The following is a 105017-nucleotide window of genomic DNA, read 5'->3' as shown; positions in this document are numbered from 1 at the left end:
AGGCTTTAATGCAAACACAAAGACAGTTTGGTTCGTGGCTCATGTGTCGTTCTGCCAAATCCCTTTATGTGAAGTAATCCGTCCGTACTCTGCGCACCGGGCTCACACAGCTGCAGCTACGGGCCTGCTCGGTCCTATTGGCCCCCGTGTCAGACTGAGTCGTCCTCCTGGACCGACATCCGCGCTCTTCTTTTTCCGCTGGTTAAAATGTGGGGATGAGAAACTGGCCCCGAACCTTTAATCTGTTGTTCTAACTGGACTCACTGGGAAAGGACTAACCCTGGTCCTGGTGCGACTGAAAGATGTTTGAACACCAGTGATGGGAATAACGGCGTCATCAATAGACGGCGTTACTTTTGATCAGTAACGAGTAATCAAAGGAATTACTGATCCCCCGTTACTGACAATGAAATGTGGCAGACTGTGTGTGTGTGTGTGTGTGTTGTTGGGCGGGGACAACCACATAACTGATGATGATTTGCTCAGACTTTGCAGGTAAACTTCCATCAGAGTAGAGTCATACACACCAAACAAACAGAGGAGACGGAGTCACCACACTTTTATCACTAAACAAAATAATCTCTAAACTAAATGATATCCAGGTGTACAGTTACAGTTCTATAGATAACATGTAGATATTTAGCTGAGGACATGTCAACAGTTACACCAGGCGGTTTATCCTCATGCAAAAAGGCTTTTTTAACGTACCCAGACACCGACTATGCCAGAATAGATGCCGGACTCCAAACGACCTTTGAACACGTAGAATATATCTCTAACATGATAATAAAAGCTATCCTGGCCTAACTGCACATTGGACAAATCCAAACAGCATGGAGCAGGAAGGACAAGGCCAAGGCAAGTCTGCCGACACCGGACACTTGTCCTAGACCAAGACCAGCAAGCAGGTACCAGCATATCAACAAGCCGCCTTAACAGAGACTCAGCCATAGAGGATGAGGATGAGGATGAGGATGACCCCGGCCCCTCTTCTACCGCTGAGTGTCAATTCACAGATTAGTTCAAATCAGGAGCACAAGAGACAGACTCTCTAAATCGATTTGCACTAAAGACATTTACAGTCAGATATAATGCAGCTGCTCCGCCCACTGGGAACGTTCTCCCTTCTCAGACTGACGTCATGTTCACAGTAAATCTAAATCAGAGCTCAGTTAGAAAACACAAGCACACAATGTGACAAAGGCTCAAACTGCTGCAGAATATTTCTAGTTCAGAAACATGTCAAGTGTCTCCAGTTTGTTCAGCCCATGTTTACTGATATCAAAACACAACCTGAGAAGAATGTGTGTGTGTGTGTGTGTGTGTGTGTGGCTCTCATGGTTTGTGTGGTGAAGCCAAAAAGTGCAGGTGGTGGGGAAGATCTTGACATTATTGCCGAGTCATATCTGTGTGTGTCAGGAGGCAGAGTTAGTGAAAATACGCAGCACAGCCTGTGTGTCCACGTTAGGAGCAGGAGGAGCTGAGCTCTGACAGTGAGCAGCTACCACGGTTTGTTCACCAGCACCACAGGAACAGTCTGATCAGCTGGGAGGAGGCAGCAGCTTAGAGTCCTCCTGCTGCCCAGACACTGATGTGTACGTCCTGATCTGTGCGTTTTCAGTCTGAAGCCTCCACGTTTGTGGCTCCTCCTCCTTTTCTGCATCTGGAGTTGATGAACCAGGCGATCGGGGCCCCGACGATGGCGGCAGCGGCAGCACCGACCACGAGACCAATAAGCAACTTGGGTGGACACCAGTGTCCGAAGCAGATCACTGAAAGCCAAAGAAGAGAGGCAGGTGTGACCACAGAGACATGTTGACGGTAAGTAGATCTTGTATTATAGTAAAGGACACGGCCGAAGACTTTCTGAATCCAGAACCTGGTTCAGCTTATGGGTCTGTGCCGTAGACCTCTATTGTAGTCCAAAAACTATTAAAAACCCAGCAGGGAGCCACACCGCTGACCTGGCTCACCGTCTTTGGTCGGTAGAACTTTCTGATGTGTTTAATACATCATTTTTAAAATATTGTACTTTAAGTAAATTTAGCTGTAAATACTGGGTTTGTGGGACCCCTGTATCGGCTCCCACTAATACCCTCTTGTTCTGACTAGTTACGTAAACAAACAGAAGAGGCAGTTGGTGGCAGTTGACCCAACTTTTCAGTTTCACCAATGATAGTTTGGGGTAAAAGCAGAAGCAAAGCTGGTTTCAGACCTGGTGTCTTTTTCCACATTCACCCAAACTCAGTACTATTCTCTTGTGTGGTTTTGCTGCCTCAGACACGTTTCATACGCCGTGACCTGTGACCTTTGACTCCTTGTTCCAAGGAGTTCAGTGACAGCTTTCATCACACAGTATTTTCAACCAGATAAGCCTCGTGTCCGTGGGACGGCCAAGGTCAGTCAAGGTCAGAGCAGATGATCGGTCACTCACCAGAGGCTGGATGATGATCCTGGTTCAGCAACCAGCTGCAGTTTACTGTGGAACAGGCAAACAGAACAGCTCAGGACACATGGCGGTTTCTGATTCTCGTTGAGGTTTATCTTTATAGAGACGATATTGTTTTCTCAGTTTTTGCTAGTTAGAAATTTTAGTCCTCAGTTTCACTCTCTGTTGCATTTGAGCACATTCATATTCATATTTTTCACCGGTGACATGTTTCATGTGCGTCATAACTTCTCCACCAAGTCTGCGTCCACAAACCAATTCCACTTTCTGTGGTTATATGCTGCACTAAAAAGAAAAGGTTTAGCCTGGACATAAACATTGCCAGAGATGAGGCTTATTTAACACCGTCAGGAAGACATAAAACTGAAACGCTGCTTCTCCATGTCAGTCAGTCCTGACTCTGGGCACGAGCAGAAGGTCTGTCCCTGATGGTCTCAGAGTCCGAGATGGTTCATATGGCACCAACATGGTCTATAAATAGACCTATAGACAAGCAGTGCTGTTTTAATGTCTATTCCCTGAGAGACAGGAAGCCAGTGCAGAGATCTGAGAACAGGAGTAATGTGGTTGGACTTCCTGGTTCTAGTCAGGACCAGAGCAGCAGCGTTCTGAATGTACTGTAGCTGCCTTACAGCTCGTTTTGAGAGCCCCGTGAACAGGCCGTTACAGTAATCTGACCTGCTGGAGATAAATGCATGGATGAGTCTTTCCAAGTCTGGTTTAGACATGATCCATTTGATTCTGGCAATGTTTTTGAGACGGTAAAATGCTGACGATGTTATTGATTTAATGTGGCTGTTAAAATTCAAGTCTGAGTCCTAACCTGATTATTAGATTTTAGAGAAAGAGATTCGAGGTGACTGCTGACACTTTTTCTTTGTTTCTGTGGTGGTCTTTCAATGAAGTACTTCCTGTCTTCAAGATAGGACTTAAACCATTTAAGGACAGTACCAGAGAGGCCTATCCAGTCCTCTAACCTTTGTAACAGGATCACATGGTCCACTGTGCCCACTCAGCTCCAGCAGTACTAAGACCGACGTTGACAAAGTCTGGTTTAATCAGAAATTGTGTGCAGTAATTTGTAAACTGGTAAGTGAGTCTTTAATCTGTGAATGAACCAGTTATTTTAAAAACCTGTACAAAAAGCACAAAGCAGCATTTTTAAATGTGAGTTTTTCACGTTAGCTCAACACTGATTTGAATGATTTAAGACAGAGCTTTACCTCAGCTACATTTACATATGGTCAACATGTAGATACACGTTGTCAGTGTGCAACACTAAAATGCTCCTGAGGCCTCAATAGTAATCTGATCATTTACTGTCTGATCAGAAAACACAGTCCAAAGACCAGTATTATCCTGATTTAGGTTTTGTAGTGGAAATACAGTCTCGTCGCATGTTGACCTGATGAACCTGGACTTAGTTGTTCAGACCAACCTGCTGCGTGACAGGATCATTTGGAAAATGCTGCTCTGCTCCGGAACTAACGTTAGACCTTTAAAATGCTCTGTGTTTCTGCTGCTGAGCTACTAACACACATAACAACGGACAAACTTTAGCGCTGAGTCCTTTTCATGCAGCACACTCACCTCTGCAGTGAGCTTCTTTCCAGACCTGAGGAGAGAGACGGAGAAGGTTGGTGCTAAAATCCACTTTTGTCCTTAAAATGTGCAGAAACGTGATGCTATATTATATATATATATATATATATATATATATTAAACCATATTATACTATATAACAATATTTCTGTGATAGAAGGTGAGAAGCATTTTTGTACGATCGCTCTTTGTATGGGGATTTGCGTAGGAAATATTGAGTTGATCTTGGTCTTGATTCGTGGTATCCATGGAGACTGGCATCTCATGCAACAAACAAAAGATTATCTGTCATGTCATCGTGACTATGTGGAGCTATGGGCCGAGAGGCCACGTATAAATGGAACCGATCAGCTGACTACTTGTCCTAATTCCTTCTCAGGCCGCAGAGTTCTGGATCAGTTCCAGCTGGTTTTGGATTTCTGGGTGTGGACCCCAGCCTGCTGGAGGTAAATGTTCTTTGTGCATATTTACCATGTTGTGTATATTATTTTCAAACGGTATGTTGTGTTTTGCCTTATGATGGACTGGGGACCTGTCCAGGGTGGACCCCTGCCTTTCACCCAAAGAGAGCTGGGATAGGCTCCAGCAGATCCCTGTGACCCTGGTTAGGGCTAAGGGGGTACAGATAATAGATGATGGATGTTTTACCCCAAAACAGTTCCTCGTGTAGTGCAGGTAGTCAAGGCAGACTCTCAGGACGATGAAGTCCTCAGTCAGATTCTGCACCAGTTTTGGATCAGAAGCAGAATCAAGGGCGATGACAGTTTTCTAGGAAGTAAACGCACACACAGAGGCAGATTGGCTTATGAAGCAGACAGTTCCTCGTTGTGCTCAGTCACAATTCATCAACATCGATGAAAGAGGAAATATAGAAGTTGGGCCTGGTTTCCATCTGGTTTCCACCTGCAGCATGACTCAGGGTAAAACTGTGATTTGACATTTATTCTGCCTCTGCTTTCTGACACTAGCCAGTGTTGAGCTGCTGGTAGAGTTATATACAGTATATAATACATGTGTTATAGGGACCATAGTCTCTCTTGAACACATAACTCCTGTCTTAGCGTCCTCACACTGGCTCCCTGAGCAGTTCAGGGTCAAATTTAAAGGATTGTTAATGGCCCACAAAGCCCTGAATAATTTAGCTCAATTGATTTCTGACCTCTTAAAGCCATATAGTCCAGCACGGTCTCTCAGGTCCGGTGAGCAGCTTTTACTTACAGTACCTAAATCCATGGTGAAGAGCCCCTAGACTTTGGAATGAGTTGCCCCTGTACATCAGGCAGGCCCCGACTCTTCCTCTTTCTAAATCTCACCTTACGACCTTTTTATACACGTTGGCGTTTCATGCTGAGTGATGAGGTATTCTTCTTTTTATTACTTTATTACTATTGCCTGTTTTTATGTTTGCAGCTGGTATAGGTTTGTGCAGCACTCTGGTCAACTAAGTTGTGTTAAATGTGCTTTAGAAATAAATGGGACTTGACTCTCTGCATTAGTGCTTTTCCACAAACCCCTGAAAATGTTAAGAATGAGCTTATGGACTAATCCATCTAGAGGTTGAGTCATTCAAACTGGACTTCTAGTCTCACAGACATGAACTACTTCAGTTTATTTGTGCAGTGTCAAATCAAAACAGATACACATCAAGGCACTTTGCATAGAAACTCACTAAATCCCTTCTGGCAGCACTTGGAAACGGAAAACTCCCTTCAACAGAAGAAACTCCAGCAGAACCAGAAAACCTCGACTGGTTGGACTAAAAATAATTAATATTATTTATGAGTGATGGTGAGCAATGACTGGGCTGTGTGCCCAGACAGCAGAGTTGCAGGTGGGGGAGAAGAGCAGAGATGGTTTTTGGTTTATGGTTTTCTGTTTTATTCTTGAAGTTGGTCTGTGTCATCTAAAACAAACAGACCCACCCATGGACGTGACCGACCAGGGTATGCTGCCAACTGTTCCCCTGCAGCAGTCATCATTCCAGTAGTGGCCTTTTGTTTGCTGCAGCCTGGTCTAATATGTTTGTAGTTATATGTCACGCACACTGTGTGAGTTTTCATCTCTCCTATAGAACAGTCTCCTGTCCCACTGGGGGGCTTAGTAAACCAGGTCAGTCTGACTGTGCACGACTTACGGTCAAATTCTCCCAGCAGGTTTTACAGTCCGGAGAACTGGGTGGCCAAGACAGCTGGTACTTGAATAGTCCAACAGGTACTCTGGTCACACTGCAGTTTAGAGCTGAGGCAGAATCTGCTGCAGCTGGATGAGGCTGAAACATCAGCTCAGCCACAAACCCTGAAAAAAACAAAGAAACAAGACGTTTCAGCAGTAATTGGTTCTTGTCGCTCACTGAAACACAGAACTGGGGACATGTTTCGGAAAAAGTGAGTGAAGTGTTGAAGTAGTTTTCATAACAGATGGTTATAGGTCTCCAGGACAAGACAAGACAAAAGGAGGAGGACACTGGATTTGACCGGATTAATTCAAGTCCTGAACGAGCTGGACGAAGCAGGAATCAGCCGCAGAGGAGGAAAGGATCTAAGAAGAGACGTGTTGCTGGGAATGAAGGCTCCGTCGGTCTGAGGCAGGAAATGGCAGCGATTAGTGTGTTTAGTTCTAGTTTCTCCCACTTCCGCAGCCTTTCCAACCAAACTGAGCTGTGGTTTCTTGAACTGGTTTTCCTTTTGAGATGTTTCCACTTAAAGTCAGACTTTACACCAGAGGTTTTCAGTCAACCATGAAATTATCGGTGAGCGAGCCGCTCCACTCACTTTGACTCAGTTTGTTTGTGCAGCAGCAAATCACAGCACAATCCTCTCAAGGCTCTTCACATCACTCTCTTCTGTTCACTCTTTATCATTTTTCACTGGCTCATTTCAGCCACCAGGACCTTTGTGTCTTTCTGGGGACATGGCTTAATGGTTTTCTTTGGAGAAAACCTGATTTGATTTTGGGATTTGATTTAAAGTCTATAGTTTTTATAGTTGTTGACATTTTCAGCTTTCAGCTTCCTACAGTTTGCTGCTGCTGTGTGTGTTGTGGAGTCCAGCTTCTCTGGTTTTCAGATATTTGTGTGTTTCATTTTTCATAAGAAACGTTTTGATGAAAATGAGCAGAGGTGTGTTTTCTCTCGGGGGGGAGGGGCAGAAGGTGAACACAATAAAACAGCGGTGAGTCTGCAGTGTAACGAAGGACTGTGCCGATCAGGGAACTTTCACCACTATGGGGTGTCGGATTAGGACACGGAGACTGGTATTGGTAGCACTGAACTTTACTGCAGGTTTCAGGGTACGCAGACAGAAGCTTCTGATTTACATGCAGCTGGTTTGGGGGGCGGCGGTGTGTGTCTAAAACAGAAAGTAAATAATACAGCTCAGTACACGGTGCATTAGGAATAAATGAAGATGCAAACCAACAAATACACCAAAGCCCATAACTCTGTTAACAGCCGACTGATAAACAGACTAAATCACTCTGCCTAGAATTAACATAGAACATTCTAATTACCAGGTAACACACTAAACAGACATTACTAATTAATCCAACAAAGATCACCTAAAGTCTTAACAAGTTAACAATTACTTCTAGTCATCTACTCACATGCAGGAGAGGTTTGCTGTTAACTTGGGAAACTGTCCTGCTCTCATGCCGTTTCTACATGTGGACACGTCGCCCCCGACCCCCCCGTTTGATTAGGGACAGTCTCTTCGTTGGCTGAGTTTGTTCCTGTAGTTCAGTCATTTTGGGAGGTAAAGATTTCTTCTTCTTCTCTTCCTGTCTCCTTCTCTTGTTCCTCTGTCCTTGCCTTCCTTCTTACCTTTCCGTCATCCTTCCTTTCTTCGATTCCTCATTTCTTTTCATCTTTTTCCTTCCTTTGTCTTTCATTTGACTCTGTTTTATTTAACTTAGAGAAGCTTTTACATCAGACTCTTCTCTTTTATAAAATATAAACCTTTACGTTTTCTCCCTCCTTTCTGATTTTGTTCTTTTTCCTTTGTGCCTTCTTTCTTTCAGTCTCCTCTTTGGAGCGTTTCAATAATTAGCTGTTTCCATAAATGTCTTCTCGGTCACAGTTTCTGTTTAAGTTCAGCTTCTTGTAAAAGGTCTTAGATTCAGCATGATGTGTTCTTCCACCTCATCTCATTATCTGTCAGGAACCTCACAGTAACTTAGTGATAGCTGACACAAACAGCAGATCGTGCTCTTTTTGTCAGGAGCAGCATGAACAGTACATATCTCAGCGGTGACTTATGACCATGTGAGAGTGAAAACAATAGGACTTCTCTTGGAAACAGTATTTATTTTTTTAACTTCTCTAGCTCAGGTCCAGATCTTTGGAGAATGATTCATAATAACACTGAGCAGGGAGCTCACGAAGAGGCTGCTGGAGCTTTATCACACAAAACAACTGAAATCAGCTGCAGACAGGTACAGAACAGACGAGACATGAGAGACGTCAAATGACAAGCCACAAAACCAGAACCACCACAAGAGACAAAAACGTCCAGAGAAAGACCAGAAAATAAGTGAAAAGTCATGAAGAGTCAGCAAGTCGAAATAAAACCAACAACAGAGACTCAAAACCCCCAGAATGAGACACATGAGGCGACTCGTGGGGCGTTTTAGTCTAAGAAGGTCTGATAAGGTCAGGCTGATTTAACATCTAGACTGTGACTGTGAGACTATTGAGGACTGTCTGACGACCTAATTAAGTTCAGAAATGAAGATGTGGTTTAAGTAAAAAAACAGTGGAGCTTTACTTGCTGCTTGTTTCTCTGAATAGTTTCCAGGGGATTTTGTGTAGGCGAGATAAACAAACTGCTGCAGGCACTGATTTACACACACACACACACACACACACACACACACACACGGTTACTCTCCAACATGGCTTTACACTTTGGGTATTACCCAATGGCAGACAACGCCCTCAGCTCAAATACTAGTGTACAAATCCCCTGTTCAGAGTAAAAGTCCTGCATTCACACTGTTACTACAATAAAGTACGAACGTGTCCCGGCTCCTAAAAGACTTTTCACAGGAGCCAAACCCACTTCCTAAACATCACATGTACTTTCACCGGGTCTCTGAAGCAGGGAGGTCCCAGGAGCAGGTTGTTGCAATTGCATGACTAAGGTCTTTTTAAAGACTGGACTCGGGACAGTTGTGGGTATTTGTCCACCCAGTCCCGCACAGGGCATGCTGGACTCTGCTATACAAGGACCAGTTTCTGTGATTTATGCGAACAAAGTCTCAGAAACAACAACACGTGTTGTTGTAGCTTTTTGGCCCCAACAAACGGACCCGCTGTCTTTTGGTCATGAGCTGGTCTCACATCTGGGGGAGAAAACCAGAGGGTGTGACAGACGGGAATTCAGAGAAAACTCATGAAGCCGCGACAGCGAACCTGCCCATAAGAGAAGGGACCAAAAGTGTCCTCCCCGAGCGTGAACCTGACGGGGGGGACCGCGCACGGAAAAGTCCCGGGCAGCATCGCCGCTCCCTCAGCCTCAGTGCGTGTGCACCCGGTGTGTGCATGTCGCATTGAACATATATACACCCAGGAGTGTGTGTGTATGATTTCAGCCCCTACACACACCTGACTGCGCTGATCAAACCGAACTGCGCACATTCATCCTGCTAAAAACTGAAAGCGTAAAAGTCTTTGTAGAAAACTTACAGAGGACGTGCGTCCAACACAGCGTCCGAATCCTCTGCAGGTTCATGCCGGTGGCAGGACGACGGACTCTCTGCGTCAGTCTCCCTCTCAAACACGATGCTGATCGATGGTAATCGGTCACTTCAGCTCCGCTCCGGCTGATAACGATTAAACATTTAGAGACCGAGCTACTTTTCCGTGTTGTCCTGTTCAGGTCGGACCGGAGGCTGAAAATAAACTCTGTGAGGCTCTTGATGCGTCTTTATCAACGCGCACACCCACTCACTGCGCAGGGGAAATACGCCTCCCCTGTGGGTTTGACTTTTACCGGCTGTAAGACTGTCTGTAAGACCTGCGCACCAGCCTGAGATATGACTGTCCTGCGTATTTCCACCACCATCATCATCCATATTTCCCTAATTCAGAGGGAAACACTCCACTGAGCATTATGAAATATCCTGATCCTCCTGTAAAAGTCATTATTCTGATTATTCCAGTAGCTAATTACCAGCCAACACACAATATAGTGGTCCAGGTTTCCATCCCCAGTCTAACTGGCTCAGAGACATTGCTCCTTATGTCTCTGTGTCCAAACTCCACTGATGAAAACAAACTAAGGCTCATCAGCTCATTGGACAGTGATGAGTTAAGGCTGTATATACACAGTGAAACATAAACACTTGGAACAGCAGCAAATCCTCATTCATCTTTTGGACATTGTTCATTAAAGAGGAGCCACTGACAGTTTCAACCATTTTATTTAACACAAAACACCCAAAGTGCGAAGAGAAGTGCAGAAAGAAGCTGCAGAAGAGTGTCGTTGGCTTTGCATCTAATCGACACTTTCACATTAAGATGAAACTAAACCACACTGCAAACAAAACCACGTTCCACTGATAAAGCAGATGAAATCATGGTTTGATCATTTGAGATAACAATCAGTTATCACTTCACATGATTGACTGACAGAGCTAAAATGAAAGAGCAAAGGTTTTTCTAAAAGCCTGTAAAAGAATAAGTTTGACCTGAGAATGAGAGGAGTCAACAGGAAGCTGAAATCTGAATGACAGAACATGTCACACAAACCTGGGCAGCCTCACCTGAGTTTAAAGCTGCATTAATCAGCGGGTCAGTTTATTGTCTGTGGGTGGAAACTAACAGAAAATTAAACCCTGCAGCTTTTTAGCCTCTTTCAGCTGATTGTTTTGGATTTGCTGCACATTTCTAACCAGTTCACAGCTTCAGAGGCTGATACAGTCACATGTTCAGCAAATAGCCCAAAACACAGCAGATTACTAAAATTCAAGAATGTCAACTTTCTCTTCATTCTATCATAAAAGACAACAAAACAACAACAATAGTAATGATGATGAAATAATAAAAATGATAACAATAATGATGATAACAATAATAATAAATACATAAATAAATCAAGTGGGGTTTCCTTGGATCCAGGAGCCTTGAGAGCAGACGTATGAACTCAACTGCACAAACCTCGTGCGTGTCCATTCATTAACTCTGTGCACAACAAAGGGTCAAGTAATATAGGACTCTTATGGTTTATATTGAATTAATCTCCCAGCTTCCACAGTGGAAGATCAGTAACCATCAACATGATGTGTGGCTGTAAAAACCACATCTTGTGGTTTAACGGTCAGATTAACTGAACACTCTCCTATTGGTCAACCAGCGGCCATTTCTCAGTCACTGACTTAATATTTCAGATTAGTGACCTCTGCCGTTTGGCTGATTTAGGATTTGAATACGCATTACTCGTTGCAGTCACTGGAGCTGAAACCACGATACACCAAGCCAACCACTAGTTGCTGGACTGTTGATCCGGGGTTCAGGATCTGTCCAGTTTCAGGGTCCAGTAGAATTTTATCTACAGCTGAATCTCTTTAGAACTTTTAAAGAGTTTAGTTTGAAACATCTGGAGGAACATCGGACTATGACTGTCTGTGGTCAGTCCATGGTCAGTGCTGGGCCTTTGCAGCCAGTTTGGTGTATCAGGGCCTTGAACCTGGATGAGAACATCAGGTCAATATTGTCTGAGGTCTCTGATCCAGCTGCTACGGCAGTGACCACCTGTTGAAGCTCCAACTGGACAGGCACAAACCTGCTGCCTTTTGTGTTTTATGAGCCTCTTTTCAAACCTGCTTTCAAAGCAGACTACATCTGGCAACATCTGTTTCTGCTGCCAGACTTATGTCTGGAACACATCCACTGAGAACTGCCTGAGTCCGGTCACTTATGTGCCGACCAACGGACAAATTGTTGGGAGAAGATGGCGACACTTCCCGCCTTCTGATTCCTCCAAATCTCCCGACCAGCTTTTTTGTTTCTGATGTATATTTAACCATGACGGCATCTTTTAGTTCCAGCTGCAGATTCTTTCAGAAAACTGGTTTCGCTGGGCAGTTTTGGAGGAGTCTGACGGCTTTTGAGGTGCTGCCATGTTTGACCAGTTTGAATACTGGAGGAAAAGACTGACAGCTGAAGGTGAGTTTAGTAGCTGTTTGATGTGCACATGGTCCATATACCACACAACCTCTGAGCAGCCAGGTATTTATGAATAAAACTACTCAGTGTGTGTGTGGCTGTCACAAACAAGTCATTCAACCTTAAAAACAAATGTTTTTTACACATCACAATGTGTTTACTTCAAATAAATCCCTTTCTTCATTCAGGTTCTCAGCAGGCTGAAATTTTAAATTCAGGGACGTTCAGAGGGAAAATCACCAGATTTCACAAATTTCTCAATGAACTTCACTTGTGAGTCAAACTGCTATAACAAAAATAATTGAAAAGAGGAAGTGAAAAAACAAACAAGCTGATAGACTCATTGTTGACTGCTGATATTTTTAGGTATTTCCTTTTGTGTCTTTCATTTTCAGATAATGTTTCGATAACTAACTCAATCTGGTGAAATTACCTGAACCTGTTTTACTTTTGCATATTTGCTGCTCTTGTGCTTTATAACTCTCAGACCTGGCAGCAGTTACACTGTTATGCAGATGACACACTGTTCTATGTCTGTAATGGCACAGAAGACTTGATACAAGTCAACGGGCCACGTTTTATAGCCTGAGAGATGACAATTACATCTTATATTTTGTTGTGCTATCTTTCTTTCACCTGTACAACAATTTGAGTTTAAAATACTCAAATTGGGTTTTTATTGAGGAAACGTGAATGGGCCTAGTCTTTCCGCAGACCAGGTTGACCACAAAAGCTAATAGAAAAATGGATTTAAAATTCCATTTACACAAATACTCTCAGTGAAAACTGGGCCTCTGAAGCACAGCTGTGAACGGAAAACTTTCTTTTTAAATCTTATTGATATTTGTAAAAACAGAAATCTATGTAAAATAGATTGGCTGTTTCTGTTCAGGCTCCTGGACTTTGGAACAACCTCCTTGAAAACTATATCATTCTAGATTTGTCTTTTTTTAATACTGTATATACTATATAAAATATATATATATATATATATATATACACTATATTTTATGGATATTTATTTAATTTATTTATGCATTTATGGCTCTTATGTTAGTTTTTATTTAGTTTAAATTAAGTTTCTAAGGCACTTTAGCTGTGCTATAGTGATAAAATATTATTTGAATCATTACGTAATGGTCACATTCATACTGAGGTTTGACTTATCTATACTCTGGTTGTATCATAATCCTTCCCTACTTCCTCACACTCTCCTTCCTTAATCTGCTGAGTTGCAGGAGTGTAGTAGTGTCTCTCGGCTGCACGCCGTCGTCTGCATCGTCTGACCAACATGGGAACAGTGAAGATGCAGCACAGAAGGAAAATGAAACCGGTGATAAGACATCCAAAGGCCAGCTTGTTTAGACACCAAAACTGAGAGAAACAGATCAGCGTGGTGTTCACTGCAAGGAGACAAGAGGGAACAGGTTATTAACAGGTATTATTTTGTTTAAAAATCACAGTCGGTGAGTTATCCTGAAATATCTTCACATTATTGATGAACTGGTTTGAAATTTGGTTCTGACTGGTCATGTTCTCCTCACGCTGAATTTTAATTCTTCATTCCCATCAGCCCCAGCTGTACTTTACTGCTAGTTAGCAAAGGTTAGCATGCTAACTATACCTGCAAAGCAAGGTGAGCATGGCCACTATGAGCATGTTAGCATTTAGCTAAAAGGAGCTAAAAGCCTCAGCCTCTCGCAGCATGAGTGGAGACCTGGCTCACCTGGTCTGACCCCTTATGGCTGGGTGCCATTTCTGTCATGTGTCCTGTGTTTGTTTGAGCTTAATAAAACTGGGAAAGGTGCTTGTGCTCAAACACTGTGAATATTTGCATTGAATAAACTACTGATTGCAGATCAGCACAGTCTTATGTAAATAGGACTCACACTGAGCCTTAATCCCTCCTTTGAACTCATTTATACATATTTTCCTTCTGTGTATTTCATAGACTTGGACAATGGTTTATACAATCTTCATCTTCTAATCTTGTCTTTGTGTTTTCATGCTGCATTGCCCTTGTCACCTGCACTGACATCAGTTCCTCACGAATGAAGTCCGACATTAGGCATGTGGCTCCACTGCATTCCTGCAAACAATATTTCTCCTCTATCTGCATCAATTCATAATATAACAAAAGGTTCATAAAGATGGAGCAGAAACAGAAGGAGAGATGACTAACCATTACTAAACACCATGTTACAGATGGGGAACTAGACTGTGACATTGTGCTTTCACAAACCATAATTCTCTGAAAGCCAAGGCTGCATCAGGTTTGTCAGAGCATGTGGTGCACATGAAGCCCACGGGGGAATTTTGTCAGATCTGTGACTGTTGTTTCTGTCAGTTCCACCCTGAAAATAAGTGACTTCACCTGACCGACGCCCATTTCTCTGCTGATCAGCCCTCACTGCACTGCATCTACTTCAACCTGCTTTACCCTGCCTGCTTTGTTTCAGCTCTTCCTTCAGTCAATGTCAGCGGTGTGAAGTACTTTTACCCAGTACTGCAGTTAGTGGAAGTAAACCCACCAGAAAAACATGTCCAGGAAACATATGACTCACCTGTAACTTGGGGTTGGTCCTGGCTCAAAAGGCTGCAGTTAACTGGAAAACAAACATGTAAACCAGTCGGCAAAGACAAGTAGAGAATCAGCGTTATTATTTTATTTTAACTTTGTTTTTTTACTTTAGTAAATTATTCAAAGTCAAGTATTCAGTATTACAAATACGCCTGTAATGACAAAAATGAAGTATTCAAAGTAAAAGTACTCCTGACTGTGATTGTTATACTTACTTACTTTAGATTATTATATTATACTTAACATAATACACTCATGCATTAATATAAAGTCATGATTTTTTAATGCAGGTTGTTGAGGGGGAGATAATCTTTACTTATTTAAATACTGATCATTTTCTTCCTTATTCAGCTGATTGGTTTATAAAAATTAGGAAACTATTACGAATACAGTTAGAAACAAAAAGAAAACTTAAATCAGAGAGAGACTGGAGCCATATTTGATATTTTTACATGAAAAAGAAATGATAAATATAGCCGCAAGCGGCGATGATCGGCCCTCGCCTCGAGCGGACCGCCACCCCCGGCGCGCCGCCCCCACGAGCGAACCGCGTCCCCCAGCGAGCCGCGTCCACGAACGAACCGCCTCCCCCAGCGAACGGCCTCCCCGAACGAAACGCCTCCCCAAACGCCCCCGCACTCCGAATCGACCGTCCCCCAAAAATCGGCGGCCCCCCCAAAACCCCTCCCCCGAGGAGACCGCACCTCCCCAAGTGGACCATGTCATTCAGTGGACCCCCACGGAGGTCTGTGTCAAATTTGGTACAGTTCTGACAAAGTAAGTGCAAGTACATAGGGGGCGCCATCCGGCCCCCCCACAGCCCCCCCAAATAGACCAAGTGCTTCAGTGGACCCCCACGGAGGTCTGTGCCAAATTTGATACAGTTCTGACAAAGTAAGTGCAACTGCATAGGGGGCGCTATCCCCCCCCCCACACTCCCCCCAAGTAGACCACGTCCTTTACTGGACCCCCACGGAGGTCTGTGCCAAATTTGGTACCGTTTTGACAAAAGCTGGACATTTTGCAAAATTCCCATTGGAAACGAATGGCGAGATCCGGTCATCGCCAAGGCAACCACATGCAAAATAGGGCACGGGTCCGATCGGCTTTTAAGATCAGGACGCCCTAAAGGACGTGTGTGCCAAATCTGGTACAAATCTGACAAAGTAAATGGTTTGGTTTGAATGGCAATTTTCAAATCGTTATACAGGGGGCGCTATAGGGCCTATTTGGATTTAGTTTAATCAGATGGGTCCAGGGCGGCAGGGACTGCAATTCATCAATTGGTCCGATTCCAATCCGACAATGCGTGTGAGAGATATTACAAGTTGAAGAAACAGCGGCGAGCCAAAAACCTAGGCCAAATTGCCGCGCTCGCCAAAGGAAAACCGTAATACTTATTCAAAGAATTTGGATAACTTTTGCAGCCCCATGGGTCTAGGTGACGCCGGCCAAAGATGAGCTCAATCGGTCAAAAGCCCAAGGAGGAGTTCGAAAGAATACGAGGTGAGCAAAATCAACGAACTCAATGACCTCGAGATAAACCCCCAGCTGGTGGACTTCCTGTCGGTCACACGACCAGGACACCATAAGCTTTTTTGCCTGGCCTGACATGAAGAAGATGTGTGCCAGGTTTTGCGACTGTACGATGAAAAAAGTGTCACATGACCTCCCATAGGCCCAATGTATTTCGACCTCTGTCGGGGGCGCCGCAGAGCCATTCTTTTGAGGTCGTTTATGAAACGCATAAAATATCAAATTGTGACGCGATTCTGAGGGTGGTGCAAATTTTGGTGAGTTTTCACACACGTTCAGGGGGTCAAATAAGGCTGTAAACGCTTCTTCATCCCTTGCCCATTCAGCGATTATAATAGTCCCTGCGCTGGGACCTCGGTCCCTGCTCGGGCCTAATTAAATAGGTGTTATCAACTGTCTGTAGGTTTTGCGTGAAAAAGCCTTGATTTGTGGAGAAAAAGTTCGATTCTCTCTGAAATGTTGTGAAAACAGCAAAATTATTTTCTGTGAAGACTCTGTTGTCCAGGGAAGGAAGTTTGACTTCTACTTTTAGTTCCTGAGTGTTTCTGCCTCTCAACGCTGATAACAACAACAACGTCACAAATAACAATGGACAAACTTTAACACACGATCTTTTGCAGCTTGGGGTTTTTCGTGCAGCACACTCACCTCTGCAGTCAGTTTCCCGAAAGACCTGAGAGAAAGGAAGAGGAATGTGCTAAATTTAAGACTTCAACAGTTTAAAAGGTAATTTCTGGTGCACAGTCATGACGGTAATGCAAAGATCTGCATGTAAAACTAACTCTGATCTGATTTTCACATTTTCTCAGCAACAGATGAGAGAAAACCAGTTTACACAGAGGAAATGAAGCTGCATATTCAGGAAGTGGTTCAGGCTGAACATGTCTGGGCATGTTCCCAGTAACCAACCTCTGATCTCTGCAGGTGATTTTTGCTGCGTCAAAGGAAGATGGTCGCCGTGAGAGTGGGGACTGAAACTGGGCTTGGCAGATCAGCTATTGTTGAGGTGCAATGTGTGAAATATGTTTTGCAGTGGTTGGTATTTTCTGGTGATTGCACACTAATAACATATTTATCAAAACTATATTATAGATTATATTTAACAGAGAGCTCTAAATATTGTATATTCAGTCACTGTGTAATGAGTAGCTTCAGCTCAGGGTGCATGGGCTCAGGGTGCATGGGCTCAGGGTGCATGGGCCCAGGGTGCATGGGCTCAGGGTGCATGGGCTCATCGTCATAAGTGTGAAATACCCTAAAAGGACATGTCCATGTGAATTGGTCACATGTCGAATAAGGGGATAAACATTATTCACATGTTTTTCATTTATTATTATTCCACGTTTTTCCCTGAGCTCAACAAAAATCTGAGGAATCCCCCTGATGTAATACATGCAGGCGGACACAACGGTAAGTAAAGTCACTCAGACGTTAAATTGTACAGGGAGCACACTGACCACGGAGATAGACGGTCTGGTAGGAGAGGAGAATACGAGGAACAGGAACAGGATGTGAGTAACAAAGGGTAGTATCCCTGAAGTAGAGACTTCGCTCTCAGAGTGCAGGCCTACTTGTGGTTCCCAGAGTTCTCAAAAGCAGAATGGCAGGCAGAGCCTTTAGCTATCAAGCTCCTCTCCTGTGGAACCAGCTCTCAGCCTGGGTTCAGGAGGCAGACACTCTCTGTACTTTTAAGGCTAGACTTAAAACCTTCCTCTTTGACAAAGCATATAGTTAGGGCTGGCTTCAGGCAACCCTGAACCATCCCTTAGTTAGTTATGCTGCTATAGGCCTAGACTGCCTGAGGACCATCGGTGCACTGAGCTCCCCTACCCTAACCTCCCACCTCATGTATATTCCACCATTGAATGTTACTAACCTTGTGCTCTCTCTCTCTCCCCTAGTTTGTGCTCTCTCTCTCTCTCTGTTCTCTCTGTACCTTCTGCAGGTGTCCCTGGTCCTGGAGCTGTTTATCGCTGATGTGCAGTTACTGGTCCCACCAACCTGCAGTGTCTATTTGTTGTTTATTGTTGCTGTTCTTTTCTCTCTGCTCTATCCACTCACCCCAACCGGTCGAGGCAGATGGCCGCCCAAACTGAGCCCGGTTCTGCTGGAGGTTTTTTCTTCTGTTAAAGGGAGTTTTTCCTCTCCACTGTCGCCAAGTGCTTGCTCATAAGGGAATTGTTGGGTTTTTAGTTTTAGTTTTTGTAAAGTGCCTTGAGATGATTTGTATTGTGATTTGGTGCTATACAAATAAAACTGAATTGACTTGAATTGAAGTTAGCGTTTAGTTCGCAGGAGTAGAGTCCAGGTCGTGTATACGAGATGGGACCAGGAGGGGAGTGTGGAGTGTGCTTTTATCTGTGGCTTGATGAGTGTGGTGATGAGGTGCAGGTGATCGTGAACTCAGGTGAAGCGGATCGTTGTGACTGTCTGAGGGCGGAGCCTGGCCGATCTGTGACACCTGATTATATTGCATCATCCAGTCTGTCAAACCTGGTGGCCATTTGTTTTTTTGAGGGTGTTGGTGTCAGTGAACCTTTTCCTTACCCCGTCACAGTCCCTTGTGTAGTGCAGGTAGTCGAGGCAGACCTTCAGGATGATCGAGTCCTTGGTCAGATTCTGCACCAGTTCTTGGTTAAACTCAGACATACGGGCGATGACGGTTTTCTGGGAAATAAACAGAAAAAACAGACTCAGATTTATTTGTCAAACTGACCCACAGGGTGAAGATCAAAGATTGTGCTTCATTGTTGTCTTTGGAAATTGTAATCCCTTAACAACGTCAAGCAGCATAACGTCTTTCAGTCAGCATTCTGCACGGGGATTCCCGAGGCCTCATCTTCATGCTCTCTCACAATTATAGCACCAAATGAAAATAATGAAACCTGGAGGGAATTTCCTTCTGCAGAGAACTCTAGTATTTCCTGTCCTACATACTCTTACATACTCTTACATACTCTGCTGACACAGAGCCAAGGCTGGGGAATGTGGAAGCAACAAATTTGTGTTTAAATGAAGAAAGGAAGAAAGAAATGAGAAAGTGTATTTTAAGTTCAGAGTCAGGCCACAGCCTGTAAATCACTTGGACTGATCAATGTTTCTGTGTGTCTAATGTGTCTAATGTGTCTAATGTGTTATTGTTGCTGCAGGCCAGTCAGGCCACATGTGGGAAGACGTCACCACATGACTAAGACACGTTTCTGTGTTAAACCATGTGCCTACTCATGCAGCTACACCCACACAAACTACACACTGATGGTTTTTAAACTGACTGACCTGAATCCCGTGTGGACTCACATTACTCTTCCTAACCTGCTGTGCTGTCTTTGGTCAGGCCCCTCACCTGAGACCACTCCGGCCTGGTTAAACCTGCAGGGAGATCAAACTCCCTCCGGCACAGCTCTCAGGGTCAGTGGGACACACAAGCCTCTCCACCACGACAAGGTAACAGCACAAGGAGAAGAACGGGTGTCTCTGTGTTCGATGTGTTCAGTGACAAGGACCATTAAACCTCCACAGTAATTAAATCACAGGGGGGTCGGTGTGCAGGACTTACGTTCTCCTTCTCCCAGCAGGTCTGACATGTAGGCGAACTTGAACTGGGCTGGTCAGACAGCCGATACAAAAAACCAGTAGGTGTTTCGGTGACGCTGCAGGTTAGAGGGGATGTCGTCTCAGCCTGAACCACGAGACCAGGTAGTAGAGCTGAAAATGACCAGGGCCGGTTTTTAACATCAGCCAGAAACAGCATGTCACAACACAACAATACAACAGTGTAACAGTAAAAATCACATCATGCTCATGTCATAAATCTTTAAGCTGGATCATAGTTAAACACTGAAGCAGCGTGTACACGTTTGCACAGTCCACACCCCAGGGATATAACCTGAAGTGAGAGTGTGTTTATTTAGAGCCAGATGTGGAGGCTGCTGTGTGAGCAGATAAGGAATGAGGGTAAAATATGGCTGCAGTCTAGATGAATAACCATGTGGTTTGAAGTCAGCTCAGTCTGCGGTGAGTTCAGCAGGTTCAGGGAAGTGAAACCAGTGGAAAATTAATTTCTCTGCCCACTTTGCTTTGGGGGAAGAAACGATTGGCAAATGTTGTTGATTATGTCTCACACGGTCTCCTGGGTAATCAAACATTTGTTTGTCCCGGCAGGAACCAAGATCAGAGGTGGAGTCCACAGGTTCCAGACAGGAAAAGTGCAGGACTGGAAGGGGACAGGAATTAACAACAAAGGAGGAGGAGACCTGAATCTGGAGCAGTGAAAGGGCCAGACTGCACCAAACAGCAGCCTCAGCGTATCTGAAAAGGTGCCCACAGAATATTTCAACTGGGGTTAAAGGTCGGTAGAACAGAAGAGTCTGGGGGAAAGAGACTAACAGCTGCACATGTTTGATTTATAGTGTAAGGGGGCACCATGGAGGCCGCGGGCCACACCCAGAGATTAGACTCTGTCATGGATTAGACTCTGTCAGTGACGGCTGACCCTGGTAACAGATGTGTGTGGTAAAGTTAATGACTCGTATTAAAAGATACAAACTTTTACTAACCACTTATCAGCTTGTTGAGCTTTCAGATCAAATAGAAACAAACCCACAGTGCACATTATGTACTAATGATGGCATATAGTTTCCATTTAAGGTCCTGTTTGTTAAGATGCAGACACTCCTTAGAAAGTTTCCAGGGGTGGAAAATATTTATGGAATATTTTCCATTACCTTTGATCGTCTATTTCATGAAGTGTTTGTTTGCTGCTGCCGACGGGTGTCAGCTGACCTGCTTTAATCTAAACATTAGGGCAAAGTAATGCACAGGTGTGTTCATAGGGCTGCAGGTGCTTCTTGTCAAATGCCTGAGGGACGGAAAGGAAAAACTACTTCCTGCCCCTCCCTGGAAAAGGAACTACACCCGCTGGTCAGACAATAAATGCAGTGATATATCACCTCCCTCTGCACCGTAGGATGTGTTTATTAAAAACCATCCGCATGAACACAATGTTTATTGTGACTGAGCCACAACACACACCAACCTGCACCACTGACCGAATGTGGATTCATATGCCCCTGAAAAAAGCCCCCAACTAATCTAGTCCCCTGTGTGGCTGATGAACATTACACCACAGAGAGGAAGACAGACTAAGACTTAGCACTGCACATGCCTCGATGTCTGAACAGAGCCCAGAGGACTCAGGCCACAAAGACCGTAGCAACTCTATAGACATTTAAACAACCACAGACCAGCTCTCAACAACCCCCAGCTTGTTTCTTATGCTCTAACCCCGAACCGCTCGACCGCTGCGTTGCATCAGTGTTACATCAACCACAGTAAACCCTTAGTCTGCGCCTCAGCGAGACAAACATGTGTAAGATCAACTTTATTAATCCCCCGAGGAAGCTCATCTATTTATTTTATCCTGAATCTGCAGGTCCATGATGATGATGTGTTGAAGCACTCAAGCAGCTGTGTGGCAGTGATTACAGTATTTATCCAATATACAGTGACATGTAAAACCTCCTTAGGGAGACACTTCCACATGTCTGTGCTCACAGCACCGTGAGCTCTGGATAAGAGCAGGCACTGATCCGTTAAGTAGCTTAAGCACCGTGTTTATGGAGCTCGCCCTCACAGCCTGATAGTATCCGCTGACAGCTCTATGGATTATCTGTCACTTGAATCCACTTTATCATGGATGATGTCTAAGGTGGCTGAGTCATGTGGGTCGATCCGGCCGTGCAGATAAAAACAAACAGAAAAACTAAACCCAGAATAGGAAGCTGCTGAAACAGCCCAAGGGGAAATCCAGTTCTTACAGCAGTTATTCTAATTTAAAGTTGTTACATTTAATATGATTTAAATTATATTAATTTACAGTAATTAATAAAGTCATTAATTTGGATGGAGAAAAGTAATAAAGTAATTCTTTATTTTTGTGTGTGTGTTGTGTCTGATCTTATCTACTAAACTGCGTCTGAACTGTGATAAACATATGAAGTGGAGATAAGATAAACTTTAACCGCTCACCACAGCTGTGATCATGGTGGGGCTGGTTTCCCGCCACTTTTTCACTTCGTCACCACTGGTTTGTTTACCCTTCATTCATTCATTACGTAACGCAGGACTGTGTGTGTGTGTGTGTGTGTGTGTGTGTGTCCATCCACAGTTAGAGCACAGTAACAGATGAATTGTCACCTGACCTCACACTACACCTGTTTCATCCTGCACGTTAAAACGTTTTGGTCTGAAACCTCAATCCAGCACTTTGACACGGAGCTCCAGGTTTCATTAGTCAGTCTGATAAATGAAAGCCTTAATGTCCGGTGTCTAACTGTGACCTCTGACCCACAGGTCTCGACGCCCGTCGTTCCCGGCGTGCTACGCGTGCATGGCCGCAGGTTCCCCGTTTGTCTGAGGAGTTTAGTTCTCTCAGGTATGTGTCAACACAACGTCCACGCACCACAGCAAGAGCTACAGGGCAGGAAGTCCATCTGTGTCTGTGAGATTGTCTGACGTTAGAAAAGCAAAGCGTCTGTTGTTGTCGGTGTTTGTATTTATTGTGTCTGACGGTGCCGTGAGTGTGACTTTAAACAAAGTGCAGGGGGGAGATGTGATAACTCCAGTGTAAACATCAGGCTCCTGAACTGCAATTGAGGGAGAGGGGGATTTTAAAGAACCAGCCTGTCGCATTGTGTCTATGTTTTCACTGCTCTCTGACCAGATTTACCACAGCAGCTGAACATCACAACGTTTCCTCATGAAGCTTTTTTTCATTTCATATGAAGTCACGATAAACAAAATGAAACTGTCTCCTGGCAATCTGCCCTGTGCTGGCTCGCAGTCCTCAGCCTCTGCCAGGACCATGTAGCCATTTCCAGGAATAGCTCAGTTATTTAGTTCAGCTCCTGCACAGGTTTTTAATTTATTACATTTGTCTGGCAGTGACTGTGTCATGCAAAGAGATAAGGATGCTTTAAGTCTTCGTGGCCCCACAACAAGCCCAGAGTGCACCAGCTACTGGATGAATGTAAGACCTACTGGTTGGTTAATTACACACTGGGTTGTGAGCGGATGTGAGAGAAACTGTATAATAATCAGGTCGACCCACGACCTGTCTCACCGACATACCGACATCAAACTAAGCACATGCAATAAGAACATACTTTCCACTTAAACAGTAACACCTGTAATTACAGCCACTAATGAGTGTGTAGTCTCCTCCCAGGGGAATGTAAATTCACTGAGCCAGGCATCTGTTAACCACGACCACAAAAAAAAAACTCCCAGATGAAACCGATGACATGGTTGTTGAGCCGAGATCAAATATTGAAGAATGTCAGGCTCCTGTGAAGCAGATCTGTCAGTGACGGATTATTAATTTGGAAGAATGACTTTAATTATTACCTATGAGGTGTCTCACGGCTGCACTGAGCACGTAACTGGTGAGAAAACTACCGACCCACCTGCCCCTTTCACCTCACGCTGTGGAACAAACAGCTGCTCCAAACCACTTTCTCATTACCTGAGTCACCAACCACAGATTTATTTCACTCATTCCCACTTCACATGTCATCACTAATGGAAACATGAGTTTCAATGGTTGATTATTGTTACTGATTATGATTTTTGCTGTTTCTCACTGTACTCTTGGTTTTTCAGGTTTCACAGGTTTTCATTTACATTCTGACAAAGACCATCTGTCTGCTCTCTCTTCATTGCTCATCCAACGGCTTTTTGCCACAACAGCTGTCAAAACACCAACGTGATTAGGGCAGTAACTACTGCTGGATTAGAGTTAAAGACAAAGATCATTAATTCCAGTGATTTTTAAAATGTATTTGTTCTTGATGTTGTTGTTGACCTACTTACACTGCTCCATGTTAGCCTGCCCCTCAGGGAAAGCCCCTGTCATTTCTTGGAATTGGCATTTACAGGAATTTGATGTTGAACATGAATGTGCGTGCCATCTGTGGTGTGACAGTGCAGCTCCTTAGTTTTAACAGCGATGTGCAATCGTCCTGGTGTTGTTGAGACAGCCAGTTTACACATTGGTTATTGTCATTATAGCATCATTACACTACAATGAGAGAATATAAATAAAGGCTTGAGTCTATTATTCACGTCCTTAATCACAGATGAGACAGAACACGAGCTGAAGAGTAAAAGCATGTATCATGTATTAAATGCTGACAGGACTGTTTAGTGGCCTTAGTGAGAAAATCCAACAAAGTATTAACAGTATTAACCTGTTCACACGTTGATGAGGGACTTTCCTCTCGAGCAACACAAACTTATCTAAAAAGCTCAAGCTGCAGTTTTACGAGGCAGTTAAATCACGTGCACAGGTTTTGTTTGGCAGCTGTTACAACATGATGAAGCATTAGCTCCATTATGATCAGTCTAACTGCAGGTACGTGGATGTTTTTACTAATTTTAGACAGATACAGTACGTCAGTAAACACATAACTGAGGCATGTGGAGAAACGAGCTGCAGCGGCAGTGAAACATGACACTACTCTCTCTCTCTCTCAATGGTGCATTGTTTGTATTAGAATCTGTAGAAATATGGGAAGTAGAAGTGAAATGATGGAGTGTTTTGAATAAGGAAAGTACACACAGTGTGTATAACTGCTTAAAATACTACGACCCAGTAACCATGTCCTGCCCTGTTGTAAACAGTAAAATCTCAAACCGCTTCAGTCAGACTGAACAAATATTATTATTATTATCCATTTATCTGCAGCTACTGTGGAAAATCTGTTATTTATTTGCACTTTGCTTTACTTTTAACGACGTTATATAAAATTTGTTCAGTCCACTGGTTCCCAACCAAAGGTTTGGGCCCCTCTACAGGGTCGTCATCTAAACCTGTGAGGTTGTTGTTTAATGGGAGAGGACAGAGGAAAAAACAAAACAATGTTTTGTAAAAAAATGGTGGATAATTTGTGGTTAATTTAATGGATAATTTAATAATTGACTCTGTCTTAAACAATTAGTGTAGAGGAAAGTCAGCATTTCCTGTTATAGACTTGGGATCCATCCAGATTTGTATTAAAGTGGAAAGTACTGGACTTATCTCTGTCTATATGTCCGGGAAGGTCGAACTACGAGGGACTTTATTATTGTGAGGCTGTAAGTCAGGTGACTGTCAGATGACTCAACACGCTCCTGTCTTTACTTCCTCGTTGACTGACGTCTACATGTTGAAGCTACAGCCAAACTTTGTCTTTAGGTTCACACAGAAAGTGTGTGGAAAGTGTGGGTGGGCCTGCAATAATAATGTGGGCTTATGCAAAGCAGCACAGATTGCAGTTTGCTGCCTCAGCAAATTGGTGAAATCATGGAGACGACACTGAGACACTGAGTAAAACAGCCAATCAGATCATCTCTCTCCCAACAACAAAATCCACTCCCCAGTCCAACATGTGCAGGAGGCTGAAAAACAGTATATACTATGAAGGACTATGGAAGCCCAGAAGGACTACACTGGTGTGCACACAGCCTTTAGAGCACACAGTCCTGTAAAAGGTGGTGCTTGTTTTAATTCATTCTTATATGAATGTTATAATGTTTTACAGCTGGTTATAGGACAGATAAGGAATGCATACTGTAACGTGGGCTTCCATCTGGTGACGGGAGCTAAAATAACACTATTACAACATATAACTAGAAGTTAGGAGGAGAAAAAGAGCCTGCAGCTCCTCAGCTTCATTATGGTTCTCCCAGCGTCCTGTTCTGGGTTGCCATTGTTAAAACAAGCTTAGTGCTGATGTTTGGAGACAGGTTGACAGGTGGGCCTACGGTCAGACTGCAGCTTTAATCTCAACCAACCCAAAATATGATGATTCCTTGCAGGGGACCCCCTTGACTAAAATATAAAGGCTATGTATTTTAAGCAGGAAATAAATCACAATAACCAGACATCTGAAATTCTAACACAGTGAGACCAGTCTATTGAATTGTCCCTAATGAACTGATCCATCATATCGAAGACGTCCTGCCCTGTGGTTCTGCTTTTAAGCGGTTTACAAAAGAGAAGTTCCTCAATAAATGTGTCCTTCCTGAGGATATGGACCATCAGCTGTGCTCGATTCACTGCATCGGTACTTTCATCCAGCTGCAGCACAAATTATTCACTGGCCTGCGGTCGTTGTGCAATATACACCCATGTCAGCTCGCTATTGTTTGTCGCTACTTTTCCTGCTTCCTCTCCACATACCTCCCTGATGATGTATTTAGAAGCTGCTAATAATGTTTCATCAGCGGTGGATGCCAACTATGCTGCTGGAAACTCTAGAGAGCCCAAACACTTCCCTGCGTCATTGGGCTGATTCTGCTGTAGATGTTTATTAAGCCTGAATAGTTTCACTAACTCTGCGGTCTCTCGACCCCCCTGCTTCAACACACAGGTGGAAACTAACGCGATGTAAGATTTTTCTCATGTTTTCTAGTTTTTCCCTCATTGTCCGCCTTAGTTTCATCAGGTCTACACGAACTGCAGAGCGCGTACACGGCCGCTAATCGCTCGGTTCAGATTCACCTACAGCGAAGCGCAAAGCGATAAAGTACTTCGGAGTACACATTACAAGGATCCACTGATATAAGTCACAAAACTGTATATAGATCTGGTTATGGTTATCAAAAGCCTTAGGATTCAATTATTATTGAATTATTTAAAACAAAATCTTAAAGTGAGTTTTTTTTTTTTTTTGTCAGGTTTTTCGCGACACCTGCCCTCAGCCTGCGTGCGTCTCTGGGGCGGCGAGCCGAGCCCAACACAAGAGGCGGACTCGGACTGGGACGAGCTCGACGCGGCTTGTGTTTCTGTTGTTTCCGGACAATCCTACACTGAGACCACAGCTGGGTGTCACGACGCTACGGGGCCGAATTAGAAAAATTAGGTTTATCTGACGCGTAAAGATACAGGAAACGCAGAAACTTACCGAAGAAGAGAAGCGTCCAGCGCATGACTGTGGCCAGATACGGAGAACAGTTGGACACAACGGTAGATACGGGATCAGGATAAACAGAATATATAGGATCAGGAGCTACAGGATCAGGAGAAGACTCTCGGGTGTTTCTGATTTCTCTTCCGCTGCAGTTATATATTTAGGATATGACCCCGCCCTCCTGACGTGTGAAAGTGAAAATACATTACATCATCGCTCAATAAAAAAACGTTAGCGCTGAAATGTTCAAGCTGAGGTCAGAGGTCACTTCTTATGATGCCTCAAAAGCAAAACAGTTTGGACTGAAGAGAAAGGTGTCATCCGGGTCCCAAAGGTGCCAAACCAGGTGCCAAACCGGGTTCCGCGGTCATGTGGGCCATCTGAACAATTCAATCTCAGTCAGTAACTTGAGGTCTGTGCCGTGCCGTGTTATCTGGTGCTGGTGGTTTGTGGCTGGACAGAGAAGTGAAGACGTGTTGAGGTCCGCTTCTCCCCATACCAATCCATTCAGTTAGAATGGAGTTGCTCGGCTGCTTCTCATCGACGCTGTGGCTGCGGGAAATCAGACAAAACTTCGTCTTCTTCCCAAGCGCTGTCATTCAAAAGGGGCCCCTGTCTTCAGGGCGGCTCTACGAGGGAGGGGTCTAAAGTGTAGACGGGCCCCAGAGGTGATTGCTGGCCAATGAAAGACTAATTATTCACTAACCACTTGATATTTACATGTTGTGGCGATTACTGGGGATGAGGACGGTGGAAAAGTGGTTAGAAATTATAATTGTCCTGATTAGACTTGAAGAAGCACCGGGTCTGGTGCTTATAGATTAATAGTTACACAGTCCTCTATCTATTATTTTTACACAAGTCTGTACTGAGGTTGAAATTTAGAGCAATTCACTGACTCAGAAGTAAAGTAGTCAAACCTTCCTCATGCACAACTGGACCAGAATAGAAGAAGTTTAAACTCTTTGCACTACAAAGCAGGACATCTGTCCTGTTTATCCCCCCCAGGGCGTTAAAGCAGCCCTGCCTGTGTATAAGTCTCTTCATGGCTCAGCACCACAGAACATCTCTGACATGTTGGTGCCATATGAACCATCTCAGACTCTGAGACCATCAGGGACAGGCCTTCAGCTCGTGCCCAGAGTCAGGACTAAACAGGGAGAGGCAGCGTTTCAGTTCTATGCAGCTAAAACCTGGAATAGTCTCCTGATGATGTTAGACAGGCCTCATCTCTGGCAATGTTTAAGTCCAAGCTAGAAACTTTTCTTTTTAGCTCTGTATGTGACAAGTGACAGTGATTTATCTAAACTGATTTATCTGCACTCAGGCTGCTTTCATTTTAATTTCACTATTTGCTGTTTCCTGTTTTGATTCTTGCATATGTCTTTTCTGTCTGTGGAGCACTTTGAGTTACACTGTGTGTGGATTGTGCTGCACCAATGAACCTGCCTTGAAAGATGTAGAAACCTCTCACAGGCTTTGTTTAGATTTTCACTGGTTAAAATGGGGAAAGGGCTGATTAGAAATGTTACAAATACAACAAACCAGATCAACCAGTTTCTACCAGGTCAAACACATTCAGAGTCAGGTGACACTCACATTCATAGAATAACTGTGGCTGTATAGTTGTGTGTAGTCTGGTCCCTGCGCCTCATTTTTATGTGCATTTCGAAGAGTCGCCTCAAAAACGAGTCAAGGAAACGTCAAATTAACCAAAAACCAAATTAATGAGTAAATTAACGAGTTTTACTCACTTGAGGTTTTTGATGTAATAAATAAATAGAAATAGTGAATGCGAATAAGGAAGATGGAAACGCATTTAGTCAAACTATTGACGTAGCCGTCGTTTTCCAAACGTGCGGGGATCGACGTCATTACGCACCTGGTGCCAGTGCCAACATAAAAGAGCATTCCTCTTACTTTGGCGTCCACGAGCTGTGGCTAACAAATGTATAATTAACTAACTGATGTCCAGGCTGCAGTATCTACACTTTTTGGTTGCACCGCCCATTTACTTTATTCTCTTCTTTTTTAACTTATTTTCTTAATTAATATTTAACGTCACCCAAATCATGTGTAATACAGCGAACACTGTTTAATTCAAAACACATTATCTGTTGTACTAAACCATATTTAGAGACAACAGAGAACAGATGTTCTCCATGACCTCAGACCATCGTGTGCCAACGCAAGATGTACGGTGGCCGACAAGGGCAAACGCGCCGCAACAACCAAACGCGCAAGAGAGAAACGCCACAACGGAAGTGCGCCAGGCCTGTAGGGGGACCCCTGAACTGAGGGACGCTATGGACAAAGTTTGGCTGAGTTTTACAGACAAGAGAGACACGTGGTGTGAAACAAGCCGCGCCTCATTTCGGAGGCTGCGCAATGAGACGCGTCTATAATAAGTTTTCTCATACGCGCTAATATGCGCTAACGTGCTAATATATGCTAATATGCGCTAATATGCCCATGATACTATATTTGTTTACTTGGTCAAAAGGGTCACACCGCGTTGGGAGACGTGGTGCTACCTCCCTGACATGAGGGTGGGCTGTCTGAAGGTCCGTTTTGTTTGTGTCTTTGGAAACACGTGGCCTCATGTTTACATTACGGTACTTTTATGATGCTGTAAAACACGAGGCCACGTGTTTCCAATGACACACCCAAAACGGACCTTTATTATGTCGCTTCTCTAAACTTAGTCAACCTTGGTCCATAGCGTCCCTCAGCACAGGGGTCCCCCTACATGCCTGGCGCACTTTCCGTTGCGGCGCGTTTGCCCTTGTCGGCCACCGTAATGATGCCACACAGGTGATACAATCACAGTGACTATACAGGTAACACACACATGTAAATACTGTGCACCCACTTATAATGGTGGAATAATATGCAGATGAATTTCACCAGTAACGTCTGACGCGCTTTATTTCATTTGGGACTGTGAATTACTGCTGACAGGCACTTAGATCCACAAACCTCCAGGACCACAGGCAGCAGGGCGCGGACCTCAAATCATGTAGACACTTTAATTCCTTGGTCAGGGACCACAGTGATCCTATGGCGACTCCCTGCGGCAGATGCAGGGGGGACCCTGAGGTGCTTGTTGCTGTGGGTCGGTCTAAACATGTTTTTGCTGTTTCTCTTTCATTTTCCGTTCGACACTGTTGGACTCTTGGACTCTTGGACTGTTGGAGCCGCTGTCTGGGACGCAAACCTTAGAATTGGTGAGTTAATTGTTTGTTAGCCTAGCCGCCTCCATCCATTTGTATGGGGCCTGTTAGCCTGGAGCTTCAGCCCATCGTTACACAATGTTGTTGACTGAATTAGTCGGAAATGTGTGCACATGTTTTCTATATGAGGCAAACTGACCATGAGTGTATTAGCTGACCCCTTTGCATATAATAATAATAATAATAATAATAATAATAATAATAATAATAATTTGAATATTAGTTTGCTTTGGTTATTGATTCTGACTGAAAATATGAATATATTAATATTACTACATTATTATGTTGATGTTATTTGTAATTATTTAATATAAGGGCTTATTGAAGGTTTTTATGTGTGCACACTCATTTAATGGAACAAAGGGTGCATTGTATAGCAGTTACATAGACCCTAGTGTCCATACGATACTTTACAGTCTGTGTTTTTTAGAGTTTTTCATCTCTAAATGTAAATGAAGCTCTGTGACAGTTAGAAGGGCTGAAGAATTTCCCATTAACCATCAAACACTGGGCCAGATATTGGAATAAAATGGGTTTGCACACCTGGACTGTGGGTGCGTGTGTGTCCGAGCTGAGAGCTCAGATATGGTTGTTGTTCTTTCTATTTATTGGTTAGAAACACTCACAGGAGAGATCTGCTTCCTGTGTAAGTCCTGATGTGATGTTGCAGTAGGATCCTGCATTAATGAAATTCAGCTTTTAAGACTGTGTCTGATTTGGATCTGTCCCCATTAAAATGAGAAAGTGCGAGGACACCATGGGGATGTTGTCCCAGGTGACCAGACTCTGAAGATTCAGGGAAGTAAAGTCCCTGCAGTCTGGACTGGAAGGGAAATTATTAGGGTCAGACTTTCTGAGGGACGACACAATAATAAAGTCATTAATAAATCAAAGCAATAAATCTCCTTCCTCTTCCTGCTCTCATGGTGCAACACTGACACCTGGCGGCAGCAGCTACCCGAGCACCTCCTCCCTGCTCCTCCTCCTCTTCATCTTCCTCCTCCTCCTCAGTCACCTTCATCTCCAGCTCTTCTCGGAGTCATGAGGTAAGAACCGACGCTCCTTCTCTTTCTGCCTTTAACCCTCATCTGTCTCTTTTTTTCCCGGTTAGGACACGTTTTAACCGGGTCCGTATCAACCCTTCGGGTCTCTCTTGGCCCGGTTCGGTCAGGCTCGACCCGGCGCTACAGGCAAACGCTGCGAATAGACGAACCCGGGTACCAGATGGCGATGATGCGGTTCCGAATTCGGGTCTAAACCCGCATTTTACCGCTGGAGGCTGCGGGTTTTCTCCTCACTCATCATTGATGCGGGTTTTGGGGGATGGGAGCTGGTCCAGTGTTCCTGCAGGCGGAGGATGGAGGAGGATGGAGGCTGATGGATGAGCGATGAATCACAGGCGTCGTCAGAAAAACATCTCGGAGGTCAAATAAAAACGGAAGCAGGAGAAAAACGGATTTTCAGTGGAAATGAGGTTTAGGAGCCAGAGACCCTGCGTGTCTGCGTAGAAAGGTGCGGTTTGAGGCCAGGGTGGCGCCTCCAGCCTTTTCTGCGCATTGTCGAGTCGGAACGGTGAGAATTTGTTTCATCTGTGTCTCTGGTTGACGGTTTTGGGCCTGTACTGGTTTCAGTGGGCGCACTGGTTTCTTCTGCATGAAAAAAACTGGCCGCTGTGAAATGTGCGTTTATTCAGCGTCTCCATCAGGCCGTTTGATTGTGTCTCTGGCTCCTGGAGAGATGGAAAGATGCGTTTTTAGCTCCTTCCTTACTGGTTTGAGTTTGTCTGGTAATTAGTGAAATGTGCTGCAGGAGCCAGATTTGATGTGACGAGTTGGACACTGGACTAAATCAGCTCTTTGCTGCAGTGGATTGTTGGTTTGTTGGTTTGTTGTCTGGAACAACAGCAGTTGGATTTGGTGCCTGGTGGTCTTGGACTGTGGTGATGGTCTCATGCTGGGTTCGGGTCACCCAGCTGGGATCTGCTAAACTGGGCAAACTGGGAACTACCATGTAAACAGGAGCTGAATTAGACTGAAAAGGTTTAAAGCTCCATTTAATGTTTCTCTTCCACCTGCAGGCTCCAGAGTTTCTTCCTTTTTGTCGTTTAGCTGTTAAATGTAAATTATTTTAATATTATATCAAATGTTCTTTTACTGACTAAACTTCAAAGGACGTGGAGAAAACAGAGCAGCTGAGGCCTGAGCCCCCTGCACCATCCCAGGTCTGAAAGGCAGAAACAATGACAGCAGCTCATACGGTGACCAGGGCCTGGATTTGACGTGTTGTAGTGAACGTCCTTCCTGTTTACTGTGATAAATCCTTTGTGTTTTTGACGTAGGTGGGTGCAGAAATAAATTTTAAAAAAAGCCTGAGAGAATATCAAATTTAAAGATGAATCCAGCCAATTAAAGATAAAATAAATGCTGAAATGTTTTGTAGCTCGTCGATCAAACGTCAGAGCTGCTCTCACCTGCAGCTCCACAAGGTGACGACTTTGCCCTGACAAACAGCCGAGGACTGATGGTTGTCGCTCTGCAGCAGCCTGCAAGGACTTTCAGAGGGATGAAGTGGAATAAACAGGAAGAGGCTGGGCGTCAGTCTGTTGTCTAAAAAGAGACGAGCAGCGTTAGGGGGAGAAATGATTTTCTCATTTTCACTCTAAAACATAAGAAAACAGCTTTTTACTTGAACAGGCTTTTTAAATTAAAGTCAAGCGTCTGAGTGGATGTGACAATGGCCCCGTGTGTTTTAGCTTTGGATATTCAGCTGTTGCAGACGTTCTCAAAGGAGAAGCCTGATCCTGCAGAGAGGGGGCCAGGCTCCCCCGGCTTCACGGACCAGTTTCTGGTTCTGTTTAGACTCTCACAGTTGCTGGTTCAGCTCAGACAGATCATCCATCTTTCCTGAACCTGAACCAAAGTGTGTTTGTTGTCTAAATCATGGGGCTGTGGATTTGGACTCTGGTGTCCTGAGGTTTGTCCATCCTTGTGCCTGTGAACACGACCGAGGCACAGATTCTGTTTCCTATGAAGTGTGTTTGCTGATGCACTTTAGTTGTGTACAAACCTACATTTTCAGGAGTCCGGATTGTTTCATGGGGTCATAATAACCTGCTGCACAAACACGAACAGTCTCTGAAGTGCACGCTCCTCCAGAGACAGGTACTGACTGCGAGCAGGTCACATGGTAGAGACGGGACGTGAGCGCTGTGAGAAGAGGCAGCAGTTTTCTCAGCAGCCGAGGGCTGAGCCTGATAGAAGCAGCAACAACATGACGCTGTGTTTGTTGGCGCTGACAGGAAGTGGGCACTGACTCCCTTCCTGATGATGCTGGTTGTTGGTCTGGCAGCTGTCAGTGTCTCTGCTCGACCGTGAAAGCTGCCTCTCCTGTGGTTGTAGGTCTTATCGCCGGATGCTGAGCAGCTTCATGTGACCGATTGTGTCTGAATGTGAATCCACCTGAGGCAGAGTTCATCAGTGAAAGCATCACACAGATGAAGAGGAGGAGGAGGAGGAGGATGGACTGATGGTGAACACTGTTTAAAAAAACAGGAGACATTATTTCCTCCTCCTCCTTCTCTTCTTGGCCTGGAGGATGTGGTTACCACGGTAACCAGACAGTCTCAGGGGGCGGTGCAGGATGGGGAGCAGGTGGGGGAGGAGCAGGTGGTGTGAGTGATCGACACTCTTTGTTCACAGACATGAACATATGAAGAAAGTTACACACCCCAGAGCCCTGAAGAAGAACGAGAGCAGGAAGGAAAATACTGATACAAACCTGATTTAGGTCGTAATTAAGATACTGAGCCGTCGGGTTTACGAGGGACACAGATGTAGGACGTGGAAGTGTGTCAGTGGGAGAGACGACCAGCAGGAATGTAAATGTCAAATGTAAATTATTATAAATATAGAAAACTGTAGGAGCAAGAGCCTTCATTTGACTGAGCTCTGATTTTACTGGTTATCTGTGAGACAGTATCCTGGGGGGTGAGCAGGTTTGTCATGGCAGCTGGACTGGACCTCTAGATAACTTCACCTGGATGACTGAGAATCTCTACAGACTCGGGGGGAGAGCAGATATCTCAGGTATCTTAGGGGCGGGCAGGTGTCTTAGGGGTGTGAGCAGGTGTCTTTGGGGTGGGGGGTGGGCAGGTATCGTAGGGGGGCAGGTATCTTAAGGGCGAGCAGGTGTCTTAGGGGGTTGGGCAGATGTCTTGGGGGGTTGGGCTTGGGAGGTCGGGCAGGTGTCTCATGATATTTCTCTATTTCTTTGCTGTACCTGGTGTTTGTTCAGAAATGAGGAGGAAACTGAAACTGTCCATTATTCGTGTTGTTTCTTAAACAGCTGATTCACTTCTTCTTTTTCTGTTTATCCTTTTTCTTTCTCACTCTGTTTTATTCTTCTTCATCTCTTCAAGCCGTCGTCTCATATTGGGGTCACGCGTGTTGAATTGGCTGTTTCCATGGCAACTGCATCATTAACATGCTCTGTTAACGCTCGTTAAGTCTCGGCCTGATTCGTTATCCTCTTGGGAGCTTCTTACCCAGCATGCTTTGCATCAACTGCAGCAGCTCTGTGTGTGTGTGTGTGTGTGTGTGTGTGTGTGTGTGTGTGTGTGTGTGTGTGTGTGTGTGTGTGTGTGTGTGTGTGTGTGTGTGTGTGTGTGTGTGTGTGTGTGTGTGTGTGAGTGAGTGAGTGAGTGAGTGAGTGAGTGAGTGAGAGTTGAAAGAGCATCACTTAATGTAAACCTGTCACCATGGTGATAGTTGGGGGATGTTACCATGGTAACACAGGACATCAATACATCAGAGGTCTTAAGCGGTATAAAGTGACTATAGGTCCTCAGACCCAAAGTCTGGCTTACAGCTGACCCCGGCTCAGGTTTGGGAGAAATGGAGGATCAGGTTCATGCTTGTGTATGGAACCAGAGCAGCAAGTGTCTCTGAGCTGAACAGCAGCTGTGAGAAAAACTGAACAGAACCAGAAACTGGTCCATCAGACCACGATGATGTTGTTGTTGTTGTTGTTATTTCTATCTATCAGCTGTGCTTGGCTAAAAATGAAGGAAATGACAAGTGACAGAATCCCTGGCAGCCTGCCCTTTAACCATGAACATGTCCACTAAAATCTACTCACCACTACCCACAATCCCCTGGGGGCCATAATGAATGCAGCAGTGACATTTGGTGCACTGATTCCGGATGTGCTGAGCCAAGCACAAAGCCGTCAACTGGGACATGAAATCATCAGAGTATCAGAAGTGGTGTGGGTGCAGGGTTCGGCCTGAGTGTTTCTCTGCAGACTCTCCTCCCTCGTCACGTCGACTCTGCGGTGAAGGTCACTGGCAGAATTAAAGAGCAGACTGAGCATGTGCAGCTCTGATCCCAGTACAGTGACCTCACTGCCTCAGCCCGACATGATTTATTTATTAGTTTTGCATGGTCAGAGAAGATTCATAGACACTGTGTTGAGTCCAGGACTCTGTGCTACCAACAGCCCTTCTGTTGTTGTTCTAGCTTCTCTACCCTGTGTTGGCAAAGTCCGCTCTGTAAACAAGCCCCCCCCCCTTCCACCTGGCCAAGGTCAGAAGAAGCGTTTACTTACTTGACTTTAGCTCTAAAATATAGATCATTAGATTTCTGTGTTTGGCTGAGGTCTGAGGGGTTTTCTGGTTGACAGCAGCAAAAACAATCATTCAGCCTCTTATTTCCTCTGTCATCTAATCTGCCATTCACCTAAAGTTTGGGGTTCAGTAAATAATTTCCAATACAATGAAAAGTTCACACTTTGTAATGTTTGTGTTGTGTTCTGCAGACACAGCTCCAACATTACAAACCAGAACAAGTGGAAAAACCCATGTTCTCTCAGACTGACTCAGGATCAGATGAGTGGAGGCTGGAAACCGCCCGAGGAGAGACTTAGATAACGTGTTATCTAACAGACAGACTGTCACTGAGCTTCCTGTTGGCCCAATCAGAGGGGAAAACATCGATCCGGACTGAAAACTGATCCGACGGATGATTTCACTCACTGTGATCCATCTGCCGCCCCTGAGGAGGAGGCAGACATCTTGTTTCTTCCTGAGCGGAACGCAGAACAAACCAAGCAGAAGGAAAGAAAATGTTTTAGGTGAAATGGATCAGATACAGATACGCGATTAAGAAATGGACTAAGAAAGATCACTTCCCTCCTGGTTCCTGTCTGTGCATGTTTGAAACTCAAACAGCAGATTTGATGTATCTGTCATTGTTTTCAGTCTTCATCTGGCATGTTTTCAGATGCTCTAAGAAAAACTTAGAACAGTGTGTTTCTTCATTTTTTAACCTGCTTGCTACAGAGTAAAAACAGGAGCCGTGAGGTTTCCAGTGTGAGCTGCTGTGTGAATGAAATGATGAAGACATGAGGTGGATGTTGTTGTTCAGAGCGACAGAGAACGTCTGTGAAACAGCTGTGGTTTCTACATCATCGTGACTCTTCCTGCTCCTCTGTGATTCCCTGCAGGGGGCGCTGCAGAGCATGAAGATGGCCAACGCCGTGGCTTCATACGACCAGCTGGCCCACCAGGTGGAGGCGCTCCGCAAGGAGAACTCCCACCTGAGGAGGGAGCTGGAGGACAACTCCAACCATCTGTCCAAACTGGAGACGGAGACGTTCGGCATGAAGGTCAGTGATGAAGCACCCGCAGCACCGGGTTAAAGGAGCAAACCGTCAAATGTTTTATGTTTCATACCACGTTTACGTCACGTTCCTGCTGAGAGTTTCTGAAATGATCCATCTGGTTTGACCCTGATGTTCTTCTGCTCTAATTACTGATGTTTGTGAGGGAGCCTTGGTTACTATATAAATGACCGCAGTCGTGTCAGCAGTCATTTCTGTTCTGTTATATTCACTAAAATGTGAAGGAAAAATAATTAAAATCAAATTAGAAATTAAAATAGAAAACATATAGTCATATAGTTTGTTTTACGTTCTGAGACCTTAATCTTATTTCACTTTTATTTTTGCAATTGTTCCATATTAAAAATCTCAACCTCAAGCTGCCAACGACATTTAAACCCAAATGCATTTGGAGCAAAATACAGACAGAGACCTGCAAAATGAGGCCAAGACCCAAAGCTGCTGAACGTAAATCCTTCAGCAAAACACATGAACACACACACACACACACACACACACACACACACACACACACACAGACTCACGTGTCCAGATGCTGAGAGCAGCTGGATTATCAGACTGAGCTCAGCTGGTTTTAGAATCAGGACATCGGACTCTGGATCCGTGTTCACATGGTTCAGCAGGTGAGTCTGCAGGACGGAGCTGAACATTTTCATCTTTTATTCTCATCATCCACCTGCCGAGTTAAAGGCACGACGAGCAGGTGAAGACCCTGAATGTGAAGGAGTCATTTTATCTGGAGGAAGTGATTTTTATTCCTTCTGTGGATTTGACCTGTTTTATGGGATTAACCTGTTTTTGTGGAATGTATGTTTTTTTGTCTCGAAGCAACCGGTGATTTTCTGTTTTCATTTTCCACAAATCCCAAGGCAGGTTTCTCTCTATGGTACGTTTCATTAGCAGCCTACTCTGCGTCTTTTATGAGAAAATCAACATAAAACATTAAAATGCAAATAAAAACAATGGACTAGGATAAAATAAAAGATCAACTGTGGAAGGGACAATCAGCGGCTGCTTCCTGTAATGTCTAGTCTTGCATGTTGGACTCTGTGTGTGGTACAGGAGGATTTCTGTGCACTCACTCTGTTGTTCCTCCTCTTGGGTGCAGGAGGTGTTGAAGCAGCTGCAGAGTAAACTGGTGCAGGAGGCAGGAACTCTGGCCTCGTCAGGGAGGAGCGACGTGCTGCACCAACTCAGAGGTCAGAGTCTTTGTAATTCAGACGAGACAGAGAAGAAACTGGTGCTGACAGAAAACAAAAGGGTTTCCCCAATGTTTGTAATGTACCTTTAGGACTCTGCTGTTCTCTGGTGACTCAGCTCAGGGGACCAATCCTCATTTACAGACAAATGAATTGGCTAACCTGATTGGCTGCAGCTGGCTCTGTGTCGTTATGACAGAATTCATTTAAACAGCCAGTTAATGTTAATTGGTTTGTCTGGACTGGAATTCAATTAGTTTCCCTCCAGCTCAGCCTCAGTTTTCCAGTGACAGTCACAGTTTGAAACAGTTGCTGAGTGTCTGTATTGTTGTTTGATTGTGATGTGGCGCTGTACAAATAACAACTAACCAAACTGATATTGAATTAATTAATTAATTAACATGTAGTTTGTTCTGTGCAACAGCATTTGTCACTCTCTTCCTACAGACAGAACAGACAGAACATAGACCATCGGTCCCGTTTGTTTCAGTCCACACCTGCACAGTCACATGACAAAGAATTCACAGGCTTTCACTAGTGTGAAGGAGCATTTTTTCATTTGAAATCTAAGGTGAGTCTGTGATGGATGATTGATGGATGATTCTCCCTCCTCTTCATCGCTCAGAGCTCCACATGGACCTCACGAATTACTACGAACTCAAACACCAGCCTCACAACCTGAGGCTGCTGACCAGCACTTTGGGAGGGGCGGGGCTAACAGGTGTAGGAGGGGTGGAGTTAGATGATCGTCTGGCTCTTCCTCCTTCCTCCTGCTCGTCGTCCTCCTCGGTGGCAGCGGTGAGCAGATCCAGGAGTCCGCTCAGAGCTTCGTCCCGTCAGAGCGCAGCGTCCGGCGGGGAGGTCTCTGCCGTCATGCTGCCACACCACTTCCTGGATGGAGCCCCGCCCAAAACCGCTGTGATTAGTGGAGCGGACGGACGACTGAGCGACCATCACCTGGAGGAGCTGTACAAGGAGAGGTGAGCTCATGGATTCGGTTTTAGAACAGACACAGCTCCCAGGTGTGGACGAACGCTCTGCGTCTCTACCTGTGTTGGCACACCTGGCGTGAACAGCAACAGCTAATGTGTCTGCGTCTGTAGGAACCTCCTGCTGGGGGAGATCGACCGGGAGGAGAGGGAGCGCTGCTGGTACTTCAGCCAACTGGAGACGCTGTCACAGAGACTGGCCCAGCTGCCTCGGATAGACGCGGTAAGACCCCGCACGCACGCACGCACACACACGCACGCACACACACACACACACACACACACACACACACACACACACACACACACACACACCTCACAATGATTTCACTCAGTGTATTTTTCTGATTTGCCCTAATCCTGCTGTATGTGTCTCATAATGTGTTCACACATACAGATGCAAAATGTCACTCAGAATAAAATGGTTGATTTAACAGGAACAGTTAAGCCTGACTGAGCCTGAGGTTAGTTTGACCACTGAAAACACCCACTGCTTCATGTTTCCTGGTTAAAATAACAGATGTTATTGCCTGTGGCCAGTGGTTTCAGCTGGTACTGATTAACATTCATTTCATGACTAACTGATCTGTGCAGAAGTTAGAAGAAGTAGGTAGAGCTGTTGTTTCAGCGTGTCGCACGCAGGATCAGCATTTACTGTAGGTATATTAAAGTATCTCCAATCAGGATCCGGTAGGTGTGAATGTGAGCGTTAATGTGTGTTGGTCCTGGCATGTGCAGATTAGCTGCTAAGCTAACTCTAGCACACTGATTACTGAGCACATGATCACCCAGTTATTCAAATGTTGAAGCAATTGGTCAGCTAATAGTTTCAGCTGGAAACAGGATGTTGTTTTGTTTTTTTTGCTGAGAGAGATTCAGTCTCCTGTTGTTCCTGTAGCTTAATGTGTCGCCTTTTGTCTGATTGTGTGTGAGCGTCAGATAAAGAGATGACAACTTCAGATTGGTCCTGATCTGAGTGTTTCTCTGGCTGCAGTTTTCTCTGCAGATGGACCTGATCCGGCAGCAGCTGGAGCTCGAGGTTCAGCGGGTTCGCTCCGTGATGGAGGAGCGATTCGGCACCAGTGACGAGATGGTTCAGAGGACGCAGGTGAGGCGGCCAGGGGTCGTTTACACCCTCAGGTCAAAATTAGGTTAATCATGCAAAACTCCTGCACCCTGTCTCTCACAGGGCTGTAATATCTGTTCATTTAAAACTCCATCATGTGTTAAGCTCACCCATGTGATGTCTGTGGTTCTCTCATGGATCAAACCTAATCTGTGTAACATGCAGCAAGTGAGCAGACGAAACTATTTCAAAATAATTCTGAAAAAATAGTGTGAAATAATAAAAACCCAATAAAATATTAAAATAACATTAAAAAACTAAATAAAACCACAAATAAAAAGGAGAATAAAAGTGTTTAAGGCATGAAAAAGCAAAATAAGCAGAATGGACAATGGATGTAAAATATGAATATACAGGAGAGTCAGGCAGAACCACAACACCATAAAGACTATTAGAGAACAGGTTAGTTAAACTCTGTTTATAGGTGAAACTAAATATTTTATTTGTCTGAACATTTGAATTAATAAATACGGCAGCTGAAGGTGAGGCAGCGTCACATGTTCAGGTGTTCAGAGACTTTGGCTTTAGTATTAAGTCAAACAAACAAACAGCATCAACAGGATTACAGATTAATTTGTCGTGTGATGTTTGAGATGCGAAACAACCACTGCACATCTGGATGTGTCTAATCTGTGTGTGTGTGTGCTGCAGATACGTGTTGCTCGTCTGGAGCAGCTGGAGAAAGAGCTGCAGGAGGTCCGAGGGAGTCAGGAGAGCCAGCTGCAGGTCAGACACCCCAGACACAACACACACAAGCGTAGAGATGAATATTAATGTTATTAATCCATTCAGTCTAGATCAGCTGAATGAATGAAGGAGCAAATACACAGGTGTTTGACACCATGTGACAGCTGCAGGTAAATGGTGTAAAACTTAACAACAACCAGGGTTAACATGGCTTTGGCTTTTTCACATGGAGAGAGTTCAAAGCAGCCAAAGGACTCACATTGGATCCACATGGGGCCTTCCTCTGGTGGGAGTTAGTTTGAGTCATTAGACCCTCTAGAGGTTGAGGAGACTTTAGAGCAGCTCTAAATAATTTAATCCCATTGAAATGTCGTCACTCCTAAATTTGCAGCAGTAAAGAACCAGGTTTTAAGCTGGGCTCATGGATGAGACCACCATGCTGTAGGAGTCTCACAGTAGCAGTAGCTCCCAGTCTAACACTACCTGACACAACGACACAGAGCCATCATAGGCCCAGACCCAGAACCCTGGGTACAGAGGCTCGGTGAAGGTGGAGGTGAAGGTGTGGAGGTGGACCACAGTGTCTTGGGAGACGCAGTAGAAGGACAGAGACCCTGCAGTCCAGTCCAGGTAAACCCCGACTCTGTGGGTGAAGGGTTCTGGAGAAGAGGACATGAACCTCTTGTTGTTGCAGCAGGGTGTGTAGATTCCCTCTGAACACTCCAGACTCCAGGACCACTCGTAGTGTCCCAGCAGGCAGCTCTCCATGTCTCCATCTCTGGAGATGCTGTTGTAGGTGACGCCAATGTCTGCACCACCGCTCCACTCCACCTCCCAGTACACCGCGTCCAGCAGCCCCTCCCTGCACAGCACCTGAGGGCAGCGCTCAAACCGGTCCGGGTGCTCTGAGGATCGATGGTCTGACCAGACTCGAGTCGCCTTCCTGTTGCTGTCGGTCAGATGGAGCTCTGAGTTGGCAGTGTTGGGGTCAAAGGTCAAATATGTAGCAACTGGGGGTGGGAAGGTGGTGCAGATGAATAAAGGTTATAAATATATACATATATATTTAGATGACACAATATCAAAGCTTCTGGGACAGACTGGGTCTCTTTAGTCCCAAACCCTCTGAAACATTCTTATGACATTTCTATGCAGATGATATTGTGAAGTTCATTAGAGACAAGAGTGAAATGTTGCAGAAAGATGTTAAATGTGAGGTAGGAAGAGAATAAACAACATGTTCTTACAGTTTTTGGGTGACCACAGGTCTCCTCCTGGCTGGCACCTGCTAAACAAAAAAAAAAACATCCAGGCCTTAGAACATAAAAGATTTTACTAAGTCCAGCTGTAGCTAAGCAGAACAGTTCTGTCTCTGGCTCAGCTCACCTCATGTGGTCTTTGTTGGCATTTGTCAGTCCGAGCAGATCGATCCCTGAGAACAGAGTCTCCCAGGGAAGATTCTCAGGTTTATCTTCTGTCTCCTCCTTTATCATCTCATCTCCTGCTGACGCCACAGACGAGTGTCCATCGCTCCACAGTCCACCCTCAGCTCCCTGCTCAGCTGTGGACAGTCTGACTTTAATGGACATTAGTGGAACAACATTTCCTCAAATCTCCAGCCAAATCTGCCTGAGGCAGATGTTTGGCTGGAGGACAGAGCCTGGGTGTGGCTTTTATTGCTAAAGGGCATGACAACACTATTGTTGGTCTATATTTAAAATGAGGAGCCTGTTTGGTGGCTGATGGTCTGAGGTTTGTATTGTGGGAAATTAGAGGCTTTTCAGCCGCATGAAAAATCAAATTATTCCCCGAACAGAATATCTTGTGATGTGTGTGTGTGGTCTAAAGTCGAAGCTTAACCAAGTTTCCTTTGTAGAAACCTGATCTTTACCACAAATAATGTCATATTTGCCTATTTGCTGCAAAGGGCTCTGTCCCACCTTTATCTCTTCTGGTTCTTTTTGGGAAAAGATAAATGCTACTCTAAATGCAAACACAGACACATGTGAATGACATTTAATGTGGGAAAACATGCCTGCAGTAAGAGCCAGGGCGTGCCATTAGTTCAGTAAGCCCAAACTTAACAGGAGTTGACTGACTGACTGAGAATTCACTCACTATGACCCGTTGTTTTAAAAGCTGTGATTGGTTGAGCCGGAAAAAACTCTATTGTTGACAGTTGGCACATTATGGACAGTAAAACTGATGGATCCATTAAGATGTGGAGTTATTATATATGATATAAGCCCGACTTTAAGAGAAGGCCAGTGTTTGACTCACAGGGCGAATCCTGCACAGTCTGTTCAGTGGTTGTTAAATGGCTCCGCTCTCATCAGTTCATGTGATTGGTCTGTTGAAGTAGTGGCTCAATTAGCTGACGAGCATTTGAAGAGGAACATTAGTGTAACAGCAGCAGCCAGGAGGCAGGAGAGGGAGGACATCACTTTCATGTTGGCACCTTAGCAGCTCTGAAGCGCCAGGATGTGATTAACCTTTGTCTATTCAGTCTCAGTGTGAAGGAAAATTCTTTAAAAATGTCATGAATTTCTCTTTGGTCTTTGTGACCCGATTCTAACTCACAGACAAGAGAGAGAGCTGAGTTCTGATCCAGAAACTGGTGTTTGACATGAGACACCTACCTGTCTGTGCTGCAGGTGTCTCCTCCTCACTTTGTTGTGTTTCAGAGAAACTTGTTGTCGTCCCAGACACATTGACGTCCCGTTCACCGTCCTCTGTTTGACTCACCCTGTCTTTCACGTTGCTGTTCTTTTTCCCAGAGTTGAGTTTCTCCTCGTTCTGCTCTGAGAGTGTTCCTCTCAAACCACTGTCCAGTTGTTCCTCTTTCTTTCCTGGAAGCGTTTCTTTAACTTCCTGACTGTCCTCTACGCTTTGAGACTGTGAAAGTGGATTGTCTCTCCTGAACAGATTCTTAAACAGTTCGTCTGGTCTTGCAGTTTTCAGGTTTTTTATTTTGGAGGAGTCTTCCTTGTTGTCTTTCTCTTTTGAAAGAATGATGCTGAAGACCTTGGAAAGGTCATCTTTAAAGACACTGAAGTCCTCTTTGAGGAGGCTCTGACGGTTTGTTGATTTGTCAGTTGTCTGACTTGGTTTAGGATCCACAGACATCACATCTTTATCCTGACAGAAGTCGTCTTCAGACTGACTCAGATCCTCTTTCAGAAGACTGAGTGTGCCACTTGCAGTACCTTCATTCTCTGTCTGATCCAATTGGCCATCTTCATGCTCTTTCTTCACATCTCTGTCCTTAAAAACTTTGAACAAGTCCTCTTTGAGGAGGCTCAGAAGGTTTGTTGATTTGTCAGTTATCTGACTCACTTCAGGCTCCACAGACATCACATCTTTGTCCTGGGGCAAGTCTTCTTTAAACGGACTCAGATCCTCTTTCAGAAGACTGAGTGTGCTGCAGGTACCGCTATTCTCTACCTGATTCAATGGGCCGTCCTTGTGCTCTTTCCTCACATCTCTGTCCTGGGAGGAGTTGATGTTCAAATTGTCTTTAAACGGACTCTGATCCTCTTCCAGAAGACTGAATGTGCTGCTGTCAATAGTTTTGTTGTCCGTCTGATTCGAGGGGTCGTCTTCATGTTCTTCTTTCACATCTTTGTCCTTAAAACCTTTGAACAAGTCCTCTTTGATAAGGCTCAGAGGGTTCATTGCTTTGTCAGTTGTCTGACTTGGTTTAGGATCCACAGACTTCACATCTTTGTCCTGGGGCAAGTCTTCTTCAGAGTGACTCAGATCCCCTTTCAGAAGACTGAATGTGCTGCTGTCAATAGTTTTATTCTCTGTCTGATTTGATGGGCCGTCCTCATGCTCCTTCTTCAAAGCTTTGCCCCTGAACATCTTGAACAAGTCCTCTTTGAGGAGGCTCAGACGGTTCATTGATTTCTCTGCTGTCTGACTTGGTTTAGGATCCACAGACTTCACCTCTTTGTCCTGGGACGTCAAGTCCTCCCTCAGAAGACTGAGTGTGCCACTGACAGCACCTTTATTGTCCGTCTGATTCGATGGGTCGACCTCATGCTCCTTCTTCACATCTTTGTCATGGGGCAAGTCTTCTTTAAACGGACTCTCATCCTCTTCCAGAAGACTGAATATGCTGCTGTCAGTAGTTTTGTTGTCCGTCTGATTCGAGGGGTCGTCTTCATGTTCTTCTTTCACATCTTTGTCCTTAAAACCTTTGGACAAGTCCTCTTTGATGAGGCTCAGAGGGTTCATTGCTTTGTCAGTTGTCTGACTTGGTTTAGGATCCACAGACTTGACATCTTTGTCCTGGGGCAAGTCTTCTTCAGAGTGACTCAGATCCCCTTTCAAAAGACTGAATGTGCTGCTGTCAATAGTTTTATTCTCTGTCTGATTTGACGGGCCGTCCTCATGCTCCTTCTTCAAAGCTTTGCCCCTGAACATCTTGAACAAGTCCTCTTTGAGGAGGCTCAGACGGTTCATTGATTTCTCTGCTGTCTGACTTGGTTTAGGATCCACAGACTTCACCTCTTTGTCCTGGGACGTCAAGTCCTCCCTCAGAAGACTGTGTGTGCCACTGACAGCACCTTTATTGTCCGTCTGATTCGATGGGTCGACCTCATGCTCCTTCTTCACATCTTTGTCCTGGGGCAAGTCTTCTTCAGAGTGACTCAGATCCTCTTTCAGAAGACTGAATGTGCTGCTGTCAATAGTTTTATTCTCTGTCTGATTTGACGGGCCGTCCTCATGCTCCTTCTTCAAAGCTTTGCCCCTGAACACCTTGAACAAGTCCTCTTTGAGGAGGCTCAGAAGGTTTGTTGATTTGTCAGTTGTCTGACTCACTTCAGGATCCACAGACATCACATCTTTGTCCTGGGGCAAGTCTTCTTTAAACGGACTCTGGTCCTTTTTCAGAAGACTGAATGTGCTGCTGTCAGTAGTTTTATTCTCCGTCTGATTCGAGGGGTCGTCCTCATGTTCTTCTTTCACATCTTTGTTCTCAAAGACTTTCAATAAGTCTTTTTTGAGAAGGCTCAGTAGGTTTGTTTTCTCCTTTTGGTTTGTAATCACAATCACATCTTTGTCCGTCTGGTCTTCTTGGTCTAATATGTCGGGTAGATTGTCCTCATGGAGACACATTTCAGGCTCTTTCTGTGGAGGTTCTTCTCGGAGACTCATTCTCAGCTTCTGTTTCAGTTGTTGCTGTGCCTGGTGTCCAGTGTGATGCGGCAGGTTCCTCACACCGTTTCAGTATTTACTGGAGACTTCAGGGAACACCTGTCTAATCAGACATATGTGCAGTTGACTGTACATCAGAAACTATCATGTCATTCAGATATAATGCATGTTCTAATATTTACATATCTACCATTCACAGTCACACAGTGAAAGTTATTCATGTTTTACCATCATTCACAAAGACCAGACACCTCATTCAAACCTGTGAAACAGATGTTTATATTCTCAGTCAGACTCGTAATAAATGGCTTTAACATAGTTAGTCTGCAGATGTAAATACTAATGAGTTTCTAACTAGTGTAGTTTTTTGAGGAGGATTCTCCACAACATGGCAACCCAGAAATAGGTTGGTGCCAAGTGAAGCAGTAAATAATTTAAACTGGAGATGCTGCAGCTGAAAGGTTTGAGTGCTAAAGTACTGCTGTACAATATTGATGGTCACAGACCATTTTGTTTGAACCTCAGGTCTCATGACTGAACATAAATGTTTGTTGTTGTTGTTCCTGTTCTGGCTTGTTTAAAGAAAACCTGATCATTTGGTTTTAGTTGGTTCAGTGTCAGAGTCAGATACTTACACACTTTTCAGGTAAAAAACCAGAAAGATCCAGCATCTGTCAGACAGATCAGAGTTTCTGCTGCAATCTCCGTCTTGCTCTGTGTCCAAAAGGACTTGAGATTCTTCCATTCAACTCGACATGTTTCTGGTCCGACCAGTTTGTCTCCACACGTTAGTCAGACTGCAGACTTTGGCTTGTGTGTTCTTTCTGTTCCAGAGACCAAGAGGGAAAATCCTCTGCAGTGAGTTTCCAGCTGCTCTTCACATTTTAAGGTGAAGGTTAAAGTTAAAACTAGGACCAGGTTTAGGTTTCTGTCATGTCCACCTAGAACTGGTTTTATAAGAGTATTGTGAAAACATGCCCACACCCTGGCATTCAGAAACCTGATTGGGAAACAACCAGAGGAGTCAGACCAGAACCTGGAGCGCTCACCTGTTTTGTTCAGTGCATGATTCACTTAAAACAAAAGTGCTGCTGTGTTTTTGTGTTTTGAGGCATAGGAACGTAAACCACAGCATATTAATTCATTCCTGTTGGTTCATTCTCAGTGAAATGAGTCTGTGTACAAACGCAGGTTGTGTTTATGTGCAGTCACACACGAGGTTTCAGTGTGTCCATGAAAATGAATGTTATGTTCATAAAGTACTAAACAATAACTTTATTATAATATGGGTACAGATCATACACTTAAATATTAATATATATATTAACTAATACACAAATGATGATTTAATAGTTGATGTATTAGATGTGTAAAATGAATTGGGTGTGTGTGTGTGTGTGTGTGTGTGTGTGTGTGTGTGTGTTCCTGTGTGTAGTTTAGCAGAGAAACCCAACATCAGCAGAAACTCGTTTGTGGAACAGGAAGCAGCTAATTTGGACATACAAACATATGGATGGATCTGTGAGGTTAATGTGAACATTTCATAGTGATCTATAAAGTGTGAGCTGATCACAGAAAGATGGGACCATTTGTTTAAAGCGACTAAAGGATTTTATGAAACATTCCTACAGTTAATCCTCGTGGTTAAACGTTGGTGATTTGTGGCTTATTCTGAAGTTTTACCTGCTAGTCTTCCTGAAGTACTGTGTTATATTACTGTGTTAGAAAGGAAAGTAGTACTGTTCTGTAACACATTATCGAACCAATGCGTTACCCTCCTGTGGTCTTCAGGGCCCTTCACATTAGACCCTCCTGAATAAAGTGAAACCCCGTCCTCCTCCTCCCCCTCCTCCTCCTCCTAGTCCTCGTCCTCTTTCTGTCCCGGCTCGTTGCTGAGCAGAGAAACTGGGTCTTTTCATCCGTCTCAGAGCTGCACCGTGATTGGCTGTTGCCAGGCTGCAGGGTTGGCAGCGAGTCCGACCGTCCCTCCTGTGCTTCCCACGGGGAATAGCAAGCAGACGGCAGAGACGTGAACGCATCACTGTCAGAGAAGGGAGAGTCTGAATCACCTCGGTAAAGGGTCAGGTTACACAAACCCTGTCTTCCCTCTGCCCGTCCTCTTCCTTTTGATTTATCCTGTGGAGGCTCATCTTAATCAATAACTACATTATAGGCTGTTATAGACCAGCTCTGCCATCAGTGCTACGCTGGGGATTTAACCCCTGAAGCTCAAAGCAGATCCGGCCTGGATCCAGCACCAGGAGCTCTGGGGTGGAAAGGGTTAAAGTGAGTGACAGCAGATTGTCTTTGTGCCATGTTGACTAGTGTGATGCTGTGCATGTAAAACACGGGGCACTAATCACAGGGATAGTGTGTCGAGCTGGTCCCCACGGTCCTGTCTCCGTGGAGCTGGACCGTGTCTGACAGTGAGCGACAGAAACGCTGAGTTTATAACCGAGTCTCGACTCGCTGTCGTCCATTTTGTCGTCACGTTGCAGCTGCTTGTGTTTAATGGAGGATGTTTGGATCTGAGCCACAGTCAGTCTGTCCAACACGAAGAGGAAAGTGTTCAGGTTTCCTTTGTTAAGAGCAGGAAAACACACACACACACACACACACACACACTCGCCTCTTTGTCCGCAGAGACACACACTCGCATCACACCCTGAGGCGTTGCCATAGCGACAGGATGGAGATGGGGAGGGGATGGAGGCTTTGATCGAGGATTTCAGTCTGTGAATCCAAATGAGGCCGTGTGTGTGCACTTGTATAGCCATCTTTGTGAGTACCGTTATTAGCATATTTCTATCAAAGTGAAGACATTTTCCTGGTCCTCACTTTTCTTTCCAGACTCCTGTTTGAGGGTTAAGCCTTGGTTACCGTTAGGGTGAGGGTGAGGCATTTAGTTGTGATGGTTAGGGTCTAGGGAAAGCATTATGTCTGTGTGTCCTCACAAAGATAGCTATTGTGTGTGTGTGTGTGTGTGTGTGTGTGTGTGTGTGTGTGTGTGTGTGTTAGGATCAGCTGGTGGTAAAATGAACATGTCAGTTTTATTGGAGCAAAACTGGTTTGAATATTGTGCATGAATCAAAGACGTGGGTGGCACTGTGGTGCAGTGGTGTCACACTGTCTCCTCAATTGCCCGTAGGTGTGAATGTGAGTGTGTGTCTGTCTCTGTGTGTCAGCCCTCTGATTGGCTGCTGATCTGTCCAGGGGGGACCCGCCTCTCACCCACTGCATGCTGGGATTGGCTGCAGCCCTCCCTAAATAGGATAAGTGGTGTAGATGATGGATGAATCATAGAAGTTGTATGTGTAACACACTGCAGAATAAAAACACAAATGTACAGGTTTGATTCCCCAGGCAGAGTGTTTGACCCTTGACATTTAAATCATGTTTAAACATGAATATACAGAATATAGAAAATGTCTAGGATGGATTATCCTGTTAGAGAAGTACATTTTTAAACAGTTTGATCAGGACTCTGACTATTAAATATATCAATAAGACACAAGAAATGTATTAATCAACATGGATATCACACTGATTATAACACGACTGGGAAATAATTAATGTTTAACCTTCAGCTTGTCCATCCATCCATCATCTAGACCCCCTTAGTCCTAACCAGGGTCCCAGGGATCAGCTGGAGCCTATCCCAGCTCTCTTTGGGTGAAAGGCAGGGGTCCACCCTGGACAGGTCCCCAGTCCATCACAGGGCCACATAGAGACAAACAACCTCACACACTCACACTCACTCCTATGGGCAATTTAGAGTCACCAATCAACCTGACATACATGTTTTTGGACTGTGGGAGGAAACCAGAGGACCTGGAGAAAACCCACACAAGCACAGGGAGAACATGCAGACTCCACACAGAAAGGCCCCTGATGGGTTTCAAACCAGGTACCTTCTTGATGTGAGGCAACAGTGCTAACCACTAACCCACTGTTTTTCCTCTTGAAAATATTTTTCCAATTTTAATTTTCATTTCAAAAACAATTTTTTATCACAGTTTGTTGAAGACAGTGTTGTTCATCAGCCTTTTTATAACAACCATAGTTTTTCTTTGTGTGTGTGTGTGTGTGTGTGTGTGTGTGTGTACACAGCTTTCTGGAGCTGAGAAGCCTCCTGCTGGAGAACCAGAGAACAACACATCTTCATCATCATCAGCTGCTGCAGCAGGAACAGATGCTCCTGCAGACGGAGGCAGCAAGGTAACAGCACCCTGAGGGAGAACTGATTACACGCTCCACTTTCTAGCTCAGCAGCTCTTAGATAATAATTTAGTGTTGGTGGTGTCATCATCTTCATCATCATCGTCTTCATCATCATCAGAGTTCTATAATTATTACAAAGAGAAGAAGAAAAGTCTGTTAGAAACACCCAGAGGTGTTTAAGAAGCAAAGCCTTTGTCTCCAGTGTAATCAGCCCATTAAAGGTTCAGTCTGTAAAGTTACTTCCTTCTTATGAAAATGACAGAACAATAAATAGAAAACTGTATATAAACTATATATGAAGAGCCTGCAGGGATTTCTAACATGGTTTGTATTAAAGGAGAGGTGGTTTAAAAAAAGGTTTTAGGAAGCTTCATTATTTAAAGCTAGACTAACCTATATACATAATCCATCATTTTGATTATTTTATTTAAAAAGGCACAAAGAAGAGACTCAGCAGGCGTGAAGTCTCTGCAGGTTTTAAACTGAACTGAGATCAGATCAAATATCAGCCTTAGAATAGAAGGGTTTTGGTTTGGTTCCGGTCCTGATTCTACGTCGTGCTGGACTGTAGAAGAGAAAACAGACGGTTGGTGACCCTTGATGCCTCCTCAGGTGGAGATGGTGTTCTGGCTGCTCTCCATGCTCGCCAACAGAGACAAGGAGGAGATGTCCCGGACACTCTTGGCTCTGTCCAGCTCCCAGGACAGCTGCATCGCCATGAGGAAGTCCGGCTGCGTCCCTCTGCTGGTCCAGATCCTGCATGAAGCTCCAGGAGGTGCAGGTGGTCCCGGGGAGACGGCGGTGGGCTGCACCCGAGAGGCCAGGTCCAGAGCCAGTGCCGCGCTCCACAACGTCATCTACTCCCAGCAGGACGAGGGCCAGGCCCGCAGGGAGATGAGGGTCCTGCACATGCTGGAGCAGGTCCGGACCTACTGTGACAGTGGCTGGGACTGGATTGAGAGCCACGCTGGGACACCTTCACCCGGAGGAACCAAAACCACCGGTGAGTCCACTTCCTTCTAAAACACCATGATCACTTAAATATGGTTTCTACGTTAAAAAATCCGAACGGATCAAATTGGCTCCCGGTTATTAAAATATTACATCAGCACTTGACCTCATTTATTTTCAGGATCATCTTAAAGTTCAGTGAGGACACTTAGTTCAAACTCTGCCAAAGTAAAGATCATGATTAACCCACAGAACCCAAAGCATGGTCACACAACTTCACACACTGTCACAGGACTGCACCGAGACGTTCAGTAGGTGTGACTTCATGAGGTGAGGTCAAAGGTGAAGCTGCACATTTAAAGGCTTTATGAAACTTGAAAAGAAGCCAGACGTAAGGTCCCTCTGAGCTTAGGTTCTGATCTGCACGTGTTATCTCTGATCGCTTTGAAGGAAACCAGACCAACAAACCCCAGAGCCACATGAACACATTAGTAACCACTCACTCATTTTCAGTGGATTTCATACACACATGCTTTACCTGTTTCAAAATGACATCCCCAAATGAAAACCTGCTCCTGTTCTTCACCCTGGTCTGAAAGGGGACTCTACGGTTTACAGCCAGAAGTCCAAATACGCAGCAGTATTTGAATTATTTAGTATTTGAACCAGTTCTGGCTCAGTCGTTCGTGACGGCACCAACACTGAGCTTTGGTTACAAACAGAAACAGGATCAGGAGCCTGACAGTCCAGGACAGACTGAAACACAGTGAGGGGAGACAGTGTCCCACAGGGTTAATGGACTTCCAGAGAAAAATGTTCCTGACTAAATCTGTTCTGTGTTTGCAGACATCCCTGAACCTGTGGACCCTCAGATCTGTCAGGCCATGTGCGCCATCATGAAGCTTTCCTTTGAAGAGGAGTACCGACGGGCCATGAATGAACTTGGTTTGTGGATCTCTGACATTTTTGCTTTCCATCAGGGAAATACTGTTTATCAGTCACTGACTGTTTGGTGTGGTCTTGCAGGTGGTCTGCAGGTTGTGGCTGATCTGATCCACCTGGAGCACGACATGTACGGCACGCAGAACGACCCCATCAACATGGCACTGCGCCGCTACTCTGGGATGGCTCTGACCAACCTCACCTTCGGAGACGTCGTCAACAAGGTACAGACAGACCAATGGGGACTTCCAGTCCTGCTGGGATCACCAAGGGCAAAGTGTTGGGATAAAATGATTCTGTGAAATGAAACGGGGCTGTAGTCCTGACTGTCACAGTCACTAATGCTGAAACTGGCAGAAAATTCATTTGTGCATGAAATAATCCCCTCGTTCTAAAGTGTGAGGATTTGCTGCTTTAGTCTTTCTACCATTGCAAACAGAACAAACATCTGAAGTGACAGTTGACACTAAAAAATACTTCATGTCAGGTACATTTTCTTCGCCGTTATTGACCCATTTATTTCCCTAAAACAAACAGAAACTGTCTCTCATGCTAGAGAGCTGCACTGATTAAAGTCAATCAGTGCAGCTCTCTAGCATGAGAGACAGTTTCTGTTTGTGGTGTTTCCAGAATAAGCTAAAGATCCAAACTAATTCTCCCATGTCAGAACATTTCACCTGGACAGGTTTGAAAGCCAGGTTTGTTAGAAATATAGACCCAGGGTCAGCTTCAGCTTCAGCTTCACAATGTGACGTTGTTTCAGCTCTTGTTGATGTTTTAACACTAGCTGATCCATTTATTGTTATTGGTGAACTCACGTATCAGGTTCTAAAGCTGGTGGTTATGATGGAGGAAATGTGAGAACCCACTCATGAGGCAGATTCCAGGGTTCCATGAGAACAAAAGCATTAGAATGTAAACAAAGAGCACAGACATTAACACAACAAATACAAGGAGACTTAGAACACATGGCAAAAGTACAGATCAGTGCTGAGTTCTGCAGTACAGAACAGCAATGTTTACAGAACCGGGCGTTTGATTTATGTCCCTCTCCTGCTTTGTTAGTTAGTACATGTACATGTTCCAGTTAGTTAGTTAGTCCTAGTTAACACCAGTGTGGCCCTTTGTGAAATCTTTATTGATTCATCTCTGCTCAGACAGGACTTAGTTTTGGCTGGTGTTCAGTTTATGGACCATAAAAATCCTCTTTTCCCCAGAGAGAAGACATGAGGTTTGATTTTCACTGCACTAGTTTGTCTCAGTTTAGATACAGTTTGTATGAGACCCCAGAACAGAGATAAACAAGACTTTGATATCTGACCACACTAACACTGCTGCTCCTTTGTAGGCCACCCTGTGCTCGAAGAAGAGCTGCCTTCAGGCCCTCGTGGCCCAGCTGGCCTCAGACAGTGAGGAACTCCATCAGGTGGTTTCCAGCATCCTGAGGAATCTGTCCTGGAGGGCCGACATCAGCAGCAAGAGAGTCCTCAGAGACATCGGCTGCGTGTCTGCGCTGATGACTTGCGCCCTGCAGGCCACTAAGGTGATGAAAACAAACCAACCCACACAGCAACACAACAAAGGCAGATTTATTTTGGGTACTACGTGAAGAAGAAGATGTCTATCCTCCAGCTAGAGGACTGTAGTAGCCTGCTTTCTACACCACAGGTCAACGTATTTCTGGACCCTCTAGTTCTTACAGGGTTAAATTCCTATTTACCACACTGATCTCAACGTGCACAGTACAAAAATACATGAGAGCACTAACTGGGTGAAAAGTAGAGTTTCTCTTTTTTTGTGTGGAAAGTGGATTTATAGTAACTGAACTAAAACAAACCACTGAAGGTGTTTTATGCTTCATCATAGTCTTTTTGATTCCTCACTGGTTTCAGTCCAGGTAGCACATCAGTGTGTTTTCTGTGTGTTTGTAAAGGAACCCAAACAGAACCCGTGTGTGTGTGCTGGTTTTCTAGGAGTCGACCTTGAAGAGTCTTCTTAGCGCTCTGTGGAACCTGTCGGCTCACAGCATCGACAACAAGGTGGCGATCTGCTCGGTGGACGGTGCTCTGGGCTTCCTGGTCAGCACGCTGACGTACCGATGTCAGACCAACTCGCTCGCCATCATCGAGAGCGGCGGAGGGATCCTCCGAAACGTGTCGAGTCTCATCGCCACACGAGACGACTACAGGTGGGTTTCTGAGAAGAAACCTCTTCCCTGAGCTTTTAAAATGAATATTTAAAAGCATGTTGAAGGTTGACAAAAACAATTTCAACTGCAGGTCCATTAACTAGACTTTCCTGGAGCTTTCAACCACATCCCATGGTCTTCATCAGCAGATTGCTAAATGTAGCATAAAAATCTGAGAACGGTCATTTATTTGTGATAAATAATGTGTAATTGATTGTTTACCAATTGATAATTGGTTATTAGATAATGCAGCAACCTAAATATTACAATGCAACTGTCCAGCAATATAAGCAGATGTTAGACACGTGCAAGACAAACTGAGCCTGGTTCTGCTGGAGGTTTTTTCTTCCATTAAAGGGGGTTTTTCCTCTCCACTGTCACCAAGTGCCGCTCATAAGGGATTTGTTAGGGGTTTTTGTTTTTGTAAAGTGCCTTGAGATGATTTGTATTGTGATTTGGCGCTATACAACTAGAATTGAATTGAATTGAACAAATTAAAAATCTGCAAGTTGATGTCGTCCAACTACAGTGGATGATAAATCTGTTTCCCCACACAGGATGAAGTCAAAATGCCTTCTGCTTTATTTATTCACAGGCAAATCCTCAGGGACCACAACTGCCTCCAGACCCTGCTGCAGCACCTGCGCTCCCACAGCCTGACTATAGTGAGCAACGCCTGCGGGACTCTGTGGAACCTCTCAGCCCGAAGTCCAAAAGACCAAGAGCTGCTGTGGGACCTCGGAGCAGTTAGCATGCTTCGCAACCTTATCCACTCCAAGCACAAGATGATAGCCATGGGCAGTGCTGCAGCTTTAAGAAACCTCCTCACCAACCGGCCCCTGAAGTACAAGGATGCAGCAGTTGTATCCCCTGGCTCGTGCATGCCCTCGCTCTACATGAGGAAACAAAAGGCTCTGGAGGCTGAGCTGGATGCCAAACACCTCGCAGAGACCTTTGATACCCTTGAAAAACAGAGCCCCAAGCATCTAACCCTCAACAAGCCGCTACGGCACATTGAGAGTCTGGCGAAGGATTATGCATCAGATTCTGGTTGTTTTGATGATGACGAGGCCCCGAATGTCTCCAGTAGCCTGGACACTGGGAGCTTCTCCATGCTGTCCATGTTTCTCACCAACTCTAACTTCCTGCAAAACCAGCCACGTAAAAGGGACAATGAACCTGAGAGAGACAATGAAACGCCTCAGATTGTTGCAAAGAGACACACACCGCCTGACGATGTGGTATCTGCTGCTGCAGAGAAACTAGCACAAAAGATCAGTAACACAGTGGCCAAGATTGACAGGCTAGTGGAAGACATCACCATGCATACATCCTCTGAGGACAGTCTAAGTCTTAGCTCTGAGGACCACCTGGCAGACTGGCCTTACGGACTGGATGAATTCAATGAAGCCCGGGCAAAATCATGTTCCCCCTGCCGTCTCTCTGATACAAGTAGCTTGGCCCACAGAGAACGCCTCAGTAGAGCCCATGCCCTCCTACGACTCAAAACTGCCCACACAAGTGTATCAACGGACAGTCTGAACAGTGGCAGCACCAGCGATGGCTACTGTGGCAGCAGAGATCAGATGCAACCTGCTCCGAGAGCTCTTATGATGCAGCAGCCACGACCCAACCAGCTTGATCTGAAGGTGGCTCATCCAGAATATCTCAATGTAGTCCCTGCTGTCCTGAATGAAAGGACCCAACAAGATATTCCAGAGAGAGATTCTGTGGACAACAAAGATGTGAAAGCTTTAGAGCTCAGCAACACGGATGCAGAAAAAAGCCAGGATCAACCTATACAAACACCTGTCAGTGCTTCCACTAAAGTCTCCTCTGATGTCAGCATGACCTCAATTAAACTGTCTCCTTCCTATCAACAGGTCCCTCTCATACAGAGCGTTGCCAAATTTGGTGTAGCAAAGACAGCCATCAATGTCCAGGCTGCCCAAGCCATGAGGAGACAAGCATGGGTACCTCCTGTGATGACTGAGGGGAGCGTTACAAAATTTTCTCCAATGACAACCACCAGAAGCCCAACCATCGGCACAATGGAGACGGTCCAGAAGTACTCTGTGGAGAACACCCCGATCTGCTTCTCCCGCTGCAGTTCACTGTCCTCCCTCTCTTCTGGTGATGGAGCGTTGGAAGGACAAAGTGAAAATGAACTGGAAAGTGACTCCTCATTAGAAATAATAGAAGTGGAAGATGGAGAAGTGGTGAAGAGAGCTGAAGAGGATGAAACCTTGGAGGATCTGAGTGACAGCCAGCTGCTGATGACTGATTCAAAAACCTTTCCCAGTAAAGAGACAGATCCTATTCAGATCCCCTGTCCTGCCAAAAGGGAAAAAGTGTTCCTTAGAGGAGCGTCACCGGCCGTACTCGAAGACAGATCTCCATCCAGTTCATCTGAGAACTACATCCACGAGACACCACTGGTTATGAGTCGCTGTAGCTCAGTCAGTTCACTGGGCAGCTTTGAGTCTCCATCTATTGCCAGCTCAATCCAAAGTGATCCATGCAGTGAGATGATTGATGGAACAATAAGTCCAAGTGATCTTCCCGACAGCCCAGGTCAAACCATGCCTCCTAGTCGAAGTAAAACACCATGTTGTGTCGAGTCAAGTGGACCAGAAGCGCAGGCTCCAGGAATAGCCGGCCAGTGGGAAAGCAGCCTTCGAAAGTTCATGGAGATTGCAGACTCCAAGGAGAGGTTTAACCTTCCTCCTGACCTGGACACCATGATCTACTTCACTGTAGAAAAACCCACTGAGAACTTCTCCTGTGCTTCGAGCTTAAGTGCTCTGCCTCTTCACGAACATTACATACAGAAAGATGTTGAGCTCAAGTTGACCCCCCTGCTCCAGCACAATGACAAAAATCTCTCTTTACTTGATGACGATGAACAAGGACCCGACAATGGGGAGAGATATAGTGAGGGTAACTCAGATGATGACATAGAAATCCTAAAGGAATGCATCAACTCAGCAATGCCCTCCAAGTTCAGGAAAGTAAGATCTTCCCTCATGACCACCATCCCTCCTCATATTCTCAATTCCCAGATTCGGAAACCAGTCCATCTTCCAGTTTACATGATGCTTCCAAATGGTAAAACCCAAATGTGTCCTGGAAGGAGGATTGTCATCCCCCAAAAGGACTTGAAATTTGATGATTCTTCCTTTACTGATTCTGCAGAAGGCACACCTGTTAACTTCTCCAGCACAACATCACTGAGTGATGAAACACTCCAATATCCTGTGAAGGAGAGGGGGACTAAGGACCGCATGGACAAACAGGAACCACTTGATGACGAGGCCAAGAGGATTGAAGACTTGAGGATATTCTCACACTTCCACAAACCCAACAGAACGAACTATCCACCAGAGATACAAATGAGCCGAACAACCAAACATGTCGTTCCCACTCAGAGGGTGCTGATGCAGAGCAAAGAGGTAGCTGATAGAGTGGCAAGCCAAAGAAATCGCGATCAGTCTCCTAGCCAACAAAAGAAGAGGCAAGTTCACGGTACAATCAGGAAACTGGAACTGCCTGTCATAAAGCAAAACACAGAAGGTAACATCAATGTGGGATCACAAAAAGGAAACGCAGTCTTTCAACAAACTACACATTCTTCAGACGATATCAAAGGCATTTATGGTGAACGTGAAATCGATGCAATGAAACAAACGAGCAGAAAACTGACAAGAGAAGCAAGTAGAAATACTCTCTCCCGAAGCATGACCAACATTGGCAGGATTGATAACTCCCAAGTAAAGCCCAGAGGGTTCCAAAGGATAAAACAAAATCTGATAAAGGATGAATCTCTGGCATGTTACTCACTCAGCTCATCTCTTAGTTCACTGAGCGATGTGGAGTTCCAAGATCATAAATCTAAAGCCCAACAACTATGGTACAAAAACAGACACAACAAAACCCTGAACATGGTGCAACAAGCAAAGCTTATGACCGTTCACAGCCAATACGAAGAGCAGAGTTCACCAAGCTCCGTCAGCATGGATTCAGAGGATGACCTCCTTCAGAAATGTATAACATCTGCCATGCCCAAGCAGAGAAGGAAGCTTGCTGCCAGGAAAAAGAAAGAAAGTATTGAAAAACAAAAGACTTTGGATGGCTGGAACATGGATGAGGAAATGGATAGTGATGACACGGCCTGGGATAAAGATTCTGACCTCAACAGTGTTGAATGGAGAGCCATACAGGAAGGTGCTAACTGTGTCGTCACTGGGCTGCAGGCATCAAAGTCTCAAGAGCCATCATCTGAAGAGACTGAATCAGTCCTATCATTCATGTCAACATCCAGCTTTACTCCCAAAGAAAGGAAGTTTGCTAAAGACAAAAAGGCAAATAAACCTCTGGACTTTGCACAGCGCAAGCCGGTTCCAAACTTACCAGTGGTTTTCAGAGGCAGGACAGTGATCTATACACCGAAAAAAGAAACCGCTCCATCACAGAGACCTCCTCCCAGAAAAGTACCAACCAAGACAGATGCTCCAAAGAACCCAAACCTTGCCCAGCACAGATCAAAGAGCCTTCACCGATTAGGCTACCCCCAGGACACAGAACTGTCTTTGCCAAAGAGGAGCTCTACTCCACCTCCAAGGATACCAAAAAGTACATCCTCTGGATCTTCACAAAGCTCCACACCATCCAAACAGTCGCAGAAGATAACATCCCCGACTCAGACAAATCAATCCATGCCGAAAAAGAACACCACACCAGCTACTAGCCCACCAGCTACTAGCCCCCCAGCTACTAGCCCACCAGCTACTAGCCCCCCTGAAAGACGGGGTCGCTCTCCCGTTGTAAATCAAAATGAAAAATCCCCACCACCTAAAACTCAGAAGTCACCTGTCCGAATCCCTTTTATGCAAAACTCAGTAAGGCAACCCCGACCTCTGTCACCGCTGGTAACTAACCAAACAACCAGCAGACAGGCCAACCAGATCAATGCGAAAAAAGCGCTACCCACCAATCGTTTCGACCTGGTCAGGATGACGTCTGTCCATTCAAGTGGTGGAGAGTCTGACCGCAGTGGATTCTTGAGACAGCTGACTTTCATTAAGGAATCGAAGACTCCACTAAGACGTGATGCCTCTGCACGCAACATGCCTGGATCTCAGAATGGGTCCCCCCGCAGAGCAGTTCCTGGAGCTTCAGCTGTTTTTCTTTGCTCATCACGATGTCAGGAACTTAAGGCAGCTGTGCACCCCACAAGAAGGGTGCAAGTGAAAGGTGGAGGACAAGCACAGCAAGTCCAGAGGCCAGGTACTGGCCATCAGACACAGACTACAACCCTCTCTAGAGCGACCTCCAGCGAAAGGGACCTTTCCTCAAGACGCCCAGCGAGGAGAACTAGCTCTGAAAGTCCGTGCAGGGTAGCTCAACGAAATGGGCCTGGCAGAGTGTCCGGAATGAGGCAGCAACAAGACAGAGATACATTTAAACGTCACGCCTCATCCCCGAGTATAAACATACTGAGCCGGGTCACCAGCCGTTCTTCCCTCCGCTCTTCTTCTTCAGATTCGAGTGGAAGAGCAAAGAGCGAGGATGATACAAAGAAAAAAGGACAGAGAACCACATCTCGGCGAAATGACAGAGTCACCTGGAGGAGGATCAGAGATGAAGATGTACCTCAGATATTGAAAAGCACTCTGCCAGCCAATGCATTACCTCTGGTGCCTTCTCCTGATGGGGAAAAGCCAAAGCTACCCGCTCTTCCAGGAAAACTGCCAACCATTCTACTTGCATCCCGCAAGACAAGTGATGCAACAGTCCAGACCGAAGACTTTACGAATAACAAGACCAACTCGAGCACCTCTCCAACTGTCGAAACAGCTCCAGTGATCTCAGAGGAAGTGGCAAGACTTGCCCTTGTCAGAAAGATCAGTGCTACATCTGTGCTAAACCTCCAAGATGGAGATGGAGAAAGTTCCCTGAGGAGCCACAGCACCATCTCCTCCGGAACAACAGATAGTCATGTGGGCGGGGTTGTCCATTTCCGCCAAGGATCTCCCAGCAAGGCTGCACGAATCACTCCGTTTAATTACATCCCCAGCCCCATGGCCTGCTGCCTGCAAGACACACCGAGCCAAGCAGCCACAATCAACGAGAAGTCGGGGGGGAAAAGTGAGTCATAGGACGTTTACTGGATTACTGAAAGACTTTACTGGGTTCCTGAATGAAACTCAGCACTCAGGTGGATGGATGAGGAGCGTGCTGGTCCCTATGCCTCTGTTATTGACCCTTTACTTTCCCCATTCACTGCAATCAAGTATTTCTGTCTGAACAATTAATCACAGCTTCCATGTACCAATCACAGAGTTGGATGTATGCATTGAGACCGGTCTGGAATGAACAGACCACCAATAACTTTCAGAGATGCCCTTCAGAGAAAAAACATGAAAAAGGAAGTGCATCTTTTTGTACTTTTTTTGTATTTGTAGATGAATCATTGCCTGGTAGAAACGTAGTGAAATCATGAAGCTAAAGACACTTACCTTCACACATCAGTCGCCATCGGTCTCCTGGACAGATAAACGTTATGCAAACCTCTGGATGATAACACACCTGGACTTTTACCTGAAAAGGTACAGACTGTGGTGGACTCTTGACAGTCTCTCACGAAGGACACAAATACACTGAAGTATTTTTTACATTCAGTACATCAACACTTTAGGCCTCACCACTGAACTGAACATGGTACACTGTTACATACAGAGCTCAGTGGGGTTGGGGGTACAGATTTGATAAACCATGTCTTCAGATGAATATCTTTATGACTTTGTGGATATGATTCAGTATGTTACAGCATAACCGGAACAGGACAGTGACATTATTTTAGAAAATGATTTAGTATAAGAAAGACAAATTATTCATTTGAGAAAGTGGTTAAGTGCAAACTGTTTACCTGAGGGTGGAAGTGGGTGCTGTGGATAAAATGTTTTTTAAATTTAGAATCCTGCAAATTTCTGCAAAAAACACAGACGTGTTAGTGGATAAAATAAGCAGGCAGGAATTGGCTAAGGCAGGAAATGAAATACAAACTAATCACAAATCCAATGTTACCATTAAGAAGGTTTGCACAGTAAATAGCAACACAGCCTGAACTAGGCCAATACAAGCCAAAACATCACGTGGATCCTTTAAGGTATGAAACACAATGATTTGTCACAGTTTGTCACCCCAGCACCTACTGGACTCTGCTTCAGTCACTGCTGCAGAAACTGTTATAGCAAATACTTTCATTCTCCAAACCATCAGCAGATACTGGGTCACTGTACTCTCGCCTGAACGCTATGTCTTAATCAGTATTGTAAATAACGAGCAGATATACAAAATGTTCAAAGTTTCAATGGTGAGCAAAAGAATCTCCGACAGCATGCTACTATATTCACCGACTGTACAAACTCCCGTTAACATTGTGGACACTGGATGCCGACGTTTAAAGCCTGACGAGAGCGTTGTGTTCCTGCGCCATCTGTGTTCCTGTGCCGCAAAGACAAATAATGCTATAAAGTGTCGACGTAGATGACATGCCTCTGGTAATCAAATGCAATGACAGATTTGTGTTGCTACTAGATTCAGGTACTCTTTGCTGTTGAATATGTCCCGTCACAAACAAGAAGATGACTTGACTGGATGGTGGTCGGGCAGGTGTGTCTCCTACCGGAGTTATCCTCTGGAAGTCTTTCTAAATGTGTTAATAACTGCTTAACTGTGTTGCTGTAAAAGTAGTGATAGGTCGAGAAGTCGCGAACGTAAAGACAAATATTCTCTGTAGTTGTACCATCACTCCTCCATGTGTACTCAGAGATCAATGACAAAGGTTAATCTACTGGTTGTTAATGAAAGGGGGTTTCCTATCGAACACTCCTGCTCCTGCCAGGCTGAATTTCCAAAGCATGTTTTGAGTAGGCATAAAACTGGCATTTTAAAATATTAAAGTGATACTCCGACAGTCATCTTTTGAGTATCAAGCACTCATCCATTAGATATTTACTTTGGAGATTTGGTCATTGAATAATTGTTTACTCATCATGTCATTTTTTACTTCTCAGATATCAGGATCTGATGCTTCGATTTGTCACCTAACACTAAACTCATTCATTTTAGTTTTGCCGTAAACATCAGCATCATAAATCACCTGCCGGGTTTTTAGTCATGTGGCCCAATTGTTTTGTTCTCAATCACAAAATTCAGTTTGTGTGAAAAGGATGATACAACCACAGGTTTTAAATGATTTTCCATCATTTCACAGACTCATAATATGGATTAGGTGGATTCACGTGTACCCGAGCGCCTGACAGACAGACTTTGAGTGCTGCTTTAACAGCCCCTACAAGACTAAAGCTAAGAGACAAACGGTGAGAAGGTCCTGATGTTTGTCCACCATCGCTGTCAGTGACCTTGTTCACACATGGCTGCAGATCAGCTTCTACACTCAGTCATGCCCAAACTGATGCAGAGGGATTTAAACATTTAATTACTCTGATTGGCTTGAACGTGTGTGAGCCCACAGCAGGAATCGCTTTGGTTAAGTCCCAGCCTTTTGAACAAGGTCACACAGGCGTTATGGTGCCATGTGAAATAGGCAACGATCATAAATGTTTTCATCCAATAAAAAGTGACGTGTTTCATTAAACTGCTGTGTTGACTTCCTGTTCAAACTGCGGTGAAGAGATGAAGACGTGGCATCATCACAGTGCTTTTTATTTGTTTCTTAGGAAATATTCTCTGATTTTTTTGTCAAATGTTTGTTCAGACTGAACGAGAAGTGAAGTTTAGAGGTGGAACATCCGCCGAAATAAAAACGTGAGTGAAGACTAGTGTACGAAGAGTACAAGGATAAAAACAACTGACAAAGCCAAACTTTTCCACACTAGGGGTCGACCGATGTGGCTTTTTCTTCGGCTGATGCCAATAATGATCTTTAGAAATCAGAGCAGCCGAGGGCCAATATTGAAGAGGCTCGCTGTCAGTGACACTAAAGTAGAACCATCTACTGGAGCCCACGTCTAATAAGCAGTGACAATTAAACTAACTCACGACCGAATGTTACTGAGTAGGCATGAAGTGCAAACACGGGGTTACTTTTCTGTCCCTGCAAACTAAATTTAGCCCCTGGTTTAGATCTGCAGCTCCTCAGGACTTCCTGGTCTCCTGGGAAAGCTGCAACTAAAACATGCTGCACTGGCAAAAATGGACTTCACGTTGAGTCTGAACAAATTTCAACACTTCACACAACAACAACAACAGTTATAACCACATGCACTGTCACAAAAAACCAGCAAGATTGGCCTTTCAACTTGTGAAACGAGTATTTACTGCTTTCTTTCATTTTTAATACAACACAGCTCTGATCCCTGCACATTCTGATCATTTACATTTTCTTATACTAAACTATTAGCACTTTTATCAATAAGTTATCATTGTTGCAATTGGGAATATACTTTAGATTTGTATATACATCATTTTCTACAAAACTCAACTGTGACTGCCGACTGAAGCGAAATGTTTCCACGAGCCACCTGGAGCTGTGTGCTGAGATTGTCACTATAAAACAGTCCGGGCAGAGAAGAAGAAGGGAGTGTGTGAGACCAGGTAGTGTGAAGTCAGAGTGGTTGACCTTTGACCTCTGCTACATCTCTGTCCAACTGCTCCCCCACTGCTGTTAGCTCCTCCCTCTGTTGCAGCAGCCGGACTCCAGCCTCTTGCAGCCGCTCGTTCAGCTCCAGATACCGACGACACTGCTGGAACCTCAGGTCCACGTCACTGTCCAAAGTCTTGGGTGAGTCTGAACAGAAAGACAGGTGATAATTATTTACCTGGTATTTATCTGTAATAAAATCTTAAAGCTGCTGCTGCCCCCTCCCTGTCCACTGACTATGCGGGTCTATATGGACTCACCTTGTCCAGTCTGCTCCAGGACGCTGAAGACCGGATCATTGGGAGCAGCTCGGCTGATGTCCTCCAACATCTGGTCCACAGTGGGGGGCTCGGGACGACTGGGCAGCACCACCCGCTTCTTATTTTTTGAGCTGCTACTCATCGTGCTGCAGATCCAGCTCCACCTCATGCAAATGAAACACAAGCCAAGTCCTGTTTTAATGAGGCAGAACGACACATTTCATAGTTTAGATATAAAAATGAATAATGTTTATGTAAAATTAATAAAAGCTGCTGCAAACCAATTACAACCTGTCCCTCCACATGGTCCATGTTACCGTTGGTTAACTGACCTCTAATATCTCCCTCTGTTTAATATCTGTTCAACTTATTGACAATATTTACTGTAGGACTAGAATATAACATTTTAAGGTTTTAAATTAATTACACTTAACAGAAATATGAGAAACAATCTGGAAAAAATCTACATGAAAAAGAGGCTAAAAGCCACAAAGGCTCATCTTGGCCCTTCCTATAAAATAAGAAAACAAAAACTAGTGAATAATACAAGAAAACGCAAATAAAACCAATTAACTACAACAAAACAGAATCCAAATCATCCATCCATCATCTAGACCCCCTTAGTCCTAACCAGGGTCCCAGGGATCAGCTGGAGCCTATCCCAGCTCTCTCTGGGTGAAAGGCAGGGGTCCACCCTGGACAGGTCCCCAGTCCATCACAGGGCCACATAGAGACCAACAACCTCACACACTCACACTCACTCCTATGGGCAATTTAGAGTCACCAATCAACCTGACATACATGTTTTTGGACTGTGGGAGGAAACCAGAGGACCTGGAGAAAACCCACACAAGCACAGGGAGAACATGCAGACTCCACACAGAAAGGCCCGTGATGGGTTTCAGACCAGGAACCTTCTTGCTGTGAGGCAACAGGGCTGACCACTAAACCACCATCCAACTACTATAAGAGCAAATTTTAATTTCAGCTTGTAATTATTCAAAGAACATGCTGTTATATGTGTAATGTGTAACAAGTCCATGATTTCGCTTCTCTGAATCTAGTGAGAACTGGTCATCGACCTGGGAAACATGAGATTCAAAGAACTTCTAGTTTAATAATTATGTATTTTAGATCCACTGCAGAAACAAGATGAAAAATGTTTAGGGACATCAGCCCTCTACAGCTTTACTGACAAAGACACGTATCTGAAATATGTTGATGCTATAAATGGAAAGAATCATTTTTTGAAACAAAGGAGCTGATGGAGCACAAGGCTCAGAACGAGGTCGATGGAGAGATGTTGAGCATGTACTAGGCCACACTAAGTTACAATAAGACAAATGGGGATAAAGTACAACGTAAACAACCACAATGGAGGAGATGTCTTAGTTTTCTTATGATGAAATAGATTTAGATATTTTGTTAGGTCAATATGTTCTTTCCAATTTAGTTTAGCATCAACAATAACTCCAAGGAATTTTGTAGACTCTGCCTGCCTTCAGTGATAACTTTGTACTGGAATTTATGGCAACACTAAATAAAATAGAAGATCTCCTAACACTTAAAGAGAATTTGTTGAGCCTGAGCCATTCACCATACAGAGCTAGTTCAGCTTTACCTCACTCATTGTGTACTAATGTGTCATGATTAATTTAGGTCAGGCGTGTCCAATCCTGGTCCTCCAGGGCCACTGTCCTGCCTGTTTTCCAGCTATCCCTGCCCTACCCACTGCTCATTACCTGGATCAGGTGTGTTCAGCCAGTCAGAAGCTGGGGGATACCATTTCACTTTGTGTTCCCTCACTTCCACCCTCATCTGAGATGGTATCTTTCAGATTCTAATGGACTGAACCCACCTGATCCAGGTAATCAGCAGTGGGTAGAGCAGGGATAGTTGGGAAACAAGCAGGACAGTGGCCCTCGAGGACCAGGATTGGACACCCCTGCATTAGGTAAATCACTGACAAAGATCAAGAACAGTAAAGGTCCAAGCACAGACCCTTGTGTAACGCCACACAGTAAACGGGCCAGTTCTCGCACCTTCCCTGAAACTTTTGTTTTCTTTGAAATGTCTGACTCTAATAGAGAAAAGACTGAAGAACATTCCAGAGCTGCTTCCAGGAACACCCCGAGAACAAATCAACCAAGAAACCACTAAACCCATAACCAACACACAAATTCAGCTCAGTGGTCTCTGTCATCCTTCAGCACAACCCGCTGAGGACACCGGTGCTTACTAGCTGCATAAAACAGAGCCGAATTCCAGAACAGGTCATCAGGTTTACTAAACGGTTTTGGTTTAAGGTCAAATGTAGTGTTATATTTGCTGATACTCGCTTAATATTTAATTTTACGGACTACTAAACGGATTTCGGCATCTGGTTTTAACAAACCAGAGACCGATGAGCCACATGTGTTTGTCGCTGCTTACCCGACTTTAGTCGTCTTCCTGCAGACTTCCGGAGAGCCTGAGCTCGAGTCCGGCCGGTCTGTAAAACCTAAACCGGACTACAGGCCAGAAACTGAGCCGCTTCTGCTGAAAACGCCTGAACTGTTCGTCAAACTCAAAATCTCTACGCTGCTGCACTGAGATCCTGCACGTCACGTCAACGTGTTACTTCCTACGTCATTGCGTCTACAGTAGACACACGCAAGCCACGCCCCTTTCGTCTTCTTCGAGGTTTTTATCGGCAGCTGGCATCGATGGTTGGCCCATTACCGCCCCCACGCGTGGGTCTGACCCTTAAACCGAACTCCGGGATTCCAGACCCAATTCATTTGTTGTTTCCTGCAAATGTCAAAAGTTAATTAGTGTATGGGACTATGAAAAACCCATTTTAGGTCAGCATTTGTTAAAAGCCAAATCAATAACGCTGTGGAAATGCCTGATGTGCTTCCGGTTGTGTTGGCCTATTTTCCTTTACTGCATTTTCCTCCATAGCAAGCAAACAAATCGTTTGGTTCATTATTGTACCTTATGCTCAGATAGTCTGTGGGTCCTCTGTCTCCCTCTGCTGGTTCGGTCCAGTTCCTCCACTCACACGCCTGTAAATGGACTCAGGTGCAGCGACCAGCCCGCACAAAAATTTACATTGTGGAATTCACTGATACACATGAATGGGAGCCATTAACAGAAAAGGTGGACTCAAGTAGGTTTGAGGTACTTCTACTTTATGACAGATGTTTTACTGCATGTACTTTCCTAATTACAGTTTTCATGCCCTTCCTGTCCTGAGTGGTGAAGCTTTATGAAGCTGAGAGGGGAAATGAGAGAAACTGGAGATGAAAATTCAGAGTCCGGTCAGTGGCTGAACTGGCTGGAGCATTTTATTTTATTCAGATTAGTACTTTTTATTTCCCATCATTGAGTATTTTATATCATGGCCATAATCTGATTGGTGTGTATAAACAAAAATATGAACACGTCATGAAAATAAGACAAAGTGTCTCTGATGTGAAGCAGCCAGACATCCTGCACCTGCAGACTGACAGATTCTCTCAGAAACAACCTGGATTACTTGCACCGCCTGCAGTGGTGTAGCTGCTGCAGCCGGTTCAGATATTATATTATTATAATACCCAAACTAAACACAAAGAAACAGCAGATACAAAAAGGAAAAGTTGCACCGGTCTGACCTAGAACCTGCAGCTGTTACTTAGTTTACCAGTAGGAGGCGACACTGACATGTTCACACCTGCAGGTGGACTGGGGCACCTGGCTGCAGACTAAGATGATGAACTGTGACCAAGATTTGGAGAAGTGCCCCGCTGCAGCGGTCCTGTCTGGGTAAACAGCATCAGGCTAAACTCTATGACTTCCTGCTGAGGCCGGCAGTCCGCCACCTCGTCTGTCACTGTTCCTCCTGTAGGTGGTGCAGGTTTGTTCAGACTGAATTTGCAGCCTGACAAATGTGACCTAGTAACTGGTTCCAGGTGCTTTACATCCAAATAAATAAACAAATCCATAATACGAACTAAAGACATTGAAAACAAGAGTAAGAAACCGTGTGTGGAGAATCAGAGTCAGTTTTCTAACTGCAGCAGACTGGGATAGAAATATAAGATTTCTGATGTAAAAAAGATGCTTTTTTCATGTCACAGTGCTGGATCTGTCAGGATGAAGAGGGAAACCTGTGCTCCTCTCCCTCAGTGAGGCTCCTCCTCCTTTCTGCATCACCAGACTGAAAAACAGGAAGCAGTCAGGACAAAATGTGGTAATGTATTTAATTGGTTTGTTATTGGTCTGCTGGAAAAAAAACACAGATTACAGTTAAAGAATCATTTATTTCAATGAATAAAATGAGAGCAGCAGGAAAATCCTTCAGATACACAAACCAGCACATTAAAGTCTACACACACCACATGGTCACAACAGGACAGGAGATCATGTGAACTGGGTACATCACCAAGGGTGTCAGGAGAACCACACTGATGAGCTAACACTAGACCAGGTCTAACTAGATCAGGTCTAACTAGACCAGGTCTAACCACAACACTGTAGCTGGAACAGCAACTAGAAGAGAACACATTAACCAGCAACACTGTCAGGCCACGTTATACAAAGTATATATAAAGTGGTATATAAAGTACTTCAAATTAGAAGTATATAAGGTAGTTAACGTCAGCTACCCAGCAGTATATAAAGTACTTCAGATTAGAAGTATATAAGGTAGTTAAAGTCAGCTACCCAGCGGTATATAAAGTACTTCAAATTAGAAGTATATAAGGTAGTTAACGTCAGCTACCCAGCGGTATATAAAGTACTTCAGATTAGAAGTATATAAGGTAGTTAACGTCAGCTACCCAGCGGTACATAAAGTACTTCAAATTAGAAGTATATAAGGTCGTTAACGTCAGCTACCCAGCGGTACATAAAGTACTTCAAATTAGAAGTATATAAGGTCGTTAACGTCAGCTACCCAGCGGTACATAAAGTACTTCAGATTAGAAGTATATAAGGTAGTTAACGTCAGCTACCCAGCGGTACATAAAGTACTTCAAATTAGAAGTATATAAGGTAGTTAACGTCAGCTACCCAGCGGTACATAAAGTACTTCAGATTAGAAGTATATAAGGTAGTTAACGTCAGCTACCCAGCGGTATATAAAGTACTTCAAATTAGAAGTATATAAGGTAGTTAACGTCAGCTACCCAGCGGTATATAAAGTACTTCAGATTAGAAGTATATAAGGTAGTTAACGTCAGCTACCCAGCGGTATATAAAGTACTTCAAATTAGAAGTATATAAGGTAGTTAACGTCAGCTACCCAGCGGTGCATAAAGTACTTCAGATTAGAAGTATATAAGGTAGTTAAAGTCAGCTACCCAGCGGTATATAAAGTACTTCAGATTAGAAGTATATAAGGTAGTTAACGTCAGCTACCCAGCGGTATATAAAGTACTTCAGATTAGAAGTATATAAGGTAGTTAACGTCAGCTACCCAGCGGTATATAAAGTACTTCAGATTAGAAGTATATAAGGTAGTTAACGTCAGCTACCCAGCGGTATATAAAGTACTTCAAATTAGAAGTATATAAGGTAGTTAAAGTCAGCTACCCAGCGGTATATAAAGTACTTCAGATTAGAAGTATATAAGGTAGTTAACGTCAGCTACCCAGCGGTGCATAAAGTACTTCAGATTAGAAGTATATAAGGTAGTTAACGTCAGCTACCCAGCGGTACATAAAGTACTTCAGATTAGAAGTATATAAGGTAGTTAACGTCAGCTACCCAGCGGTATATAAAGTACTTCAGATTAGAAGTATATAAGGTAGTTAACGTCAGCTACCCAGCGGTATATAAAGTACTTCAAATTAGAAGTATATAAGGTAGTTAACGTCAGCTCCACCTTTACCAGGTCTGCCCAGGTCTGCCCAGGTCTTTGTGGAGGACCCTGCGAGCTCCATTTCTATGCTGGGCCACTGATGTTCTACGAGGTTCACACAGATTCTCTTCAGGCCACACTAACTGTCAAACACACTACAGATCCAGCAACAGACCAGTTCACTCACCATTAACCCAGGAAGGGCTGGAACAGTAACAGGGCAGCTGGTTAGAACAGATATTCATGGTCCATATGAACAGTTTATTTATGTTCCACAGAGCAGCTTTCTCTCCCATCAGAACATGAACAGGAAACAGATTCACCTGTGAACTCACCCTGTAACAAACAGCCTGTAACGGACACATGGCTGATGTAACGATGAGTCCTGGTCAGAACAGCGTCAAATAATTCACAGAGAAATGAATGTTTTGTGTTAGACTGTTAGCCTAGCTTAGCATAAACACTGGAAGTGGGGGGAAACTGCTAGCCTGGTTTGTCAGCTGACTGTCGTGAGGCCGGTCATTGACTGTACTCAAACCAAACATGAAGCCACAGCTGACTGAGACCAAACTCTGCTGAACACGACTGTGAAGGGATTTAAAGATTTAAACGTCTGGAAAAGGATGAAATGAACAATCACACATTGTGAGCAGGTGTGGAGGAGTGAAAGCTTTGACCAACCTTCATCATCATCATCATCATCATCATCATCACAGCTGTACACTGGCTGACGTACCTCCTGTCGTTCTGCACTCGGCTGTGAAGGAGGGACTTTGGCTGCTGGTGTCTCCGTTGATGAACTGGGTAAACTCTTAGCTTCAGGCTGAGCGACTGGCGGCACCGGGGTCACCAGAGCTTTATTCTTCACCAGAGTGGACAGGACTGGAGAGACAGAAGACAGAGGAGGAATATTTAATCCAGGATTTACAAATCCCTGACAGTGGTGTGGTCTGGTCTGCACCTTCTCTGGTGAAGTTCTCGGCGGCGCTCATGGCCTTCCCGCTCAGGTCGCTCACCATGTTGTCCACCATGGCCTCGTGGCGGAGGAAGACGGGTCGAACCACTTTGTTGTAGATGATCTGGGAGCCGTTCCAGGAAATTGGGGCCATGCACCACAACAGGAAGAGACACTGGACCACAGTGGACAGACTGATGAGGATTACTGGACTCATTTTTATTTATTTTTTTAAATGATGGCAAAGGATCATTGGTTGTGAGGTGTTCTCACCTTGAAAGCGTAGTAAAATGGAAACCAATAGAGGAAAATATCAGAGAAGAACTCGCCCAGACTGAAGACACCGTACACGACCCAGTACGTCAGCCATTTTGTGTCGTCCTCTTTGCTTGCACTTTCGATGGCTTTGATTCTGCAGGTGTAAGTGGAAACAGTCAGTTTGCCTGATTTGATACCTGTGATCACGTAACATTGTCCCCGTTCGGCCTCATTAAAATTGGACTTTTCATCTTATTGAACCAACAGCAGCTCAGTGAAAACAGTGGCCTCACTTCCTGCTGCTGGACTGCACATGTTTCAGCTGCTCACACACACAGTTTGAGGACGACTTCACCTGGTGTAGAAACCACTGACACTCCACCTGTGCACCAGACACACTCAGGTATCTAGTTCTAACATTAGCTAAGCTAAACTAGCAGTAACATTAAAGTGAATGGAGCACAGTGATGGCAGCTCTGAGGGTCTTAGTCTCACAGCCACAGTCCAGGACCTGAAGAGCCACCTGTCAATCAACAAAGCTCCTATAAGACTCCTGCAGAAGAACTTCCAACATCAGCACCAGTTCACCTATTAAAGGTCTGAATCAAGAGCCTGAGACCAGAATGTGTCTGACTCACAGAAGCTGGTGCTTGTTGAACAGGACTCGTGGATGCAGGATTTTCTGGAGCCATCATTAAGTGTCTGACAGCGACACTGATCTGTAAGACACTTCTACACTGGCTTCAGACGTGGACTCAGAAGCCTGGTTAAATTAGAGGAGTCTCTGCTGGCTGTTAATTAGACTGACAACGTTTTATTGACCTGTCCAGGGTGGACCCCTGCCTTTCACCCAGAGAGAGCTGGGATAGGCTCCAGCAGGTCCCTGGGACCCTGGTTAAGGAATGCGGGGGTATAGATGATGGATGGATGGATTATTGAAGGTTGTTTGAAATGACTATGGTCTCTGTCCAGGTCGATGTTTTTGTGAACAGCAGAACCAAGCTCTTATTAAAGACAGACAGTCCTCATGAATGTGGCGTTTATCATGGACATGTGGGAACGAGCTGTTTGTAACAAGTTTGTGCATAAATCTGATCAAAGACATGACAAGCAGATCACTGTCAAAACAAGAACTACTCACGAATAGTAGGCAGGGTAGACAAAACCGATCAGGTTGCAGAGGAGGGAGGCACCATATCCATACACCAGGTAGAGTCCGGTCAGCGAGACGGCACCTGGACGAGACACGGGGACAGACTTGCTGACACAAGTCCTGGCACAAACCATGATGTTTTTAATGTAGTGTATGTATTCTCTATGTCCCTCCAGAGCCCAGACTGATTGACCTTTGACCCTGGAAATCTGGAGAAACAAAGTGAGGCTGAGCTCTAACTCTGCCTGAGGTGAAAGAATCCAGGCAGCAGAGGAGAGAGGCTGCACGGACTGTGAGGGCAGAGGAAGTGGGCTTCAGTGTTCACAGCTTTGTGCACTGCTGCTGTTAGACTGTTAGCCATGCTAGCTGCTGCAGGTGATGCACCCTCCTGCTTTCAGGTGGATTTTAGTCTAGGCTCCAGCTGATCCCTGTGACCCTAAAATAGGAATAAGCGAGTGTAGATAATGGTTGGATGGATTTTAGTCCGACTGCACCTTAATGCTGGACACTTAACTTGTGTAAACTCGACTGCTGCAGAAACTGAAGTGGCAGAAACGTAACTGGATGCTCATCAGTTTCAGACAATTCAGGACGAGTCGTCAGGCCAAAGTTTCAGCATCATGTTAGGTATCTTATTGTGTCCTCCACATTATTGTTCTGCTTTGCTTTTGTCATGATGGAGAAAGCAAAAAAGAAAAGACAGAAACATTAAAGGAATAGTTACGATGGAAGAAAACTCTTTTAAAGAAAATAGCCTCATGAGAAAACACTTCAGATCTGGTTCTTCATCTATTCTTTGAGTTATAAATCCAGTAAATCCAAATATTTTACTTTCCCATTCATCTGAAAACATCAGCTTGGAGCTGTGTGCTTATGTTCTAAAACGTTCTGCCACACTGAACCTCCTCAGGTCACTGAGGGAAACGACCGACAGACATGACGTGGTGTAAAACGTGTCCTACCTCTGATCAGCTTATGCTGCTGCTCACACATGGAGGCCGCTCTGCTCTGCTGCGTGTCCCTGTGGGTAATCAGCTTTAGCTGTGTGGGGACAGCCTGCACCAGGCACGGCTCTGACCTCCTGTTACTGATCATGAGCTTCAGTGTGGTTTGAATAGACTGCTGTTCCCTGCTCCTCTGCACAGCCAGTGTCTAACACACTGAGTCTGCATCAGACCTATCAGGGTTTATCACCTCTAATCACCCAGAGCGCCCCCGTGTGGTCTCACACTCCAACTGCACTGGCTTCAGTCTGTCCTTACATGCGTTTATACATGCACCCACTCATCCAAAGCTACAGACACAAACACAGACTCTCTAGTGACTTTCCCAAAAAACTCAGGGAGAGTTTTTAGATTTTAGCTAAGTTGTGTTTTAACTTTGTTTCAGTGCTGCTGGATAAAAACCCTGATGTGAAGCAGCCAAAGGCAGAACCTGCTGAGATCATCCACCTACATAGTCATTTGGCTTTAAATGAGCAGAGTATCATTCAAACATTCAACTGCTCTTCAGTCTGGAAGGGAAAACACTGAACTGTTCAGGAAAGTGAAGCGAACCCTCTGGAAACATCTTTATAATGAGCCACATACCCAGTGCAATGATCTTCTTCTTTATCCCGGTTTTCTCCTCCAACTTCCCCAGAAGGTCTGTCACCACATTTTTCTCATTCAGGAACTTATCAGCTCGGTCTCTGATGGAGGAGAGGAAGTCCAGCAGCCCCATGGTCCTCAATCAGGTCCTCAGGTACCAGAGGAGTCAGAGGGAACCGACAAGTGTGACAGAGAAAACACTGCACAGTGTAATCCTCTGACAGCAGCAATCAGCTTTACTGAGGATGAAGAGGAGGGAGGAGGAGAGGAGAGGAGAGGAAAACAGAAGAGAGGAAAGAAAATCGGAGAGAGGAGGGGAGGAGAGAAAATAGAGGAGAGAGGAGAGGAGAGGAGAAGTGTGAATTAAAGGACATATCCAGGTCACTAAGTGTGAATCAAAGGACATATCCAGGACAATAAGTGTGAATCAAAGGACATATCCAGGACAATAAGTGTGAATCAAAGGACATATCCAGGACAATAAGTGTGAATCAAAGGACATATCCAGGACAATAAGTGTGAATCAAAGGACATATCCAGGACAATAAGTGTGAATCAAAGGACATATCCAGGACAATAAGTGTGAATCAAAGGACATATCCAGGACAATAAGTGTGAATCAAAGGACATATCCAGGACAATAAGTGTGAATCAAAGGACATATCCAGGACAATAAGTGTGAATCAAAGGACATATCCAGGACAATAAGTGTGAATCAAAGGACATATCCAGGACAATAAGTGTGAATCAAAGGACATATCCAGGACAATAAGTGTGAATCAAAGGACATATCCAGGACAATAAGTGTGAATCAAAGGACATATCCAGGACAATAAGTGTGAATCAAAGGACATATCCAGGACAATAAGTGTGAATCAAAGGACATATCCAGGACAATAAGTGTGAATCAAAGGACATATCCAGGACAATAAGTGTGAATCAAAGGACATATCCAGGACAATAAGTGTGAATTAAAGGACATATCCAGGTCACTAAGTGTGAATTAAAGGACATATCCAGGTCACTAAGTGTGAATTAAAGGACATATCCAGGTCACTAAGTGTGAATTAAAGGACATATCCAGGACAATAAGTGTGAATTAAAGGACATATCCAGGTCACTAAGTGTGAATTAAAGGACATATCCAGGACAATAAGTGTGAATTAAAGGACATATCCAGGACAATAAGTGTGAATTAAAGGACATATCCAGGACAATAAGTGTGAATTAAAGGACATATCCAGGACAATAAGTGTGAATTAAAGGACATATCCAGGACAATAAGTGTGAATTAAAGGACATATCCAGGACAATAAGTGTGAATTAAAGGACATATCCAGGACAATAATAACTCTAAGGTTTCTCTCAGTTGGGCTGGAGGACAAACTAAAGTAGCTACATATCTACAGAAGATATTCCTTAGAGCCACATGTTTTCCTCTGCCTACTCAGGAGCCTTTGAATCTGCTGTTTCCTTGTTGAGGTGTCCTAACCTCCTCCCTGAGCGTGATGACAGGACGACAGCAGCGGCAGAGGAGGGGGATGAGCCTCTCCGGAGGAATGCGTCCTGCAGGCCGACACACGTCTCCCCACAGTCATGTAAGCAGATAAGAAACCTCCGACAGAACCTTCTGAGTGGAGAGCACAGATCTGCAGAGAGGAGATGAGAGGATACCGAGCCATCAAGTACACTTTGTTCATCTGCTGCTACGTCTTCTGGGTGAGTCTGGGAGCAGACTGTCGGTCAGATACGTCACTTCACACTTTCATTATTGAGCTCGCGTTCAGCAGGACACATGTTGCACAATATGGTTCTACTGCAACACCCAAGACACTCGTCTGATAGGAAGAGCTCGGTCTGAGGACGCTAAATATTTCTGTCATTAGAGTTTGAGATTCTCCTGCCTCTTTTACTCATGAATGTTTTATACAGTGAACCAGTGATAACAGGGTTGATTTGTCAGATCAGAAGTGTTATCACATGATATGACCAAAAGTATGTGGACAGTGTGGGTGTGTGTCTCTCCCCAGAGACTTTTCTAACCACCTGCATGGAAATGGTTTTCAATCTGTTTCCCATGGTAGGATTTTGGTTTTGGTTCAGAAACAGAGTCACAGCTTGGAAACAAGAACTCTGTCCTGCCAATCTGTGGACTGGAGGTTTTGTCCAGATGGTGAGAAGAGTCTTTGGGGCTTGTAGAGACTTCCAGAGCTACAGAACAGGTTTTTAAATCTCCTAAACTGATACACAAACTTGGGCTCAGCCATTTAACACAGATGATATTTTTACTGAGGCCTGTTTGTGGCATGAGAAGTGAGTGTGCTTTTTAATGGGAGTCAAACCAACCAGCCCGTCGACGTCACTGAAGGTGGAATCTCTGTGAGTGAAAACAGTTTGTGGAGGGTGGAAGAGACTCGCTGCAGGGAAACAGTCACAGTAAAACTTCATACAACTCACTAAGATAAATATGGACATTTGATCGAAGCCAATTTAACTTAACATTTCTGGTTTATATTCTCACACAACAGATTCACATCTTTCTCAAGCTCCGTCAACTTAAAGCTGCAATAACAAACTGAGCGAACATATCAGCACCTCTGTAACCGGATGCTGGACTTGTTGTTATGAGCTGGAGTGTAGAGGGTCAGTGTTGCATTGTGGGCCCAGGCCCTTATGACTGACAGGTGAGGTCACGGCCCAGGTCATGTCGTGTGTTTGCTGCAGGTTGTGAGCGCCGTCCTCATAGCGGTGGGAATCTACGCCAAAATCGCCAAGGAGACAGGTCAGTTGGAAAATAATAAGAGACCAGTGAGTTTTGGTGAGTGACACATGTGGTTCTGATACAAAAACCTTATCAGACACGTATCAGCCTGGGTCTTCTCTGTGTGCAGATGTGGTCGACACCCTGACCGTGGATCCGGCTCTGCTGTTGATCGTCGTGGGCTCGGTGATGTTCCTCATCACCTTCCTCGGGTGTTTCGGGGCGTTGCGTAACGCCACCTGCCTGCTGAAGATGGTATTTATTCAAATTTAAAAATCAACACCACAATGTAAAAATACTCCATTATAAGTAAAGTAAGACCTAAGTAAAAGTTCTGTACTTAATCTGCAGTAAAAGGTCTCCTGTGATTGATAACTGGCCCTGAGATGATCAGATTATTGATCCTGAGTCGTCAAAGCCTCAGCAGCATTTTCATGTTGCAGGTGCTGCAGGTGGAGCCAGTTAGTTTAGTCCAGTGGTTCCCAACCTGTGGGGCTGTGCTCCTCTAAAGGGTCACCATATAAACCTGAGGGGTCCTTCATGATTATTAATATTTACTTTAAACTTCTCACTGATCCTTGATTGTCTTTTAAAGGAAACCGTGTGAGAGCTTTTGAGGTGAAGTGTCTTTGTTTGGTGGAACTGATAAAAAAAAAAAAAAAACACTAATTTAATCTTTATCAGCTTCTTCCTTTTACAAATCAATCACTGATCTTAGTCAGTACCTGCAGCTGTCAGATAGATGCAGCGCAGTAAAAAGTATTGTATGAGTACGAAGCACTGTAACACGGAAAAACAAACATTAACAACATTAACAACATTGTTGTCCGTGTCACTTCTTACCGTTCACCCTGTTCGTTCCTGCAGTTCCTGGGGATCCTGGCGTCCGTCCTCTTCCTGCAGATCTCAGCTGGAGTCGTGGGATATCTCTTCACAGACATGGTAACATCACTCTGCTCCGAGGACAGAAACTATCAGGAAATATCAGCACTGGAACAAGTACTCTGATTTTATGCTACAGTGAAAGCAGTAAAACTACAGCAAAGTGTATTTAACAAGTAAAATCTTACTGTATTTAAAAGTTGAAAATATGCTTAAAGTAGCAAAAGTAAGCAGCTGGTAAAGGTGGAGCTAATTTTAATGAATGAGTAGTTTGTCTGTTTACTCTGGAGATCGATAAAGTTTTATCTTCATTTATAAAAATACTATATAATTTAAAATGAGTCATCAGATAAATAAAATGCAGTAAAATTCCCTGTGACATGTAGTCAAGTAGCAGAAATCCAGAAAAATGCAGTACTTGAGTAAAGTACTTGTGACGTTTGTGTGTTAATTAAAACCAGACTTGATGCTGTTGTGGTTCAGGTGATGGAGAGGACGGAGAAGCTGATGATGAAGGCCATCATCCGCTACAGGGAGGACCAGGACCTGGAGAACGCCATCGACTTCATCCAGAAGAAGGTGAAGAAGAAGAGCAGTGTCTGTCCTGAGTGACTGAGGGAAATAAATACGTTTTTCTATGAGAAACTCTGGTGGGAGCAGGTTCATTTTATCAATGAAAACTATGAGAACAAATTTAGCTTTTTTCCACAGCACAGAATAACAAAACATTACGTCTCTTTGTTGGACAAACACGAGACTAAACATGATGAAAATTGGACTTTAGCTTTTGTTGACTAACAAAAATCCAATTAGTAAAATTCGGCTAAAACTGAATGAAGTCTGGTGGGTAGTGAGTGACTGCTGTGTTTGCAGTTTCAGTGCTGTGGGGTTGAAAGTTATAAGGACTGGTCCCAGAACGTCTACTTCAAGTGTTCGGACACCAACCCCAGTCTGGAGGCCTGCGGAGTCCCCTTCTCCTGCTGCATTCGCCTGCAGAACCAGGTGAGCACCTGTCGGTCTGTGGCTTCACCAGCAGGTTTCTAATTGAATTTTAAGTCAAACTGAAGGAAGCCTGGTTGGAGCTCAGCACAGATGTTTTATCCATTAACCATTTTGTCTACAACATGTCAGACAATAATAAAACACGTCTCATCAAACTGCCCAAAACCTTGTTTTGTTTCCTTCAAACACATTACCTTTCCATATTTGAGTAGAAATATTTTAATGTCAGAATTCCAGTTTGAGATTTTGACACAAAACTCCTCCACAGAGCATTTCATCCTGTGCAGAGAAATCAGCCTCAGCTTGTTTTGGGAAATCTGAAAAGGTTTAAACACCATCACCTGCAGAGAGTCCAGGGCAGCTGGAAGTTGAGGAGTAGAAATAGTTTTTAGAGGAGACTGACAGGAGGTGGGAAAAGACAAAGACAGTATGTCTCTCACCTGCAGACCGTGCGGAACACCATGTGTGGTTATGGGAAGCAGCAGCTGGAGGAACGTTTGGCCCAAAAGAACATCTTCACCACCGGCTGCCTGCAGCAAATCATCTGGTGGGCTAAGAACAACCTGCTGCTGGTGGCCGGTCTGACCGCCGGCCTGCTGCTGCTCGAGGTAAGACCAGGCCACATCCAGCCAGACCAAGACATATTCACTGAGTGTTCCTCAGAGCTGGTGCTGAAACCTGCTCCAGATAGAGTCTGATTTCCTGCTAAAACGACACAACGTTGATAGAAACAGAAAAACCAAACACACAGCGAACCAGCTGGTTAATGAAGCAAAGCCCATCAGTTTCTTATCTGCTTGTGCTTCCTGTGGCAGGTCCTCATGATCGGTCTGGCTGCTGCTCAGATCTGCAGTATAAAGAGAGTCGAACTAACAAAGAAAGAAAATGCAGCCAGGAGCCAGTCCCAGAGGAAGGAGAGCTACTGGTATCCTGCTTTTGCAAACTTTGACGACGAATAAAATCAGCACCTGAAACATCCGAGGCTGATCAGAAAAAAAGGGATGATGGCTCAGAGAGCAAGAAGAAGCTGAGGAGAAAAGCAGCGACTCATTGTCTGTTTCACTGTGAACTTGTATTTTGGATATTTTGGTTATGTGTGAGGCTCAGACTGTGGGTCAACGGGGTTAACGTGGTTCTCCAGGAGCCTCTGACCTGCTGCTTCTTGTCTTCAAGGCAGAAAGAAACAAATTGCATTTTTATTCTAGTAGAGATCTGTTATTCGGTCGTAACGTAAAGAGAAATGCATGTGTCAGGAAACATAGAGAATACAGGTAGAAGGAGGAAATACTCGTTTTGTTTTAGTTTCAGGACAAAATAGTCCCATTCGTTCCTGGCCCATAATCCTTCAGGGGCACAGGAAAACAGGAAACCACAGAATTAAAACATTTGGTCCATAGTCTTGAAAACTAAAATAACAACAACATATATCATGGATACAGCAGCTGCCTTGTTTTTGTGACACGTTTCCCAACCAGATTCTGCACAGAGGTGACCAGAGGTGGATCAGATGAACATTTCAAGCTATTAACATTAAATTCTTATTTACATAAAACACATGAATGTAAAGGAAAGTCAGTTTTGTCACTGTTAGCATCATGATAATTCTACTTTATACTATAAGAAGCTGTTCAAAACTAAAGTACATTTATTAACGTGTGTTGTGTTTTCTGACTGGGATTCTGGTGAGAATAAAGCTTCATAATTTGTTATTTACTTCATGGTCTGACACCAGGTTTCTGCCTCTTGTACTTATCTGACAGCATCTTAATGTGACACACTGCTCTCAATGCTGAGGCTTTCCATTAACGTCCTTGAGGAGAGAAACTCCCAGCATGCAAAGCCAGGAGACCCCTCAGTAAACCCAGTTAATCCCTGTTGTTCCTCCCTGCCTAAATCTTCATTGTGACTTGAATCTGTTGTGGATTAGAGTGTGAGGCACCTGTGGCTGCGTGTTGTTGCAGGGATTCAGTCCCGTGCATCCTCACGCTCGGTTTATTGGATTAATGAGCCCAGGTCTTGGTGAGGGGTCAGAATTAGCTGCAGTGGCCTCTTTCATCCAACAGTGATGTGTTCCCTCTGCAGCTTCTCACTGGGGCCTTCAGGACATTAAAATATTATCCTGGTTCATTGTCCCATTAGACTCTCTGTGTCAACTAGCAGAACTCTGAGACTTGCCTAAAACTCTGGACAGATCCAGAAGGAAATTCTGAATTCTGCATCCCTGCTTCATGCTAAGCTAAGCTAAACTAAGCTAAGCTAAGCTAAGCTAAGCTAAACTAAGAGTATCCTGATTACAGCCGTGTACCCAGGATGATACTGATCTCATCACAGCAGGCTGGTCCCTAAACACTGAACAATCTGACTTTATCCTTAAGGCAACACAATGGATCTGTTTCACTCCTGTGCCTCCAACACTGAGATAGGTCTAACTGCTGACCTTGGTCCATCAAATGACAAAAAAACGCCCCTTCAACAAATCTAAAGCGACACCTGTTTCTCTGCAGTCTGGGAGCTGCTAACAAGCTGCCATTCACCACCACTCACATGTTAGCAAGACAGGAAGATGCTCTGACTAATCTGTGTCATCATCATCATCATCATCATCATCATCATCATCGTCGTCCCCCAAACTCAGCGCTGTCAGGGCAGTTTGGGTCAACAGCACAAATGGTAGCAAAATGAATCTGGACAAGAAACTGATGCAGATTTTCTGACTCTCACACCTTGTGCTTTACAAAGACACTGGGATTCACTTTGCTCTGTGCTGTTCTGATGGGGCTCAAATCCAATCTTAGGTTTTACTAACTAGAAAGAGTAGAAAAGTACATTAACACTGTTTAATTTCATGTACAAATACAAATCACACAGAGACGTGTGCATATTCCATATAAAAAACATCAAATGCTGCATGGACATGATGCAGCTGGATGAACAATGTGCTGAAGATGATGCAGTTTGTCAGACTGTCACTGGGCGTTGGCAGATAAACACTGAGGTCTGTGGATGAAACAGTCACATTAAGGCAGGTGAACAGGACAACACCTGAGAGACGTTCAGAAACGTCGCCACAAGAAAAAGAATATTTGATTTATTATAGATAGGACCATATTTTAGGTAGTTCATGTTTTAGCCACTTAACTACAAATCACATATTACTTTTAATTTAACCTGATCAGCTTCCAACTGACTGGGCACAGATAATAACCTGATAAATCATCTAGTATTTAGTTACCTTCATTAAATTCACAGTTATACTATATGTGAAGAGTTTGAGGTAATAAACACAGTTGAGAAGTTAAGTGGCTAAAACAAGCGTATCTGTGTTTTCAGGACTTGATGGACGACACTGTTGATATGGAGATTATCTTTGTTTTCCCTGACACTCTGCATTTTGACACCATCCTGTTTGGAAGAGAATGGCATAAACATGAAAAAAGGTTCTGCAGGTTCTGTGGCTCCAGACAGGGTCAATAAATAAGTGGAAAGTAACAGATTCAGTCAGGAGAAGCATGAGCTCAACTGAAACCCAAACTAGCATCTCTTCTTGTTAGCTGCAGCTTTACTCTGCAACAGGAGAGAAGAAAATAATGCACGTCGACTTCAAATGAAGCCAGTCGCAACGCATGCCTGCATGCTGTCAAATACAAAAGAGAAGGAAGCAGAAGGAGCTTCGGTCTGAAGAGCACTTGTATTCATCCAGTGGGATTTGACAGATTACCCTTTAACCTTTCAACCAGTCTGAGCACAGGCAGCACCAGCCAATCAGATACAGCTCAGTCGTAGGTGTGTTGACATCGAAGAAACCCAACACTGAGACCAAACAGCAGCACGAAGTTTCACCTGTGTGGCCAGATGAGACCATCATGTCAGGTCGACATATTACCTTTGTAGGATCCAGATGGTTTGAGATATCAGCTTATTAGCTTTCTTTTAAAGTTGAGCTCCATTTGATTCCATCCAGTGTGGTTTGTTACACGTCTCTGCTGTGTTTGAAAAACAATCCCAACATAAAGGTGGATTTCTTTCTTCCTTTAACAGTTACAATCATAAAAAGTTCGGATAAATAGCGATCCAGCTGTCCATATCAAAAACAGGATCAGCTCCTCCAAACGTACGGACTATGGCTCGGTATCACTGATCATTCTGCAGAACGCAGAGTTTCTGAGCTGATACCAAATCATTTCTGATGCCTTACTTTGAGAAAAATACAGAACCAGTTTTTCTACAGCAGCATCACCCCTCTCACATGGGTCTGGGTCATGGCGGTCCAGATGATTTCTTCCTGTGTCCAGGTCTGGCCGGATACATAATCCTTCCCATGTGTTCTGGGTCTCTGCAGCATCTCCTACCAGTTGAACGTGCTCAGAAACCTGTAAATGCAGGTGTCTTCATCCTGTCCCTAAAGGCCGATTCGTGGTTCTGTTTGACTACATGTGTACTAGAAAAGTTAACTGTGGGCTCATTTTCATGCACGGTACTGTATGGACTCAATACCTCATCCTTAGTGTTATTATAAAGTGGTCACATACATATTTTTCTTCTTTTGACTTTTCAGTCAGATCCAACAGGAATTCTTCACTTGTCATGTCTGGATAAGCTGCTTCCTGCCGTATGAACAGAAACATAACCCTTGTTTTCAGTGGATAAAGTGTCGCTGTGTGAACCACACTGATTCTGCACTGGTTCTTCACCAGGTAACGATAGTTACAATGAAACTAGACCTGCAGGTGCTCCCATGAGGTGGCAAGTACCCATAATCCTCTGGTCAAGATCAGGGTCCTGTCCATCCTGTTCTTCATTGTCAAAGACTTTGCTGGATTCTCAGAATCCACTTTTCTGATGCAGTTAACGTGGTAGTTCAAGAAAGTGTTTCAATTAAGGTCATGGTCCTTGTGCCCTTTGACCTCTTGCTCTCTGTCCTTAATGAATAGTACAAAGCTCCAAGAAGATTCCTGCTCTCAGAGTTTGTCTTCTTGTAACGCTTCTGCTCAGACGCCACGCTAAGACCTGACCACCCGATCACACCTGACAGATGTTGTAGTAAACGGTGTGAGCATGCCTCTCGCCCGTGGTCTCAAACATACAGTCTCTGTGTGTGTGGATCTCCATCATTGGCACATTAACGCTGTGGGAGTTGGTGTGAGTGTGAGGAGTCTGCGTACCATAGGATGGGACGGACTGGAGAGAGAAATAAGACAACATGTTAATCAGGAGTGGGCAGTCTTTGGACAGAACCAGTTTGCTCCTGTCCAGTCTTTACGCTTTAAGCAAAATGTTGAACCACTTTCCTGAGTCAGTTCTGCATTATAGAAAGAAGGATGCTAATATTAGCACTAGCATTAGCTGTCTCAGTTGGACACTGTTATCAATTAGGGTGGTGTACAGTATTTACCTTTCCAGCTCCGCTAAGAGGGAAATCTTTCCGGCACAGGTGGCCAATGATTCCTGCTGCTAGGGCGTCACCAAGGACGTTGACCATGGTCCGAAACCTGTCACTGTGGAGATGGATGGAACAAGCAGACACCATCAGACCAGAAAATCTCTGGACAAGAGTCTGTCTGTACTGGAAGTGTTTTTTACTCTACTCACATCCAGAAAGGTGTGTCCAACTGCACTGAACATATGTTCACACAAACAAACAACCAAACATTTCTGTACCAACACATCTTACAAGGTGTTACTGTTACTTACAGAATCCAATCAATGGCCACGATGAGTGTGATGTCATCTGGAGGTAACCCCACTGATGTCAGGACAATCACCATGGTAACCAGACCAGCTTGAGGAATCCCTGCTGCACCGATGCTGGCAGCTGTAGCTGTGATGCTGCAACAGGACAGAAAATGAGATCAACTCACTGAACTCAACAAACTTTATAATATAAACCACTGTATTATCTGCGTATAGCTTGATCTCTGCGTCACAGTAATCAGAACCCAGCTCAGTGCATTTAAGTTTACTTTACATTCTTGTCATCATGGAGACTCAATAAATGGTGTCTATCTATAGACCCTTGTGTTGGAGAATTTATACTCATTAACATTCATATTTTGATTTGTTACTTAGATGACATTCTTTACATTTAGAGAAATCAAGCAAACAGAAAAATTTTGTTGAGACCTCTTCTATGTCTCCTGCCTCCTGTCTAATCTCTGGTTTCCTAAAATCCTCCTGAATTTTTGAGACACGCTTAGACGTCAATGTACCTGATAGTGATCAACTGGCCAAAGTCCAGCTCATAGTCATTGACCTGAGCAATAAAGATGGCTGCGACTGCCTCATACAGCGCTGTGCCGTCCATGTTGATCGTGGCTCCCACAGGGAGGACGAAGCGAGCAATCTGCCGGTCAACATGACAGTTCTCCAACAAACACTTCATGGTAATGGGCAGCGTGGCAGAGCTGACGACAGAGATTATATGCAATTAAAAAAATGAACAAACCCACAGAGGAGCAGGTTAAACCAGGACTGTCCAGGACTCTGACCTGGAGGAGGTAGCCAGGGCGATCACCATGGCCTGCAGCAACCCACGGATGTATTTGAAGGGGTTTTTCCTGGTGAGGAGGAAGTAGAAGAAAGGGAGGAGGATAAGTCCATGGATGAAGAGTCCAGTCAGGACGGTGATGCCATACCAGCCCAGCTTCTTCCCCAGAGTGCTCGGGTCCTGCATGTCCAGGATCTTCCCCGCCACAAGGAAGATGATCCCAAATGGAAAATACCTGAGGAGGCACAAACATCCACCCAGATGATTTATCCTTTGGGGAACATGAAAGATCATTGGGTCTTTTCAATCTGAAGGGTTCATCCTCTGAAGAACATGGATTCAGTAGATCTCATGGTAAACTGGTTGAGCGCAAAGTTTCCAAATATTTACAGATAACACCTCATTGACCAAACAGGATTCTTTTAGTGTTGCTGTCAAAATAAATGCATCCTGAGGGAGGTGCTAGAAGAAATTAATATTACAAAATAAAAACCATTTATTCTAAAATCAAATGAGATTAAACAGTAAACAGTATAAATTAAGATTCCAGTGTTTTCTGAGAGTTCTTGCTAAAATCTGCTCCATTTCCCCAGAAAAATATCAGCAGGCACTTAGGACCTTTACGAATGCGTCAGACAAAAACACCACGGCCTCATTAACACTACCACAAAACCCTTACAGATACTTTTTCTCATTTTACTCTTTGTTATTCTGTTTCTACATGTTTGGAACAATGGCGTCTTTGCGATAAAGAGGTTTTTCCTGGCAGATAATCAATTATAAAGTAATTTATTGTAAACACTGTATTGCATGTACTGTGTGTAGCGTTTGTACACTACAGAGGTTTCAGCTCACCACACAGCAGCGTTGATGATCTTCATGACACACTCGTTGATGCACTGACAGACATTAACCAGGGGAGCTCCTCGTTCTCCCATCCTGCCCAGCAACAGGCCTACAGCAGCACACAGAGGCAGAAAACCTCATTTTCACAATAACCTGAGAAACAGATGATTATAGCACCTCTGGCAGCTGACATGCTAATGCTAAAGGAGGCTAAACCAAATTTAGCTCCTCAGGTAGAGAGAAATGACCTACATGACCTAGAAAAAAAAAAAAAAAAACTAGCATTGGTGGGTTGTTTGCTGCAGGACAACATCAGACACTGGTAACATCAGCATAGATGAACAGTCCTCAGAACAGACTAGACAATGGTTAGCTGCCAGACACGCTGCACTGCTGCTGCAAAACTCCGGAGTGCAGTGTAAACAGGTCAAGGTTCACCCTTGACAGTAACAGTCCGAGCTGCTTTTAATCTCTGGATAACAGAATGTTTATGGCGTTGAGTCAGTTTGTGGCTTTACAGAAACATTTACTAGTTTTGTGAGAGAGACCCGAAAATAAAAGGGGGTCCTGTAAATCAACCCTGTGGCGCTCACCCATGGTAGCAGAGAAGATGACGATGCCGAGGACATTCATCTGTTGGCTGCTGCCAGGACTCACTGTGTACATAATATCCGGGGCAGGCGTCAGCTCCAGGTACACCGTGCGCCCCCTGGGGTCGCTGTCATCGGGGACGACGTAGACGAAGTTTGGCTGGATGGTTCTGGTCGGAACTTTGAGGATGGGAATCAGGTCTGTTTTGTACTGATGAAAGTCGGGTACGTTAGGTTTGTCACAGGAAGAAACAGAAAAGTGATAAAAAAACGTAGTTGAAGTGTTTGTTGTCCCACCTGTTGAAACGTGGCCTCGACCAGATTAGAGGGGACCATGTTTCTGTGGAGCAAAAGCTGGTTTTTATTCAGAAACTGAACACGAAAAAGGATTTAAACATGCTGCTCATCTGTGACATTGACTTTATATGAAACATATCCACAAAATCATCATGGTGGAGAGCAACAACAGTGATGGGGGGGCAGTGGAGAGGCCAGGACGTTCACAGTGGACCCTGATACACGTCACTTAAAAGCATCAACAGCAGGTCTGAGGAAAAACATCAGGACATTCATCTGTTTAGGCACAAAAACAACTTTTCATGTTGATCTCAGGCATCCTGGGTTCTACCTCATTGGGTTCAGAGCTGAAACATCTTTAATACTAAAACTGTGTGTGAACGGTTTGTACTTTGGAGTTTGCCTTTGGTCGATGTTCTTCACCTGCACCTGAAAAGAACCTGTGCTTTGCATTAGATGTGTTCGTTGGGGAACTGTTGTCAGTGCTGATCTAACAGCAGGAAGATAAACAAGACTGAGGAGAGATCAGCTGACCTTCAGCAGAGGCCAGAGGTCAACAGGCTGACGAAGGTGGGTTTTAAAACGAGGCACGAGAGCGCGGTATGCCAACGTGTTGCAGCAGAGGTCACAGCATCCCACCGCTGCTGATTTAATTAACCAGTCACTTATCCCCACAGGATTACTAAAAATACAACGCTCAGCTCCGTCTGTAATTGGATTGACCAGTGTGTTTTCTACAATTTGTTGAACTCTGTGATGTTCAGTGTCCTAGTGGTCGGCTGTCCCTGTCGGTCTATCAAACTCTGACGCCTACAAGGAGCAGTTATTTAAATGAAAAACTCAGGGTTGTTCTAATGTCTGGCTCTGTAGGAGCAACAGCACGAAACCCAAAGATCTTCACTTTCCTGTGTTGAGAGTCACAGGCAGCAGCTGCTGATTCAGTGTTTGTGTGTTACTGAGTCCAGATCCCATCCAGAGACTGACAGCAACAATGAATGTGTGTGAATCCAGAACCTGGTTCAGCTTATGGGTCTGTGCCGTAGACCTCCATTGTTGTCCAAAAACTATTAAAAGCCCAGCAAGGAGCCACACCGCTGACCTGGCTCACATGGTTCTTCCTCACCAACAATGGGAGGCCCGTCTTTTCCAAAAACCAGCTCCAGACCCTTAGAACGGCCGTCACTGTTTACAGGCTCTGGTTCCACCAGCTTCTCTGTGCTCACAGCAAGATGTCTTAATTATTAAAATGGAGGCCAATGAAAGCACATACAAACAAACAAGGATGGACTGGCTCATGGACTGAACCATGACAGACCCCTGGTTTGACCCTTTCAGTACAGCTCACCTAAACACCTGTCTGTTCTCACCTGATGAGGTCGAGTAGGGCGTCAGCAGAGGTCATGACAGGGCCCCCTCCCAGCCGGTAGCTCTCCATCTCCGTCCCCGCGCCGGGTTTGATGACGATGACGAGCACGATGCCGACCAACACGGCGATGAAGGTGGTCCACAGGTAGTAGGTGACAGTGAGGACGCCCATTCGACAGCACGCCTTCGACTCCATCGATGACAGACCAGACATCAAACTGCACACAGGACACAAACAAAATTATGAAAGTGAGCAGGGCAGCAGGTGTTTAGCCTAGCTTAGCACAAACACTGGCAGCAGAGGGAAACTCGTAGCCTCGATTCACATGTTGAGTGTCAGCTCGTTTTGAGGTATCAATTAGATATTCTAATTTTTATTTCTGTTGTTCTCTCTGGAAATAAATCTGACACACAGACCACCAGTCCAATGTGGACACACCTCAGTCTCCAGCTGTTCAAATCAAAGCAGAAACAAACCTGTGCAGGTGAAAACTGTCCAGGTCTCAGTAAATGTGATGTGAATGTTGGATCCTCCAGCAGCCTCACACCCTGTGGCTGAATCCAGCATTGTTGGGACAGGCAGCTCTGTTGTTGTTGCACCTGTGGGTGTCTTTGCCTCTTCACCTGGACAGTCTGGAGACTGAGCTGCTACACTCACTTTCTGCTTTTCCCTCTGACACTTCACCACTTTGCTCTGGACCAGTTCAGCTTCAGGCCTGGACCAGAGCTCTTGAACTGTCAGTCACAGCTGGAAACCCAAACCTTTGACTGGTGGTGGAGAATGGGGGGCATCGTCCTACCTGGATGTGATGAGAGGAAGAATGAGCATCTTCAGCATCCTCATCAGCAGCTCTCCAGGAAAAGAGAAGTAGATCTTGGCCTGTGGTGACAAGTAAGATCAACATTTCAGTTTTTCACACTGTGGGTTTGTGCTGTCCGCTGTGGGCTAGAGCAGAGCGTGATGTCTCATCCATCTGATCCTGAAAAGGAACTAAAGTTACCAGATAAATGTAGAGCAGGAAAAAGTCCAAGGTTTGACTCTGACATGTAGTGAAGTCCAAGGATGAAGTAGTACTACAAGGAAATACTCATTAGTTAAAGTACTAATACCTGAGAACTAAACTGAAGTACAGTACTTGAGTAGAAGTACTTTCCGCCACAGTGTGTGTATGTTCAGGCCCAGCAGGTGCGCCCTGATGGAGACAGAGCAGGTGAGTCGTACCTGTGTGGACAGGTGAGTCCCTCTCAGCAAGAAGCCCAGGGTGCAGCCGGTGAGCACGGCGATGACCGACAGTAGCAGCAGCCCGTTCCTCTTACAAAAATCCCCCATGTTCCTCCGGAGGTCTCCGTCCACCGTCACCGGGAGAAAAGCCCTGACTCGGTCCCCCATCGCCCTCCCAGCGTCTCCCGGAGCATATGAACTGTGCTCGGAGCGCGTCTCCTGGTCCGGGCCGCTCGGTAACAGAAGCTCATCCATGGCGTCCAGGGTTTTCCAGGTGGGCTAAGTGTCTTGTTTGTGTGTGCGGCTGGCACGGGGACAGAGCCGGGGGAGCCAAAACGATCGACCGCTTTCCACTGAAGGATTAGATCTCCAGGGTCCGACCACAGGCACTGGGTGCAGGGCTGCAGACTTACAGGGACTAAGAGGCTTAAAGAGGTGGAATAAGACCTCACAGGTCTGTGGCATCTGGTCCTGCTGCTGGATCCGACCCACTCGTTGTTTTCGTTGTACCGGAAACGAGCAGAGGATCCCGCAGGTCCAGACTCCACAGTGGGACTCTGTCAGTCTGGTTTAACCCGAAGAGGCGTCACCACCATTTTTACAAACGTTTTAAAGTGAGAAGTTGCTGAGTCTGGCAGGTTCTGCAGGTCCAGCAGGTCCAAGACAAACTGAACACGTTTCATTTTTTACCAGCACATGAAAACATTTGACATGACCAGAAACCAGTAGAAGTGAAATTATTTCTCAGTAATGATCAACCTGAATACTCCTCATAATATCATTCATTGCTGAACACGACCTGGACCTGCACAGGACACACACACGTAATTAAACAGAAGCTCTCAGCTTTGGAACAGACCGGCTGGAGATTTTTACATATGAATAAAATATGAAATAAATAAATAAGAAATGTGACATGATGAAAGACTCGTGTGTTTTTTGAGGGAACTGGCATCACTGCTGTTTAAAAACCTACAGACAGTTGGTTTGTGGCTAAAAAGAAAAACTCACTGCAGCAGATTTTCATGTTCCTGACTGTTTACACTGGATGAGACTCACTTCTAATGTACTAATATTTCAGAGATGTACTTGAGTAGGTCTATTTGGGTTTTCTCCTCCACTGAGATGATGCGGATTCTTTCAGCAGGCGCCGTGGAATCAACTCTGGCGTCCCTGGACTTGTTGGAGTCATCAATGGCGCACACATTAAAATCATCGCACCTTCTGTGAAAAGATCAGCTGTGGTGAGAAATGAACCCAACCCAGTGAGGAACAACAGGATCTCTGATGTGTTGGCAGGAGTCTGACCCATCAGTTCCACTGCAGGACATTAATGGGAGCTGCTCGACCCACCATGCCTCCTTCCACCTAACAAACATTTCCATTCATTTCACCAATACCTGGTTTGTCAACTCGTGGCTGCTGCCCTCAGGCCAGTGATTCAATGATGTGGTGAGTTTTTCAGCGTCGACTCAGATTCTCCTGCAAAAAGTCAAAAATCACATCCCTGACAAACAGCATCAAAGCAGCAGTGACGTATCTACTGAGACAAACAGGAGTCGAAACACATCAGGGTCTGGATGAGCAAAAACATGGTAGAGAAGAATTTAATATTTAGTTTTTAAAGAGACAGACACAGTCAAAGTCCAGCTGGTGAACATAGTGGAGCATTTAGCAGCTAAAGAGCCAGAGTTCCCTCAGGAGGTGGTGGAGACCAAACCCAGAGCTCAAACTGAGGGAACACTGGACTCAGACTCAGCAGGTGGACTCTGCTCCACATGGGTCAGCAGGTTGGTCTTTAACTTTTACACCAAATAAATACATAGGATAATGTCGTAAATAAGTATAATAATAATAATAATAATCTGTTTAATTTCAACTTACAACAGAAACATATAAAAAATAAAACAACAAATCATAAATACAAAACTGATCATGATCATAGTAGAAAAAACAGACAATGAAAGTGTCAAGAAAATAAAAGTTACATTTTCCTGAATATTTTACTATTTTTAAGAGGACCAGCATATTCATCTTTGCAGCTGTATGGGGCTGTAGAAAACATCTGGGCTTTATATTAAGACACAGCAAAACAAACACCAACTTAAAAACCTTTATATACACTCCGAGGCCTCATTATTAGGTTCACCTGTACAGTCAGTCTAACTAATGTTAAGCTGCAAAACCAGTGTAAAGCCATATAAAATAATTCAACACCTGTACAATCCAATAAATTCAACAGTTGTGCCATAAATTCTACATTTACAGTTTTTAATGCTCAGTCAGATAAAATTGTGGGAAATTTTTCATTCACTGAATTTTCATTCAGTTCTATTTGTTGATCACAGTTAAAGGTGGTGGCGTGCTGGACTACATTATACTGGAGTGTTACTATTGTCTGTCCTTCAGTCAACATATAGCAGGTGGTCAGAATATCAGAAACACCTTTGAGCGTGGTCCCGTGCTAAATGGACTCAACATACTCTGACTCATATGTGACCATAACATCCTTCACTTCAAGTGCACCTTCTCATTGGAAATCAGTCAGAAAATCCAGAACCAAACCCAGCACTGAAGCCCCTCACCTGATGTACACACCTGTACGTCAGGTGAGGGGCTTCAGACGACCTACAACAGCTGGGAAGAGTGACGGCAAATAAACACGGACGTAAACGGTGCAGGTGTGAATTTCTCTAAATGACTGATGTAGAATGAAATTCCCTCATGATTATTATCCATTAATCTGCAGTTTTATCTATAAAATGCCAGAAAATTGTGAAACATTTCTAATCTCAAATGTCTTCAGATGTTTTGTCCAACTGTCTGTTGCTCATCATTTTTCTGCTGATTGACCAATCGATCAATTGACTAATACATTCTGTCTTAGTAAGTTTGTAAGTGTTAAGGGATTCATAGATTCAGTTTTGTTGATTTTCTGTGTGTATGAGAAAAATTAAAATCAGTCATTACTTTGATCTAAAAAAAAAAAAAAAAAAAAAGTGTCTCAGGAATTGATCAATTGATTGATGTGTTATATTTTTGGTTAAAATCCAGAGCTATCTGAGAGTTCCCTGGGGAGAATAAATATTTGTGTTCTCAGTAGAAATCAGAGACAGGTGATCATCTGGCTGCTCCAGATACCTCTCACCGCTCTTTCCTTTGGTGTGGCTGTGTGTGTCTGCCTTCCTGTCACCACTTGATGAAGATGAGCGCGGCGAGCACTGCGTAGCCGAGGATGATGAAGAGCACTTTGAGGAGTCGGTCCTGTTTCTCATCCAGCTCCTGCGACAAGATCTCAAAGAAGGTGACGAACAGGAAGGTGCCGGCGGCGAGTCCCTGCAGCACCACCGACACTATGCCGCCCGCCAGCGTCTGAGCCGACTCGATGCCCATTCCCACCACTATGCCCAGCGGGATCATCAGGCTGACTGTGATGCCCAGCTTGGCAGCGTCCTTCATGCCGAGCGACGCCTTGGCCACGCTGACCCCAAGGGCGATGGCGGCCAGCGTCTCGTGCACGGCCACGCCTAAGAAAAGGCTGCCAAGCTTTGCTCCATCCTCCTGCAGGCCGAGCGCCAGGCCCTCGAACACAGAGTGAGCCGACAGAGCTAGGACCAGGCTGGCGAGCCGCAGGGGTCCCGCCCCCGCAAGTTCAGCTGGGTTGAAGTGTCCATGCTGGTGCCCGTGGGACCGGTGACCGCCACCACTGCCGCCGCCACTGCCCGGGGAGCCCCGTGCCGAGGAGATGAAAGGCGTGTCGTACTCAGAGTCGCTGCCGGCCTCAGAGCCTCCCGCGTTGAACGTCTCCAGATCGATGAAGGATGGCTTCTCCTTCCTGAAGGTGAGGACGGCCTGCTCCACAAAGACGGTGAGGAAGAAGCCGAGCATCATCATGGTCTCAGCCAGAGGATAGTCACTGGAGATCTGCAGCTGCTGGAAAACATCGCTCACCTGAGGAGAGAAAACAAACAGGTCTGTTTCCACTGCACCACGACCTGCTCACTACTTCGTCATTTAGTCCACTGCTGTTTCCACGGTGATGTTAGCTTAAATGTCTCAGTATTACACAACACAGCAGCCTCCAAAACGATGATCCAGTGAGCACAAACAAACAGTCTGAACACAGATAGGCCCAGGTTAGCATAATGCTAGCTCTGGGTTAGTATAATGTTAACTTCAGGTTAGCGTCATGTTAGCTTATGGGTTGATGTAATAAAACATTCCGACTAGAGGATTTCATTAGAAAACCAGATGTTCTCACCTCTGACTTAATCATCATGAATTTGATGTACAGCAGCTGAGAAGTGCTGATTTTATACGTCAACTCTGGCTCAACTGGATCCTGTATTTCAGCTGCTAAAAAGGTTTACCTTTAGCTTTGAAATGCTGATACATGACATTTAAAGACCTTTGGTCCAGGTGTAGAAGCATCATAAAACCCTCCTCCTGCCCAGTTAAAGTGCACTGAACCAGATGTGCTCCAGCTGCCTGTGAGAAACAGTCACACTGTGTCTTTCTCCACAGTGACCGTTACCTTGTCTCTGACGGCGGGCAGCAGAGCGTTGAAACATGTTGCTAGGAACACGCCTCCTCCAAACGAGTTGCAGAGCGACAGAGCCCTCCTATATCTGTATGCCTTGTCGTAGTCGACCAGCAGGAGACGAACTGGGACCAGTATACCGGCCAGCATGAGGCCGAACAATCCCAGCAGGCCAAGCAGCTTCACCAGCAGGATCTGCATCCTGACGCACCAAACCCTCGGCAGACGCTAGAGCGAAGACGCCGTTGAACACATCACATCCCACACACCTTCAATCTGCAGGAGACAGAAAAGGATGTTAGCGAACAGGGAAGTACAGAACAAACCAGAATAAACCAGTTCAACCAGATTCTTCTCCTAAATGTCAAATTTTCCTCTTTCAGATTCACTGCTGGAGGTGTGAGACATTGTCCTCAGCACCTCAGGTGGGTTTCAGTCTCCTGAGTCCGTTTCTAACCAAACCACAAAGCTCATTGTTGGTGCCATCGCGATCAAGTCTGACAGAGTCCGTTCAGACCTGTGGCTTCAAAGTGTTTTCCAAAACAAAGCTTCTCCTTATTCTGCCAAAGAACAATAGCTGAGACAAAGCCAAACTTCCTTCTGTACCATGTTTGTATCTGTAGGACCGTAAAAGTGGATCAGCTGAGAAGGACTAGACCTCAGTCAGTGGGTCTCAGTCAGTGGGTGTCACACAATGGACCCTGCAGCAGCAACAAGCAGCTCAGCTTCAGCACAGACTGACTGGGCTGACCCTGGCGGAACAGGACTCTGACCCAGTCAGGAGCAGGACTGAGGAGGGGGGGCATGAGAAAACCCTAAAGCTGAGACCTGGTTTAGTCTGATGCTCCATCACTGACAACACAACCAGCTGCTATTAATGAGGATCACAAGCTTTTGTTTTATAAAACAAGCGCCCAGTCACCGTGACACGACACAACCTAAGGGATCTGACAAAACCCCAACCAAGGTCCTAACCTGAGTAAGATGCTAACGATCGATTGGGTAAACGTAAACTCATGAAATGCCTTAACGCTATTTGGGTAAATCTAAATAACGTGGTTAACGCTCGTTACTTTACACCATTGTTTGAATTTCAGTCAATATTGGAGAAAATGACTGACCTGGACATTTTCTTGTACTAATTTATGTCCGAACATAAACGAACCATCTAAGACAGACAAAAACAACCAGAGCAGTTTGATCCGTTTTTATTTCACCTTCATGTCTCAGAAAGTTACCAACGCTAAGCCCGCTTCCTGTGAGGAATTTCAAAATAATAGCTACATCAACGTCTCGAAACTAATTACCTCAGTAATGCTCTGCTCTGTTTATGCGAAACTTCGCGGTCACGGTTAATAAACACTATCTAAGGCCTTTATTTAAAGCCTTTCTGGGTTAGTTAAACCAAATTCCACAGTTGACCTTAAAAACATAATTCGTACCATTTCCGGTCCTGGCCCTGGCTAACAGTGACTAGCTTGACTGCTAACGTTAGCTAACTCCCGCTAGCTAAGATGCTATCTAGCAGCAACTCAGCCCGGTCACCGAGAAAAGCAGCGACTCACATCTGGTGCATTCAGGCTAAACTGCGGTTTCAGCTCGACACAAACACAATAAACCACAAACATGAAGTCAGACCGCTTTTACCTGTCCGAGCCAACGTCTCCTCTCCGGCAGGTGTACAGACTTCCGCCTCCACGTCACGTATTCATGACGTCACGAGCCGCCGTGGTTTGGACAGGTCGGATGTTTTTTTTTGTTTTAGAAATAAACGGAAATGTAAATGTTTCTATCCATGAACCCATGTTGTCTACATCTACCCCGTCTTAGGTACACCTGATTCCAGGTCAAAGGTATTAATGCACCTTTCGGTCGTTACTAAGTTCAGGTGTATCAATGCACCTATAAGCTGTGGGGTCTACTTTATTCACACCCCATTAACACGCTTGAACTGGAGTGTTTGATTTTTGTTGAATGTTTTCTAATTAAGCAGAATATTGACTGATGATCCTGCAGAGGGTCTGAACTATTTGACGTTTTATTAAGTTCATTTGTTGTGAAGATGCTTTGTTTTTATTCAAACTGTTCAGAGGTCATATTACATATTTATATTATTACATATTTTCTCTGTAAAACAGAAGAATATTGGTTTATGGGAATGAAAACTCCACCCGTGCCGAAACGACAGACGACAGACTGGAGGGAGTAAAATGCTGAGATGCTCTTTTTATTCCCAAACTGCTTAAACAGCTGAGTTTCACCTGCCGCACACAAGATTAGTTCATTTACACCAAATTAACCTTGATTCTGTCACTCACTCACTCACACACACACACACGCGCGCAAACACTCTCACTCTCTCTCTCACTCACACACACACGCGCGCAAACACTCTCACTCTCTCTCTCACTCACACACACTCTCTCACTCACACACTCTCTCACTCACACACTCTCACTCACACACTCTCTCACACACACACTCTCTCACACACACACTCTCTCACTCACACACTCTCTCACTCACACACTCTCTCACTCACACACTCTCTCACTCACACACTCTCTCACTCACACACTCTCTCACTCACACACACTAAACAAGGTACTGGACCAAAATTTGCAGTTAAAGTTAAACTGTGTAGTTTTTAGAGGGGGAAAAAGAAAAGACATTTCAAGCTTCAGTTTAAACTCTGCTGACCTGCTTCACTGCAGCTGTTAAACATCTGGGCTCCACGTTCCTATCAGAGCAGAACTGATTAGAATGAATCTGTTTAATACCAAAGTTTTGTTTCAAAATGTTTGTCCTAAAAACCACACAAAGTGGGTGTCGTGTTGGTGACGTGTCTCTCTCTCTCTCTCTCTCATGCAGGAATTAATGATGGAAAAAAAAGAAAAAACTTCCTTTTAGTCCTTCAAGTGAAAATGATCCAAGTCAGAAGGAAAAAAGGACAGCAAGTCTCTCCACACAATCCTGTCCAACCTGAAACAGAGAAGCAGTAAACTGATTATTCACTGCTGAAACAAGATGACCGCAGACAAAATCAGGCAATAATTATATATAAATTTACACTGTCAACAATGAGAAACAGTGAAACTAAAATTTTTATTACCTTTTAATCAAAAATAGGGTCAAATCAGAGTCACATTGTATTTCTAGTTGTTTCTATTTTATCCTTCAACTCAACATGTCAACACTTTCAAAGCATTTCAGTAGCTCAGAGGGAATGTAAATGAACAGAGCATAATTTCCTGTCATATTTATTTTAACAATAAAGACAAAACCAGTTTGCACCACAGGCACTGGCCAAAAACAGACTGTGTCTTATTGACCTTTTGTTTTGTTCTCATTTGCTGGTTTTACTGTTATTCTTTATTATTATTGTTCTTAACATGATTTGGTGCTGCAAACTGAAGTTCAACAGCAGGTATCAGTCATGTCGTCACAGGTGTGTATTTACTGTGTCCGAGTGTCACGGCTGCTCCTCGTTTCCAGCGCTGGGCGTTCGGTTTCGGATTTGATTCCTCAGCTGCTCGATGAGTTCAGGATTCTGCTGCTGCATCTGCTGAGCGAACTGCTGACCGCTGCAACGCACACACACCAAGAACCCTTGTTAACACCACCCAGCTCTACCTGCTGTCCCCTGATAAAATAATGTACTGGAAATTCTCCTATAAGAAGGCTGGGTGTTTGTTAAATAAGACAAAATGACTCTGAAACTGATTCCTGGACCCTGATGTTTTATCTCCAGGGTGTAAAGTCCACAGCAGCTGGTTCTTAATGTGGCTGTGGATCCAGACCGTGTTCCAGCTGCTGCTGCCGGGGCCTCGGTGAAGCTGCCCATGTTGACGCGCAACAACAGAGTTGGACGGAGGCGTTCGTGTCGTTCCGACTTCTCTTCAGACCCAAAGTTCCTCATGTCAGTGTTTCCTGGTGCAGCAGCTTCCAGCTGGTTGTGTCCAACAGGCTCCAACTAAACTCTCATTAAAGCTGCACTTCCCCATATCAGGTGGATGGAAGGAGCAGAAACCAGCAGTGATGGAAGAGCCGCTGTTATCTCCCACAGCACAACGCGCTCGCTCACTGTTCTCCCATCAGCCTCACCTCAACATGGTCAGTCATATTAAGACCTGTATTAAGACTCTTCAGGGCTGGAAACCCTGTATTTGTGAATTTAGCTGTAATCATCCTCACCCAGCAGCTTCAAACTAAAACTGTCAGTAATAAACCCTCCACTTAGGTACGTACGCCTGGATCAGTCCTGATAAATCTCCAGGTCCTGCAGGTGCGGCGGCTCTGGGGGCTGGGGCTGCGGCTGCGGCTGCACCTCCTCCTCCTCCTCCTCCTCCTGCTGCTGCTGCTGCTGCTGCTGCTGCTGCTGCTGCTGCTGCTGTTGCTCCTGCACCGGCACCTGCACCTGCAGCACCTCCTGCACCTGCAGGACCCCCAGCACCTCCTCCCATCCCACCGTATGCCCCAGACATCATACCGGACATCCTGGAGAGAACAGGAAGACTCGACGTTAACTTGCACACACAGAGGAAGAAAGCCACAGCTGAACGAAAAGGAAACTTACAGCTGTTGGACCTGAGGGTTGCTCATCAGAGACGACGCCTGCACAGACACAAAGAGTTTTATTGACTCCTGTTCAGGAATCGGCTCAAAGAGCAGAGGTTAAACAGATAAAACACAGTGACTGAACATGGGTGTCTGTAGGTTGTTGCCACACTCTGTGACTAAGAGGTAAAATAACACATGTTAACAGCCCCACGGCAAACCCCTTCGTTGAAGGTGCATGTACAGATTAAGAATTCAGACAGCGGACAAAGAAAGAGCAACAACCAGGGTTAACATGGCTTTTTCACACAGAGAGCATTCAAAGCAGCCAAAGGACTGACATTGGATCCACATGGGGCCTTCTTCCTTCTGGATGTGTTAGCATCTAAAGCTAACCTGTTGGTTCTGGTAGCATTAGCCACCTAGCATGGTCCTGACTGGACCTTTGGATGGAATGAATCTGATTTGAATTTGGGAGGAAGTGGAGCTTTGTGGTCAAAAATAAATACATACATGAACATGAATTCTGATCAGACCACCCAGATCTAAACTGAGAACATCTGGTTTGGTTTGTTCACACTGGAAACATCAGGTCTGAGAAGCTGCAGCTGTGATGTGGACACAGCTTTAGTTACTGTTACCAGCTTTTCTCCACAGAAACTACAGATGTCATCCCAAGTGCAGCAAAGCATGATGAAGGAGAACAGCCCACAACTGATGTTCCATCTTATTAAGAGTAACCTTTTAGAAACAGGAGATTAACATCTATGGCACTGGGGCCTTGTAGCGTCAGTGCAGCAGACTGTTTTTGAGGACTGGATTAAGAGCTGTCTGTCCATCTTAATACCAAATAAAGGTCCATCAGTTTGTGCTGGTTCTTTGTGTTTCTGCTGTTAATCAGATAAAGATCATAAGTGAATTCTGAACTACTGTACACAAACGATCTGAAGTCTGAGGTCTCACCATGTTCATGAAGCCAGGATTACTGAGCAAACTGGCCAGATCCACTCCACCCATCCCTGCTGACTGAGAGAGAAGAGACACATCAGCACAAACCCAGCACTGAACCACTTCTCAGAAACTCCGCTCGTCACCTCTTCTTACCGGACTGGAGGTTTCCATCTTCTCCTCTGCGATCTTCAGGTTGGTTTTGTAGCTGTCGTTGTCAGGGTCGAGCTCCAGAGCTTTCTTATAGTAACTCACTGCTTCTGTGTGTTTGTTGAGGCTGGCCAGAGCCAAACTGAAACAACAACTTTAATTAAATAAACTAAATATAAGACCAATTTGTCCAAGTCCAAACCACATGGATTTCCTTAAAGCAAAGGAAGAGCAGAGGAAAAATAATATGAAACATGAAAATTTATGGCTGTGGCTCTTTAATATCGTTTTTAGTACTAGTGCTGTGGCTCCTGTAGCTCTGGATATTTTTGGAACTCAAAGGAAAAACCCTTCAAACGCTGAGATGGCGGGCTGTCAACTCCAGCATACTTTTATAGCTTTATCTCTTATCTTTAATTCTACACTGACAGTTTCTATTGGAGAGAAAAACATGCATCACCTCACAGCAGAAATTATGTTATAGTAGCCTGGAGAGGAAGAAAAGTTCAACTGCTGATTTTCAGGAGAAAAGACAATGAAACAAGTTTTTCTCACATTTCCACTGGTGTGTGGGTTTTTCAGAAAGTATCAGTGTCTAACACACATACAGGTTTGAACTTGTACTACTGAATGTAAAAGGGGCTGCGTCCCTACCCCATCCTGCCGTAGGCTTTGCTGTAGTTGGGGTCGATGCTGATGGCCCGTTCACAGTCCTGCACGGCTCCAGCATAGTTCCCTAGTTTACTGTACGCTGCAGCCCTGCAAACACATCAACTCTCTCAGTCAGAGCTGCGACACGTTGTGGATTTGAATGACTGATTAATCATTTACTGTTGGTTTACAGTCACTGTTAGATAATGCCAAATGTTTGTTAGTTGGTTCTGGTTTCTCCATGGGAATATTTAGTTTAGTTAATGCAGGTGTGACTGGATCGAACAGACTATTTTTACTCTCTCTCTTTTACTATAAAAGCTAAACATGTTAAGTCTGAAGCATCTTAAATGGATCTGGTTCTGTGAAGCGCCTCAGGCCGATGAAGGACCTGTTGCAGTAGTAGATGGCGTTCTGAGGATTGATGGCGATGGCCTTGGAGTAAAACTCCACAGCGGCAGCAAAGTTATCCACCTTCATCTGTTCGTTACCTGCAGTCCACACAAAAACACAAGAACGTATTACTGAAAAATTAGACTGATCGTCACCACTGATCTGACAACTCCAAATGTTGTTTGTGTGTAGTGAGACGTGCACATTAGTACAACACATTCATTGTTGTTGTGAGTCTGAGTGGAATTTATGCTAAATACCACAAACACACAAAATCACCAGCTGCATCCTCTGAGGTGTCTGATGCCTGAGTTCTTACCGTCGGTTTTGAATCTTTCGGCCTCGGCTCTTTGCTCCTCACTCGGGGAGTTTGCAGTGGAGTTATTGTTGACCTGTGATTGAGCTGAATGCTGCCGCACAGACAAACACTGAGTCAGACAACTTAGAAAACAACATCTAACAGCATCAAAATCCTTCACTGTGTCCACATAAAGGCACAAAACAGAAAGAGCTGGAGAAGTGAGAAGTGAATGACTCCAATATAGAAAACCACTGGCCCCGTCCTTTAAAGGGAGGCTGCAGCACAGGCTTCACATGGAGCCTACCTTTGCTGTGGCTGAGGCAAATATCTCTGGTAACGTCAAGGGGACGGCGAGGCTCTGGTCATCAGTCGACACTTCAAACGCCGTCTCCAAACACTGGACAGCAACTGACACACAACACAGCCATGTTAACAGGAAGGTAACACACAAACAATAAAATCTCACAAGTGTGTGATTATTTGATAAATAATGGAGGAAAATGATTATTATGATGATTATTTGATAAATAATCACACACTTAACACAAGCTGGTTTAAACTTAAGGGGCGTTGCTTGTCTCCATTTTAGTGCATCTTTCTTTACTTGCTGGAAAATACCTATTGTGAGTTTGTCTGTTCTGGGCTACTGTAGAAACATGGCGGTGCAACATGTGAAAGGAGACATTTTCCCTATGTAGATTTAAAAGGACGACTCTAAAAATTAAGAAAACGTAATAGTTGGTATTTCCAGTGATCACACATTGATAACATATTTATGAATACTGTATTCCATTTCTGCTGATAGATCACCAAATATTACAATTGAACCCTTAAATATTAATTCCGTCACTGCACAAAACAACATTTGTTTTGTTGCTACACTGAGTCAAACTGTTCACTTTTTAAGCTACAGACTACAAAAACAGATTTGGGTTCAATAAGCAGACTTGGAACTGGATTCAGATCATGTGGAAACACTTCCCCAGCTCTGAACCCATCATGATGCGCACAGTGCCACTCCAGCGGAAACAATCCAGCTGTTAAAACACCGTCTCCTAGTGTCTCAACAGTTCTACCAACCCAAACTGGACCACAGGACTGGCGGTACAAGGTCAGGTGTGCTGTGTTAGACATCAGCTCTGTGTCCTGGTGTGCCAGGGCTCACCTTCCAGACTCTCCTGGGCACCTGAGGACAGACTCCCTGACTGGAGCTGGTCGTGGAGGAACTGGATGATGGAGAAGGCGAGACGCTTGTTGTCTGTCATGGTGATGGAGGCTCAGACCTCTCTGTGTCCACTGAGGAGGAGAGACCCTGCAAAAACACCTGGTCGTTGGTTCTGTTGTACAGATGCCAAACACAACATTACTTATGTCAGTGAGTTTCAAATTAAAGGTACCTGCTCCCACCACAGTTTCACAGACCTAAAGTTACAGCTGTTACACTCAGCTTAGCCTGCCACCTTTAGCATTAGCTTGTAGAATATTCCAGCAGCTAAGTGTAACTCAGCATGACTCTTAGAGATGCTAACAGCTAACGCTAGCCATCGGTGCATTTACACCGTGATAAAACCAGCTAACAAGCAGCAGATCCATGGCTAAATGTTAGCATTCTCTCTAGGTCAAAGCTAACGAGGTGCCCAACTCATTTCCCATTAACACAGCTCTGTGGTAACCGAGAGTACGCAAACAAGTGTTACCGAAACTCCAGTCATGATCCTGGCAGTTCTCCGGCGTCTTCCCGGTCAACGACGGAAAGCGTGTTAACGTTAGGTATTTCTTAGCACGGAGAAATCACCGAGGCCTTTTAGGAACATTCGGCATATAGTTGGCCCTTAGAGTAGAAAGTTGAACGTAAATGAACGTAACTTTACTTTATCTTCACCTGCACCGAACCCTCACGAGTCGTGACATCAACCCTAACCTGAACAGTCACCGCTGCTTGTCCCGAGTGTTCGGATCTAACGTTTACCAACACCAATGTTAGTTGATGTGTGTAACATTAGCCGAATGAAAGAGTGGTTCTCGATAGTGAAATCTATGACTTAACCTTTGCTCTGACGGGCGAGCTGTCTTACTCAGAGGCTGGGCCATGCTGTATTGCCCGACCTTTGAAGGAACCTCGGCATTAAACCACAGCGACATGATGCTAACAGTTAGCTAGCTAACCAGCTAGCTATTAGCACTCCTGTGACTATCGCGTTTGTGAAACTGTCATTCTGCCACAATAACACAGCAACGTGTTTTCCTACCGACTGTCTCTGGGATTCAGGTGTAGATTAACCAGACACTTGACGTTAGCTCCACTCCTTCGAGTAATTGTAGCCGTCACTGAGGTAGCTAATTAGCGCGTCGCGTTGTTATGTCGTCACATGAAAGCGCCGGTGTCGCCCATTAACGTCTGAGTCAAGTTACCTGCAAAAACCAGGAAACACCGGAAATGTGAGAAATTGAGGATAGATAGATAGATAGATTCTAATGTAGAATACAAGGAAATAAAAAGTGTATTTAGAAGACTTTTGGGCAGCATGATGGCTTAGTGGTTAGCCCTGTTGCCTCGCATCAAGAATGTTCAATTCAATTCAATTCAATTTTATTTGTATAGCGCCAAATCACAATACAAATCATCTCAAGGCACTTTACAAAAACTAAAACTAAAAACCCAACAATTCCCTTATGAGCAAGCACTTGGCGACAGTGGAGAGGAAAAAACTCCCTTTAACGGAAGAAAAAAACCTCCAGCAGAACCGGGCTCAGTTTGGGCGGCCATCTGCCTCGACCGGTTGGGGTGAGTGGATAGAGCAGAGAGAAAAGAACAGCAACAATAAACAACAAATAGACACTGCAAGTTGGTGGGGCCAGTAACTGCACATCAGCGATATACAGCTCCAGGACCAGGGACACCTGCAGAAGGTACAGAGAGAGAGAGAGAGAGAGAGAGGGAGGGAGAGAGCACAAACTAGGGGAGAGAGAGAGCACAAGGTTAGTAACATTCAACTGGTTCCTGGTTAGAAACCCATCAGGGGCCTTTCTGTGTGGAGTCTGCATGTTCTCCCTGTGCTTATGTGGGTTTTCTCCAGGTACTCTGGTTTCCTCCCACAGTCCAAAAACATGTATGTCAGGTTGATTGGTGACTCTAAATTGCCCATAGGAGTGAGTGTGAGTGTGTGAGGTTGTTTGTCTCTATGTGGCCCTGTGATGGACTGGGGACCTGTCCAGGGTGGACCCCTGCCTTTCACCCAAAGAGAGCTGAAATAGGCTCCAGCAGATCCCTGGGACCCTGGTTAGGACTAAGGGGGTCTAGATGATGGATGGATGGATGGATAGAAGAATTTTTGATATTACAAATCTGTAATACAAAATAAAAAATGAATATGCAATCAGTTACAGTCTACAGTAATAATAATGCTAAGTAAAAGTGGAAATATAATCATCATAATCACAAACACAATTGCAGAGTGGTGTTTTGTATTTGATATCTGAAACTAGCCCGTTTGATGTTCTTACAAATGTTCGTGATATAAATTAAACAGCACCAGAAAACATTAATAAATGTTTAGATATTTATAAAGTTTTTGCAAACATCCTGTGAATTTTTGGGGGATTGGGGTTATTTGTATCATCAGGTCCCTTTCTTCACCTTTTCACCATGATCTTAATGGTTTAA

At 44.6% G+C, this 105017-nt stretch overlaps 8 protein-coding genes across 14 annotated transcripts; 2 read left to right on the top strand and 6 right to left on the bottom strand.

The window, feature by feature from the left end:
* Nucleotides 1–31536: 31536 nt before the first annotated feature.
* apc2 (APC regulator of WNT signaling pathway 2) lies at nt 31537–63060 on the top strand. The gene is made up of 14 exons (XM_026323052.2): nt 31537–31557; nt 37013–37174; nt 38298–38388; nt 39014–39368; nt 39492–39600; nt 40372–40485; nt 41155–41229; nt 50464–50571; nt 51187–51577; nt 52372–52470; nt 52552–52691; nt 53816–54010; nt 54441–54655; nt 55251–63060. The coding sequence occupies exons 2-14, from the start codon at nt 37028–37030 to the stop codon at nt 60811–60813; spliced, it is 7602 nt and encodes a 2533-aa protein (XP_026178837.1). The 5' UTR covers nt 31537–31557; nt 37013–37027; the 3' UTR covers nt 60814–63060.
* Nucleotides 41470–47512, bottom strand: LOC113139681 (uncharacterized). Of its 3 annotated transcripts, none has more exons than XM_026323053.1 (5): nt 46989–47512; nt 43830–46456; nt 42577–42751; nt 42438–42478; nt 41470–42200 (listed from the first exon to the last, which is right to left on the bottom strand). In XM_026323053.1, exons 2-5 carry the CDS (start codon nt 46351–46353, stop codon nt 41641–41643), a joined length of 3300 nt encoding a protein of 1099 aa, XP_026178838.1. In that variant the 5' UTR covers nt 46354–46456; nt 46989–47512; the 3' UTR covers nt 41470–41640. The 3 variants fall into 3 exon arrangements, with proteins under 3 accessions (XP_026178838.1, XP_026178841.1, XP_026178839.1); XM_026323056.1 differs by having other exon boundaries at nt 42438–42475; XM_026323054.1 differs by having other exon boundaries at nt 43830–46452.
* A 368-nt stretch (nt 63061–63428) lies between the features above and the next one.
* On the bottom strand, nt 63429–67194 carry c4h19orf25 (chromosome 4 C19orf25 homolog). 2 transcript variants are annotated; one of them, XM_026323057.2, is made up of 3 exons: nt 67016–67194; nt 64583–64774; nt 63429–64469 (listed from the first exon to the last, which is right to left on the bottom strand). In XM_026323057.2, the coding sequence occupies exons 2-3, from the start codon at nt 64749–64751 to the stop codon at nt 64288–64290; spliced, it is 351 nt and encodes a 116-aa protein (XP_026178842.1). In that variant the 5' UTR covers nt 64752–64774; nt 67016–67194; the 3' UTR covers nt 63429–64287. The 2 variants fall into 2 exon arrangements, with proteins under 2 accessions (XP_026178842.1, XP_026178843.1); XM_026323058.2 differs by having other exon boundaries at nt 64583–64746.
* Nucleotides 67195–70598: 3404 nt separating this feature from the next.
* Nucleotides 70599–74497, bottom strand: LOC113139619 (receptor expression-enhancing protein 6-like). The gene is made up of 7 exons (XM_026322917.1): nt 74365–74497; nt 72764–72857; nt 71638–71776; nt 71371–71539; nt 71091–71291; nt 70745–70794; nt 70599–70613 (listed from the first exon to the last, which is right to left on the bottom strand). The coding sequence occupies exons 1-7, from the start codon at nt 74495–74497 to the stop codon at nt 70599–70601; spliced, it is 801 nt and encodes a 266-aa protein (XP_026178702.1).
* A 1402-nt stretch (nt 74498–75899) lies between these two features.
* LOC113139915 (tetraspanin-33) lies at nt 75900–80678 on the top strand. 2 transcript variants are annotated; one of them, XM_026323546.1, is made up of 8 exons: nt 75900–76083; nt 77089–77146; nt 77256–77380; nt 77993–78067; nt 78491–78586; nt 78887–79009; nt 79456–79617; nt 79825–80678. In XM_026323546.1, exons 1-8 carry the CDS (start codon nt 76027–76029, stop codon nt 79966–79968), a joined length of 840 nt encoding a protein of 279 aa, XP_026179331.1. In that variant the 5' UTR covers nt 75900–76026; the 3' UTR covers nt 79969–80678. The 2 variants fall into 2 exon arrangements, with proteins under 2 accessions (XP_026179331.1, XP_026179330.1); XM_026323545.1 differs by having other exon boundaries at nt 76027–76083; nt 78881–79009.
* A 3298-nt stretch (nt 80679–83976) lies between these two features.
* Nucleotides 83977–90068, bottom strand: slc1a8a (solute carrier family 1 member 8a). The gene is made up of 11 exons (XM_026323343.2): nt 89814–90068; nt 89392–89471; nt 88594–88809; nt 87227–87269; nt 86933–87140; nt 86349–86448; nt 85495–85728; nt 85216–85410; nt 84701–84835; nt 84402–84504; nt 83977–84187 (listed from the first exon to the last, which is right to left on the bottom strand). Exons 1-11 carry the CDS (start codon nt 90066–90068, stop codon nt 84029–84031), a joined length of 1728 nt encoding a protein of 575 aa, XP_026179128.1. The 3' UTR covers nt 83977–84028.
* A 1415-nt stretch (nt 90069–91483) lies between these two features.
* Nucleotides 91484–96047, bottom strand: LOC113139807 (zinc transporter ZIP3). Of its 2 annotated transcripts, none has more exons than XM_026323347.1 (3): nt 96001–96047; nt 94348–94629; nt 91484–93764 (listed from the first exon to the last, which is right to left on the bottom strand). In XM_026323347.1, exons 2-3 carry the CDS (start codon nt 94552–94554, stop codon nt 93003–93005), a joined length of 969 nt encoding a protein of 322 aa, XP_026179132.1. In that variant the 5' UTR covers nt 94555–94629; nt 96001–96047; the 3' UTR covers nt 91484–93002. The 2 variants fall into 2 exon arrangements, with proteins under 2 accessions (XP_026179132.1, XP_026179133.1); XM_026323348.1 differs by lacking the exon at nt 96001–96047 and adding an exon at nt 95475–95802.
* Nucleotides 96048–96834: 787 nt separating this feature from the next.
* sgta (small glutamine rich tetratricopeptide repeat co-chaperone alpha) lies at nt 96835–103739 on the bottom strand. 2 transcript variants are annotated; one of them, XM_026323344.1, is made up of 12 exons: nt 103603–103739; nt 102519–102665; nt 101658–101761; nt 101372–101462; nt 101051–101150; nt 100663–100767; nt 100015–100150; nt 99874–99936; nt 98930–98967; nt 98602–98850; nt 97814–97937; nt 96835–97335 (listed from the first exon to the last, which is right to left on the bottom strand). In XM_026323344.1, the coding sequence occupies exons 2-11, from the start codon at nt 102616–102618 to the stop codon at nt 97826–97828; spliced, it is 1098 nt and encodes a 365-aa protein (XP_026179129.1). In that variant the 5' UTR covers nt 102619–102665; nt 103603–103739; the 3' UTR covers nt 96835–97335; nt 97814–97825. The 2 variants fall into 2 exon arrangements, with proteins under 2 accessions (XP_026179129.1, XP_026179130.1); XM_026323345.1 differs by having other exon boundaries at nt 102519–102690; nt 103603–103734.
* Between the last annotated feature and the right edge of the window lie 1278 nt (nt 103740–105017).

The sequence above is a fragment of the Mastacembelus armatus genome, chromosome 4 (assembly GCF_900324485.2).
Source record: "Mastacembelus armatus chromosome 4, fMasArm1.2, whole genome shotgun sequence".
NCBI classification, from domain to species: Eukaryota; Metazoa; Chordata; class Actinopteri; order Synbranchiformes; family Mastacembelidae; genus Mastacembelus; species Mastacembelus armatus.
This window is presented reverse-complemented; position numbering and strand designations above follow the sequence as displayed.

Excerpts from the sequence above, each read along its gene's own strand:
- apc2 (XM_026323052.2), top strand. The coding sequence starts at position 37,028 with ATGAAGATGGCCAACGCCGTGGCTTCATACGACCAGCTGGCCCACCAG. Across the intron at positions 37,175-38,297 it reads CGGAGACGTTCGGCATGAAG|GAGGTGTTGAAGCAGCTGCA; the intron begins GTCAGTGATGAA and ends TCTTGGGTGCAG. Across the intron at positions 52,471-52,551 it reads ACGGGCCATGAATGAACTTG|GTGGTCTGCAGGTTGTGGCT; the intron begins GTTTGTGGATCT and ends GTGGTCTTGCAG.
- LOC113139681 (XM_026323053.1), bottom strand. The coding sequence starts at position 46,353 with ATGAGTCTCCGAGAAGAACCTCCACAGAAAGAGCCTGAAATGTGTCTC. Across the intron at positions 42,752-43,829 it reads GACACCTGCAGCACAGACAG|CTGAGCAGGGAGCTGAGGGT; the intron begins GTAGGTGTCTCA and ends GACTGTCCACAG. Across the intron at positions 42,479-42,576 it reads GCCAACAAAGACCACATGAG|CAGGTGCCAGCCAGGAGGAG; the intron begins GTGAGCTGAGCC and ends TTTTTTGTTTAG.
- c4h19orf25 (XM_026323057.2), bottom strand. The coding sequence starts at position 64,751 with ATGAGGTGGAGCTGGATCTGCAGCACGATGAGTAGCAGCTCAAAAAAT. Across the intron at positions 64,470-64,582 it reads CCTGGAGCAGACTGGACAAG|ACTCACCCAAGACTTTGGAC; the intron begins GTGAGTCCATAT and ends CTTTCTGTTCAG.
- LOC113139619 (XM_026322917.1), bottom strand. The coding sequence starts at position 74,497 with ATGGGGCTGCTGGACTTCCTCTCCTCCATCAGAGACCGAGCTGATAAG. Across the intron at positions 71,777-72,763 it reads GTCTACCCTGCCTACTATTC|AATCAAAGCCATCGAAAGTG; the intron begins GTGAGTAGTTCT and ends TTACACCTGCAG. Across the intron at positions 71,292-71,370 it reads CGAGAACTTCACCAGAGAAG|TCCTGTCCACTCTGGTGAAG; the intron begins GTGCAGACCAGA and ends CTGTCTCTCCAG.
- LOC113139915 (XM_026323545.1), top strand. The coding sequence starts at position 76,027 with ATGAGAGGATACCGAGCCATCAAGTACACTTTGTTCATCTGCTGCTAC. Across the intron at positions 78,587-78,880 it reads TCGACTTCATCCAGAAGAAG|TTTCAGTGCTGTGGGGTTGA; the intron begins GTGAAGAAGAAG and ends CTGTGTTTGCAG. Across the intron at positions 79,010-79,455 it reads GCATTCGCCTGCAGAACCAG|ACCGTGCGGAACACCATGTG; the intron begins GTGAGCACCTGT and ends TCTCACCTGCAG.
- slc1a8a (XM_026323343.2), bottom strand. The coding sequence starts at position 90,068 with ATGGATGAGCTTCTGTTACCGAGCGGCCCGGACCAGGAGACGCGCTCC. Across the intron at positions 87,141-87,226 it reads TCGAGGCCACGTTTCAACAG|TACAAAACAGACCTGATTCC; the intron begins GTGGGACAACAA and ends GACTTTCATCAG. Across the intron at positions 85,729-86,348 it reads ATCATCAACGCTGCTGTGTG|GTATTTTCCATTTGGGATCA; the intron begins GTGAGCTGAAAC and ends GTGCCTCCTCAG.
- LOC113139807 (XM_026323347.1), bottom strand. The coding sequence starts at position 94,554 with ATGCAGATCCTGCTGGTGAAGCTGCTTGGCCTGCTGGGATTGTTCGGC. Across the intron at positions 93,765-94,347 it reads TGCCCGCCGTCAGAGACAAG|GTGAGCGATGTTTTCCAGCA; the intron begins GTAACGGTCACT and ends TTCTCTCCTCAG.
- sgta (XM_026323344.1), bottom strand. The coding sequence starts at position 102,618 with ATGACAGACAACAAGCGTCTCGCCTTCTCCATCATCCAGTTCCTCCAC. Across the intron at positions 101,151-101,371 it reads CGAAAGATTCAAAACCGACG|GTAACGAACAGATGAAGGTG; the intron begins GTAAGAACTCAG and ends TGTGGACTGCAG. Across the intron at positions 100,151-100,662 it reads AAAGCCTACGGCAGGATGGG|TTTGGCTCTGGCCAGCCTCA; the intron begins GTAGGGACGCAG and ends TTGTTGTTTCAG.